At 41.1% G+C, this 142876-nt stretch overlaps 4 protein-coding genes across 4 annotated transcripts in view; all 4 read left to right on the top strand.

Moving 5' to 3' along the window:
• The window catches only part of LOC308079227 (anoctamin-6-like), a gene marked incomplete at its 5' end in the record, with an annotated part of 23896 nt that extends 14087 nt beyond the window's left edge, over positions 1 to 9809 (top strand). Inside the window, 9 exons of the mRNA XM_080420603.1 lie at positions 456 to 536; positions 675 to 921; positions 2679 to 2848; positions 4352 to 4449; positions 4684 to 4877; positions 5000 to 5205; positions 7807 to 8006; positions 8962 to 9064; positions 9353 to 9809. Coding sequence (XP_080276729.1) covers positions 456 to 536; positions 675 to 921; positions 2679 to 2848; positions 4352 to 4449; positions 4684 to 4877; positions 5000 to 5205; positions 7807 to 8006; positions 8962 to 9064; positions 9353 to 9526 — 1473 coding nt within the window. The 3' untranslated portion in view covers positions 9527 to 9809. The remainder of the gene's footprint in view (positions 1 to 455; positions 537 to 674; positions 922 to 2678; positions 2849 to 4351; positions 4450 to 4683; positions 4878 to 4999; positions 5206 to 7806; positions 8007 to 8961; positions 9065 to 9352) is intronic.
• An 11501-nt stretch (positions 9810 to 21310) lies between these two features.
• On the top strand, positions 21311 to 35063 carry pwp1 (PWP1 homolog, endonuclein). The gene is made up of 15 exons (XM_080420520.1): positions 21311 to 21507; positions 22881 to 22939; positions 23830 to 23993; positions 24484 to 24569; positions 25316 to 25412; positions 26494 to 26604; positions 27594 to 27724; positions 28727 to 28794; positions 28958 to 29054; positions 29760 to 29821; positions 30837 to 30945; positions 31282 to 31372; positions 32452 to 32573; positions 33054 to 33159; positions 34466 to 35063. The coding sequence occupies exons 1-15, from the start codon at positions 21442 to 21444 to the stop codon at positions 34558 to 34560; spliced, it is 1464 nt and encodes a 487-aa protein (XP_080276646.1). The 5' UTR covers positions 21311 to 21441; the 3' UTR covers positions 34561 to 35063.
• A 2326-nt stretch (positions 35064 to 37389) lies between these two features.
• On the top strand, positions 37390 to 49353 carry LOC308079836 (adipocyte plasma membrane-associated protein). The gene is made up of 9 exons (XM_080421446.1): positions 37390 to 37475; positions 41593 to 41685; positions 42812 to 42933; positions 43308 to 43409; positions 43822 to 43974; positions 45288 to 45403; positions 47373 to 47533; positions 48242 to 48437; positions 48971 to 49353. Coding segments are annotated over exons 1-9 (1155 nt in total). The 5' UTR covers positions 37390 to 37473; the 3' UTR covers positions 49181 to 49353.
• Positions 49354 to 63565: 14212 nt separating this feature from the next.
• On the top strand, positions 63566 to 136397 carry LOC308080095 (transient receptor potential cation channel subfamily M member 4-like). The gene is made up of 23 exons (XM_080421838.1): positions 63566 to 63812; positions 80739 to 80800; positions 81197 to 81356; positions 81796 to 81988; positions 83334 to 83476; positions 83805 to 84003; positions 84603 to 84667; positions 86098 to 86295; positions 89724 to 89826; positions 89974 to 90245; positions 101845 to 101901; positions 103267 to 103395; positions 105135 to 105264; positions 110024 to 110166; positions 113481 to 113813; positions 114228 to 114349; positions 114499 to 114631; positions 115172 to 115346; positions 119934 to 120099; positions 131688 to 131863; positions 132318 to 132459; positions 135950 to 136061; positions 136260 to 136397. Exons 1-23 carry the CDS (start codon positions 63609 to 63611, stop codon positions 136314 to 136316), a joined length of 3474 nt encoding a protein of 1157 aa, XP_080277964.1. The 5' UTR covers positions 63566 to 63608; the 3' UTR covers positions 136317 to 136397.
• The last annotated feature ends 6479 nt before the right edge of the window (positions 136398 to 142876 follow it).

Here is a 142876-nt window from a genome sequence, read left to right as displayed (position 1 = left end):
ATAAACAATGGCTAACATCGTTATTTCCACCAGGAGAGCACACACATCAACACATACTGTGGCATACCCATGTCATACCCATTTTATCCACACTACGTTTACTACAGTATATGCAAGTGCATGCATCCACCAACATACACGTTTTTTTAGGTTGTCACAATGCCTCACACCATCCCTGCAAAAGCAAAACACTTAAAATAAATTAAAATATTCAAAAGATGAGGTCACACTACGGTTACTATGCAACATTACACAGCCATGGGTAGGCCCCCTGGCAGAGATCTGTGCAACACGGAGCACCCCTTTCCAGTATTCCATGTCAAAGGTCTCTTGATCTTCATGTAGGCTCAAGTTAAGATACACTGCCAGTGTGTTAATATAAAAAAATATTAGGCTAATTTAAGGCAATATTATCAAAGCAGAGAACTGTAACGTAATTTTATTGTATGTTTCAGGAAAAAAAGGAAGAAATACATATTTCAGCCTGGCTTCGACGTGTTCGGGTTTCCTTAGGAACTGGGGCCATCCTGTTCATGGTGAGGTGTTATTTTATGCAAATCCTCTGTCAACTCATTAGGTTTCATCTTATTCACTGCCAGAGAATGTACCTGTACATATGTCCTCCTAGCACACAGCACCACATCACTTCCTCTTCTCTCTTGCTCCTCCTTCAGGTGCTGTTGATCCTGGCGTCTGTAATGGGCATCGTCGTGTACCGTCTGGTCGTGTTCTTTGTTTTCTCGACTGAAACAAAACTGAGCAACTTCTTCAAGGGCTCCACGGCAATTTCAACCCAAGGGAAGCAGATAGCCCTGACGCCACAGATGACCACCTCCATCACCGCCTCCATCATCAGCTTCATCGTCATCACATTCCTCAACAAGGTCTACCAGAAGGTGGCAAAAGTGATGACAGACTTTGGTGAGGCAGGGCTTTTGCCCGATCAAACGTGACCAGCTGCTTCTCTCTGTGAGCGTGTGTGTGTGTGTGTGTGTGTGTGTTAGCATTCATTTGTTGTTAGCACTTAGCACTCATTAGCATGCTCTGTAGCAAGCAAACATGGCTCAACTACTGCTGTCTTTGTCAACCAAAACGGTCGCGGAGGTTAGACTGTTGCCCAATGCCCAGTTTGCCCACTTAAATGAGCTTCTGAGGGGGAGAACATAGACTTCTTCTTCTTTTGTGTTTTCGGCAGGCTGTACACGGTGATGTGTAATGCTGCCCTCCACAGGCGATTAATATATCTCATTTGGTGAAAAAAAAAAAAATCCTTCCCTCAAGAGCTTATCAAGATCCTCTCCACTTATATCCTCCTCAGGTATCTCCTGGCTGCTTCCAATATCATCGCAATTCGTTCTGATTTCCCCCTCATTTGTCCATGCATATTGTTATTGTTATATTATTATTGCTATTGTGGCCCCTGGGGGCCCACGTGGCCCCTTGTGTGATTATTCTCATGGCAGTACCCTGAGCAGTGTTCGACTACAAACACAACCAGATGGCAATTAATTAATGATAGCACACACTTTGTCCATTGTGTTTGTCACCAGAAATGGCAAAATAAGATAATTATGTCAAAGCACATCAGAGATTGATGAAAAATAAACCAGGGAGAATGGTAAAATGCTCAAGTGCTGTATACAGTGCTTCAGGGGTTCTACCTGCCTTGTTGCTAGGCAGAGTGAGAGTACTGAGTGGGTGGTGTCTAGCGTTCAGAACTCAGAGGGAATTAATTGGTATTGCCGTTTTTAGCTTTAAACACCAGTCAGATAAAGCATTTACATTATTTTCTTTTATCTAGTCTGAGCACTTTCTGTAATACCAAGGAGTTTGCTTCTCAACTCCGCTTTGATTTCTACTTCTAACTTCTAAGCATTGACTGTGAACCAAAACGAGTGCTCCAAAGCTAAAGTTACACTGAGACAGGATTACATTGCAGTGCATTGTTTTAAGCGATCACAGTACCTCTATATTCCAAACAAACCGACTAATCCGGTGTAGAGTCCACCTACTATATCAGATAGTTTATTACATACATACATGCACACACTGTTTCCATATTTGCTTTGACCAAGAAAGCAAACCTGTAAAGAAAATGTATTACAGTCTAATCGCTTAACAGCTCACTTTGCCAATCAAAAAATAACAACACACAACTAATGGTTAAATAAACATGATATAAAACAAAAGGATTGGACTGAGGTGATCATCAAAACGTGTTTGTGTTTTGATTGATTGATTGAATACTTTATTAGAGGGAAATGCAGACAACACGAGTACAATCATACACTTGGTCTAAAAGGAAAACCCAAAAAGGTCCTGAGGACTTGTTTCCATTGAGATCCTGTGTTTCTAGCGCACACTTCAAATCAGGTACGGTTAAATTGTCTGTCTGTCTGTCGTCTGTTGTAGATATGGATGTGTCCAAAGGTGGAAGAACAGATTTCTCTCACATAAGCCCATTTCAGTAGCTAATGCTGTGTAGCCTATCAGGTTTGTGGTCAAGAAGACTTTGTGCCTAATTTTCTTATGGATGGTAGAAAAGGGGTCTATTGACCATAATAAAACGTGAACCCAAAGCCATACAGGTCTTGGGTTTGGTCATGGTTTTGTTTACAGAAAATAGCAAAAGAGGTCAATCTCACACCCTCTTTCACTGATCTAACCCCTGAAAACAGAGATCCCTCGGACCAAGACGGATTACGAGAACAGTCTGAGCATGAAGATGTTCCTGTTTCAGTTTGTTAACTACTACTCCTCCTGTTTCTACATTGCCTTCGTCAAGGGGAAGGTGGTTGGCTACCCAGGACGGCCTGTTTATATCCTGGGAAAGTTCCGGAATGAGGAGGTACAATTTGTCATTTGTTTTTAGTTGCTCCTATCAAACTCTGTAGCTGGAAGAAACACCTCCTGGTTGACAGAGATTGTGATTTCCTCATGGGGGCCTGCTTTTAAAAAAAAGAAAAGCTCCCCATATAGTCCATGCCCATTATGCCCAACTAGATTTTCTGCCATTTGGCAAGTCACTAGACATTTTCAGTGGAATCATGTGATAAAAAAAGCAGACTTTTCATACTCCATACAGATTGGCTACAATTGGCCCCCAAAGTTTGTGGGAGGGGCCTTTAAAAGAAAGACTTGTCTGATCAACCCGTTATTTGAATCACATATTAAGGAGCCTCCAAACAACAACTTGTTGAACCAACCTGATTTGTTTTGGACAAGAACACATGACCTGATCGACCCCAAATATGAATTACATATTGAGGAGGCACTATACAACACAAAGCCAAAAGCGATTTCACAAAAAACAAAAAAAGTAATTGAAGACAAAGACAGATGTTTGGGAAGGGTTAATGGGATCATGTGATATTATCCTCCAATTGTGTGTTGTAGATGCTATAACTGACAGCTAACTATTGTTAACGTTAGCACCATTAGTGGCCGGATAGTTTGATATCATTATCGGCCAATTAACAGGCCAATTCACGTTTTGCCCTATAAATCGTGAACCATAAGCTGTACAATAAATTAATTTTTCTGTGGACTCCTTGGTCATGACACAACTTCCCACATAGGCCACACCCCTTTCCTCCTGACAAGATTTTCTGCCATTCGTGTTGTTTTCAAAACACACTTTATGCTACTTGTCATACATATTTTGTCCAAAGCTCAGATCTCTGTGGTCACGTGATCGTGATGTATCTGTCAGCTTTTGTATCTGTATCTGTCACAACTCGCAGCGTCCGATTGCCATGAAACTTTGCACACAAACTGCCAGTAGGCCAAGGAAGAACCTCCACCCCTTTTTTAAATTGGCTAGATGGTGGCACTATAACAGCTGCTTCACATTTTGGCCTATAACTCTTGAATCGTATGTCGCACAATCAAAATCCCTTTTTCCTGGATTCCTTGGATCATGAACTCCACAAATAGGCCTCAGCCATTTGTGCCAGAGTAGATTTTCTGAAATTCCACGTTTCCTTCAAAACACATTTTGCAACTACTCCAACAAATATTGTCCAAACTCACACAAATCAGTACATTATCTTTGGAGTCACATTTTGCAGATTCCATTCCAATTTGGTATGACTGCCTTCCAAATTTGATGGGCCTGGGAAGGCAAAAATGTTGTACCCCCTGCAGCTTCCAGGTCATCACGGCTGCAACCCACGACTTACTACTGGGTAGGCCACCTGGCGGAGATACACACTCCAGAGTGTGCCAATTTCTTGTGTTTGTTTGTTTGTTTCTGTCTGTCTTTCTTTCTATCTTTCTTTCTTTCTAAGAAGGAAATAAGTATAGAAAGTTCTATTGGCTGTAACGGTTGCTGTGTATCTTGGTGTTGCAGTGTGACCCTGCGGGCTGTCTGATGGAGTTGACCATCCAGATGGGTGTCGTCATGGGTGGGCTTGTCGTCTTGAACAACATCCAGGAGATCCTGCTACCGTACGTATTGTAACTAAAAGCACAATGAAACTGCTTTTGGCCAAGTAATGAATTACTAATGTACATGAAGCATTATGCTTTGTGTGTCATTAGTCAACACTGCAGCCTATAGGGAGAAACTTTAATCAATATATCTCTGTGAATGAATATTCTGTTCATTTTCCTTGTTACCACTTCGTTACCTCTCATTCTACCCTTTCTGTCCATTTTCCTGGTACTATTATGTTCTGTCAGACTCCTCAGTAAGTGGAAGAAGAACTTCGGTAAGAAGAACTTCCGTAAGAAGAAGAAGAACGTCGGTACTACCGCTACCGACGAGGAGAATCCACCTGAGAAGATTCCCCCTGAGAAGATTCCCCGCTGGGAACAAGACTACGAGCTGCTGCCATTCCCAGAAGAGGGACTGTTGGAGGAATACCTTGAGATGGGTGTGTATGTGTGTGTGTGCGTGCGTGCATGCATGCATGCATGTGTGCGTGTGTGTATATCTTGGATACAGTTATCTAGAGCTGACTCTTCACTTCTCATCTCATGTCATGTCATCTCCTAGTGATCCAGTTTGGCTTTGTGACTCTGTTCGTGGCCTCCTTCCCCTTGGCTCCGGTCCTGGCTCTGGTCAACAACCTGTTAGAAATCCGGATCGATGCCTGGAAGATCACCACCCACTGGTACCGCATGGTACCAGAGAAGGCCCAGAACATTGGAACCTGGCTACCCATATTACAGACTATCGCCCTAATGGCTGTGGTAACAAATGTGAGTATTGACAAACTACTTAAACTCTCATACAAAACAATGTAACAACCCAGCTCAGATTTTTATTGTAATCCATCCATTTATAGCACACTGCCCTTCACTACTAAAGGTCCTTACACACCGGCGAATATGCAAATATACGCAAAATTCGGACTCGTTCCGAATAATAAAAAGACGCTTTTTCGCTTCGCGAAACTGATGTGGACGCTTGCATTGACTTTATCAGGTTTTAAAAAAAAACGTATTTATTCGCATGAAGAATTCGCCCCGGTGTGTAAGGACCTTAAGACTTACAAAAAAACTTGTGTGGGTGCAAAAAAGGGACAAATGTTGCACATGGGACATTGATGAATATGCTGTAAAGAGCAGCGATGTATACAATTCCAGAGCTATTGGGATAGAAGAGTTGCGTCAATGAGGGGTCTGAAAGGCCACGTTTGTGGCCCGATGGAGTGAAGGTAGATGGCTATTGTGGTGGATAAAATTCATATAACAGTCATTGTGGTATTGATTAATTGAATGTATTAGTAAGAGGCAACAATCATCACCTGTTCTTCCCTGTCAAACTCCTCTCCCTGACAAAGTCTTTTAGAAACATTCGACTCATGCAAACCTATTTCAAACATACCGACTCTGTGTGAGTCAGTTATAGAATAAAGCCTCTGTAAGGAGTGACCATCTGTTGTTACCTCATGTGTACTTCTCCTGACTGTATAGATGTCTGTAAGCAGGGGCGGACTTACCGTTGGGCTAGGGTGGGCTGCAGCCCACGGGCCTCCAACTGGGGGGGCCTCCGATTTTTGGGTAAAAAAAAATAATAATAATAATAATAATATATATATATATATATATATATATATATATATAATTATTTTTTATGATCAAATTGTTTTTTTCTAACCCTAAAACCGAAATAAAGAAACCAAAAACGGAAAAAAAACTAACCCAATCCGCCCAAAACCGCAAAAAAGAATCGCGCGCGCGGGGGGTCCCCATGCGGACCCCATGCGGACCCCCCGCATGGGGGCCTCGAAAATTACTCTAGCCCATGGGCCTCAACTCCTATAAATCCGGCACTGTCTGTAAGAGATTGGTGTTGGGGAGTGATGGGGGAAGCTCTGGAGGGAGACACTAGTCTCTCTCTGTTGTGATGAGATCTACAAATAAAACATGGAGTTTGGTTCCTGACAACTGGGTCCTGCATCTTCCTGATCTGTTTAACTTACATAAAGTAACATGTAAAAGCTGCCATTACTATACTATGCACAATGCTGCTGCGAGCCATGGAGTCGATAGGCAGGAGTGGGTTTGGTGTGGCGGCCGCCAGTGTTGCTATGCTCATTTGGGAAGTGCTTGCACTGTATTTTAATGGCGTGACGCGCACGTCGCTTAACACCTACACTATAGGTCACACAATGGACAATTGATATGCATATAGGCTAATTCCTATATTAATGTACCTGGCGTGAGTCGGGAGCCTTTGTAAACTTTGTTGAAGTGTGAATTGAAAGTAGTTTTAAATCTATGCGTGTGCCTGCGCGTGCTCCTGGTCAAATAGGTTCCGACACGCCGTGCAAGGCCGTCCAGTGAGCATTGCACCCCTGGCGGCTGCCGACCGGGCACCCTAGCTCAAGGGTTCTAAAACTTTCTTATACCACGACCCCATATTAGGGTTTTTTTTTGCCGATAAAAAAAGGCATATTTTTTGGTTGCCACTGCGCGACCCCAACGGCCCCTTCCCGCGACCCCACTTTGGGTCGCGACCCATAGTTTGAGAACCGCTGCCCTAGCTGGCCAAAATATGGGCCAAAAATGTAATATGAATGTAAACTGTACAATTTCTGAGAAAACAGGAAAAAAAGTAGTTCAAAGAGCAGAACAAATGACAAAAAATGTGCCAAGTTTGGAGCCAACTGGACATGGTGTGCTCCGCTGGTGTGCTGGTGTGCCGCTGCCACAGCCAGAACCAAACTACGCATACGCTGAATGTACATTTCACACAGCTGCCTGTCTATTCACATTTGGGAAACCAAACCCAAGTAATATTGTTAATTTAATTATAGGCCTATAATTAATGTTTATTTGGATAGCCATTGTGCAGGACTTGCAAAACACGAATAATTTTGAATGGGAATAGAAAATGTATTTATCAACTAGGTGTATCTTATTGTTTTATATTTATGTTACCTATATACAGTATTGCGTATTTTCAACTTTACCCACCTTTTAAAGTGGTAAAGAAAGATTTTATATTTCCATTAATGAGATTAGTATTTTAGGTTGTATATGTCCCGAGCAGGACAGCGAAATGACCGTTAATTTCTCAAATAAAACCGCCCTGTGACCCCTGTCATTCATATTATAAAAACAAATAATAATATGGCTATAGCCACCAAAGCCCCCGTGCAGCTCCGCCCCTGCACTAAACCCACACTCACTAACATAAAGGACCTTTTCACCTTGTACAGTGCAACGTGCACACAAGATCTGCATTTTAACACTTTAACCATCCACATGATATTGTGATTTTTTTTTCATACAAGCCTTTGTCATACAACATTTACAGTATAGACTCCTGTTTTCTGTCTCCCTCTCACTCAGGGAATGATCATTGCCTTCACATCAGACATGGTTCCTCGTCTTGTGTACTACTGGGCTTTTTCCGTCTCTCCGTACGGAAAACACAGTAACCACACCATGCAGGGATACGTCCAAAACTCCCTGTCTGTGTTTGACATAAGTGACTTCACTGTTCGGAGCAGACCCTCAAACACAACAGGCATACTTGACAACACTTGCAGGTACAGAGCAGAATTCTGTCTCATTTAGCTCTGTGGGTTGAGACACACGCTATGAAACAACTGGTGACTGTATTATAGAAATATTTAGTTCCATTCGGGTGAAGTTTTAGATCATTTATTAGGAAGATTTCAGCAGAGCAAACAGCATACAGATCAGACAGAGCTCTGGCCTCCTGGCCAGACCTTGGGCCCCGTAGGGCAGAAGCCTCTCAAACACCCATCTCACATAGTTCTTATAGTAGACCATTTACCAAAGATGCTATTCTAAATGGTCATACAAGGTACACAAATACAAATAGCAATGACCATGTATAGTATCACAGGACAAATGATATGCTGACACAGAGAATAGCATGGAGGATTCCGCTCCGCTGTTCGATTGACAGCTGTAGCTGAGTTAGATTTAGCACATTCATGTGAAGAGTGGTTGACTAAAGACCCCTGCTGTGAGTTTAAACCTCCTCGGTTCAAATAGAGTTAGATAGTACAGAAATGATAGAAGAACAGGTTGGCATTCTAAAATATCCATTACAACTGGTAGATTGACATTGTACATTTATCAGTCTCATATTCACTGTTCATAGTCTGTACAGCATATATCCCTTGGCAATAGATCTATATTCATCCATATATGCACTGGTGAAAGATTGTACATTTATACTTATATTTATTGATAGAATGTGTATACATTAAATCAGTAAGACCCAGTGCAAATGTCTTTTGTTTGACTCTAAGTCTATTTACTTCTATTGTATCTATCTTCCTCTCTCTTCTCTTACCTCTCTATCCTGTCTTTCACGCTTACTGCTGCTATGACACCTGAATTTCAATAATTATCTCATCTCATCTAATTTCATCTCATCTCATCACATGTACATACATGTGCTCTTGAAGCCACCAGTTTCTTCCTAGCTTCTTTGTTTTTTGTGTAACAAACAATGTTGTCCCTTGTCAGGTACAGAGATTTCCGCGCACCACCGGGAGTAGGGCAGTATGAGTACGATATCAAATACTGGCATGTAATTGCTGCCAGATTGGCTTTTATTGTTATTTTGGAGGTGAGTAACCAATGCCACCATTATTTTTCAGTCAAAATAATCAGTATTATAAACAGTTTGTTTATTTTATCATCATCTATAACTAATTTACATTATGAATACATAATTTAAATACTGCAATTAAACAATGTATTTTATTGCATGTTTAGCATATATATGTAGCCTATCTGTCTGCCCTCCTGCCTGCCTACTGTAGTGCTACCACCTTATTCATACCTTATACTATTATACTTATACCTTATTTATGTATTATTCTATGTCTGTCTGTTCCACAACATCCCTCTACAGCACATCGCCTTCCTAACAGAGTTTGTCCTGTCCTACGCGATCCCAGATGTGCCCAAGGCCGTCAAGAAGTTCATCAAATCAGAGCAGCAGATAACACAGAATGTCCTTCACAAGGCCGAACTCGACAAGAGCAAGAAGGAGAGGAAGGAAAAGAAGAAGCCGCAAGTTGCTTAGTGAAACATAAAGAACATGTAGCACTGCTACAGTAGCACAGTATTATATAGCTCTGGTTCATTAGCGTGAGGAGTTCTCCTAATTATGCAACTCTTTTTTTCTTCTTTTTTTATATAAATATTTTGATTAGGGAGACATTACAAGTGCAATAGATACAGAAGTACAGGAGTACATTTGTATCCCCTTTTTGTGCTTTTTTCCCTTACATGTGGAAAAAAAGAGATGTGATTAATAAAATAAAAATAAATAAAAGAAAGAAATAACAACACAATAAGCAAGCAACTATGCGACTCTTTGGGCATTTTTTCTATTCCGCCGGTAATTTTCCAGGCAAATTAATTCTAATATTTTGATTGTGTTGTCTTGAAAATTATTTTATATGCTTCTTTACAATCTTCTATCTCTCTTAAATATATTCATTCTTTGGCAAATTGATATTTTACAAAGAGTATTATGTATTTTCTACACATCTATTATTATTATTTTTTTCCTGTGGAATGCTTAATGTAATGTACCTTGATGATTCTGGCAGGGGCCCTCATACAAGGTCATTTCGATTATGCATGCTCCTCATGGTATCACAACACCACCAAGGCCTTAAAAACAAGGCTCCAGACATCCCAAAACAAACTAGTAAGGCTACTTCTTGGCCTCAATCACAAAACCCATCCAACCCCTGCTCATTTTGCTAGGATTGGATGGCTTAGGGTTGAGGACAGAGTACAGCAACTTACAATGGGCCTGGTCTACAAGATACGCCACAACATTGGGATCCCCCCGTATTTGTCAAAATTCTTCCAAAACGTAAATGAAGTCCACGATCATAACACCAGAGGCAGCTCTACTGATCATGTTCATTTGGCTCAAAAAAGGGAATGAACTCGTTCTCATGCTATTCAACAAAAATGTGGAATGCCCTACCAAAAGGAGTAAAGGAGTGTAAAACCCTACTCACTTTCAAAACTGCCCTAAGGAAACACCTTCAGGGGGCTGCAATTCGGAAAAGATGTTTTCATGCGAGTAATATACGTTTTTTTTCAAACCTTATAAAGTCAATGCAAGCTTCCACATCTGTTTCGCGGAGCGAAAAAGCGTCTTTTCTTTATTCGGACCGAGTCCGAATTTTGCGTATATTCGCATAATCGCCGGTGTGTAATGACCTTTAACGTAACCCCCCCCCCCACCAACACCCCCCCCCCCACCCTCCCCGAACTTGTCTTTCTTTTTCCTCTCATATTTTTTATTTTTCATACCAGTAACCTGTAAGCTGATTGTATGACGTTCTGTATAGTAGTGTGTATATCTGTCTGTCTCTTATATGTCATCATGATTTGTGTGCGTGAGGATCTCATTTTAAACAAGCTCAGTGCTTTATGAGCCTTCCAGTTTAGTAGACCTTGTATTGTGAATTTGTACTTCCATGTACTGTTGTTCTCATGTCTTACATCAATCAATCAATCAATCAATCAATCAATCAATCAATCAATCAATCAATCAATCAATCAATCAATCAATCAATCAATCAAAGCAGTGGTTCTCAAGCTGTGTAATTTCAAGAACCCCCATAACATTTGGAACCCCCTGAAGGAACCCTGAGGTTCCCTGGACCCCACTTTGAGAACCACTGTCTCATCTTAATTAATTTCCCAAAACCTGCTAGTTGTCTATAAGAGTTTTAATTTCTCCATGTAAGATATATTCCCAACTATAACATTTTCTTTCAATCATATTTTAGTGTATTTCTTTGAGTTCTGGTGAAATCTGTTTTCTAATTTGTCTTTCGCTAATAAAACAAAATTTCTAAAAAATAAAATAATTGCGTCATTATTCTGTACATAGGCCTACTGCATAATCTATTGAGTCCATCTACTAGATTTTTGAAAACAGGTTTGTAAAGTCAAGCTCTTAACCACTATCCTTCAAAGACTAAAATATTTTAATTTTGCACCATTATCATTTTTGAAATAATTTGTTATGTTAGGTGTATGTAACTAAACTCTTGTAAGTATGGATGCATGCCAGTTTGCAGTGCATATTTAGGGGACAATGGGCCCCTGGTCATCAACTATGCGTCCATGCCCAGGGGGGCATTGTCCCATGTCCATTGTATAACAAGACACATGTTTTCACGTCTGCAACCATACATTCATTAACCACTTTCAACCTGCGGTCCCCATTTTGGGCATGTCATTATATAGGCGAAGAAATAAATATATTTTTGGGCTTGCTGCCTAGATGTGTGCTATGTTGATTATTGGTTTACTTCCCTTTACTGGAAGCACATTTTGTATAAATGTGGTGTGCTTCCAGTAAACAGTATGGCACCTCACAGGGTGTGGTGGGTGTGATGTGATGGTGACTATGCCACTTTGTGGTGGTGCTCCATCTTGCATGTGCACAATTTCTATACTCATTATAATTTAATGACAATGTATATTTTGTAGTCTTTCCTGAAAAAGAATGATAAAGGCATAATGATATAATATCTGCAAAAAAAAGGACATCCCCTGAGTTTTACAAGAGGTAGGCCCCTATAAACTGCTCAAAATAGTTTATGTTCATGAAAGGAACTTGTCCCAGTCCCGGTTAAGGCCTAACATTAAAGGGGCATACACTCAAGTGGTATAGATTATGTTGTATGATTGAGGGGCCCCCTACACAAATATGTGTATAAGAACACATCAATGAGGTCTCCATGAAGACCCCCATTGATGGCATAAACGGCTTCTAATGTTGTTTTGAACTTTCTTTATTGTTATTTCCCCCCAAAGAGCTGAAGGGCCCATATTACAGGACTACAGGCCTGACATTAGTCATAGCACACGTTGATGTGCTTAAAAGTGCTGTGTGTATGGTTCCTATTTGTGTGATTGCATTATGTGTCTATACACATGTATTTACATGGACATACTGAATACTGTATGTAGGTAGATCTGTGTGCAGTCTTAACCCATTTAGACCTGAGGCCGGTTCTAAAAATACCTTCTAAATCCTGACCCAAGTTTTCTGAAACACTTCAAATATGCATTCAAAAATTACAACAAATGTATGTTGCTATATACTGTACATAGCAACAAGAACCCCAAAAGGGGTTTCCGTCCTGAAAGGTGTAGTTACAAATAGGGGTTCCTGCCCAACCTTAACCAGTGTGTAGGATACTGAGGTGTGTGTGAGGGGTGTGTAGTATGTGCATACTGTAGTGTTACTGTATGTTCTTTGTTGCAAGTGGTTTACTTCCCTTTACTGAAAGCACATTTCGCCTAAATGTGCTGCACTTGTCAACGTGTCAGCACAAGTGTGTGACACCCTGTGTGTGATGGGTGTGGTGTGATGGCAAAAATGCCACTTGGTGTGAAACAGTGCTCGATTTTGCATGTGTGTAGTTTCTATACTAATTATAATCCGATGACAATGTGTATTTTGTAGCCCACACAAGCTTCTCTTTCCTGAAAAATGACGATAATATGCTTACGGTTAACAAAACATCTATGCACGATCGATGCACAAACCTGGACACATCAGTGTTGTTTCCTGGAGTCACTGGGTGTTTTGAGTCTTGCAAAACACACCCTCCTCCAGGCAACCCGACCGAGGCTGATCAGACGCCGGCCTGTGTCCAAGTGGCAGCATGTTACTGCCCCCACTGTCTCTTGGGGGCTTAGGGTCGCTGGTGAGATGTTAGCAGCGGATGCCCCCTACACAAATCAGGGGTGTATAAGAACACATCAATGCGGTCTCCATGAAGACCCCCATTGATGGCATAAACGGCTTCTAATGTTGTTTTGAACTTTCTTTCTTTTTTATTTCCCCCCAAAGAGCTGAAGGGCCCATATTACAGGACTACAGGCCTGACATTAGTCATAGGCTCATAGCACACGTTGATGTGCTTAAAAGTGCTGTGTGTATGGTTCCTATTTGTGTGATTGCATTATGTGTGTATACACATGTCACAGCTGGCTCTGCATGGGCCATGACAAATATTGGGGAGGAGACCAGGGTGAAGGTAAAGCAAATATATATTTATTAAATAAGGCCTAAGGACAAACAACTAAAGAAAGGGGAACAAAACATCTTACGGATCCTATGAGGTGTGCAGTCAGTGAATCAGTAGTGTAGATGTAGATGTGTGGAGCATAGTGTGGTGCGAGGTGTGTGGACGGAATGTAACAACATAATAGTCATACGGGCATGGAGAATGAGGGGTTGAGCTGGTGGAGACAGGTCTGTTCTCCTCACGATCTCACAGAGCCGGGCAAGAGCAGGGTTTTATAGCCTCCTCGAGGCACCGGGCCCAGGTGCTCTCCAATGAGCCATCAGCCCAGGAGGCCACACCCTGCTCACCTATAGACGGATCCACAGACGCGCAGCCTGTAGCTGCCTGTAGGCGGCCATTGCTGCGGTGTCGCGGTGCGGAGCGTTGACACCGCAGCTATGGCTGCCTACAGGCACCGCGTCTGTGGATTCGTCTATAGGGTAGAGTTAAATGCAAGGCATGCACACCCACAACCACCCAGCCTATACACGAATCCATGGAGCGCTGCCCTGTAGGTGGCCATTGCTGCCATAGACATATAAAGGTAGACGCCTCCTTCGGCTCTGAGGCATTGGTATCTCGGGCGTCATTTTAGAGTAGGCAAGCTTCCGCGTGTGTCACAGAAGGGGGCGTTCGGTAGGCCAATCAGAGGCAGGTGGCGGCGGGTCTTTTCGTAAGAGGCAGCCGCGCAGCAAAAGTCAGTTAGCTGCGTTGTGATTGGCCAGTAGTCTACGCGCTGTGATTGGCCAGTAGTCAACGCGCTGTGATTGGCCAGTAGTCACTTTGAATGGTAGCTTGCCTACTCTAAAATGGCGACCGCGATACCAGTCGCTCCAATGAACTGCAGAGGCCAATGAGGTAGGTTTCTATATCTATGATTGCTGCGGTGTCAGTCAGCTGGAGTCACTTTTTACTAACTACACACACACACGCACGCACGCACGCACGTACGCACGCACACGCACACGCACACGCACACACACACACACACACACACACACACACACACACACACACTCACACTCACACACACACTAACTTTACAAAGATGTACAGTAAATCGGGACGAACCACCTACGTCAGGTGATGGCTGCTCTGCTAACGTCAACAGACGGACAGAACCGCAGCAGCAGCTGACTGACACCGCAGCAATGTCAGCGCCACCTACAGGGCAGCGCTCCGTGGATTCGTGTATAATCTGGGGCATCACAACATGTATTTACATGGACATACTGAATACGTAGGTAGATCTGTGTGCAGTCTTCACCCATTTAGACCTGAGGCAGATTCTAAAAATACCTTAAATCCTGACCCAAGTTTTCTGAAACACTTCAAATATGTATTCAAAAATTGCAACAAATGTATGTTGCTATATACTGTACCTAGCAACAAGAACCCCAAAAGGGGTTTCCGTCCTGAAAGGTGTAGTTACAAATAGGGGTTCCTGCCCAACCTTAACCAGTGTGTAGGATACTGAGGTGTGTGTGAGGGGTGTGTAGTACAGTATCTGCATACTGTAGTGTTACTGTATGTTCTTTGTTGCAAGTGGTTCACTTCCCTTTACTGAAAGCACATTTCGCCTAAATGTGCTGCACTTGTCAACGTGTCAGCACAAGTGTGTGACACCCTGTGTGTGATGGGTGTGGTGTGATGGCAAAAATGCCACTTGGTGTGAAACAGTGCTCGATTTTGTATGTGTGTAGTTTCTATACTAATTATAATCCGATGACAATGTGTATTTTGTAGCCCACACAAGCTTCTCTTTCCTGAAAAATGACGATAATATGCTTACGGTTAACAAAACATCTGCTGATGCACAAACCTGGACACATCAGTGTTGCTTCCTGGAGTCACTGGGTGTTCCGGGTCTTGCAACACACACCCTCCTCCAGGCGACCTGGCCGAGGCTGATCAGACCCTGGCCTGTGTCCAAGTGGCAGCATGCTACTGCCCCCACTCGGTTCCACAGATAGATATTGTGAAAATAGCCGATCTACAAGCTCAACTAATTCAAAATTATTTTTGAATGGTCAAAAGTAATCAATGTGCAGATACCCTGGCCTGTATACACTTATAGTATGTCGGTCTGTTTATTGTTGAGTGAGAAAACAATGTTGTACATTAAGCAAGTCATCTGGGGACCCCCCAAAAATCTTTTGGGGACCCACAGGTTGATAACCACTGACCTGTAGAACTTTAGAGTGGCAGAGTCCTGCAATATGGGCCTTTCAGCTTTGTGGGGAGAAGTCAAAAGGCAAGTTCAAACAACAGCATTAGAAGCTGTCTATCTATATGCAGTGTGCCAATCCATAGACACCCCTTCATGAAGACCCCATCAATCACATAGCATAACGTCGTTGTCGGGCAGAAACCTCCTATCTCCATATTCTAACTTTTTGTGTTTTTTCGTAAAACATAATGCTCAATGATGAAATATTAAATGTTTTATTGCAAAAGCACAATCTGATAACAAAGCTGACATGTACGGTATTCATAGGCAAAGTTAAATGTATGCTATATATGCATGAATTTCAAAATGGGATGAAAATGTATTACAATAATATGTTCATGCAAATATTCTCTCATCTTTCAGCCACACATTTTAAGCCACTGGGTAATTCTGCTCATCTAGTATTTTTAATCTCACGCATTATGTTAATTCAGCCGTTAAAAAAAACACAGCATGAAAATGCTAAATAAATGTCGTCTGAGACGTCAAACATAAACCACTTCATCTGATAGAAATAACTTCTGAGACGCGAACCATAAACCAACTTCTGCTTTCTCACAGTTCTCTGTCTTATCATGAGGATTATCAGTGGTGTAAAGTAACTATGTACATTTACTCAAGTACTGTACTTAAGTACAATTTTTAGGTACTTTTACTTTACTAAATTATTTCCAATTTTCAATACTTTTACTTCTACTCCACTACATCTCAGAGGTACATTTTGTACTTTTAATCCACTACAATTATTTGAAAAATTCAGTTACTAGTTACTTTGTAGATTTTGATTATTATTGCTCCAGCCCTATACATTTCGGCCATTTGAAAATAGCCGATCTACAAGCTCACAATGCGTCGCAAAGCGACACATTGTGAGCTTGTGGATCTGCTATTTTCAAAAGATTTTTAGACATTTTACACATCAGAAAACTTGTGAAAAGGGACATTCTGCATAATGAATACTTTCTACTTTTGGTACTTCAACTACATTTGATGCCAATACTTTTCTACTTTTACTATACATTTTGAATTCTGGACTTTTACTTGTAACAGAGTATTCTTTATATTGCAGTATTGATTCTTTTACTTAAGTAAAAATGTGAGTACTTTTTCCACCACTGATGATTGTTGATTTGACATCTACTGTGGAGAAATCATTGAGTTTAAAACATCATTGGCATTTTGTAAAAGTTTTTTTTAAAACTATTATCTCACAGTAAATGTTGCATTTATATCGTTCTTTTATACAAAGCTTTACCATGTACATCACATTCACCCATTCTCTCTCACACACACACACACACACACACACACACACACACACACACACACACACACACACACACACACACACACACACACACACAGTTAGGGGTTCAGTGTCTTGCTCAAGGACACTTCAACACTAACCCAGGGGGAGGCGGGGATCAAACCGGGAACCTTCCGTTTCCCAAGCAGCCGCTCTACTCCCGAGTAGGGTCTCTCCTGAGTCTATCCACAATAGATTCTATCACCAGTTATTGAGGATCAGAAATCAATAAGGTTTGGCTTATCAATTCTCTTATCAAATCACTATAGTCTGGAACAAACATAATGTCCGTCTAAGAAAGCTTTTGACTTCTGTTGAATTTCTACAAACAAACAAGGATGCATGATTATAACACGTCAATGTTGAGCATGCTCTACCTTTGATTGTCTGTGGAAATTAAATGAAAGTGACAGAGTGCTCCAGATGAACACTTACAGTAGATGTCCAGTGACTTTGACCAGTTTCACTTTCAAAACCTTTGCATCATGCATGTCACACAAACAGAACGCCACGCCTTTTGTTGATATAACAAGTTTGTTCATAGAGTCCTATCCACAAACCCGAAACTGGCCAAAGTCACTGGCCACCTACTGTATGTGCCAAAAACTAACCCTAACCCAATGATAGAAAAAGAGTGATGGTGGGATCAATAATTGGATTGAAATGGATAAAAAATGTGGATCCCCATCTCTACTCCTGAGCCACTGCATTGATTGATTGATTGATTGATTGATTGATTGATTGATTGATTGATTGATTGATTGATTGACTAATTTATTAGTCAGAAATGCAAACAGTACAGGTACAGACTAGTGAACACTTGTGATAACACAAAAAGCAGGAACCAGTGGTCCTATGTATTCAATTCATCAACATAGCATAAAGAATAACACCAAAATACAATATCATCAACAAATATAAAACACAGAGCAGAAATTATATTTTATATTATTATTATATTTATATTTTTATATTCAAGGCTTCATGGGGGGGAGTGATTGATATGTTTTTTGATTATTTACATTTCCTCCCATATGAGTCAATCAATCAAGTATAATAATGTGAAAACATAAGATAGATTAGTATCACTTTGTTCAGGTTGGATGTGTATTCTATCCTGTCCATTATACCTCATGTATTCAGGATAATGTTCGCATCATCTAGTTTGATTCATCTGTTTTATAACAGCATTTCCCTATTACATCATACAAAACATCATAACAATGTGTTGTATATTACTAGATAATCACAGCACAAACTTATGCAATGTTTCTGCATTGATTTAAACCAGTGAAGATGATGCATGTTATTGCATTGAACAAAGATATTAAATGTGATTTTGTAGAACTGGACAGACTTCATCTCTATAATCATGATAATTTTAGTATTCACACCAGATTACATATATATATATTAAAGTCTGTTGGAGCTAGTGATTGTGTTGAACATAAAGTCTCCATTATCTCAACACTTTAAATAAATCATTGAAATGCTATCATGTCTTTTATAACTTTATAACTCTGATGGAATACAATGAAGAAAGTACCTTTAACAGCCAGTAGGGAGAAACCTCACACCATCAAAGTGTACCCAAAATCTAAACCATGGGTATCTAACTCCCTTAGATCTCTTTTGCAGAAGAAGAATAAGGCCTTTAAGGAGGGAAACACAGTAGAACTGAGAAGTATACAAAAATAAATTAAAAGAGAGGTATGGGCTAGTAAAAAGATCTACAAGGAAAAAAATCGAGAGCCAACTTAGAGCAAATAACCTGGGCTCTGCCTGGGATGGTATGAAAACCATAACAGGGCTGAAAGAAAATGGCAGGATAAAGGTCATATTAGCCAATTACAACTGTGACCAGCAACTTGCTCAGAGCCTCAATGATTTCTATGTTAGATTCGACACCCATGATTTCAGCGGAAATCACTCTGAGATCAGGAATAGACTTCTGTCTAACCCCCCCTCCAGATCTTTCTTTGACGAGCAGGATGTGATCAACTACTTCAAAAAATGCAACCCTCGTAAAAGTTCAGGCCCGGACCACATCGGTGGCCGCTTACTAAATACCTGTGCTGAACAATTCGGTCCCATTTTTTATTATATTTTTAAACTATCTCTTAGCCAGCAGAGAGTACCCTCCCTTTGGAAACGGTCCACTGTTGTACCCGTAGCCAAGAACAGCAAACCTAAAACACTTAACGATTTCAGACCCGTGGCGCTTACTTCCCTGGTCATGAAACAGTTCGAGAGGCTCATCAAGTCAGAGCTTGTGGCTAAAACTGAGAGCCTTCTAGACCCTTTTCAGTTTGCTTATAGGGAAAGCAGAGGTGTCCAGGACGCAACTGCCACTCTTCTCAACCTAGTTCTTAAGCATCTCGAGGGCAGTAAAAAGCATGCCAGGTTGCTTTTTGTTGATTTCTCTTCAGCGTTCAATACGATCCAGCCCCATGTTCTGGCTGAGAAACTAATGAACACCTTCAGGGTAGACCCATGCCTGGTGGGCTGGATCCTTGACTTCCTAACTAACAGATCCCAATGTGTAAGGGTAACCTATGTGTAAGGGTAACCTACATGGAGTTTTTTTTATTGCAGAATATAGAAAAAATCTTCCTCCTAGTATAACCATAATACCTGATGATTATGTTTTAGGGGGGGGGGTCACTGAAAATCACAGCACCCCGTCTTTAAAGCAGCAATGACTATCGACTATCAAAATATTGAATCAAGCAAATTAAAAACGGTCTGGGGTAAACACAAAAGTAGAGTTAAAATGACCCAGGCATGTCTTAAAGTGATTGATCGATTGCCAGATGGACATTCATGTCATGTGACAATTTATGAAGAATGAAGGTTTTAACAGATGATCCGTCGTCACTAAGCAGAGATGAAATACCTATAATATCCACCAGGGAGAAACACCACACTTCTAAATGCTACTGATAAATGCAAGGAGGTTAATTCAGAACAAATGCTCAATGATGAAATATTAAATGTTTTATTGCAAAAGCACAATCTGATAACAAAGCTGACATGTAGCCTACAGTATTCATAGGCAAAGTTAAATGTATGATCATATGCATGAATTTCAAAATGGGATGAAAATGTATTACAATAATATGTTTATGCAAATATTCTCTCATCTTTCAGCCACACATTTTAAGCCACAGGATAATTCTGTCATCTAGTATTTTTAATCTCGCGCATTATGTTAATTCAGCCGTAAAAAAAACACAGCATGAAAATGCTAAATAAATGTCGTCTGAGACGTCAAACATAAACCACTTCATCTGATAGAAATAACTTCTGAGACGTGAACCATAAACCAACTTCTGCTTTCTCACAGTTCTCTGTCTTATCATGAGGATTATCAGTGGTGTAAAGTAACTATGTACATTTACTCAAGTACTGTACTTAAGTACAATTTTGAGGTAGGCCTACTCATTCCCCAATTCAGAGACACATTCTGTATACCCTAAAACTACTTTCAACCTGGCGTTCCTATATTTTGGGCATGACATGACGAAATTGTAATTATTAGTATTCATTGTTTTCCTTAGGGAATACAAGATGTGTTTCCTCATGCTTTCCATAATTTAGAAAATATATATCTGTACAATAGTTGTAAAACCACGATTAAAATCATGACAGGTTTAAAAATATGTTTTGTTTAGATTAAAGATGATATGATAGCAATAATACAATATAAAAATACTCTGGTACAAGTAAAAGGCCTGTGTTCAAAATGTTACTTGAGTAAAAGTACAAAGGTATTAGCATCAAAATATACTTAAAGTACCAAAAGTAAAAGTACAAAAATGTTTGAAAATAGCAGATCTACAAGCTCACAAGGCGTCGCAGTGAGCTTGTAGATCAGCTACTTTCAAATAGTTTATGTATAAAGTAGGGCTAAAGTGGTTGATGTATGTTTTATAATGTAATAATTTATATCTGCAAAGTAACTAGTAAAGTTTGAGAGTGGAGTAAAAGTACATTATTTGCCCCTGAGATGTAGTAAAAGTAGTAAAAGTATTGAAAATTGTAAATACTGAAGAAAGTAAAAAACACCTCAAAATTGTACATAAGTACAGTACTTGAGTACATGTACTCAGTTACTTTACACCACTGGAGAAAGAAGACATATTTTTTTTTATTGTGATCAGGCAAAGTCATGGGGCAAAGTGTGCTCTAACTGACGTCATCCGCATGCGACACAGCTCGCACGCAGGAGGACCCAATGCGACAACTCACATGTAAACGTGCATGATCTCCAGTGTCTGAAATTAACCCGATAGTTCACTTTGTTTCTCATTATTGTGTTTTATTGATTCAGTTCAGTGATAATAATGAGTTCCCAGATAACCTGCGTGGGCTGGGTGAGACGTGGAGCTTCTAAGGAAACACCAGACAAAGTAAGTAGAATGCTGAATGGCTAAACTCATCAAAACACATCTGCTTTCTGCTTTTGGTTTGCACTGGTGTAAAGTAACTAGGTACATTTACTTAAGTACTGTACTTACGTACAATTGTGAGGTATTTGCACTTTTCTTAACTATTTCCAATTTTCTATACTTTTACTTTTACTCCACTCCATCTCAGAGGCAAATATTGTACTTTTTACCCCACTACAATTATTTGAAAACTTTAGTTACTGGTTACTTTGTAGATTTTGATTATTATTACAAAACATACATTAGCCCTATATACATTTTGGCCATTTGAAAATAGCAGATCTACACGCTCACAATGCGTCTTGATGCGAGGCTTTGTGAGCTTGTAGATCTGCTATTTTCAAAAGATTGTTTCTACATTTTGAACTCGTTAAATGTGACATTTTCATACCAATACTTTTGTACTTTTACTCAAGGAAATTTTGAATTCCAGACTTTTACTTTTAATAGAGTATTTCTACACTGCAGTATTGATACTTTTACTTAAGTAAAAAAAAATTGAGTACTTTGACTGACAACCACTGGTTGTCAGTACGTTGTTTATACATAAAAGGGAGAGGATAGCTAAGCAGACAGTGTGAGCATGCTGGAGGTCATTTCTAATTTATTTATTTTAGGCTATTGTTACAATTGAGTGTGTATTCTTTTTTATGTATGATATAAAGTATGTTCGTTTTTTTTTCTTCTAATGTTGTATTCTGTGTTATTTACTTTTGTCAGTATCTGTGGTTTTGTGTAAGGGGACCTCAGTGGAAATAAGTCGATGACTTTACTGTGTTTCATTATCCCCTATTGTCTTTTTAACTCTTGTATGATGGCTGAAAGAAATTAAATAAATCAATTCAAAACCTCTTTAACTCATATTAACCCATTAAGACGGGAAGGCATCTGTGTGTCACTTTTTAGATTTCTTTGGCTATTCAAAAATAGCAGATCTACAAGCTTGCTATTTCTTTTTTAATCGTGAAAATCTTTGAATATAATATTTTTTAAAGCAAACATTTGTAAAATGTTTTGTTTCAGGGACCCCCCAGAAGCAAATATTTGAGTTACAAAATGTTGGCTTTAAAAAAATATATATATTCAAAGATTTGCACACATTTTCATGATAAAAAAATAATAGCAGATCGACAAGCTCACTCGGTGCCGCGCTATGAGCGCTATGAGCGCTATGAGCTTGTATATCTGCTATTTTTGAATAGCCTAAGAAATCTAAAATGACAGAGACGCGTTTCCGGATTGAATGGCTGAAGTGTAGTTGACTTGACGTTATTAAATGCATAAGTTAAGATGCAGAATGTCTGTCTGAGCAGCTCTTTTGACCCCTGACCCAGGTTGAGTTGAGTCAAGAGGAGCTGCAGCGTGTCATTGCTGAGACCAAAGAAGAGTTGGGGTAGGTTCAGGTTGACTCGACTATAAATGCTTACATTTACTGTAATGTATGCCTCCTTTTTTCTCTCTCTGCATTCTGTCTTCTTTGTAATGTTTCACTGTACGGTCACAACACAGAGAGATAGTGGTGGAGGCAACTATGCAAATTCTACTTTTTGTGTGTGTGTGTGTGTGTCATTGTGGCCAATTTATTTTCTTGCAATTAATGTTATCCCTTGATGGTATGCAGACCTTTTACAAAACCTTGCACATCCCAATACCAGATAAAATACCAGATCCTGGATAGAATGCATCACCTCACGTGAGCCCTGGATCTAGCCCAAACATAGACTGTTCCCATTTTCATATGTTCAGTCCAGCAGTCATTTCAGGTCCGGCCCACTTTGAAAAATTAGTTTTCATTGTGATACCGATAAATACGAGCGTGAAGGAGTTGTTCACCCAAAAAATTACTTATTTTCTATCAATTACACACCCCATGAAGCATTTATTTTTTAATATATATTTTTTCGCATTCCATAGCAGATCTGCTATGACACAAAGAAGACTCTTTGTGTCTCCTACCGGAGAGACCACCGGTTATCAAATTATTGTCTCAGGAATGCGACAAAAACAAAAAAATCTCCACAAATTCAATGCTTCATGGGGTGTGTAATTGATCAAAAATAAGTCATTTTTGGGTGAACTACTCCTTTTAATGGTAGTTCCATTGATCCAAGCCAGAACACAAATAAACATGCTCTGAAGATGCACGCAGCCCCACCCCCCCATCTGACCACTTATTTTTAAGTGGTCAGATGGGTGGGCCGCGAACACTTTTCGAGGTTTTCAAGTGGGCCCCTGATCCAGGAGAGGTTGAGAACCGCTGTGTTGTTTATCCTCTGACGTCAGGGAGATAGTAGCTGAGGAAGAGGATGAAGACGAAGGCATGGGAGCTGACCAGGAGCAGAGCGGTGACTCCCAGGCTGAGTCCCAGCAGGAGGAGGACCAAGGGCAGGGAGAGGAAGTTGACGAGCTGGCAGAGTACAACTTGGAAGACTATGATGAAGATGTAGGTAGGTGTGTCTGTTTATTTACATGTATCTTTTCCCTCGCCGGGGGCAACGCTCATATTTCTGTTCCTCGTTGTGCTACCCAGATTAGTCCTTTATTTCCTTGCTATTATTATTTGACTATAATTATCATTAATGCTGCTTCCGTGTATGAGAAGCCAAAACTCTTATGCACTGTACATGTACAAAAGATGTAACCATAAAGAATACTGTACCTTGAACTTTGAGGATGATCGTGTCAATTATTTAGCTAGATATTGTGATCACAATTATTAATCATGAGGACTCATTTAATTGATTTGGGGGCAAATACATGTAATTGCTAAACACATTGATCAATTTCAGGTATTCGTACTCACTAAACAATTGAATAGACCCCTATGCAAGTTTTATACATGAAAGGCTGACTTTATTCTTCTAACTGTTTAAACTTTACGGTGTAGCTATGCCTCGGTTCAGATTTAAAGTAGAGAATGTTGATGTTTGTGTACAGTGACGGCTAACCTTGGTGACAGTCTGGCTGGCCTCACGGTGTTCAGCTGCAATGACGAGGACCCGTACATCACCATCAAAGATACAGTGAGTGTTCTGCATGATGGTTATCACTGTGTCATTTTTGATTTTAACCACTTTAAACATTATTTTATACTTTGGCTATTCAAAAATAGCAGATCTAGTACGAGCTTGTAGATCTGCTATTTTTTTTTAAATCATGAAAATTTGCGCAAATCTTTGAATATATATTTTTTGTAACTCAAATATTTGCTTCTGGGCAAACCCTGGAACTAAATATTTTCAGATGGGGGTCCGCAGCCAAATATACATAATACATAATTTTGGGTGGTCCTTGATGTTAAAACGTTTGAGCACCACTGATATTTGTAGCAACATAAGTGTTTCAGAAAACTGTCCTGGCCTCAGGTCTTAATGGGTTAACCACTTAAAACTCTCTGTACTTTGTAAAACGGTCATGAGTTGTAAATGTACTCTGTAGACCCTTTTTTTTTCACTTTACACCAAATCTCTTCACCACAAATAGCCGATCTACAAGCTCATAGGGCTCAAGTGGTTAAGCCTTTTGGTCGTATTCAGACGTTATTGAAATGTTTTATGGTTTTCTGACAGTAAAGTGCTCATGGCAGTATTTTTGTTTTCCAACTGCAATTTTGACTTCATTTCCATCCTTATAACGGCACATTGTGACCTAAGTAAACCCAACAAATTTGAAGCAATATAGTGAGAAAATCCGTGCTATTAGTTTTATAATATAGATGTTATCTCACATTGAAGCTGACCAGTATTTGTGCTTTTATTTTGATCTTTAGGACCAGTATGAGAGAGAGGACTTCCAAATCAAACCAACAGATAACCTTATCCTGGCCGGCAAGGCCGAGAAAGACTGCTGCAATCTGGAGGTTTATGGTAATTAAACTGATCAATCATTAACATCGATAATAATGATGACGATAATAAACTTTATGTAGCACATTTCAAACACAAGTTTACAAAGTGCTTCACAGATATAATAGAAAATACACAGTGCAATTACACATTACAGTAAGTGAAAAGTAGTCAAGAAATAGAAACAAAAAACAATGGAAAAAAACGGTCTGATTCCCAATGGAACATTATTCCACAACGTGAAGCCTTTGAGCAAATGCTCTACTCCCCTCTGTCTGAAGCCTTGTCTTGGGGGCCGAGAGAGCAACAGCTGATCTGCAGATCTGAGAGTACAAGCATGGGTGTAAGTGGTGACGTCGAGATTTTTCACTTCCGATCCAATCAATCCAATCAGATATGGCACATATTAAAGTCTCTCTATGCTGTCTATCTCATGTTTAAATAAAGGTTAAACAAAACAAACAAAGAACCCTGCTACAGTGAGCTGGGAATAGGGAAAATGTGCTCATATTTTCAAGTTCTTGTAAGAATGCTAGGATTTTGTACAAGTTGGATGGCTTGTTGATTTCTGGGGCAGTCTGGCAAATTATGAGTTATAGTAATCTTGATGGTTTGGAGATGAAAACATGAAAATTAGTTTGTGCATGATCCCTGAATCTTGGCAGTACTACTATTTGACTGATGGCTGATTTGGTGATATTGCTAAAATGTTGAGAGAATGTCAGGTACAATTCAAAGGTTACTAGCAGATTTCTGGCCTCTTAGTATGCTGTGAGCAGTTGTATCCTGATATCGGAGCACTGTACGACATCAAAACCAGAGTGCTCTGAAAATCGGAGCACATTCTCAGAGCGTATTTTCAAATGCACCCAATGTCATGACATGGTTTCAGTCTCTTAATCTGACCAAGTTCCATGCATATCATCCACTTTTTCTTGAAGGGTTGAACAGTTGTGTGTGCCTGTGTCTTTACATTGGGTGTAAATATTGGGCAACACTTTCTTATCATTATTCACACTGTGATTACAAAACCTTACCAAACTTCTGAACACAAAATATCTGCTGCACCATTAATCAGTTATTGTGAATATCATCTCTACAGTTTTCAACTCTGAGGAGAGTTCCCAGTACGTTCACCATCACATCCTGCTGCCAGCGTATCCCCTGTGCGTAGAGTGGTTGAACTTTGACCCCAACCCAGGAGAAGGACTGGGTAAGATCCTTTTCACTTTTTTTATTATTAGTCTTTTTTATTACATTGTCATGTCCATCATCTTTAAAACATTTCATTACCCCATCCCTTCACCCCAAGCACAAATTCACTATTCATTCCAACATACCATCATCATACCCTCAGTTATCTCCGGAAGAAAATACTTAATTATATATATAAACTCATTCACATATTTTGCTTGTTCTTATTAGCATGTAACTTTCCATTTATTTTTTTATGATTATCCATCCAAACATGAATTATACTCAAGATGAGAGAAAGAAAGTAGGTCAGGTTGAGTCAAGTCTACAAGCCCATTGGTTCTCAAAGTGCGGTCTGGGGGCCCCCAGGGGTCCTTGAGGGGGTTCCAGGGGGTCCCCAGCAAAGTGAGGAACAGTTTAAACACTTTAGTTTTTCAGCGACTTGGAAATAGCAGATCTACATGCTCATAATGTGTTATTTTATGGGCTTGTAGATGGCTTCTTATTTTGGGGGTTGACATGAACATATTTGAGAACCACTGGTCCATTTGCCTGCACACTATTTTGGTCATTCACTGTATTAACCCATTAAGACCTGGAACTGTGTCATTTTTAGATTTGAGCAAAAAAAAGCATTATTTTACACTTTAGGCTATTCAAAAATAGCAGATATACAAGCTCATAGCGCGGCACCGAGTGCCGCGCTACGAGCTTGTAGATCTGCTATTTTTGAAAAATCGTGAAAATGTGTGCAAATCTTTGAATATATATTGTTTTACAGCTAACATTTTTAACTCAAATCTTTGCTTCTGGGGGTCCCTGGAACAAGATATTTTGAGATGGGGGTCCGCGGCCAAATACCTATCATTTTGGGGGTCCTTGACATGAAAAAGATTGAGCACCACTGACATAGAAACATAGGTTTTCCAGAATACTGTTGAGATTTAGGAGACATGTAGAATCGGCTTCAGGTCTCAATGGGTTAACTTGCTTTCTGTGTGTTTTCAGTGAACTATGCCGCTGTGGGGAACATGACCCCTAAGATAGACGTTTGGGACCTGGACATGGTGGACAGCTTAGAGCCCGTCTTCTCACTTGGCAACAAAAAAGCCAGCAAGAAGAAAAAGAAGAGTAAAAAGGTTTGAGTTTCAAAACAGAATGTTGTCAGACTCGCACATCGTGGTGTCTGTCCACTCATATCACAGTTTATGGCTGAAATCCAATTTTGTTGATCTGTTGCTACCTGATCAAACTCAATAGCAGCTGTTGTGCAGAAACCTTATCTCCATATTTTAGCATTTTATGTAAAAAGAAATCTCCGTAAATGAATGCACTACTTCGTCATACTACAGTGTTACGCAAAAGTAGCAAAAATTGAAGATCTACAAGCTCACAACGCGCGTTGAGCTTGTGGATCGGTCATTTTTTTATTTGAATCCTGAAAAGTAACAGTTTCGGACACCCGACAGCAACGATATTATGTGTAGAATGTCTCCAACCATGGTAAAGATGCCATACAGTAAGCTGACTCCATCGTCCAAATGGATAAAATAACTACCTGTATTTTATTTATTAACCACTTAAACCGTATATACTTCTACTTCATTGACCAGGTTCCCTCAGGGGTCTATCCTTGGCCCCCTCATTTTCTCCCTCCACACCAAATCTCTTTGCGGAACATTGCCGATCTACAGGCTCGCAATGCGACACGTTGTGAGCTTGTAGATGGGCTATTTCCGAAGAATGTCAGCCGATTATGACGTGCCCAGAATAGGGGCATGTCTGGGTTAATGAAGAAAACGTGCGGATTTGAGCTTTTAAAATTCAACATGAAACAATTCCTCTTCTTCGTGCTACGTGGTATTTGTTGGCGAGTGTTTCCGACGTCATCTGTATAAGGGCTGTCATTCAGAAAAGTGGGAGAAAGAAAACAAAACACGGCTCATCCGTTAACAAATCTTAGGTGAGGTGCTGGGGCTGAAGACAGTTTTTATGAATGACAAAAGCAGCTTCCTTCTTCAGGCATGTAAAGTAACACGTGAATGCAGCAATATGTAAGGTTTCAAACCGTTAATAAGGACTGTCATGAAATCATTATTTTCTGACCTTCTGATGGCATGCTTGTCTGTGTCCTCTCCCAGGCCGCGGCAGAGGCTGTAGTGGGACACACGGATGCAGTGCTGGACCTGTCATGGAACAAACTCGTCAAGTCAGTGAGAGACACACACACACACACACACACGCACACACTGTTTGCGCACAGACACTACATGACTGAATTCCGTTGAGGTGTTTGTGTTCTCTGGTGCCTCAACAAGAGCTTACACCATATTTTAACCTTTTTCTTTTAAAACAACTTGTGTCTCCCTCAGGAATGTGTTGGCCAGTGGATCAGCAGATGAAAGCATCATACTGTGGGATCTGTCTCAAGGCCAGCCAGCCACAACACTACGTAGACACACCGATAAGGTATCCATTTAGAATAGGGATTCATTACCTACTGTACAATTCATACATTCTCACTCATAGACTTCCTTCAATCAATCACCCCCCCCCCCTCTCTCACTCTCTCTTTCTTTCTCTCTATACTGCATGTTATCTGGTACTGTATGCATGCGTTATGTTATTCTTGTAGTTTTAACTACAGATATTGTACTATTCTGTTGGTGTCCACTATCCATACACATGTCCTATAAAGTCTGTCCTGTCCTATCCTATGCTTGCTTTCTTTCTTTCTCACACACACACTTAACTCATTCAGTGCCATTCTTATTTATGGCAGGTTGGTTCTGAGTGCCACAGCCACAATTCATTGTAAAAAAAAGTGCTTAGGAGCCGAGATACAGCCTTTTTCAGTAAGAAGTTAAACAAGAAGTGAATGGAGCAGCAAATCTTCAAATCATCATATCTTGGGTTCTGAAAAAAAAAAAAAAAAAAAAAAGTTTTTTTTTTTTTTTTTTCATGACGTCTTAGACGTCACGTGGCGCTCAGGGCGCTCAGAGGCCATGACGTCTTAGACGTCATGTGGCACTGAATGAGTTAAATGTATCTATTGCTATCCATTCTTGTAGCTTTACAAACATGTCCAGTACTACAACACCCTGACGCTTTAGGAACAGCCTGCTGTGGGTCTGTTGGGTCCTAACTCATTTTAACACTCTTTTTTCTTTTCAGGTTCAAACGTTAGCATTCCACCCCTTCGAGGCTCAGACGCTCATCTCAGGGTCTTATGATAAGTAAGTGTCCTCATTTAACCCATTAAGATTAAAACATTGGAGCGGACGGAAGTGACGGTTTTTGGGCTGTCGTCACATCCGTCCATTCCATTTTAAAGGGTCCTAGGATCATTCCTAAGTTGCGTTAGAGCGCCCCCTTGTGGGAAAAAAAAAGATTCTCGTGTTTGGCACTCAGTGTTCATAGCCAAGCAAAAATCTAAAATGACACAGATTTGAATGGGTTAAGGCCACTAGATTTTAACGCTTCTTCTATTTCTATTTTCTAGTTATCTCTCTAGCTTGTGTATATGTTTATTTTATTTATTTATTTGTTTGTATACCACATAAATTGTAACCAGACCAGGGAATAATTTTCCATACCCACTTGAGATTGTTTTTTATCTGATATCAGATTTTTGGGTCCGATCCCGATTTTGGAGACCCGTAGCCCAAACCTATGTTTTGACACAAAAAGTGCTGAATCAGTTATAATCCATGTGAAAAACGTACATTTGATTTGTTTTTTAAAAACGGAAAATTTAAATAACTAAAATAAAACAATCTACAAGTTGACAAAGTCTTCCAATGTGCCGCTTTGTGAGTCATTTTTGAAATTTTCTGAAACGTGAGTTATTTTTTTTTTACTTTCTGGAAACTTTTCAAACATTTTCGCCTGTAATGACATGCCCAAAATAGGGACGCCAGGTTGAAAGTGGTTACAAATTGGGACACTTAAGCCCCTTACACAACGGGGGCGAATTTTTCATGCGAATAATACGTTTTTTAAAAAAAACCTTATAAAGTCAATGCAAGCTTACATAAAGCGTCTTTTAATTATTCGGAACGAGTCCGAATTTTGCGTATGTTCGCATATTCGCCGGTGTGTAATGACCTCTAGGCTGCATAATTGCCGGTACCAACCCCAAAAAGTCAAATAATGGCTGATGTATGATCATTCTGGCTCTAATTGTTTTGGCAGATGAGGAAACGTATCACTTTCAGGGTTGAGTAACCAGCAGTCTTATCTCGTCCTCAGGTCAGCGATGCTGCATGACTGTCGCAGTCCTGACAGCAACCGTACCTGGCGTTTCAGCGGTCAGGTGGAGAGGGTGATATGGAACCACTTCGCACCCAACAACTTCCTGGTAGGTCCACAGTACGCCCCCTCCCCAGTGAAGCAGGTTCTGCTTCCAGTCAACCTTGTGGTTGTTTTAAGGTTCTATGACAGGGGGGGAGCAGAGGCGATGATTGACAGGCAAAATCCCTCACCAGCGACACCCGCAGGCAAAGATTTCTTTTTTCATTGCAGTTGAAAAGGCTTTAGAAATGTGAGAGAAAAACACCTGCCATGGATCAATGGAGTGGAATTTTTTGTTAAAACTTTCTATACACGTTTGAAGGACCATGACAAAGACTTTTAATGTGTGTTAAAACTGAACGTCATGAAACCTTTAACTCATGTTTGTGTTTTTGTGTTGCAGGCCAGCACAGAGGATGGTTTTATCTACTGTCTGGATGCTCGCTCAGACAAACCTGTCTTCACACTAAGGGCACACGATGGAGAGGTGACAGGTAGGGCAACTTGTAGTTATTATGGCGAGTCCGAAATGTAATTGTCAGTGCTTTATTTCCCCAAAAAATATTTTGTAAACAAATCAGAATATATGTAAATGCACACACCGCACAGATGTTTTAATTAGCTTTGAGGTGACATTGCAGGTGGAGAGTAGCCTGACACTCAGCCTGAATTTTCATTTAGTTTCACTCCATTATTCAGTCTGAAAGCCCTCTCAATGCAGCCGATTTCTGAGATGGGGGAGGGTCCGGACTCTCTCTTTCCCAGGTGCTTCGCCCAGGTGGGCGTGGTTTTGAGGTTAGGTTTAGGCTTAATTTCTGTGAGGTTATGGTTAAGGTTAGATTTTTAGACATATTTTTTGGTGAGATTACGGTTAGAGTTTAGGCATATAACCACGCCCACCCGGGGTGAAACACCAAAGAAAGGGAGTCCCGTAGAGGGGCACTCATAGATGTGTCAGTATGACTACAAGCCTTCAGTTTAACTTTAACCCTGGTGTCACCATTTTGGACATGTCATTTATAGGCGGAAATTAAAAAAGATTTTGAAGATGTTTTGAAAATAACTACAAGATCTACAAGCTCACAAGTTGTTGCACTACGACACATTGTGTCATAATGTTTATGTGGTTAATATGTTGGTCATTGTTCGCCAGTTAGTCTGTGATTTTAACGGGGAATCACCAGTTCTTCAATGAAACGTTTTACTATTTTAAGAACCATTTCAGTAGCTTACATTTAACACATTCCCTGCCATTGGTGGAGATCTCCGTCATTTAAAAAACACCTGTTCACCGCCATTGACGGAGATCTCCGTCATTTCCCCCCCCCCCCAAAAAGTACTATGTATTTTTGGCGAGACATGCTAGTTTCAACGGCGTATGGCAAGTGAACAGGAGGTTGCGATGAATTTTTCTGTGGTGAACATTTGGCAAAGATTTTGGTGTAAAGGGAAATACTAACATACCTAGTATAGAGCCCTGGGGGACCCCTGTCAACTATGTACTGTATACAGGATGTAAGTGGTTAAACACCCACTGTGACTAATAGATTTTTAACATTTTGTATTTCTGCAGGGTTGGAGCTTAGCAGCCAGATTAAAGGATGTTTGGTCACCTCATCCGAGGACAAAAGCGTTAAGATCTGGGACATCCTGAGCAACAAACCCAACCTCATACATACACGAGACATGAAGATGGTAAGTGGCTAAGTGCTGATGGGGGGTCCTTCACATTACCAAGATTTTATTTTTACATTTTCTCACCAAACTTTGGTTAGATTGGGGTAAAGGTCCATTGGGGTAAAGGTCTTCAAACATTGTGGTGAGATGCACTTGACCTAACCTTGATGACCATGCAGTCTTATGCAAAGGTTAAAATGTCATTTAGATAGCATTTTATTTAGACAGATGCCAGGTTCATTTGTTGACCTGGCATCATATAGGTTACAATGTACAGATTTTTTTAATATGATACTGTTTAGACTGATGCTAGATTCTTGGTTGACCTATTATCCTAGATTACTGAGGCACTACAGTGACTACACTGTCTCTATGCATTTGATATACAGTATGTGTTTACCTTGCTTACCATGAGTCGCTCTGGATGAAGAACGTCTGCTAAATGCCTAAATTGTTGATGAAATTCTAACGTGTTGTTGTACCTCTCTCTCTCTACAGGGGGTGCTGTTCTGTACTGCATGCTGCCCTGACATGCCCTTTGTCTATGCCTTTGGCGGACAGAAGGACGGCCTAAGGGTCTGGGACATAAGTGATGTCGCTGCAGGTACAGTTTTAGTTTCACTATTGCTGCAAATAAATATTAGTGATCAGATTATGTTAACCCATTAAGACCTGGAACTGTCATTTTTAGATTTGAGCTAAAAAGCATTATTTTACACTTTGAGCTATTCGAAAATAGCAGATATACAAGCTCATAGCGCGGCACCGAGTGCCGCGCTACGAGCTTGTAGATCTGCTATTTTTGAAAAATCGTGAATTTGTGCAAATCTTTGAATATATATATTTTTAAAGCGAACCGTTCTCAAATCGTTGCTTCTGGGGGGTCCCTGGAACAAAATATTTTGATGAGGGTCCGCGGCTAAATACATATAATTTTGGGGGTCCTTGACATTAAAAAGATTGAGCACCACTGATATAGAAACATACGTTTTTCAGAATACTGTTGAGATTTAGGAGACATGTAGAATCGGCTTCAGGTCTCAATGGGTTAAAATTCTTTGGGTCAGATTTGTGAAGTGGAGACTTCTTTCCAATTCATGACAGATGTGAAGGAAAAAAAAGATTGTTCCAAATGGATGAAAAGGTTTTTCCTTTACTGATCATGGATTATGAACCCTGCATTATTCCTGTGTGATAGTATTTATATTGATAAGAATAATTGTTCTCATCACACTATTGGATCACATGATATCAAAAACTGTCACTTGTCCGGAATAGTGAAGCAGTGGCTGGATAATCATTTGTTTATTGTGTTCAAAGACTCAATGGATTAAAGTTCTCAGTCGCCATGACTGTCATTTGCATTCCATAGAAGCCAGCAAGTCGGAAATAGCTGATGTTACGTCGCATTGAGAGCTTGTACATAGGCTATTTTTGGTTAATATTTCAAGATTAGAGCATTTGAAGTTGTCAAACTAGCAATATGTTCAGAAGAATCTTCCATAAAACCCTAATGGTCTGGGATATTTCATAAAAGCAAAGGTTAAAGCCTCAATCAGTGATTTCTTCAACTGGTTTGCAGTATGTAGAACAGCAAGAACAAATATTACTAAAACATCATAATTTTTTACATATTGTGGTAATTGTTTAAGAAACATGTGCTATTGTGCTCTATATTGCTCTTCAAACATTGCTCTGTTCATGCTGTTTCATAAATCGCACATTAGGACTTGGCCATACAAAAGTTTTCTGTCGTTTTCTTTAGTCCATGATGCTTAATAATTGTTGTATACTTATTAAGTTGTGAGCACATTCATTTTGTGTGTAGTGGCCGAGGTGTTTGGCGGCAGAGAGTGTTGTATACTTATTAAGTTGTGACCACATTCATTTTGTGTGTGTTTTGTGTGTAGTGGCCGAGGTGTTTGGCGGCAGAGAGCGCCTGGTGGTCAACACAGCATCACAGGGGGCCAGCAGCTCCCTAACATCTCGTATGGAGGTTTCATAACCAAGGACAGCCAATCAACATACAGAAACTATGTTCCCATGGAAATGTATCGACGCATGCTGTATGGTGTCATATCTCTCATACAGAACTATTTGAGTTCAGGCTAAAAGTTGTGGGCTATTATGTTGATGTAGTCCTGTAAAGATTTTGAATGAAAAGCTCCAAGCCTTTAGAAAGGGGATTGAGAGGACCCAAAGAGATGAAAGACCAGTGAAAGATGACATTTGTCCATATTTCTCTCAAAACTCAAAATGTGTTATTTCTCTCTGAGACATTTGTACGTCAACTCAACAGGTTTGTAATTACTTACAATTAACATTGAGTGACTATGAATGAAATTATCTTTCTCATGTCAGATAAAAGATATTCTAAGATGGATATACATTTTGGATACCAAGATCCTATAGTCGTAGCAGACATCGTTCTTTTCATTTTCCTTTTTCCTTTGATCCATCTGTGTAATGCTATTGTCACACACAATAATATAAAATGCCTTAAACGTCTTAATCTCTGTGTGATATTTGATATTAGTAATATTGTATTTTACAGTAGTTGAGATACAACATTACTGTTTTTGAGACCCTTTAAACTTTAAAGGAATGATACGGTTCATGTGGTTAAAAATTCTTCTCGACTCGGTCTTGACCCAGTCTGGCTTTAAAGTTTAAAGCCAGACTGGGTCAAGACCGAGTCTTAACATGAAAGTTAACCTAGCATTCCTATTCTGGGGTAAACATTCAGCAAAAAGCATTATTCAAATAGAATAATGTTGTTTTTCCATTGTACAGTAGGCCTTATAGTTATACTGATGTTTTAATCACTCTTTGATGTAAGCTGAAGTCTGTTTCCGCTCTGCTGAAGTCTGGTTAACAGGGAAATTAACATATCAATGGGATATTTACATTCCATGGTGCATTGCGGTATTTTACAAATAGAAAACAATCAAAAACGTGTCGAATAAAAGACATTGTGGACTGCAATAAATTACACTGATGTCTAAGGACACAGTGAACAACAGATTGCATCATAATAATACAATCATATAGGCTACAGTATGTGTTTGATATAAAACCGGCAGTGAGATAACGTCTTCCAGTAGAATTTCCCTCCTGTAGCTTTAAAGTAAATGATCCAAAGGGTGTAGTCTCACCATATTGGAATTTAACCTATGCAGGTGGAGTCTGTCAATTCATATCAATGGCATGAATTCACAAAGCCATTTGTATTTCTGCAAGAAAACACTCTGTTCTCATTGAAAAATATGGGCAGAATCCACCCTCATAGGCAGAATTAAAGTTTGGTGTGACTGCACCTTTAGAAGTCTGTCTGAGGCGTGACAATAGTTCAACATTCGGTCTTAACGATATGCAGGTCAACTTTGGTAACTTATCACGGTCCCGAAGTAGAACCTAATTGATGTTAAATATAACTACATCTAGGGGAAGACATCTAAGGATTTATGATGGTGAGTTATTTGGCACAGCAAAGCACTGCCATAAAACTTTTGCAGAAATAATTGCAGGGTATCGAATGTTGTATCACTTATAGAATTATAAGATATATAAGGTTTTTAACAGGCCATGTTACAAGGTTTACTATATGATGATTTTCTTGTCAAGTTGAGTGACAACGTCTATACTTTATTGCTAGATTATTTCCACCTCTTACCTGCTGGGTATGAGTAGGGGCCATAAGTAGGGACTAGTTAGAAACAAAGACAATACCACCATCTAGTGTCGTCTTTATTTACTACACCATTTCGTAATACACAGTCTGTAAAGTTTAAAATCTGATGTTTAACACTTTACAAACTGTTTTTTTTATGTTGATAAGCTTAGTGATACAGCATTTCTAACTAATTGCTTTGGGCTCATAATCAATTTAGATGTGACGCCTGCCCTAATGAAGCCATACTATTGATTGATTGATTGACTGACTGATTGAATACTTTATTAACCGTTTTCAAAGACAAGCACAGGGAAGTACAGTTCAATACAAGATCTGTTAAGAGGATTTTAAACCCAAGAAAGCACTATGTCTTGTTTCTATTGGGGTCTTTTGTTGAGTTGTTAGGCCTGTCGTAAATAGTAAATGGTAAATGGTCGTGGTTTGTGTTAATTTGTGTTCTTGTTTTGAATGTCTTATGTACCAGTTGTTTTGTTAGTGTTGTGAGCTTGTAGATTTGCCATTTTCGAAAGGTTTTTTTACACATTTTGAACAATTTTGAAAAGACTAATGAAATGAAACCTTGTGAAATAAATGGGACATTCTATTTTTTAGTTTCGGAAGGCTACTTTTGATGTTACCACCATTTTGATGGCAATACTGCTATTTACTTTTAAAACAAACTTTGATTATGTATTCTGTACTTGTAACAGAGTACGCTATAATTATCTACAGTGTGGTGTTGCTACTTCGATTTGAAGTACATCTTACACCACTGGTTATGTAAGCACATAAGAGTGTTTCTGTGTCCCTCCCATAGAATTATAAGGCCCCTCCCCCTCCCATACATTATGATCTGACCTCTGTATGACCTCAATCCTCACACACATACACACGCACACACACACAAACGCACACACGCACACGCACACGCACACACACACACACACACACACACACACACACACACACACAGAGTTATATCTATGCACAGCACTCTCTCTCTCTTTTCTTCTTGCTGTCTGTCTGTGGTCACGTTGAACTTTAACGCACAGTCGCACGCACACACACACACACACACACACACACACACACACACACACACGCTCCTCATTCAGCACTCCCACGAGGTTATATGAGCTGCTGCGACAGAAAGTTGGGAGTGTAAAAACTGTAGGATACAAGTAGCTCATCATCATCACACCAACGTAACGTAGACAGTTACAGCTACACTGCACTGCTTCAACAATGTAAGTTATGACACGCACACACACACGCACGCACGCAGGGAGCTTCAATGTTGTTATGATGAGTTGTTTTCAACACGTGAAAACGTACGGTACAGATGTACTACAGATCACATACGGGGGGGAAAAAGCAATCAATGTATCATGATTTTGACATTTGCATATCTATGATAGTCTTGGGCTTTACCCCACAATTATCACTGGACATCCGCCCGTAAAGTCCGTATTTCTGTACTTGCAAAATATAAGGTGCTTTAATTACCTTTTACCTGGTAGCCCCAACTGTTAACTCGGCATTCGGAATCTTTGTGCAATGCATTAGACTAATCAATGCATTGATTACACAAAGATTCCGAACGCCCCCCGTTAACGTTGTTTACATTGAGTGTAATACCGGCTTTCACCTGATGCGCTCCGTCACTACCGCTCATTGAGGAATACAGGGAACTTCCGACAGAATCCGACATAGACAGGATTAAATGCACATATATTTAAAAATACGGACTAATACAGTGCACAAAGACTCCGAATGCCGAGTTAACATCCGGGGATACAAGGTAAAGCACCTTATATTTTGCATGTGTACATGTTCGGAGAAATACGGACTTTACGGGCGGATATCCAGTGACAATTGCGTGGGAAAAGCCCAATACCATCATTATGCAAATGTCAAAATCGATCAAATACATCTATGATAGTCTTGATCCAAGGCTAAATGATTAGCCTCAGTGCAGTGACGGCATGTGTGCAGCTTGCTTCGAATGCAGTTGTTCGTTGTATTGTTGTAACCTGTTCATTGTTGCCAGATGTTGTGAGAGAAATAAGCAACCAGGTCTAGGAAAACAAGCCCAAAAGAAGCGACTATGGGCCACATGAGCACTTTAACCTATGCATCGCAGCGGCATCGGCTATTTGAAAATAGCATACCTACAAGCGCCACGTTGTGAGCTTGTAGATCTGCTATTTTATTTTAAATCTTGAAATGAAATGTGAAATATTTGGAATATTTTTTGAAACGTTCTAACAACGCAAATACTCATTTTTCATGAAAATATTTGAGAACCACTGGTTTAAATAATAATAAAAAATGTTGGAACTTTAGAAACAAGCTCAAAGAAATGCAACCCGCAACTAACTTTTCTAACAAGCAACTTTACAGAACAATAAGCCCAAAGTCGCTTATAATGAGCGGACATGGCAACCCTTAACGTATCAGCAGGACAATTTGCATACCATGATGCACCGCGGCATATTACATAGAAAATCTCAGAAGCTTGTTGAATAAAAGACGCTGTGGACTATTAAATTATACTCTTGGCTATAAGTAAGGACAGAGTGAACAAATATATAACAATAAAGTAATCATACAGTAGTCCCTAAAAATATACAGTGTTTTTTTTTAAACCATCAGTGAGGTGACAACCTCTTCCAATGGAGTACCTCGGCTAAGCGCTGAAGAGGCATTCTTGCGCAGCGGCAGTATCTTAGCCTATGAGGTTTATCCGAGGCGAGATTATTGCTAGTTGAAAACTTTACCCAATACCCCGCCGATGACGACTTGAAATATAGTCGGCAAAGGCAATTTTTGACGGTCTCTACGGAGACTCTTAAAATGTTGAATAAAAAATAATTTAGGAAATATGGATACAAAACACTCTCACCGCCCTCTCTCGCGAGGGCTGAGCACATCATAGCTTCGATGGAACCTCTCCCTCCGCTGTATAGCTCCGAGATGAGGTTCCTCGTTTCCCTCTGCCGTTTGAGCAGGACATTGTCGCACATTATCCACTTTACATGTTTCTTACCCCTTTCTGCACATCGTATCCAAAAAGTAAAGGTTTTCTGCAACGCTCACAGATGTTTTGAGTTTTAGCTGGCAATAAAATCTATCCAACGAGTTGAAGAAAGTATTTAACTCGCTCCTGTCCTCCAGCCGGTTACATGTTTTTAAGACATTGCAAAAGAGTTGCGCCCGTAGAGATAACATTACTGATTCCCCTACTGGTCAAATGTTGAATTGCATATTCTAATGCAAAATATTATGGAACCGGCTCAACTCGTTGGATAGATTTTATTGCCAGCTAAAACTTAAAACATCTGTGAGCGTTGCAGAACACCTTTACTTTTTGGATACGATGTGCAGAAGGGGGTAAGAAACATGTAAAGTGGAACATTTGCGACAATGTCCTGCTCAAACGGCACCGGGAAATGTAGGACCTCATCTCGGAGCTACATAGCGGAGGGAGAGGTTCTAAATGGGGCTCATTTGCATTCCATGATGCACCGCGGCATGTTACATAGAAAACGGCAGCAACTTGTTGAATAAGAGACGTCGTGGACTAATAAATTACACCGATGTCTATAACCAAGGACAGAGTGAACACATTTATAACAATACAGTAGTCATACAGTAGTGTAAGCCTAGACCTAATAGTGTGTTTGATATTAAACCGTCAGTGAGGTGACAACGTCCTCCACTAGAATACCTCGTCTAAACGCACATTTAAGTATTCCTGCGCAGCGGCAGTATCTTAGCCAATGAGGTCTAACCGAGGCGAGATTATTGCTAGTTGAAAACTTTACCCAATACCCCGCCGATGACGACTTGCAATATAGTCGGCAAAGGCAATTTTTGACGGTCTCTACGGAGACTCTTAAAATGTTAAATATAAATGTTTGGATAAATAGCTTAAAAACTGTTTTACCGCCCTCACACTGGGCTGAGCATAGTAGGCTGACAAATTGCAGTTATATTTTAAAGTGAACAAATACATTAATATTGTGATGATAATGTCAAGTAAATGAAAAATTAAATAGCAAAAATTGAAAATCCACAAGCTCACAACCTGATACATATTATTATTTTGCTATTCATGACAATGTGTGCCAATTTTTGAAAGTATAAAATATGAACAGGAAAAGACATCTGTTTACAGATAAGACATCTGTATGCTTGTGTCTCTTGTGTCCCCCCCACAATTATATGGATGCCAAAGTTCACAGGTGGACTCCTAATTGTGTGACAAATGGATGACTTATTACTGTGAGACAGTGGGCTTTAGTAGAAGCAGTGCTATTTACCTATGTACTGTTTTATCCTTTCAGTGAGTGCATATCTATGGGTTTAATAAGATATGTGTGTGTGTGTGTGTGTGTGTGTGTGTTAGTTAGTTTATTTATTTCGGTCATGATTTACAAAAACAAAACAGTTGAGCATACAAAATATTTTCAGCATAATCATTTGACCGAAAAGGTTTGGGCTGAAGCCGAAGCTTATTATGCCCACCTTATTAATAATCAAAATAAATTAAGTGTCACAAAAGAAAAAGAAACAAAAGAGTAAGAAAACAAAAGAAAACAAAACAGAAGAAAACCAAATGTCAACAATGCTAAGTCTTACATATGAAAACGAAAAGAAACAAAACGAAACAAAATGAAGAGAAACATTTCCAGCTTTGTGTCAGTTACATAGAAAAACAAATAGCAAGATGCAAAACAATTCAAAATTATTTCTATTTATATATTGAAGTGGTAGCTTCATATATATAAATGTTCATATATTAGATTTAAGACAATTAGATTTGCATAAATATTAGTTACATACATACATACATATATACATATATATATATATATATATTCATATAGATACGTACGTGTGTTCGTAAGCACACGTACATGTGGGAAGATGTAATCAACTATATCACTAGTGATTCCCTATATCTATCTATTACCTTTGCTTTATATGTTAATTTGAATTTTCTTATTGAATTGCTCAGTTTAAGTTCTTTATCTAATTTATTCCACGTGATTACCCCGATGGTAGATAGGCATCTTTCTCTGGTGTTTGTCCTTGCAAATTTATTTTTAAATATAGCCGTTCCCCTCAGTTTGTACCTGCTTTCTCTGGGCTCGAACAGCTCCTGCAAGCAGATTGGGAGGGTCCTATTGTGTACCTTGTACATTATTACTAAAATATTAAGGGTAACTAAATCTTCAAATTTCAATGTGCGGTTATTTATAAATAATGGGTTTGTTGGTGCATAATAATCAGTGTGTGTGTGTGTGTGTGTGTGTGTGTGTGTGTGTGTGTGTGTGTGTTGTTCCCCTCCTCTTTCAGGTTAGCGATGAGAAGAACAGTGTTGGTGGCTGTATTAGCACTCTCTGTGGGAGTCTATCTGCTGCCTTCTCCTATAGATCCTAAGCCTCACGTGTATGTAACTCCCCACGTGCGCGCCCACGTGCATGCCCACGCCCACACACACACACACACACACACACACACACACACACACACACACACACACACACACACACACACACACACACACACACACACACACACAGCCGTAGCTTCATTAGTGGGTAAGAGGTGCCATCTGGTAATCAGAGGGTCACTTCCGACACACAGCCTGTGTGTCGGAAGTGATCTCTGAGCAAGACACTTTGGGCCCGTTTACACTGGCAGCCAAATCCAGTCTGAATCTAGCCTGAATCAGATCTGTGCATATCCAGATTGGATTCCGATTTGTTTTATGGAGTCTGAACATTGACAGGTCACATGGAATCCGATTTGTACAAATCTGACTTGAGCCACATTCAGAGGTGGTTTCAAATCTGATTTCTAAATATGCGTCTCAGTCTGAACGCAGTAACCTGATCTAACCACCCAAGTCGCATATCAAACTGTCCAAAACGTCACTTGCAGTGCGACCCGGGCACCACTGACATCATTACAGAGTGCTAGGGGTCTAATGAAAACAAAACAATAGTGCAGAATACGTATTACAGAAGAAATGGCGAGCAGCATTCAGTGGACAGATGGAGAAATTCAATGTCTCCTAGCACTTTGGCCCAAAGTTGAATTTCTCTCTCGCACGCACACACACACACACACACACACACACACACACACACACACACACACACACACACACACACACACACACACACACACACACACACACACACACACACACACACACACACACACACACACACACACACAGACTTGACTTGTTGCTACAATATCAAGGTAACAAAAACTATGAATTTCACTGTATTTGGGATATATGTAACAAATCAAATCTGCAGTTAACAGTTGCAGTTTAAGGGTATCTGCTGTACACCAAGCCTTTTATCCTATAATTCAGTGGTTCCCAAACGTTTTAGCTCGAGACCCAAAAGACAAATTTAATGTATCGCCGGAACCTAAATATAGTGGGGAAAAAAATATGTTTACCCACGAACCATAAAGATGTGTCTGTGACCCACAAATGGGTCCCAACCCAGTGTTTGGGAAACACTGCTCTAACTACTTATTATCCATTCATCTCCAGTCTGCCCGGGCCCCCTCCGCCTCTTGAGGGCCTGCTGGCAGCCAACACCAGACTGCAGGGGGGCCACAGGCTGTTCACTGGGAAACTACACGGCCCAGAATCCTTCACTGCTGACCAGGAGGGTAAGTCTGCAGCGCGCAGGGCGATAGTGCTGTTGGCTGACATTGCACTTTGTAAGTTCCGCCTGGATACTAGCTGAATGGCTGATATTCCATACATTTTCTGAACATAATGTTCCTTCAATGAACACATTGAGTACAGAGGTGTGGTCCGTGTGAATCTCGCGGTGGACGGGTCCATTTGGTTACATTTGTACAATCTCAGAGAAAAAATGAACACCAAGTATTTTGCAGTGTATCTCTATCTGATGCTTTTGTGTGTGTGTGTGTGTCTGTCTGTCTGTCTCTGTGTGTGTGTGTGTGTGTGTGCGTGTGCGTGTGCGTGTGCGTGTGCGTGTGCGTGTGCGTGTGCGTGTGCGTGTGCGTGTGCGTGTCAGGTAACGTGTACACAGGGACAGTAGATGGTAAACTGTGGAGGATCGGTGGAGATGACAGCCTGACTCTTATCACCCAGATGGGCCAGGATCTAGCAGAGTGTGGTATGTGCTGGGTTCAGTGGTGTAAAGTAACTAAGTACATTTACTCAAGTATTTCTAATTGTCTGGATAAGGATAATTCCTTTTAACAGGTTGTTCATGAAAGTCCTTGCGGTCTTGTTTACTTCTACTCCACTACATCTCAGAGACAAATATTATACTTTTACTTCACTACAATTATTTAAAAACTTGAGTTACTAGTTACTTTGTAGATTTTGATTATTATTACAAAACATACATTAACCACATCAGCCCTATATACATTTTGGCCATTTGAAGATTAGTTAGTGCATTCCATTAACTGTAATTGTGATGTGCCATTTGTCTCTGTCTGTCTGTCTGTCTGTCTGTCTGTCTGTCTGTCTGTCTGTCTGTCTGTCTGTCTGTCTGTCTGTCTGTCTGTCTGTCTCTCTAGGTAGCAGTACAGACTATGAGCCTCTGTGTGGTCGTCCTCATGGAGTGAGGATGGACAGACATGGTCAGCTGATAGTAGCAGACGCCTACTTTGGACTACACAGTGTTGACCCCAAAACCGGACAAAAGACACTTCTGCTGGCTAATTCAGAAGGTGTGTGTGTGTGTGTGTGTGTGTGTGTGTGTTTTTCCCCCCGTTGGTGAGATATTTACAATATTTGTTGTAAGACTTAAGTTCCATTAACAAAGTCTTCTGCGTGTCTCTGAAATACAGCTTGAGCACCATTTCTTCTAATCATCTCTTGCTTAGTAGCTGTGAGACGAATTGCTTGGAAACAAGCAGTTCAGTATGCTATGGACGGATTGGACGCTGTCGTATATTTTGAGGCAATACAGCTATAAAAGTGTCGATGCACATGTCTCCTTGGGGTTGAGAAATAAAGCAGAACACTTCACCGTGTTTAGGTGTGAACCAACAACAGTCTCATATGGTGCTCTGAGCCGAACCTTTTGTTTACAAGAGGGCCGACTACAGTGATCTTTATGCAGGGGGTTGGCTGAAGTTTATGCAGCTGCTAATTCTCTCTCTCTCTCTCTCTCTCTTCCCAAGACATCTAGTAAAGTAAGGTAGACTCAGATGGAATTTATACCGTTATTATTATAACTTATTTTATAGGTAAATATGGATGAGTATCAGTCAAATATAGCTGAGGGAGAAACCTGTTAGTTGTATAAGACCTAATCATATTCTTCTTAGATCTGTGAGTGATTATGGTGTCCCCTCTCAGTGGGAGACACAGCCTTCCTTGTCATGTTTCTTTTAAATAATCTTTATCGTCTAAATCATTCTTACAACATCGGATATGTAAAATGTTTGGGTTTATTCTGAAGCTAATAATATGTTATATGATAATGTCATAACACGAGTTTATGCAAAAGCATAGTTTAATTAATAGGGTTTAAGGGAATAATGTCATGTGTTAAGATCTTCTGTGGAAAAGGCAGATGGGCGTTTTCATTGTGTGCGTGACAAAGGGCTGGCCTTTGTTCTAAAAAAGCTTGCTTGTGATTGACCGACAGGAAAAGAAGGAGGTTCTGTTTGTACCTAATGTTCTTGTATATAACATGATGTATTGGTAAGAAACAGGGCGCATCTGAAAATATTTTGTGCCAGGGACCCCCATACAAGATTTGTGTAGTTAAAATGTTTCCAAAATATTACAAGTATTAAACTTTTTATTTTCAAGATTCTTTTAGAAAATAACAGATCTACAAGCTCACAACGCGTCGCATCGCGACGCGTTGTGAGCTTGTAGATCAGCTATTTTCAAATAGCCGATGCATAGGTTTAAAGTGCTCATGTGGCCTAGTCACTTCTTTTGGGCTTGTTTTCACAGACCTGGTTGCTTATTTCTCTTGCAAAATCCAGCAACACTGACCCCCTCCTTGCACCTTTTGTTCTTGCAGGTGCTGAGGGCATATCATTCGCCTTCCTGAACGGCCTGGAGATCTCTGCTCAGACGGGGATCATCTATTTCACGGACTCCTCTAGTCGCTGGGGACGCAGGCACGTCAAACTGGAGGTGAGGCCAAAGGCACAGCAGTGGTGTTACTCGTGAGTACTGTACAGTATGTCATCTCTTCACGCCTCGTTTCGTTCTGTGCGATGTCTGTTAATTCTGCAATATTTGCAAATAAATGTATTGCAAAGTAATACATTTATTCTTTGAAGGTAAAGTGCCTTCGAGTACCTTGAAACGTACCTCATAAACAAGGTCAAGCAACTGAATTAACCACTTGAAACCTATATACTTAGTTGACAGGGGTCCCCCATATGGCTCTAGGGGTTCTCAAACCTTTTTTATAACACAACCCCATTTTATGAGGGATTTCTTTTTTTGCACTGGCAGATTTGTCTGGTTTCCAGGCTAGGTCAGCGGCAGTGCAGATGGAAGGCTCTTATTTTGCCATGTTCAATTTGAGACTTCAGGACAGAAAGGAGGAGGAGACAGATGCACACAGGATCTATTCATGAGGCTTGTCTGGAGCTGCTTGGCAACCGCATGTTTCCCAAGCTTTCTCCAGCTCTCCTCGGCTGCTGCGCCTCTGTTTGACGAGCTCATCAGACCTCCTCTCGCTCCTGTAAATCCATTGGCTGGCACTTCGCTGCTGACAAGCTGTAGTAATGGAAGGAAAGAACAAAAAGCTAATAGTTGAACCGTCGCTCAAAGCCAAGTCCTCTGTCAGGCTGTGTGTGTCAGGCTTCGATCTTACATTGTTGATTTGTTTTAATGGATGGATGTGCACAGGAGTACTTCTTGTACAAATTATGCACCCAATGATTACTGCCTCACACAGAACCAGCATGACTTTAAACAGTCTCACTGACGCCTAATCAATGGTTGGTCTGCTCAGAACACAGGTTCTCAAACATCTTTATGTCAGCGGCCCAGACGTTTGACTTTGTACGACTTTTTGTGTGTTTGTTGTTGTTTGTTATGAATCCTTTATTTAACCAGGGTAAAACCACTTAGAGATTTCAATCTCTTTTTCAAGTGTGCCCTGGTCAAGATGGCAGCATACAAATTCACATAATTTTTTTTAAACAATCAAATAAAAAAGAATACACATATAAGATCTTTCCAAGATTTTTTGAAAATAGAAGATCTACAAGCTCACGATGGGACACGTGAACAAGTGACCTTGTAGATTGGCTATTTTCAAATAGCCAATGTATAGGGTTCAAGTGGTAAAACTACATTTTGATGCTATTATTTGTGTGTGTGTGTGGGTGTGGGTGTGGGTGTGGGTGTGGGTGTGGGTGTGGGTGTGTGTGCGCGTGCGATCGTGCAACCTAGTCGCTTCTTTTGGGCTTGTTTTTGTAAACCTGTCCGCTCGTTTCTCTCGCTAAATCTGGCAACACTGGTGGGGACATGATATGAGATATAGTTCTGTGATCTAAGATTGTAATGTCCACGTTGTTGAAAGAGTAATGTGCTTATTATGTAAGTGGTAGCTGCCCTAGGATAGCTCTGTATACAAAGCTATATTTGGCTGCGGACCCCCAGTTGAAAAGTTGTTGTGGCAGGGGACCCCCTGGAACACCCTCAAGAACCCCTGTGGGTCCCCAGACCCCACTTTGAGAGCCACTGACTTAGAAAAACAAGCATGCCTGATTTATACTCAGCCGTACGACGGTGTCGCGCACCAAAAATCAGATCAGAATGTGCTATTTTCGCTGCGGGACACCATCGTACGACGAATTATAAATGAGACTGAATGTATTTGTATTGCATTGTGAGACATATTTAGTATTGTATATAGTTATTGCATTTGTATTGTGTTGTTGCACAATGTTTATGGACAGAGAGGCATGCCTCGTAAGGCAATAAGAATAGATGACTGTGATGAATGCATGTCTGTGACTACCATTTTGAGGGTTTTTATCTGTGTTTTTGTACTGCAGCTTTTAAACTCTTGACTCCAAGACAAATTTCTCCCACCGGAGACAAATAAAGTGAACCTTGACCTTGAACCGTCTGACCCGTATAGGTGATAGAGCTGAACAGCCTGGGCCGTCTGCTGACCTTTGACCCGGAAACAGGAAGTGTCGGAGTGCTGCTGGATTCTCTCTACATGCCCAACGGCATTGCACTGTCGCCTGAGGAAGACTTCATCCTATTGGCTGAGACCAGCATCGGACGCATCCTCAGGTACATGCCTAGCCTCGCGTGGCCAGACAATATCACACGACACACTGCGTGGATATTAGTCTGGTCCCTATCAACGATAGATTTTTTTCCAAGGGGCGGTTACAAAAAGATCCAAACGGACTCTATTGGTTAGACCTAAACCAATCAGAGCAGTGCTTCCTTGTACGAACCAATCAGAGCAGTGCTTCCTTGTACGTCATTGCTCCAAATAAGGTGATAAGCCCGCCCACATTTAGATACTGGGCCCTGATTGGTCCCTCACGACTTCGGAGGGAGAGAAATGAAATCTCTATTGAGGGGGGGCCAGACCTAATCTGCCGAGGGCTAAAGTGCGATGCAATTTTGCAAAGGCAGATTCGTCTGGAACCAGGCTAGTACATGCCCACTAACGCAGTGATTCTCAACCTGTGGGCCGGGGACCACTGGTGAGCCGCCAGGGTATTGCAAGTGGGCCCCCACTTACAGTAATTTGCAGAACACTATGATTTATTGATAATATTGCATTAATATAAAAATAAAATATTTAAAAAAAAAATGTTTTAATCGTCTCCATGTTGAAACATTTTCATACATTTTCAAATATGAAAAAATGCGGAAATAACAGATCTACAAGCTTACAACTGTGTCTGTGGCCTAAGTAAACTGGGGGTCCTTGAAATGAAAACGGTCGAGAATCACTGACCTATCCATTGTGTTTTGTACCATCAGGTACTGGCTGAAGGGACCCAGCGCTGGCACCAAGGAGATCATCATGGACAACATGATCGGTTACCCCGACAACATCCGCCTTAGCAACCGCGGGACCTTCCTGGTTGGCATAACAACCACCCGCTTCCGCAAGTTGATGCCTCCCTTCCTGGATTTGATCGCCCCCTACCCAGCTGTTAAACGCTTCTTGGCTAAGGTCAGTGTCTTCAACATCATCATCATCATCATCATCATCATCATCATCATCATCATTGTTATTGCAGAGATATACAGAACCACTTAATTGAATAATTCAGTGTTTTTTTTGTGTTAATCTACTTTAATCTCCAAAGGACATCATCTGTGTGTAAATTATTCAATGGGATCCTCTGTTATCTAGATAGAGTCTAGCTTCTGCCTGGTCAATACTGCCATTAATTCTTACATAAAAGGGGAGGAGAACTCATACAGGATACAGGACAAACAAGTGAAATTGGAGGTGATGACACAAAGAAAAGAGCTGACAAATGTCAGCTCTTGAAAGCTTGAAGCTGATAAATAGGTATACTCGAAGCTGATAAATAGGTATACTCTCTCCTGATTGGATGAAATTGGCGACCCACCTGTATTTTCACCAAAGAGCTGGAGCGACAGGGAGACCCCCTGTTACTGAACAAACACTCAATGATTACTATCAGAATATAGAGCTATTTATTTATTTTTTTAACAATCTCTATTATTGTCTCCCAGGTGATTCCTTTGGGCTGGTACAATGCGCTGCTGCCGCGCTACGCTCTGGTTCTGGAGCTGGGGCTGGACTGTCAGCTGGTGGGGACACACCATGATCCCAGTGGAAGTCTGACCTGGGCCATCAGCGACGTGTTCCAGCACCGAGACAGGACCTATTTCGGTAGCACCGACCTACCGTTCCTGCCCGTTCTGGAGAGGTGGGACAGCTGATGATTGGAAATCAAAAAGGGATTCCCAGAAACTCTCACTGTAGCCCAGTGGTCCTCAAACCTTTTTTAATTTCAAGGACCCCCCCAGTTTGGTATGCCTTTTTTTAGACCATGGACCCCTTAACTCAGAGTGTACAAAATAAATGGAACCAAAATGGAACCGTAAGGGGTCCATTTTGGTTCTATTTTGTACATATTAGTTAGATTACATAACTGATTGACACTGTGTGTCCTCAACAGAACCTGTGGAATACATGTGGTGTATGGATCTCGGGATAGTTGCTTTGTAGTTTCTTGTGTTGTGACACAAAAACCTGACTGATAGATTTCCTGAATAAATATTTTACTATTGAATTCATGTTTGATGTTTATTTAGCTTTCGGCATCATCACAGGTTTAAAAAGACAGGTGCCATTAAAAACACTGAATTATTTTACTAACAACTTCAATCTCAGTAATTCAAAGATCAGAATCTAAAATTTGCATTTGTCTAAGCTAAAAATCTAATAACCTAAAACACACATCTAAAATCTAAAATCCACTATCATTTAAAAGTCTGCACACATGGTATTATGAGATTGGTGATTTCTTGTATCTCTCAGTTCTGCATCTTGGGATGTCCAGTGTGTTTGAGATCCTTGTTTGGCGACCAGAGATCTCTTTCCTGAGGGGGAGGTACTGTAGCCAATTTCTGAACTTAGAGTTAAACAGCTTCCTGGCAACGTCGAGACACAGTTGAGTGTGCCTCTTTGCTAGGGTGCACAATGTGAGGGTGCGGAGAGCCTCTGTATACCCCGAGAACCTCCGGCCGTGTCTGATTTTGCAAGCCTGTTTCTGAACTTTCTCCAGTCTTTTAGTCTGGCCGTCAGTAAAAGGAACTGTGCCAAACTGGGACTGCATACTCCACCACTGGACGCACGTAGCCTGTGTAGATCCAAACCGCTTCAAGATCTCAGACCCCCACATTTCTTCAGGCGACATGGGACAATAAGCTTTCTATTGGCTGTTAAAGAAGTTGTCAAAAAGGGAGCAGACTGCATTATAATATCTAATATATATCTTAAGACCTGTATGCTTTACAACGGGGCGGGCAACCACCTCTTTTTGATCTACCAGGTCATCAGATTTAGCCAGAAATAGGGTTGGATGTCCGTGATCATACTTTACATTTTCACATAATCTTATCTATAAATTCAAAAAACCTGTGTCTGTGTGTATGTCTGTCCCAGTTTACTTCAAACTTTGCATGTGTGTCGCAGATGACCCAGGGGTGTGCAGTCAATGCCGAGTTAATCTCTCAAGAACAGATTCTGCTCTAAGTGAAAGAGTAAAAAACAGCAGAGGGTGCTGTTTTTCCTTTTTTATTTGGCGATGGGTTCCCAGATTGATGCCGAGTGAATTAAGGTTAGTGTTACGATTAGAGCCCTGCCTTGCATATCGCAGAAACCATGTATCTCCATAATTCAACTTTTTATGTTTTTTTTTTTTTGTAAATTAATGCCTTACTTCATCATACAGGAGCTCACAAAAGTAGTGAAAATAGCCAATCTACAAGCTCACAAAGCGGCACATCATGGTGCGTCGTTAGCTCTGATCTGGAGCACCTGCCCGGTGGTCTCAAGGCCCTGAAAGCAGTTCTCATGATGTTCTGTCTCCCTGTGTTTTCTTGTTGTGTTCCTTGTTTCGTAGTTATACTTAGTGTTTTACAATACATTTGTATTCCTTTTAATTTTGAAGTAATGTCTTCCTCGTTTCTTAGTTATAGTTAGGTTTTAATTTACACTTGTGTACCTTTTATTTTGTGTTTCCTGTTTGCCTTAGTTGCTGTCCCTTTTATGCCCATATATGGAGATATCTGTATCTGTCAGTCCTTGTCCCTTTTATGCCCATATATGGAGATCTCTGTATCTGACAGTCCTTGTCCCTTTTATGCCATGTCATCAGTATATGCCCATACATGGGCATGCCTGAGCGTGACGCCAGAGGTCGTCCGGCTTGCCGTCCGGTCCTCCCTTAAGCCAATTTTAACATAGGATGTAGTTTCCTCTGAGTATTTCTTAGTGTTTATTCTAGACTTCTTGATTCCGTGTATATATCTTCTTGTGCTTTTACCAGTGAAACTTCTTAGTGCCTTCCTCGTTTATCTTGTGCTCCTCATGTTCCCTGTTTTTTGTCATAATAATGACCTGCATCTGAACTGCTCTGTCTGTCCTGCATCCTATGACTCCTATACTCTCTCCTGACTCACATAGTGACAGCAGTCTTCATTACTTTCGGAGTCTCTCATTGTCCTCCTCTCTCATATTTAGGCTAGTTAGTGTGGGCAACCAGACTATTGTTATAGAGAAACTGAAAAACTTTGAACCGCATCTCCTCCCACAGTTCTTGACCGGGAATCGTGTGCTTGTATTTTGCTAAGAGATTGGTTGCATAGTTTAATTGATATTAATTTATTAGTTAATTACATTTCCCCATCCACTTTAATGGAAAATGGGAAAATTAAAAAACTGGATTTCAAGTATTTTTTTCTCAGAAACGGTAAGGGCTAGAGTTACACGACTTGGAGGGGAGGTTTATAATTTAGTCCGAAATTATCAGAAAAATAATTACACATATTTACACATATAGGCCACGCCCATTTGCGTCAGGATAGATTTTCTGCCATTTTGAATTTTCTTCAAAACACACTTTTAGCTCCTCCTCCCACATATTTTGGTCAAATTTCACAAAAATCGGTACACATGATCTCTGGACCCATGCGATAATCTGGACCGAAACAGAATTTTGATAGTCCATACCGTTCGTCCGTAAATGGCTTCCAAAGTTAGCGGAAGGGGCCCGTTTTACAAAAAAGCCCACAAATCACGAACAAAACGTCCAGCCAATGCCAAATTTAAATCACATGTCAAGTGTGGTTTACTCAACAAATCCCCAAAAGAATTTCCACTTTGATCCATAGGGGGCGCCACAAATGCTCAAAATGTAACCTTTTAATGCAAAAACCATATGTTGGGGGGACCAATCCTCTCAAAATGAAACGCAAGTGATCTCAGGAGTTGCGTGACAATGTAATTGGCACAGCCACCGACGGTATTCCTCCCAGCGTATTCCTCGAGTCCCGGCGGCAGCGACCCGCGACTCGCGTCGGCGCAACCACACTCTGCAATTGCCCTGAATTGCGACGCGTCTAGTTTGTCTCTTGGTTTGCATCTATCATCCGACACCTTTACACCAGAGGTTCTAACACTTATTTAACTTCATTGACTCCCGTAACTCTGAGAGTGGACCCATTTCATTTTGTACACTCGGAGTTACAGACCTGTAAGGGTCCATTTCCCTAAAGGTACCATGAGGGTCTCTGGGCCCTACTTTGAGAACCACTGCTTCACACACATCCACTACTGATTCTACAGACAAACTCACTCATAAATATGTTGTCTTTATATTTACAATGAATCATGTTTTAAGTTATTTGTATTCCCCTGATTTTGTCTGAACTCTGAGCCTGGTTGATTAAAATGTATTTAATGTTTACAAATCACACATAATTCTTGCGCTTCAGAGACTTGGAAGAGTCTGCATGCAGGATAAAAATGTAATATTTTCGTACAAGAAAATGAAGTTAATGGCCACAAGAGAAGCCAGCCATAGTGTCTAGTGGTTCATAGATAACTATATAGCATAACATCATTTAGACAGAAAGAAAGAAGGAAAGAAAGAAAGAACTAATAGCTCAAGTTTAAATGTATCTAAGACGACACTAGATGGCGGTATTGTCTTTGTTTCTAACCAGTCCCTATTTGGTTGTTCAAGTAAGAAGTGGACATATTGTGTGATCTTCATTAGGAAAGTATTTAATATGTTGTTTTAATATGGAGCCATACTTGATATCTTCCTGTAGTAATAGTAGTAGTAGTAGTAGTAATAATAATAATATTAATAATGTGCATCAAATGAGTAAGCGTTTCCTCAGACAAGCAGAAATAATAGTATAATAAACATACAACAATAGGGAAATAATGAGAAAAAATAATAATCAGAGAAACAAAGAACGGCAGCAGCATCCAGACAGTTTGTCCATTGGTGCTTAAGGTGGTTCTCAAAGTGGGGTCCGGTGACCCCCAAGGGTCTTTGAGGTGTTTGAGGTCGATCTACAAGCTCACAACGCGTTGCGATGCAAAGCGGTGTGATTACCTATTTGTACCTATTAAAAAAATCAATAATAATTTTGGATTGAAAAGGTTTAACATAAATCTTCTGGTGATCCATCAACAAAATAATTTCAGATGGGTGTGTGTGTGTGTGTGTGTGTGTGTGTGTGTGTGTGTGTGTGTGTGTGTGTGTGTGTGTGTGTGTGTGTGTGTGTGTGTGTGTGTGTGTGTGTGTGTGTGTGTGTGTGTGTGTGTGTGTGTGTGTGTGTGTAAATGGTAAATGGAAAGCATTTACAGTATATAGAGCGCCCTTTTCCGTTATCTTATTGACATCGTATTTTACATTCACACATTCACACACACATTCACACACAGATGGCAGAGGAAACCATGCAAGGCACCAAACCGCTCATCAGGAGCAGTTAAGTGTTCAGCGTCTTGCTCAAGGAGACAAGGACACTTCGGTATGCTCTATGTATGAACATTTTTATGTATGGAAACGATGGAAAAAATTGTGATTAGGCGATTACGTAATAATTGTAACAGGCTTATTGGTGTGTAGTCCAGGAAGACATAAGGCATGTGGAGGAACACACCGTCCTTCCCAGTTCCGCTCTCTGCTGAACAGGCACCCCAACCAACCTGTAGCAGTCGCTATAGTGCAGCGACAGAGGAAGCCCCTCACTGCCGCCGGCGCCTTCCCATCCTCGCACACGGGCAATTGCGTTCATCGGAACTCCGGGGTGAACACGATCCATTAGAGCCTTTTCTCGGCTGAATTCCATTGTAAGGGATTTTTCAAACCTTAAAGGGGTAGTTCACACCCAAAATAACTTTTTTTCTATTGATTACTGACCATCTGGAGCCTTGAATTCATAGATATTTTTTTGTTTTTGTCACATTCCTAAGCCAATAATTTGATTATAATAAATGTGTCCCCATTGATTCCGGTAGGAGACACAAATGCATTTGTGTCTCCTACCGGAATCAATGGGGCTAAATTTATTATAATCAAATAATAAAGGAAGGAATGCGATAAAAACAAATAAATATCCATGAATTCAAGGCTCCATGGGGTGAGTAATCAATAGAAAAAAAGTTATTTGGGGGGTGAACTACCCCTTTAATATCTCCTTTTTTCATGGGTCAATAGGAAAGCAGTGAATGTCACAGCAGCACTCAGAGTCTTGGAAAGTGTAAAGTGCTGCCTTGGCGAGATAAAAAAAAAACAAGAAAAAGCACATCGTCTCTGTCGGGTGGAAACCTCATATGTAGTATTACTTTACAGAGTTCGAATTCAAAAACGGCAAAAGTAGCAGATGGAGAAGCTCCAACGAGCCGCGTTCCGAGCTTGCAGATCTGCCACTTTTGATGCTTTTGTGTGACGTTGTAGTATGATCAAGTAGGCCGCTCATTTACGTGAAAACACAAAAAAATGGATATAGGAGGTTTCTGCCCGACAGCAACAACATAAAGTTAAGTGAATGGACCTGGGAGCACTCAGTAACGTCTGCTGGGGTTTGGGCCCTTTTGTCTCCTCTGTTTCTCTAATAGGTCAAAATGGATGTGAAAATACTGCGAGTGTGAAAACAGCTCTCGCGGCTCCAAGGGAAGCTTTGCTGGGATCTTGGCAGGAAGGAACTCAGTGAGGTAGCAGGAAAGGTGAACGCTCCCTCATGCCACTTCTGTCCCCTATGACATTAAGAGGTAGCCTGGTAAACCCTCCCTCCGGAAATCTCAATTCCATTTCATTTCAGGAGTGAAATGAAATGGAATTGAGATTTCCGGAGGGAGGGTTTACCAGGCTAATTAAGAGGAGTGCTTTGGGTTATTTTGTATGATCTGTAAAATTGATGTTTAAAGGAGCACTTAACCTTTAACCTTATCTTCATGTAATTGGTCCTTAATGCTCATTACAAGATGGCACCATTCTACTCACTCTGTCTCACTCAGAGGTGGGCTGTGGACAGTTCAGAAACCTGCCTACCAATGACATCATCGATGGGGATTCCAAGCTAATAAACTACAACCTTTCTCCTCCTGGAAAGTTAGCTCTCTGAAATAGAATCCATTGCTCTTGCTTTTTAAAAAAAAGTAAGAAATCTTGTTTGAAATGTTCAAACCTGCCTACTGATGATGTCACTGGTAGGTCAACCATCCACAGCCCTCCTCTGAGACACAGAGGGAGTAGACAGAAATGGTGCCATCTTAGAATGGGTCAGAATGAAGAGCAGTTTCAAGAAATATTGTTGCTTCTGGTTGCCAGGTAAGAAAATAAATTATTGCTATTTCTATTTACCACATGAGCCCTATAGCATCCACATTCTGGAGCTAACATTCGATGAAAATAGACAATCTACAAGCTCACAAAGCTCAGCAAAACAATGTGTTGTGAGTTTGCACATTTTCAGAGAAGATATTTGTTGTAGAGTGAAAACAGGTGTGGGCCCAGTATGGTACTATATATGAGAGGCCTTGGGAATCCGGTCATCTAAGTATAGGGTTTACGCGTGGTTAAATAATTAGCAACAAAGAAACAAAGGACTTTTGCATAGCGTCTTATTCACTTGTAATTAAAACATTTTAAATTAGTAATTCGATGGAAGATGCCTTAATGAAGCACCAAAACGTAAATGTTAAAAAAGCATTTTAATTTTAAGTGAATAAGACAGTATGCAAATGTCCTTTGTTGCTAATTATTTAACCACTTATATACTTAGATATCAATTTGTGACATGATACTACTGACCATGATACTGACCATGATACTAACTGACATGATAGCCTACTTACTGACCATGATACGAACATGATACTGACATGATACTTACTGACCATGACAGCCCTGCAGACAGTCCAGTTTAATGTAAATCGATGAGATGTTTTCTAAATGATATAAGCAACATAATACACAATACAAGTAAAGCTTACATTTTAACTGTGCGTGTGTGTGTGCGTGCGTGCGTGCGTGCGTGCGTGCGTGCGTGCGTGTGTGTGTCTGGGGGTGGCGGTAAAGGACCTGGTGTGTGTGTGTGTGTGTGTGTGTGTGTGTGTGCGTGTGTGTGCGTGTGTGTGTGTGCGGGGGGGGGGGGGGGGGTGGTGGTGGTGCTAAGGGACCTGATATTATATAGGGGCACTGGCCCAGAAAAGGTTTAGAAACACTGATAGACGTTTGACAAAGCCGTATGCACCGCAGTGGATTTGAACCCCTATATACTCCACCGTGGGCATGTACTATACCACTGTGCCACCCAAACGTCTGGTTGTCACTTTTAGAACAAATCTGAATGTGGGGAGCGACGGGTGGGAGTCAGCATGCATAGAGAGACTTTGTTGTCCAAAGCCTTCCCTGAAAAGGTTATTTCTTTCATCTTTCACATCAAAGCTCAGTGATTTGCAGGCTATCTGAAGGCAGCATTCATCTCATTTCATTTCATTTCATTTGAGCATTATCACACAAATCTAATAGCGCAGCTGAATCATGAGTCTCATCTCATCTCACAGCCATTCAGTTAATTCCTTGCAGAATGCCACACTTGCTCTCTGAGAGAATGACATAAACAGATGTAGAGAATAAAGCCGGATTTCCTCATACGATGGCGCTGCGTGTCAAGAATAGCAGATATTCAAGCTCACGACGCGGTGTGATGCAACATGTTGTGAGCTTGTAGATCTGATATTTTTGACACACAACACCGTCCATCGTATAGCCTACGCCGTTAAGCATAAGACGCCCAGGCGATGATGGTTGAATGATTCGGAGTCACGAGCTGACAGGAAGCGACTGCAAGCTTCCCTGACAGGTTCCGTCTTACAGTACACCATTCGTCTTTCTGAAAACAGGTTTGATGAATTTAAGAAACAATGCCTGTTGGGAACGCATGTGTCCCCAGTTATGCAGTACCCGTTGTCACAATACTATGACATCATATTAATAACATCAGTGATCTCCATATCTGGGCATAACAGGGACACAGACAGACAGAGAAAATACGTGGATTTTTGGTTCTGACCAACCACTGATTCGACCGACTTTCTACTCCGCACATCAATCCCTCGGATCGTTGGCGATACACATGCCAAGTTCAAAGTCAATCGGTCAGACAGTTCTCAAGATACACACACACACACACACACACACACGCACGCGCGCATGTACAGATGCCTTGTCTTAGTGTCTGCTCATTGTAAAGCTTTTCAAGTGGATGTGCATTTGAAATGGCCTTCTCTGTCCTCTTGTTCTGATCAATACCCTCGAATGGAGAACACCATGCAAATGTAATGATTCCTCTAACCCGGCAAGATCAATGCCAAGTTGCATCCGCATTGATATATGACTCTGTTTCAGAGTACCGAGTGGCTGGCTGAAATGGAGTTGGCTTTATGTTCCATCAGCCCAACAGTATGTTCCAGAGACAGTGCTTCTCAAACGTTTTTCATTTCAGAGACCTGCCTAACTCTGAGAGTTACAAACATGTAAGGGTGTTAAGTTTAGGGTTGGAGTTTCGTGCTGAACCTGATTTATATTTAGATGTCATGCACCAAAAATAGTAGATCTATGGTGTCATGCACCAAAAATAGCAGATCTACAAGCTATCTGATGTGTTTGGTGCATGACTGTTATGTCCCTAATAATAGGTGGTCAAGGGGATAAGGGACAATAACCAATACCCCATGACAGATTTTAACACAAACAGATGGATGCGTAAATTTGTGCTTCATTTTGAAGCTACTTAATGTTATATTTTCGGGCCCACCTGCGATGCCCTTGCGGCCCACAGGTTGAGAACCACTGCATAAAAGGGACACAGAGAGACAGATATCTCCTACAGAGTAGATCTCTGAATCTGTTTTTGTATCAATCACCACGCTCCCTCGGATCCTCTGCAATACGCATGCAGAGTTTGATGTGTATCAGCGCTGTGTACTTTATAGAGAGATGTATAGATTTCCTAAAAAGGCATCTCGCCGCATACATGTGCATCAGGTTGCCATGGTTACTCGATATTTACATAGAGATCAGACTAGTCCAGAGTGGAACTCCATATTTGGGCAAGAGGGACATCATATTTGATGATGTCATATTGAATGCGAGATTTCAGTCAGCTCTATTTAAAAGATGATTACACAGAGTGTGAAGGGCATTCATTGAAGAGAAGAGAGAACCCTTCAGTTTTAATTGGATTCTATGACAAACCGGATAGAAAGATAAACCTAATATTCTGTAGTCACATCATAAACATTCCTCGTAAAGTCAGACATCACTGGTTGAAGACACCCAGCACCACTGCTGATACAGCAAAAGTTTCAAGAAAGTGTTCCACACTTTAACTTTTCTCAGTGTGAAGAAATGACGTCTGCCAGCAGTCTCCACTCTGAAGAGCACTTCCTGTGTTCTATCTGTATTGATGTGTTCACGGATCCTGTTGCCAGGATCCGTGACACATCAATACAGATAGAACACAGGAAGTGTTGCCATTCCATGTGGACACAACTACTGCAAAACCTGTATCACAGATTACTGGGACACTAATCATGTGTGTATGTGTCCACTATGTAGAAAGATCTTCTCTAACAGACCAGAAGAAGTCTTTCTGAGATGGTTCAGCAGTTCAGGAGTCACAAGTGGAAAGAAGAATATGAAGCAAAGATAGTGGCTGAAGTTCAGCAGATACAACTGAAGATTCAGGAGGTCAAACAATCAGTGGAGCTCAGTAAGAAAGATGCAGACAGAGAGATAGCAGACAGTGTGCAGATCTTCACTGCTCTGACCATCGATATTGAGAGAAGCCGGGCTGAGCTCATTGATGTGATTGAGGAGAAGCAGAAAGAAACAGAGAAACAAGCTGAAGGCTTCATCAAAGAGATGCAAAAGAAAATCACTCATTTAGAGAAGAGAATCTCTGAGCTGAAGCAGCTCTCACACGCTGAAGCACCTCCACCAGCTCCTCCAGAACTTCACATCCATCAACACTCCTCGCAATAGTGTTGAGAAATAGAAATGAGTACAAGGCTGCTGCTGGCCTTTCGGTCCTCCTCCCTGTAAGAGAGAAGGTCCAGAAAGTGGGAGTGTTTGTGGATTATGAGGAGGGTCTGGTCTCCTTTTATGATGTTGAGGCCAGAGTTCATCTCTACTCTTTCCCTGGCTGCACCTTCACTGAGAAACTCTACCCATACTTCAGTCCAGGTAACAACGAAAACTCTGCTCCTCTGATCATCTCTCCTGTCCACATGGGCCGCTGATCTTCATGTCATGCCCTGTACATTATCTAGAAATATATTATGCCTATCCTATGTCCTGGGAATCTGTCGGCATAACCTCAGAAACAAAGACTCCGAAACAAGGACACACAAAACCATATCTTAAAACATGAATGACTATTATATTGTTGCAACAAGAGGCAGACTTACATGTGCAATACAATGTAATGTAATCAGTGGTGTGTTCTACCGTGGTACGCTGTATACGCCGTATGGCCTGCAGATTTTTTTCGTCACCACCGTATACATTCTAAAACAGTTCGAAACGGCGTATCTGATACGTTGATACGCATCTGATACGATGCACCCAGGTGGCTGGGCTGGGGGGACAGCAATACAAACAGCAAGAATGTGGTCTGACTATAGTCTAACTCTGAGTTGATGGTTTATCATGTGTGTGGCTATTAGTGATGTGCGGGTCGGGTTTTTTCATGACCCGCCCCGCCCCGCCCCGCCCCGCCACGGAACCCAACCCGCTTCAACCCGCCCCGCGAACCCATATATAAATCTATGGTTCAACCCGCCCGCGACCCGCGGTGGGAAAAAAAAGTAATAATAGCTCAGATTTATATAGCACTCTTTTAAGTACCCAAAGTCGCTTTAAATGTTTACAGTAGCACAACATTGTCATGGGCTAAATAAACAAGCATGTTGTTCAAAAGGAATTCACACATTTCAACGACCTGCCATTCTCTTTATTGAACGTATAGATAGATAGATAGATAGATAGATAGATAGATAGATAGATAGATAGAGTTAGATAGATCTATCTCAGAAGGAGGTGTAGGACAGAATGAAGGGAGCAGACAGTGAAACAGGAGAAAAGGGGAGGAGGAGACAAAATGAGGACAATACAATGATGGTTGGATGGATAAAGGGATGGATGAATGGATGGATGGATGTATGTGTAGGCTAATAGCCTGGAGCGCTAATAGCCTGGAGCGCACACACACACACGCACGCGCGCGCAGCCGCGCACACGTACTCAATTTTTTTTCCCCGCTTCACTAATAGTATCGATTCCACAGTAGAAATATGTAAAAGTACTTTTTTGTACTTAAAAGTACAAAAACTGTTGGCATGAAAAAATACACAGCTTGTAGATCGTCTATATTTTCATATATATATATTTTTTTATTATATAAAATAGGGCTTTTTTTCGAGTGCTTCATAGACTGTCATCAGTGTGTTTGTTTGTTTGTTTGTTTGTTTGTTTGTTTGTTTACACATAATCTTAAATGTTGGCTTCATGTTCATGTGTATTATACACACATACATTCATTCATTCAGACATGTAACCACTTAAACAGTCAATACTGTATAAATTTGACCATGGCTCTTGGTTCTTGGTCTGCTCTTTTTTCCCTCTTATCTAATCTACAAGCTCACAACGTATAGCATTGTGAGATTATAGATCGGCTATTTTCGGTGAACGTTCCGATTTGGCGGCCCCCCCAGAGCCGTCCCTCCCATTAGGCAGAGTGGGCACCATAAGGCTGGGTGGGGGGGCACCCACCAAGCCTAGATTTGTTTTAATTTTATAATAATTGTTATAAAAATATACAAAAAATATATAATAGGGCAATTGCAGTGGTGGCCATTTTCTGGTTCCACTTCAAAATAGTCAATGCATTTTTCCTATTGACAATTCCCAAAATATTTATATTAATTATTTTAAGCCTAGAATCAAGCCATCCAGGGTCCTGGTGAATCATGACCATAAAACATTTTTTTCTGTGATTTAAAAAATATAATATATTTAATTATATGATATACTATATTTAATAAATACCCTTTGTTTTTCCGTTTTAAATTTTTTTCTCTCCACAGAATCAAACGTGTTATGGTCATGATTAACCAGGATAGGGTATATATATATATATATATATATATATATATACAGAAGAACTGATGTCACTTGTCACTCGCTTCACACAAACTAAGTCAGATGTTTTCTCACTGGTTTATTAAGCTTAAACGTACGGCTCACAGACCAACGTCAATGTTTTGCAAAAATCGGCCTCCTGGTGGTGCTATAATAGGGCAATGTTAAAAGGGTGGCATTTGTTCTTCAACGTAGTGCGAATGTACAAAGTGTCACCGCAATCAGACGCTGCGTTCATGATTTGCGGCATTTTGTTCAAAACGGGGCCACTCCTACAAACTTTAGATTTCAATCTTAGCCAATCAGGATGGAATATGAAAAATCAGATCCGTCTTGATCACATGACTATAGAGATCATGTGTACCGATTTGCCTGAAATTTGGATAAAATGGGAAGGAGTAATATAAAAAAAAATGTTTTATATAAGTCGGCCTCCTGGTGGCGCTATAAAAGAAAGATGTGAAAAATGCAGGGCAAAGGTTGTTCCTTGACCTCTAGAGAGTGTTCATACAACGTTTTACACAGATCGGTGCAGTTATAGGTAAAAACACAAATGGGCCTGTTATAGCGCCACCACGAGGCTGACATGAAAATGGCATTTACATTTTTAAAAACATTTAAAAACAAATCAAATATAGCAGATCTACAAGCTCACAACGCCTCACGTTGCGAGGCGTTGTGAGCTTGTAGATCGGCTATTTTCACAAATTATTATTTGATTTAAATTAATTTAAAATTATAAAATTATATTATTTGACAATTTGGTCAATGTTTGTTGATTACTTTTGATGCAGTATTGGTCTATTTTGTAGGTATTAAAAATGTCTTAAAACTCTTTAAATTGTCACTTCACTGTCATCCGGGAAATAACCCCCCGAAATAATGTGGTGATCCTCTTGGGGGTGCCGCCCCACAGGTTGAGAACCACTGTGCTAAATAAATCAAACAGATCTATGAACATAGTTGTGATTCATGCTGAAGACGTGACAATGTGCTTAATAGATCTATATATATATATATATATATATATATATACATATATATATATATATGTATATATATATATATCTGTTTGTTTAGAACATAGTTGTGATTCATGTTGAAGACGTGACAGTGAAACATGAGACATGAAGACAGATTAACATCATGAATAAACATGAGACATGAAGACAGATTAACATCATGAATAAACATGAGACATGAAGACATGTCAAATGACCAGAGGTCACCTCAGGTGACACCAGTGTGTTTGTGACGTTTACTTTTAAAGGGTCCGGGTACCTACCATTTACCTTTGATTGTCGGTTGAACCGGTTCAACAGAGAATACATGTCTTCACGCCCACACAGAGCTACTGTAGCTCACATAGTGTCACGGTCCGCTCCTCGGGCCATGGACTTTGACTTTATTATTTAGACCTTGAATGCCCTTATATGGTCATGGACACTTTAGGCCGGTTAGGCCGACGTTTATTATTTAGACCTTGAATGCCTTATATGGTCGTGGACACTTTAGGCCGGTTAGGCCTAAAGTGCATACTGCATGTTCTGTATTCTGCTTACTGTATGTTTCTGAATACTTCACGTTTTGATTGTATATTTGTATAGGTGGTTACTGTTGCCTTCTGCCCTGATGTTGTGTACCTTATTTTGTAGTCTTGTTTCCTGTCTGCCTTTTTATCGCTTCCTGTCTTGTCTCACCAGTCTGTATTAGTTATGTTCTCCACCTGTGTCCTGTTGTGCCCCAGCCAATCCCTGTGCTGATTTGTCTTGTGTTCACCTGTGTCCAGTTAACCCTGTGTCTATATATATTCCCCTGTTTGTTCAGTTCCCTGTCAGGTCGTCGTTTATTGTCATGTGAGTTAGGTTGTGTGTTGGCTGAAAGCCATCCGTATATTCTGTTCCTGTTTTGCCTTCCCCATTCTATGGGTTGCTTAAGTTTGGTTAATAAACCTCCTCAACTTTGATTCCTGCCTCGTGTCGTACTGCATTTGGGTCCTCTGAACTCGCACCCTGACACATAGTTTCTGACAGGAAACAACATGTAGTCAGACGGCTTAACTGACAGTCATCATTAAGGAGACATTTATCGGAGAGAATACAGTGTGTTGGATCCACTGAGACACAAACAACATGAGTGGTGTGGAAGAGGAGAGTGTTGAGTTAAACAACATGAGTGCAATAGAAGAGGAGAGGGTTGCGTTAATGCAGAGACCAACACTGGGACAAACAAAGGACGTAAAGATTGAACTTGAAGAGGAACCGAGCACCGCTGGAAAAATACCTGAATCTGAACATATTGTCAGTGACACCGAGGATGACAATGAAAAGAAGAAGGTGAGCATATAAATATAAAGCTTATTATGGGGAGAGATTTGTCTCAAAAGTATTTGTGAATCCAATACCAAGATGCACAAATATTCCATGATTCACAAATGTGTTTTGCAATCTGCAAACACAAATTATTTTTGACTTTTGTAAATATGAATTTGTAATTTTTACAAAAATGGATTATACTTGTGTGTGCATTTATCATAAAATATCATTTACAAATCATCAATTCTGCGTGTCAATTGTTGAGTCTGCATTTGTGAGTAGACCAACACACGCATGCATTCCTTTTCCCTATTACATCATTTTGAGACAAACGTCACGCTTTTTAAGAACATTTTTACAAATGTATTTTCCTATCTGCAAACTTACTTGTAACTTGTAACTTGGCATTTAAATACATGTGATTTGTACAAATATATGACTATTTGTAAATATATCATTTGCAATTTGTAAAAATAATTTATACTTGCAGGCGCATCATAAAATATCATCTGTAAATCATCAATTATGCGTGTGAATTGTTGAATATGCATTTGTGAGTACACCATCACGCATATTCAGTTTTGAGACAAGCTTCACACTCTTTTGATGAGATTCACTCACACATACCTGCAGATCCACACGTGTGCTTGTACTGCCCCACCCCCACCCCATGGCAATTACAGCCAGGTGGGCACTGCCACTGATCAGTTAGACAGGAGGGATTTCAGATTTTCTTTTGGGGGGGGGTAAAAGTTGGGAAGCTGACTATTTTACATAATTCAAGGCTGCTGAATCTGAATAATATGGTTCCCATACAAATTTGATTGTTTTTAACCTTCTAATTTGCATAAAAAATGGCTGCCAATGTTGAACAATTTCAACAAGGCAAGCTAAACTGAAAAATAAAGAGTCTATATCTATGTTCTGAGGGTCAGACAATGTGTGTACGGTATTTGTAATGTAATTAGTGGTAAGCCTACTCCTAAATATGCAAATAGAGGCCACCATTACAGAAAACTGTTTAGTACTCAAAGAAGTGATCCATATGCACCCCCCATATTTTCTTCTGTATTTCTGTATCTTCTGTATCTGTATTTTTGTGTGCACTTCAGACAGTTGCTCGATTCAATATTTAGACATTTAATGTTAATTTAATCAGTTGCAGGTGTTCATGCTACATACATACATACATACATACATACATACATACATACATACATACATACATACATACATGCGTACTGTACAATACATACAGTACATGCATATATATATACATACGATCAGCACCAAACTTGGCACAGACACTATTCAGGGGTCTGCCATCAGAATAGCCACACCAGGGGCCACGTGTGGCCCTCAGGGGCCACATCAGGGGCCCCCGGGTTCCACAGGTGCACCGTTGACACCAATCTGCACCAAACTTGGCACAAACACTGTTCAGGGGTCTGCCATGACAATAGTCACACCAGGGGCCCCAATGTATTTTACCTTTTGTAACTACGTGTCTTTGTGACAGTAGTATTTTCATGCTGGCATACCTGAAGAATATGTACAGGGCAAGGTTCGAGACAGAAAATGACATGAGACATGAAACTCCACATTAGCCAAGAAGAGACATACATGGACCACCCGTGATCATGCCATGAAAAACAGTTCACTCAATGACTTGGTGACCTAAGATGACACGTCGATGTAGTTGACAGCAGTTACTGGGAAGTAGGAGGTCGGGAACTTCCACAGAAAAGGGAATAGAATCGCAAGAAGGGGAAGTGTAGCAGATTGCCTTAGTTATCATTATTAGGAAATGTGCCCATGTAATAGGGTGTCTGCTCACTAATACATAAGTTACAAATCAGTATGAGTTTGGTTCCACAATTGTTGTTTGTCAAATGTTTGAGCTGACCCCATGTCCAGGTGACCTTTAGTCTAGTTATCTCCCATCATCACTCTAAAGCAGTGGTAACCAACCTTTTCAAGCCCAAGAGCACATTTTATTTCCAATTGTAAGGCATGATCTACCACTAAAATATGTTCCAAAAAAACCCCACTTGTCACGATTTACATTTCGGACAGGCTCAATGCATGTGCATAGTGCATACATCCACACAGAGACTAGTAGTTTAAATAAGAATACACACCGATAGTTATATAGTCAATGCCTAAATATTAAGATTAGAAAAATGAATATTGGACAAAAATACAAATAAACTTCTGTGTTGATTTAGTTTTTTTTATGAAACGAAACACAAAGATTTCTTCTTCTCTTCAATGCACAATATTGAATCCTGATCGAACGCCAAGCATCGCTGGGGCCCCGTCTGTTGTCATCGATACGATTTTATGAATGGGAATCTTGTACTCACGCACGTAATCCTTGAATGCATTGTACACATCCTCACCCCGGGTCCTTTGCTTCAACGGAATAAGGGCGAGAAATTCCTCTTTGGTGGTCAAATCGGCGAAAACCATTCGGACAAACACAATTAGCTGGGCTGTGTCAGTGGCATCAGTGAACTCGTCAAATTGAAGTGAAAAGTATTCACAGTTTGACAAGTCTTTGAAAAATTGCTGGGATACATCTTCAGACAGCGATTCCACTCTTCTGGCTATCGTAGGTGCACCAAGCGACAACGTTTGTATCAATGCTTTAATTTCATCCTTGTTTTTTAGGTTAGAAAACAAGCTGTCAGCCGCGACATTCTTTAACCATCTCCCCGTCCTTAAATGGTTTCTTGCACTGAGCCAAAATATGGCTAAATCGGAACGATGCCTCTGTCACCAGCTTGTTTTTTGTTGTTGTTGGCGGCGCAGTAAACTGCCGATGCTGTGTTTGGAGTCCACTTTTCAGTTCATCAATTCTTTTCGATCTTTTTGCACTGTTCAGTGGATAAAGGTCTTTGTATTTAGCATGCGCAGTAGAATGATGGCGTTCCAGGTTGCCACGTTTTGGCAAAGATAACGTCTTTTGGCATACGAGGCATATAGTATTCCCATGCACTGACGTGAAAAAAAAATCATGCTCCCATTCCAGGTGGTAATGGTATGTTTTCGGTTTCTTTTTCGCCGGACCTTCCATAGCTAGTCACTGCTTGCCTGTGTAGGTATAGTAGGCTAGTGTGTGGTTCTTTTGCTCTCTGTGTTTTTATACTGATCAGTTCTGTTCTGATATGCATATGCAAAACACGGGGGATATCGGAGATAGCGGCCAAACAATAGAACAGAAGCATTCCGTAGTGGATGGCCCCAGACATCCGTTTGGTAAACAGCTAGATGAGCTACTCTAAATACACAAATTCTGTGTATTGTCGATGGCTGCCCGTCTGCACCGGGCCCGCCCCGCAATCAAGTTAGAAGGCTTTGATGATCTACCGGTAGATCGTAATCGACTGGTTGGTTACCCCTGCTCTAAAGGGTAATGTTTCAACCAAACTGAAATGCAGATGTCTTTTGTTAACATAAAACAATCAGTCATGATTAATTCCACATTTCTATAAAGAAAACATCAAATGGATGCAACTGCTAAAATAACCTGACTCCGCCAGATGGGGAAAGTATGTGACGCAGGCTTCTTCTTTCTGGCGGAGTCAGGTTACTCCTAAAAGGCCTCACAGTGTATTTGTTTCTATTATAATAAACAATTAATTCCATCTTTTTCAAGCATCAGATCACTTTTCCTCCATTTCATTATCAGATGTTGTACACATACATATCTTTTAGTTAGTTTCATACTTCAGCATGATCGATACTGTTGATTAAATTACATTATTCAAATAATCATAATTGTCATCATGTCCAGCATTAGATCTGCCACTCTGCTTCATTTCAGTCAAGATCCTCTTTCTTGACCCCCCTGTGGTTTTGTAATGGCCCAGTACTTTTCCCATATGCGTGTGTGTCTGTATCACAGCATTCATGCCTCACACCCAATCTATGTGTGTGCGTGTGCCTGTGTGTATTGCAGCAGCGTCGTGCCCCCACACCCAAAGCAATCTATGTGTGCGCGTATGCCTGTGTGTGTGTTGTAATCTGCTTTCTCCAGCCCAAAGTACAGGATACACCTGCTATGTACTTTCGTGTACTAAGCATTTTCAGTTCCTCAGATTATATTCTCATCTATTTCTTCATTTCTTCATCCTGTTTGCCACTGAGTGACCAGTACTGTAGACATCTCCTGTGTCATACGAGGTAACTTTCGCTTCCAGTAACCAGTAACTTTTTGTGTGTTGTATTGCAGTAACATCCTGTCCCCAAGATGTTTGGGGAACTTTACTCACACAGCATTATTCAGTAAAGTGATTTGATTCATTCTTCATTATTGTAAGCTTATAAGCAAGGTTTATGATCCCCGCTGTGCTTTACACTTTCCTATTAATTCTTCTCTTCTTTGACCATCGTATAGTAGGCCTAATAGGCAGACATGGAGACCATTATCACCTGCCCTGGCCTGGGATTTGGGGCTTTATAATAGTGTCTTTTCCCTGGTGTTAGGTAGGACAACTAACAGGTTGACAAGTAGCCTTTCCTGAAGCTCCTACGCCCAATATCACCCCTGCCAAGTGGGGATTCCCTCTTGGCTCCCATGCGGAACACCCAGGTTCAAATCCTGGGTCTTACAGTTGTAATAACCACTTGAATCTTAGCATTCCTATTCAGGGGCAAATAGTGAACATCTGATCTACAAGTTCACAACGTGTCTCAACGTGTCAAAAGTAACGTTATCATGCATGTTGTGAGCTTGTAGATCGGCCATTTTCGGTTATTTGGTGTTCAGAGAAAACAGGAGGGCCAATTATAGAGCCCTGGGGAATTGGTCAAATAAGGATATGGTTTAACCCTCGTAGGGTCTTCGTGTTTTAGTCACACCCAGGGCCTTCGGGTCACTTTGACCCGAAGGCCCTGTGTGAAAATTTTAATTTTCATGAAAATTTTCATTTTCATATCACATGTTTAGTACAATAAATAAGGCAAATAGAAGAAGTTTCATAGAGAACAAAAAATGTTTACATACTTTTAATTCATGTTGAAAATGTTAAACCGGGTCAAAAGGACCCGAGGACCCTACGAGGGTTAAGTTGTTTCCACATCAGGAGAGGACATAAAACGTGGGATTACAGGTTTATTTTGGGGGGTTGGAGGGGGTGATATTATTCAAGTCTCTTGCATGAACAAAAATGATGTTGCACGTTTTCTAACGTAACACTGTAAAATTGTGGATTTCATAGATGTTAGTAAGGTTGTGATGTCTATTTGCACAGCTCTCCTGTGGCCAGGTTTTTTTTTTTTTTACAATTTCTATTACAATCTAGGTAGCTGGCTAGCAGTTTGTATGTTAAAGCGGTACTATGTAACTTTTTTAATGAATAGAATGCAATTCTGTCCAATCTGTATGGTAGAGTATGTTAATACAATATAACTTATACAATTGGGGTGGTTGTCTCCCTGCTCTTCTATTGAGACAAAAGGTCATGGCTCACCTAGACACGAATTTTGACCTGCTAGTCAAGATTAAATGTATCCCCTGAGCAAGCAGGCAGGCTCTATTAGCTCAATGGTAAAACATTTCAGCGCTTGACCAAACCATTCAGGATTGGAAAATATAGATGACTTGATTTTCAGCCTGCTATGTGGCGCTCAAATCGAGTCCTATCGCGCTGATCAGAGCAATGGTCACCGAGTTATGGCCATTTGAAATGTTTGACACTGCTATAACACTGCTGCAGTGTAGTGCCACATATGTGTGCAAATTATTTACATTTTTGGAGAGACAGCGGGATCCCAAAACGGCGTTGGCGGCCGCCGCGCCTCTGGCTGCTCCCTCACTGCTGCTGACGAAGGCGGTCGCATCCTCTCCTCTCTCCACCCACCCTATCCCCATAACTATACCCATACCAACAACCCCCCCCCCCCACCAGCCCTCATGGACACCTGGTGTTATGACTTTGGTTCGGAAGCCATTCAAGGACGTCTCGCACAGCCTCACAACTCGCTGCTATCGCTCTACACCAAGCGATAAGCTCTGACATCAGCCAAGAAGACTGCTCTGAACTGGGTGAAGCCCAAGGACATGTCCCAGGCTTCCACATACACACACACACACACACACACACACACACACACACACATGTGACATATCCTGCACTACACGCCTTCGCCCCCCCCTGCTCCTATCCCCCATCCCACTCCCCTCCCCACTCCCCCCCTGGGCTCTCTTTTTTTTGCTCCTTCCACGCTCTGCCCCCTTCTGGGAGCAGAGCGTGAGAGCAGTGCTTTTTTTGCCCGTCTACTCCATTCCATCCCACCCCGCTCCCCCGCCCCCACCCAACTCTTCTTATGAGGGATCGTTTAGCGCCATGGTGTTATGGTTATGTTTGTTGTTCATGTTTCATTGAGCGGCAACGCAGTTGCCGCCCTGTATCATGTCATCGTTCTTGCCAGTCCACTGTTTACGGCTGCTGTGGTGGTGTTTTTTATTAAGCTGCACTAAAATGAATTTCACCCACTTTTTACCTTGTAAACCTGTGATGTGACAATAAAAAACTGATTCTGGCACGAGCCTCCGCCTCTCCGCCACAGACCGTCAGGCGTCCGCCCACCCGCCGCGGCGGAGACGCGACCGCCACGGCGGAACGACTGCCACTGACAGCCACTGACCGCCACTGACCCGCTACTGACCGCCGCGGTCCGCCACTGTCAGTGGCGGTCCGCCACTGACAGCCACTGACCCGCCACTGACCGCCCCGACCCGCCACGCCCCGCCACGGACCCGCCACACCTGGCACGATCGCCAAGCCTCCGCCGCGCCTCTGGCACGAGCGCCAAGCCTCCGCCATGACCGTGCCATATTTTGCGCATTGAGACAGAGGAGCAGTTGAGATTTCATTCGGCCAGATATTTCTCAATTTTACTTGAATTCTTATAATTTTAATGTTTATATGATCCGTAAAGTCTATATTTTCATTTGGTATCAGTCATGAATTTATTATATATTATTTTCTTATTTTCTGTAATTTATTTCCACGCACGTAACATTATCTATCTATCTATCTATCTATCTATCTATCTATCTATCTATCTATCTATCTATCTATCTATCTATCTATCTATCTATCTATCTATCTATCTATCTATCTATCTATCTATCTATCTATCTATCTATCTATCTATCTATCTATCTATCTATCTATCTATCTCAAGGGTTTTCAGCCCAAGGACCCCCTAGCTGAGAGAGAGAGATGAAGCAGGGACCCCCTCTATATGTTTTTTTCCATCCACCGATAGCTCTTTGCCAAAAATAGCCGATCTATGCTCACAAAGCTTCGCGCTGCAAGGCGATGGAGCTTGTAGATTGGCTTGTAGATCGATCTGTCTGTCTGTCTGTCTGTCTGCCTGCCTGCCTGCCTGCCTGCCTGCCTGCCTATCAAAAGTCCACGGCCGTAACACACACGCACGCACGCAAATGCACGCAGTTAACCCAGGCATTATTGCCACACGTCCCCCCCCAGGGGAATAAATAATAATTTAAGAAATAATAAATTTGATTAAAACACCTATATCTATATGGTATAATGAACGTCAATTAATGTATCCCTATCCTAGCTGCCAGATTCATATTTCCGCACACGCCAAACGCACTGCCTAATAATCAGATACTATATACTATATTATATATAGGCTACTGTCAGCTTCATCATAGCTACAAAGCATCATGACTACAGACAGAGCAGTCAGCGGTCTTTAGATGATAGATGCCAGATTAATAGAAAGATATTTAATAGATAGATGTTTAGATAGATAGATTGATTGATATATATTTTCTATTGGATGATATATTCATACATTAAATTACAGCGGTAAGGTGACGTCTGCAAGGTAAATGTATATGAAAACACTTAAGTGTCCCCCTTACGCAAGTAAATTAAATATACTTAAACTACCAAAAGTTAAAGTAGCCTATACTCATATATACTCATCTACAAGCTCACAATGTGTCACAAGCTTGTAGATCTGCTATTTTCAATATATTTCTATACATATTATCTATCTATCTAAAGTGTGTGTGTGTGTGTGTGTGTGTGTGTGTGTGTGTGTGTGTGTGTGTGTGTGTGTGTGTGTGTGTGTGTGTGTGTGTGTGTGTGTGTGTGTGTGTGTGTGTGTGTGTGTGTGTGTGTGTGTGTGTGTGTGTGTGTGTGTGTGTGTGTGTGTGTGTGTGTGTGCTATTTTTATAGATCTATTTCACTATATTCGCTACAAACTGCTGCCTAGGACAGCAGGCTGCGAAGGGGTCAGGTTTGCTTCGAAATTACTCCGTTCAGGAGGTCTTACGTGCGTGCTGTTTCCAGCCTGTTAGGCACTTGAGAACCCAGCCTTTAAGTTGTATATTAATTCAACCCATTATAGAGCAGTGCGCAGTGCGTGCTCTGGAGACCTGACACCAGTCCATGCACATTTGAGATAGCCCAATCTGGGAACCCATCGCCAACTGAAAATGAAAAACAGCGCCCTCTGCTGTTTGTTCTATGTCTGTTGGCTCTGGGCGGACGATAACGTAACACCAGAGCACAAGGAAACCGGTGTTTGTGATGTGCCTTCAGCGCATCACTTCCGGTTGGTGCGACTATGTTTTCATTCCCACTAACAATATTTCTACACGGAACACTAACACCACTTCTCCCAGAGAACATGGATCGTTTTGGTTATAAGCCCACTTGTTTCTATGATGACAGAGTAAGTTAAAATGTGAATATATTTCCGTGGTTTTGTCTGCTCCGCGGACGCTATTGTTAAATTAGTTTTGGTTTGTTTCGAGGGGGAAAGATCGACGGACATGTGAATCCCGCCCACTACATGTGATTGGGTAAAGCGCGGCCTACTTCCTGATCTGAATGCGCACTCGTTATGACGAACCTCCCCGACAGATTCCAACGCAGTGCAGAAGCTGTTCTTGAGAGATTAGAGATAGCCTGGCAAGATCTGCAAATGTATAGATCTGCATTACTGTTATACGACTTGTTTGGGTGAATGATTAAGCATCTTAACATTGATTTTTTTTAAATAAATATTATTTTCAAATCGCTTGATTTTAATTGCTTTATATCACTTGGAATTATTTGATAAATGAGGGCGCAGGAGTGCACATGTCCTTCCACAACCCAGTAGCCTAATGGCAATTTTCTAATTAGAAAATGCAGATTGTAATGCTTATCACCTGTTGGGGTGCTGGGTAAAGAGGATCATGAGAAGGTCCTTATATGAAATGTACTCGAGCAAAGAGTCATAATAATAATAATAGCGGAATAATAACTTTACTTTATTATTTTGTTGTTTACTTCATTAAGATAACTAATGGCTTATACTCTCTCTTTGCCCACCTTGGCCTTATAGACTTGTTTCTTTTATTAAATGGCTATAGAAACACAGAAAGAGTCCGAATTTGATTTATAATACCAAACCTTGCTAAATATAATACTCAAATAACGAAATCTTATTTGCGACCATGCATTGATTAGGCTATGCAAGCATAATGAAGTTGACTTCTTTTTTGGACCGCATTTAAAATAAGATGTAGTTATTTAAATATTATATTAAAGCATTTACTTTGCGACCATGCATTAGGCTATGCAAGCATTAATGAAGTTGACTTACTTTTTTGTACCCATTTAAAATACGATTTCGTTATTTTAATATTATGTAGACCCCTTAACAGACGACGTCACACTGATAAGAACCTTTATTATGGTGGAGAAATTGTTGCTATTCAACTATTATTATTATAATAATATTATAATTATTCGTTGCGCACTGGTCCAATACAATACAAACCAATGCGCTCTTGCCCATATCTAAACACACCCACAGCCTGGCAAACAACATTCTATCTTCTAATTCTCCAGGAATGTCTGTGATTATAATTTTCATATTATCAGCAGATGTGAGAGTCAGAGTGTCAATTCCTTGTGTCATTTGTGTTTATATAAGATGATAGTCTATTCAAAGAGACAATTTGTGCCGCGCAATGCCATTCGCTCCAAATGACACACTTCAGTTTTATTCATGGATTACACAGGAAATAATGAACTGATTACAATAATATAAAATGATCTCAAATAAGTAACAGGTAGGTGATACATACGTCCATCAAATTTGTTATTGAAAGGCAATCCAAGGTTAGAGCTTGGAAACCAACCTTTGGGGAATGTCCACAGCTTGGAGCGCCTCAGTGCGGCTGCAGAGTTCATTTGCCATTACAATTTTACTGTAATCCACAAAGGTGTGACTGTTAATTCCTTGTGTCAATACATTGTTTTTATCACCGGTGTCAGTATTATTATTATTATTATTATTATTGTTATAGACAGGCTACTTTACAACTTATATGTTAGAGCAACTTAAGTGATTGCAGAACATAATACTAAGCACACTTATTATTATTATTATTATTATTATTATTATATATTATTATTTATTATTATTTGGTCCCTGAGTCGAGGAGACTATAGACAAATCCACAGCGCCTATATTTATTTTATTATAATGTCAATAAAAAGACGTATTCTCTAAATATTAATATACTAATATTTCCTGAATAAATTAACTTGGGGAAGTGCCTGTAGGGTCGGGGTGACGTGTTGCTATAGTTGCTATTAATTACCCCAACCAACATCGAAGCACCTGCATGCATTAATCCTTCATTAATGTCTGTCTGTCTGTCTATCTAAAATAGCCGATCTACGTTGCTGGGTTCGAGTGGCATATCACACAAACATTTGGCAGACCCCTGTAGTAACTCTGAGGACCCCCCTGTGTGTGTGTGTGTGTGTGTGTGTGTTTCAGAGATGCGCCCACCTTCCAATCCTTCAAAACCGCCATCAAAACCCACCTCTTCAATATCACTAAGCTAAAAGGTGTAAAAACATAAATAAGTAGACTGCCTATTATTATTTTTTTATATTTCAAGAGGTTATTCAACTCTCTCCAACTGTCTTTCAACCGCACCTCATTATTATTATATACAAACTCGTGCGTAGGACAGCACTAGTATACGAAGCCTCTCCCAGGCCAGGAGTACGTGCGCCTGTTTCCCGAAGCTATCTGCGCAGCCTGTGTGGACCTGGGTTATATTAGACCTCTATGGTGTGGACACACATGTAAGACCCTTCGTAAGGACCGCACGCAGTCCCTACCAGCATGTCTTTGGGAAACCCGCCAGGTTACCCAGCAAGTGTGGGGACATGATGTCTATTCCATAATCACTAAGTATTTCAACAGCATTGAGAGGGTCATGTTGAGCCAAATATTACAATATGTGCTCTCACAGCTCACTGACAAATGAGGTGGAAGACATTTCAAATAAAATAAAGGTAAAAAAAATATAACAGAAATGACATTTTAAAAATATAGCTTTTGGCATTGAAAAGAACAGAGCATTTAAAATATTATAATATATAACACACCAAATATTGCATGGTCAAATGTCCATTCCCATTAGTCACGCATGACGCAAATGTGGTGCGGTTAAAAGATAGTTGGAGAGAGTTGAATAACCTCTTGAAATATTAAGAAATAATAATAGGCAGTCTATTTATTCATGTTTTTACACCCTTTAGCTTAGTGATATTGAAGAGGTGGGTTTTGATGGCGGTTTTGAAGGATTGGAAGGTGGCGCATCTCTGAAAGTTTTGGGGAGTGCATTCCAAAGGAAAAGGAGGGACCACTGTTGCGTGCGTGTTGAATGACAGACTCATCACAGACGAGACGCTCGTCTGCTCCTTTCCACTCCAGAGAAACATCAGTCCAGTTAGGACTGCATGGGCCAGTGAGAGTTTATGCAAAAACCGGTTGCGTTAGTGTCCAATTTACCACTTCCACCGCGCGCGCACACACACACACACACACACACACACACACACACACACACACACACACACACACACACACACACACACACACACACACACACACACACACACACACACACACACACACACACACACACACACACACACACACACAAGGGGGTCCTCAGAGTTACTACAGGGGTCTGCCAAATCTTTGTGTGATATGCCACTTGAACCCTAGCATCCCTTTTCTGAGGAGAAGTTTAGCCAAAAATAGCCGATCTACAAGCTCACAACATAGATCGGCTAGACAGACAGACAGACAGACACGCCTTTTTTGGGGGGTTTACTTTTTCTTATTTTTATTTTCTGAAACCGCTTCATTGGCGGCGCTAAGGTGGAGCTTAACAAGACCCCCCAAGAATGTTAGCCTACAGTGGGCTACATATGTACAGTAGACGTTGTGTATTGTTATGTTACGTGCGTAATAAATACATAAGCAGAGATGAGAATTACGTATCTTCCCGTCCGACAGACTGACAGGCAGAGTTTGTAGATCGGCTATTTTTGGCAAAGAGCTATTGATGGAGGGAAAAAAATATACAATATAGAGGGGGTCCCTGCTTCATCTCTCTCTCAGCTAGGGGGTCCTTGGGCTGAAAACCCTTGTGACAGATGATAGATTAATTGACAGATAGATAGATAGATAGACAGATAGATTATGTTACGTGCGTGGAAATAAATTACAGAAAATAAGAAAATAATATATAATAAATTCATGACTGATACCAAATGAAAATATAAACTTTACAGATCATATAAACATTAAAATTATAAGAATTCAAGTAAAATTGAGAAAGATCTGGCCGAATGAAATCTCAACTGCTCCTCTGTCTCAATGCAAAATATGCCACGGTCATGGCGGAGGCTTGGCGCTCGTGCCAGAGGCGCGGCGGAGGCTTGGCGATCGTGCCAGGTGTGGCGGGTCCGCGGCGGGGCGTGGCGGGTCCATGGCAGTCAGTGGCTGTCAGTGGCGGACCGCCACTGACAGTGGTGGGTCGGGGCGGTCAGTGACGGTCAGTGGCGGTCAGTGGCAGTCGTTCCGCCGTGGCGGTCGCGTCTCCGCCGCGGCGGGTGGGCGGACGCCTGACGGTCTGTGGCGGAGAGGCGGAGGCTCGGCGCTCGTGCCAGAGGCGCGGCGGTCGTGCCAGATGCGCCGCCAACGCCGTTTTGGGATTTCGCCCCTCCTGCATTTTTGTGTGACTATCGTCATGGCAGATCCCTGACCAGTATTTGTGCCATGTTTTTTTGTTCAACTTCCCAACGTTTACCCCCAAATACCTATTTTTTTCTGAAATCCCTCCTGTCTAACTGATCCCTCCTGATTAGTGGCAGTGCCCACCTGGCTGTAATTGCCATGGGGTGGGGGTGGGGCAGTCCAAACACACGTTTGGATCTGCAGGTAATTGTGAGTGAATCTCACCAAAAGTAGTCCATGAGCCAGACAAGATTTCATTATCGAAAGAGTGGGCAAAACCATACCTATATTAAATTGTTCATAGGGTCAATATAAGTAAATAAATATATGATAACCTTTCCACAGGAGCAGCTTTTTCATATTTATCACAAATTGTTATTTTCCCCATACGTACACGACAGGTGAAAAAATGACATTTAAAAAATAGTTATCATAATGAAACTTCCCCAGTTGATTACTTACATGAAGACAATGATTTATCGTATTACAAGTTTTCTGAAATTGTATATTTAAATATGCAAATTAGGCATTAGGAAAATATGCCCGAATTTGCATAACTTTCCAGAATCAACATTGGAACATTGGACAAAGCCAGAGTCAACATTCTTATTTCATTTTGTTAAGATGTTGGAGTCAAAGGTTTTTAACGAGGTAATATTCAATATCTGGCTCAATTTTGGGGCTCTGGCTTATGGACTAAATGCCTAATTTGCATATTTAAATATACAATTTCAGAAAACTTGTAGTACGATAAATCATTGTCTTCATGTAAGTAATCAACTGGGGAAGTTTCATTATGATAACTATTTTTTAAATTTTGTAATATTTTCACCTGTCATGTACGTATGGGGAAAATAACAAAATGTGTGATAAATATGAAAAAGCTGCTCCTGTGGAAAGGTTATCATATATTTATTTACTTATATTGACCCTATAAACAATTTAATATAGGTATGGTTTTGCCCACTCTTTCGATAATCATTGCTCAATTTTGGGGCTCTGGCTCATGAACTAAAGAGTGTGAAGCCTGTCTCGTATGAATCTCACCAACACACGGATCTGCAGAAAGTGAGAGTGAATCTCACCAACACACGGCTCTGCAGAAAGTATGAATCTCACCAACACACGGATCTGCACAAAGTATGAATCTCACCAACACACGGATCTGCAGAAAGTATGAATCTCACCAACACACGGATCTGCAGAAAGTATAAATCTCACCAACACACGGCTCTGCAGAAAGTATGAATCTCACCAACACACGGATCTGCAGAAAGTATAAATCTCACCAACACACGGATCTGCACAAAGTATGAATCTCACCAACACACGGATCTGCAGAAAGTATAAATCTCACCAACACACGGATCTGCAGAAAGTGAGAGTGAATCTCTCCAACACTGTGTGAAACTTACCACATGTATTTAAATGCAAACTTACAAGTTACAAGTAAGTTTGTGGATAGGAAAATACATTTGTAAAAATTCTCTTAAAAAAGCGTGATGTTTGTCTCAAAATGATGTAACAGGAAAAAGAAATGTATGCGTTTGTTGGTCTACTCACAAATAAGATCCAACAATTCACACACAGAATATAGGATTTACAAATGATATGTTATGATAAATGCACACACAAGTATAATATTTTTTTGTAAAAATGACAAATTCAAATTTACAAAAGTCACAAATAAATAATTTGTGTTTGTAGATTGCAAAATACATTTGTAAATCATGGAAACACATTTGTAAATCATGGAAACACATTTGTAAATCATGGAAACACATTTGTAAATCAAAGAATATTTGTGTATCTTGGTATTGCATTCACAAATACTTTTGAGACAAATCTCTCCCCATAGTATGTGTTTATGTATGTTTATGAAGACCTTAAACGTCTATTTTCAAAAGAATGAATGCTGTGGGTGAAAAGTAGTAAATGTATGTAGCAGGAAGGAATGTGAGGATTAGAGGATTACAGTTCTCAACAGGCCTGAAAATGAAAGCCCGGCCCGAACAATTACCCTCATTTTAGGCCTGAGACGATCCGAAAGGCAGATCTACAAACCCACAACGCATGGCAGCCGGGTTGCATTCTGGGCTTGCATATCTGCTATGTTCAGTTTGGAACACCGCTCTGTGACAAAATACACATCAGGCTTTTGTCTGCCTCTGTGTCTGCCGTCTGTTTGATTTATGACTCTAATAAGTAACCGATCTTCAAATCACAACGTGTTAGATCACAATGCATTATGAGCTTCAGTGAGCTTGTAGATCAAATGGCTATTCAGTGTGCAACACCAGCGTACCATGAAGTATAAATCAGGCAGCAAAGAAGCAACTTTTCTCTGCTGTCTGCAGGTATAGCCTCTCCATTAAAAACCCACTCATCAGCATTCACTGTCAGAGCAGATCCTCATGGACAATAATAATATATTAATATAATAATAATATATTATTATACAACCACATGGACAATAATAATATAATAATAATGATATAATAATAATAATAATAATAATAATAATATATTAATAATAATATATTATTATACAACCACATGGACAATAATAATGATATAATAATAATAATAATAACAATAATAATAATATAATAATAATATATTATTATACAACCACATGGACAATAATAATATATTAATAATGATATAATAATAATAATAATAATAATAATAATAATACTATATTAATATAATATAATAATAATACATTATTATACAACCACATGGACTATAATAATATATTAGATATAATAATAATAATAATAATAATAATAATAATACTATATTAATAATAATATAATAATAATACATTATTATACAAACACATGGACAATAATAATGTATTAAACATAACATGAGGACCTACGATGTGCAACGTTGCTCCGATTCGCACCAAACGTGGCACCTGGTGCTGGTCAGGGGTCTGCCATCACAATGGCCAGACCAGGGACCCCTAATGGGCCCCTGGGGCGGGGGGGGGGGCCTAATTTTTGCAACATTGGTTTGAAGGCTGCATGGGGACCTGAAAATATATTAATGAATAATTACACATAAAGACACACTATTATTGTTATTGTTATTGTTATTATTAGATTGAACAAGGTTCAATGTCTTTATTGTGACAATCCATGTTCTGTGTCCCTGCTGTGTTTTCTTATGTTCCTTGCTTGTTAGTATGGTTTTTACTTTACCCTTGTGTACTTTTATTATGAAGTGATGTCCTAGTGTTTCCTGTTTTGTTTAGTTACTGTTTCCTGTCTTGTCTCACCTCCCTGTTGACTACTAGATTTCTCCACCTGTGTCCTGTTAGTCCCCCAACCAATCACCTGTGTCCTGTTAGTCCCCCAGCCTATCCCAGTGTGTCTGTTGAGTTCACCTGTGTCTAGTTAGTCCTTGTCTATTTATGTGCCCTTGTGTCTACAGGTCACTGTTGGTTCCTTGAATTGTAGTCATAGGGTTTTGTTGTGTTTCCTAGTTATAGTTATTCCCAGTGTTGGTTTCCTTCATTGTTAATAAAACCCCTTGCTTCTGTTTTTACTTTTCCTCTCTGCCTCGCACTATGACACTTTATTATGTCTTCAGGTACATGCTCAGATATTACAGCAGCATTATTTATATAATTTGTAAAATAATAAATAAAAAAAAGACAGAATGATCACATAACATCATCTCTTTGTGTTTATGCTTAGCCTAAATATAAAGTGAACATTTTTGGGCAAACAAACATTGTAAAACCTGCAGATATATTAATTTAGAATTTCCAAAATATAAATATCCATGTTTTACATTTATCCCATGTCATAACATCCCATCATTTGTATAATATGTTTTCAGATATGGAAACCAGAAGACTTCAAGAAAAGAGAATGCAACACCTTCATAGAAGATTCTACCAGGTAAACAAACCTCCATTATTGATAAACATGTTATGATTGTACAGACACATCATTAATGAATTAAATTACTTATTTTACTTATACATATTGATATGTATGTGACTGAGGACCTCCATATTTATATGTAGAACCATAGACCCTCGTCAGAGAAGACTGGCAACATTTCTCATGTCGTATTATTCAAAAATAACTGATCTACAGACATCACAATAGGTCATATGAGCTTGTAGATCGGCTGTTTTTGAATATAGCTGAAAGTTAAAATAGGTTTAATTGTTTAAACTGTTCCTCATTTTGCCGGGACCCCCTGAAACCCCCTCAAGGACCCCTGGGGGTCCCCAGAGCCCACTTTGAGAAGCAGTGGTGTATTGATGTGTTGTCCTGTTGTGTCATCAGTGATGGACGGTGTCAGTGTGGACGTCCCAGAGATCATCCAACACACATCAACACAGCTGTGGACACTGAGTGGACCAGTGAGCTGCACTCCTCTGAACGGCCCACTGATGCTTTTGGAGAGTTGAAGTTTGAGGGAGACTGGAGGCCCAAACCTGTAAGTGTCTGACTGACAATGTGATCAATGTTCTCTGTGGTTCATGATACTCTGTCTTACATCATCTATTTAACATTATTCACTCAAGAGATTCAACATTAAAGTTTGTATTATTTATTACATCCTACATGAAAGTACATCAGAGTTAAATGATTAAATGATATCCTAAAGTTGCTTTAAGGTCCCTGAGGATGATGTCATTGACTTTAGAATAGACATTAAGGGTAGAAATCAGTGTGTAAACCCAGACCCTCTTGATATGAAAGTTCAGTGTGTATTTATTAGTTTAGGGGACACCTGGAAATATAAGTCCAGTGAATACTCTATACAAATGTGAAAATAATAATTAATAATATAATATATATAATAAACATAATAATTATGTTTTACATTTAGATTGATCATGTTCATCACTGTCTTCTGATTTGTCTCTTTGATCACCTAGTTCCTGCGTCTGTCATCAGACACTGAACCCTCCCTTATCTACGACCTGATGAAAAGGCACAACCATGGGTGGGGTTTGTGGAAACCCTACATGGTGGTGTCTGTGGTGGGAGGACAAGGCAGTGTAGAGGTCAACCCCTGGGTTCAGAAGGTCATCAGACAAGGACTGGTCAAAGCCTTGGATAAAGGTGTGCGTGTGCGTGCGTGCGTGTGACAAACTCATACAGGATAAACAAGTGAAATAGGAAGTGATGACACAGAGAAGTGAGCAGACAACATTGGATCTTGAACACTATAAAATTGAAGCTCATAAATTGATTTTCTATCCTGAACTTCTTTGTGTCATCACTTCCAATTTCATTTGTTTATCCTGTATAAGTTCTCTCTCCTGATTGGATGAAATTAGTATCCCAAGCTGAAAATGCATTTTCTGTTTATTAAAGAGCTGGAGAGACATGGATACCCTGTTACTGAACAAACACTCTATAGCAATGATTATAATATAGAGCTATATAACTCTTAGTCTAACAAACAATATTGCACCTTTAAATATGTGTATGTCAGGATCCATATAGAATCTTATATTTATGACATATTATGATAAATGTGGACAAAGGTTCAGCCTGATCAAAGCTCCATTGACTTCTATCATACAATTGATGTTCAATATTCTCCTATAATTCCACAAACCTCTGAGCCCAAAAAAAAATCTGCCCGGTTCTCCTCAGTGCCTGGAGCACACAGCCATTGACCATTACCATGTGCATGGGACTGCGAAGCCCGTTTTTCAATATCACTCAATCTCAGCTGTTTATTCGCATTTTTATGTCAAAGAATGTCGCCATGCTTACGGTGGCTGCTCAAACTGCGCATGCGTCGCATCTACACCCCCACTGCGTTACTCTGTTGCACACACAGAACGTGCTTCGACCAACGTGTGCGTGTGCGTGCGTGCGTGCGTGTGTGTGTGTGTGTGTGTGTGAGTGTGTGTGAGTGTGTGTGTGTGTGTGTGCGTGTGTGTGCACTCGCGACGGGTCGCGTGTGTGTGTGTTGGCGAAGGGGGGCGGCTCCGGCTGTTAGATCTGTATAGCCTTTGCGCGGGTGATTGTGTGTGTTCTGTGGCTCCACGACACGGCGACGGGATGTGCGTGTGGTGTGTGTTGTACACACTACAGAGTCCAAAGTCACTTTCCAACCCTGATAAACTGTCTGTTCACAGCGCCTAAGCCAAACTGCACACTTTGGGTGTCTCATATCTCATATCCCACAACGGGTATGGTCTAGTTTAAGTTTAACACAAGTGGAGAAAACAACTAGTGAAGCTACTTTATGGTCTGATGGCATCATGCATGATGCTGACCAGACAGACAGACAGACAGACAGACAGACAGACAGATAACACACTAACACTCTCCCTCTTTATCGCACTGACTAACACACACACACACACACACACACACACACACACACACACACACACACACACACACACACACACACACACACACACACACACACACACACACACACATCCAGGAGACTACAGCTGGATACTGACAGAAGGCTTTGATGAAGGCGTAGGGAGATGTGTAGGAGAGGCGGTGAGGGACAGTGACGGGGTCCATGCGGTGGGCATCACTCCTTGGGGCATCGTGCACAACAGACATGAGTTGGTCTCTCAGGTATTGACACACAAACACTGTTTACAAGTTGTGATTTCCTCCACCTAATTAATAATCTTTATTAAATTATCATTCTCGCTAACTCCACTATATTTACATTGTAAAATACTGTACTGTGTGTACTGATATTTAGTCATTAATGTTCATTAATATGTTACTGCCACTCTTTAATAATAATACATACTGAGATCACACATACAGAAAGATGAAGATGTGTTATCATTGTTTTTGATTCCATGAATTAGGATGTCCCCCCCCCATCTTAGACTCACCAGAAGCCCCCAGATAACACACTGTAAGATGTAATTCCTGTTTTCTTCCATCTCAGGGCAGAAAGGTTAAGTACTCTGTTGAGAACAGAACCAGTGATTCCTGTTCTCTGGAGAAGAACCATGATGGCTTCCTGCTGGTGGATGATGGGAGTGAAGGTCGTAGAGGAGGAGAGAAGAACTTCAGCGTCAAGTTAGAGAAACACATCTCTACACAACACATCTCTACACAACACATCTCTACACAACACATCAGAGGTAAGAGATGATGGACGTTATGTCACTGGAATAATAATCAATAATCAATAAAATAATCATGGTATTATTTACCATAACCAGGTCAAAAGGTGACTTAAGTTAAAAGTAGTGAAACACCCAGCATTTTAATCATTTAACTGTAGTTGATTTGATGTTGAACTGCTACAAGATGTGAAATATTATTTATATTTTCAGATTGTTTGTTGGACATACTCCTGGCTGTGTAAATGTATGTTTGCAACAAACAATTCATCTGTCCATTATTGTCTCTATTATTCATTAAATTGGTCTATAAAATAACATAAATGCTGGTTAAATATGTGTTTCCCAAAGTCCAAATGTGAGCACATGTCTTTGTCCACAACAGAAAGACATTAATTTGACTGTCATAGCAAACCGTGACATTTAAGAAGCTATAATCAGAGAACTTTAAGGGTGTTTTATTATTATTATTATTTTATTTGTTTTTGATTGTGAAAAGAATGTGCTGCGTTCACACTGGCAGAAACATTGTGGTCCTATGTATTCAATTCATCATTAAGACATACAGCGGGGAGGGGGGTGAGTTGTGATTTAATAATATTCATATTTCCTTACAGACAGCAGCAGCATTAACCTTCCTCTCCTCAACATGCTCATATCAGGAAAGCCATCCATGCTGGAGGTACAATCCATAATTTATACAAAATTCATTCATTCAATATCATTTACATTACAATGATTGTATACAATATAACTTGACTTTTATGAGCCAGGAGCATTATAGGAGTCTTACTGTCATTATACCTGATTATGTATTATTATCATAATGTAGCTAACAGCTCCAGATGTTAGGTCTGTGCTATTCTACATATTGTTGCTGTCGGCCAGAAACAATCAGTGCTATTGAACACCCTTTATGTCTTTGTGTGGGTTTATAAATCAGTGTTATTGAACACCCTTTATGTGTGTGTGTGTGTGTGTGTGTGTGTGTGTGTGTGTGTGTGTGTGTGTGTGTGTGTGTGTGTGTGTGTGTGTGTGTGTGTGTGTGTGTGTGGGTTTATAAATCAGTGTTATTGAACAGCCTTTATGCCTGTGTGTGGGTTTATAAATCAGTGTTATTGAACAGCCTTTATGTCTGTGTGTGGGTTTATAAATCAGTGTTATTGAACACCCTTTAGGTCTGTGTGTGTGTGTTTATAAATCAGTGTTATTGAACACCCTTTAGGTCTGTGTGTGTGGGTTTATAAATCAGTGTTATTGAACAGCCTTTATGTCTATGTGTGGGTTTATAAATCAGTGTTATTGAACACCCTTTATGTCTGTGTGTGGGTTTATAAATCAGTGTTATTGAACACCCTTTATGTCTGTGTGTGGGTTTATAAATCAGTGTTATTGAACACCCTTTATGTCTGTGTGAGGGTTTATAAATCAGTGTTATTGAACACCCTTTATGTCTGTGTGAGGGTTTATAAATCAGTGTTATTGAACACCCTTTATGTCTGTGTGTGGGTTTATAAATCAGTGTTATTGAACAGCCTTTATGTCTGTGTGAGGGTTTATAAATCAGTGTTATTGAACACCCTTTATGTGTGTGTGTGTGTGTGTGTGTGTGTGGGTTTATAAATCAGTGTTATTGAACAGCCTTTATGTCTGTGTGTGGGTTTATAAATCAGTGTTATTGAACACCCTTTCGGTCTGTGTGTGTGGGTTTATAAATCAGTGTTATTGAACACCCTTTATGTCTGTGTGTGGGTTTATAAATCACTGTTATTGAACAGCCTTTATGTCTGTGTGTGGGTTTATAAATCAGTGTTATTGAACACCCTTTAGGTCTGTGTGTGGATTTTACAAATAATTAACCAATACAAGTATTTAAAAGCTCTTCTGACTAAACCTCTTAACTCCACCTTCTCATTCTGATCAAAGATGAACAAAACAACTATCTCCACATTAATGGTGGAAAACCTCCTAACTCCATTTGAGCTGTATTTGGGTAAAGTGACGATAATATAATGTGTCTCTCTCTCTCCCCGTGTCTCTCTCTCTCTCTCACGCTTTCTCTCTCTCTCTCGCTCTCTCGCTCTCTCTCTCTCTCTCTCATATCTTCATCAGAGGGTGGGCGTGTCTTTGAAGAACTCCACACCCTGGCTGGTGCTGGCAGGTTCAGGAGGTGTGGCTGACCTCTTGAGTGACATCTTGGAGAACCAATCACCTGCCTCTGCTGGTGATGATGCTGCTAGAGTGACAGAATTGATCAGGAAACACTTCCCTTCTGAAGAAGCCCAAAAAACCAATAAACTTGTTGAACAGGTAAGAGCAGTGATTGGTTCACATAGTACAGTGGGAAGAAGGGGTTTTCATGCACCGCGGAAATATACTTCTAATCAGTGTTTTCTGATTGGAAAAATGTTCTGAAACTGATGAGCTATGTTAAAAAGTCTTCAACATGTCCCATCTACCATGTTTATGCAAATTAGTGCCGCCATAATCAAAAATCTATTTTCACTATCTCAGCCAATATTGCACTTAACTGACAAATAAGATATCCAGACCAGGGTTTCCGCGAGGCATTTTTTGGGCCGGCCACCATGGCCGGCAGGATTATATTTTACCGGCCAAAGAATAAATTTACCGGCCATATATTATAATTAACGTCACATGCGCGTTTGCACTGCACACATGCACCCAACTGATCATTACACCTTGTTACTTTAGAGCTGCGCTTCTTTCCACTTTTATCTCAGATGCAATCTGTTCCTGTTTTTATAGATAACTAAATTATATGATCTACTATATCATGCAGAGATGTCACTTGCCAAAAATGAAATGAATAAAGTGGGCATGAGTGAACTGCTGCGCAACGAATACCGCCCGCTCGCCCCAAAACACAGTCGCCCCGGGGAAAATCCGGCTGTATTCGCCTGGTATTCCTAAACATATCAGTAAACTATGCCTAAACCTAACCTTATTCCTAATCTTAACCTCAGTAAAACTATACCTAATCCTAAACCTATTTCTACCCTTATCCTCAGTAAAACAAATACAAGAATACAAGAACCGCTGGTCCGCCTGAAAAATGGGGGCGAGGGTGTTTTGGGGCGAGCTGCGGCAGAGCCTTTCCATGCGTGACACCGTCGCCCAACTTTCACCACTTTATCCATTGCAGACAGACAGTCACTGTGCTTGCATAATATCCACGACCCACACGTGTTCGGGTCCCTTTATCGACAATTGGGTCCGGTTTGGTTCAGATTCTATGACCTCAGAAAATCCCGGTTCTGTTTATCAACACACGCGTGCGAACCACGCTGGCTGATTAGGAGGAGACACAGCAGGTCTATCAGTTGTGTTGTGGCGTATCAAAAATAGCAGACATACAAGCTCACAACGTGGCGCGTTGCAACGTGCTGTAAGCTTGTAGCTCTGATATTTTCAATGCGCGACACCATCGTACAACGAATAGGCGAATCTACAACTGCAGCGCGCAGCAGCAGCAGAGCAGGCTGTCGGGAATTAAACCACACAGTGATTTTAATGGTTGTTTGTAGCCAACTACTTTATCCAAATAATAATATTAATAATACGGGGACGCTGTGGGCGCTGGGGGCGTGTCTTCTCCTCCGCGTCATCAGCGCCCATACCCTAGGTGGGGTTGGCGAAAGGGCCTCTCTGTGCGGAGTTTGCATGTTCTCCCCGTGTCTCCTAGGGTAGTTAATACCCTCACAAAAACATGTAGTAATCCTGGTCACTATACCGCCTCCCCCATGACAGCCGGGGCGCCTGATGGAGGGGAAGGGAACTGGTTGGAATAACGTGTTCCTTCCACGCGCTACGTCCAACCAGGGAAACTCCCCCCTGTCAGGTGACAAGAAGGTCAGTTGGCTCTCATGCATTGAGGGAAGCATGAGCTCGGCCCTGGCCTCCCTACTGTGGGGGACTGGTGTAGTGCTGGTGTAGGGCTGGTATAGCGCCCAGGATCACTTAGGAAATTGGCACCGGGTGAAAAAAATGGGTTACAAAAATCGCGGGATGAAAAATTTAGTAAAAAAAAATACATATATTAATAATAGGCTTAAATGATAAAATAGCCTAATAACACCATTTTCCCAACCGGCCACGGTGGCCGGTGGTGTTTATAATTACCGGCCAATTAAAACTTTTACCGGTCAATGGCCGGTAAATACCGGCTAACGGAATCCCTGATCCAGACCTATATGTTTTGAGGGTCAAGGATCACAATGAAACTATTCTTAAAGTGATCACATGTACCTGTGATGCTGGTATGAAAATCAGTGCTGCTATTACAATATAATCACATGTGTACCGACTATTATTATGCCAACGTTTTTATCATTTATTACCAATAACTTTCTTCACCAATTAAAGGTCTACTAACACCTGTCAATTAGTCCCAATCCAACTCCTCTGAGAAACTTTGTGGGAGCCAATCAAAGTTGGGCGATATATTTTCATTATTGGGGTTCCTAGAAAGTCAAATGGAAATGGCTATAATGTAACATTACATAACAACTTCTTAAAAGTTTGTGATGTCCAGAAATTATTATTTTACCATGGTGCAGCCATGCAACCTTTCCTCATTAGCATAATTTGCATACATTATGTAGCGGTGATGCGTCACATATTTAACCTATGGTTTAGGAACCTATGTATTCTAGTTCCACCTCTACAGCTACAGTGATGACGCTGTTTCATAAGTTTTTATCATATTATTTACACATTGCATCTCTTAGTTACCATTCCCAATGGAGAGCACTTCCCCTCGTCATATCTATGCTATAGAGTTATAATATATGGGATCTATGCTCTTCAATGAGATATGTGTCTGGGTACATGGAGACAGACACTGGCTGCAGACAGCAGTGTGACTTTGAAAAGTTAATGTAAGGAAACATTGTTTACTAACTAATTAGTGAATTAAGTAAAAGCGACTGAACTGCAGGTATTTAACGACATGGATATCCACTGGCCAGGTTTCTGGTAATATGTTCCTCCCGGACACACATTCCGAGTTATATATTAGATTAATTTTTCTGCCTCTAAGCCAAATGAGGTACCTGTGAGGTGTAGACAATGGTATCTCGCTGTCTGGGGGAGAAGGTGTTTATCCCGCTGCCTGGGGGAGAAGGTGTTTATCCCGCTGCCTGGGGGAGAAGGTGTTTATCCCGCTTGTGTGATAGGTGGACTGTTACGCGAGTGTTAAAGGGATAGTTTATTTGGGGAGAAATGTATTATTTGAACTACTTATCCAGAGTCATACAAGGTCATGGATGTATTTTGTATGTCTGCGTTTTCTGTTTGAATGTATGTTGAATGGTTAACTAGGTTAGCTTAATTCTGGACTGGTCTGTGAGATCAAGTAGCAGCTCCTCTAAAACATATGTAAATACTGTCAGCATACCAGGACATCATGAGTTTATCTGACTCTGTTTAATTACAGTGAAAACATATACGTATATAATTCCTCTCTAAACCCTTACATAGTTTCTCTGCCTGTGGCTGTTGGCTCAGTGAGTGGAGATGTACAGTACATCATGTGTCACAGGTTTGAATCTGGCTAATGACATGTGTTGTGTAGTGCCAAACAGAGCAGAAAATACATTACACTTCATATGTATTATTAAACTAAATGCCATCAGAATATCACAAAGTTTTACAAGTTCCTGTTTTGCACAAATGTCTAATTTGCCCATCCTGTGACCTTTGACCTTGACCCTCAGGTTCAGAGCATCTACCAGAACAGGAAGCTGATAACATTCTACCATGAAGAGCAGGAGAAACCAGAAGACTTTGATACAGTCATGATCAAAGCCCTGATGCCAGGTACAATATAGAGCAATAATTTATATATTTAATATGAAAAACACTGTGGGCTACAGCACATTATGATGTTCATTTAACATGCTGTGTGTGTGTGTGTGTGTGTGTGTGTGTGCGTGTGCGTGTGTGTGCGTGCGTGCGTGTGTTCAGCCAGTAAGCACCGTGCATCAGGTAATACCTTCCCTTACAGTAAGGAGCTGAGTCTAGCAATGAGTTGGAACAGAGGGGACTTTGCCATCAGAGAGCTCTTCAATGATGACATCAGTGATGATGACTTCCTGACTTATGGCGTCCTGGAGGATCTCTACAGCAGAGTGGATAAATACACACTGATCTACAAGCTGTTACTGGAATGCCTGAGGGAGCGACTGGCAACCTCATGGAAACCTGCTGAGCGTCTGAAAGAGATCAGCCTGTTTGAGGTGGGTTTAGGTTTAGTGAAATCTATATTATGACCCTTGATTGATCAGTGGTTCTGAAGAGATGACCTTCACTCACTACTTAATGCTGTAATGTGGGGGGGGGGGGCAGTTAAACTCACAGCACAATCTACTTGGAATGTAAATCAAACATGTAATTATTTGTTCAATAATATGATCTTGAAATCATAAATAATTATCTGTTGAAAATAATTATGGGCAGAAACTTTGTATGGCCAACACTGTTACTTTTCAGGAAATTGATAAAGAATAACCTGTGTTCCTATTGGCTACAATGTAGTTATTATTTAGTCACAAGCTCTTTTAATCTTTTCATTGGTTCAATATTTATGAAACCCACAGACACAGATTTTACCTTTTTCACTTTCATAACATTAAAAAAAATCGCGAAGATAGCAGATCTGCAATCTCACTTGTAGATCTGGTAGAGCTTGTAGATCGGCAAAGCCGCTTGATTTTGAGAGGATATTTGGGCTTGATGATGATGACGATGATGATGAAGATGATGATGATGAAGAAGATGAAGATGATGATGATTTCAATTCAATTCAATTCAATTTTATTAAAGTGTCAAATCACAACAAGTTGTCTCAAGACACTTTACATGTAGAGAAGAGACCCGACAGTCCCACCCTGAGCAAGCAATTTTGCGACAGTGGCAACGAAAAACTCCCTCTTAACTGGAAGAAACGTCAGACCCTAGGCTCTAGGGTGGCGGCCTTCTGCCTCGACCGTGTCGGGGGAAAGAAGAGAGAGAGAGGGACAGACAGAGGAGAGACAGAAAGAGATACAGTACAAGTAGTAACAATAACAATAGTAGCAAATATAATAGTGTAAGATAGTATATGATAATATAATATAGTAAGTACAGCAATAATGTGTATGCAGTATATAATAGTATAATATAAGAATGTTAAGATAGTATACAGTATAGTGTAGTGTAGTGGTATAGTGTAGTGTAGTAGAAATCCACGGTCGTGCTCCATGGAGAGGCCCGGTCCGCAGTCACAGTCTTGAGCCGCAGCTTGGGGTCCGTAGTGACAGTCCATGGAACTGAGACGTGGGAGATAAAAGAAACTCCGGGGAGCGGGTCCCCGGGTGTAGAATTAGTGGCAGGCCTTACTAGAGCGTGAATTCTTACAGGGTTAATTACGATTGCACTAATGGGACACAAACCCACACAACCAAAAGGGAGGACGAGAAGAGAGAGGACGAGAGGAGAGGGAGGGAGAGGGGAGAGAGGATGACTATAGGGTGACTGAGTCTATACACTTCGGCTATAGGCTTTATCATAGAGAAAGGTTTTTAATCTAGTCTTAAATATACAGAGTGTGTCTGCTTCACGGACTGAGACTGGGAGAAGGTTCCACAGCTGAGGTGCCTGAAACTTAAATGCTCTGCCTCCTGTTCTAGCTTTTTTTGGGGTTTCCTGGAGCTGTAAGCATTTTTTCATACTGTGGACGCAATAGTGTTCTGGCTGGTTTATAGGGCTCGATGAGTTCTTTGAGATATACTGGTGCCTGTCCATTGAGAGCCTTGTATGTGAGGAGGAGAACTTTAAACTCTATTCTGTATTTAACCGGGAGCCAGTGCAAAGAGGCCAATGAAGGAGTGATATGATCTCTTCTTCTGGTTCCTGTCAGTATGCGCGCAGCTGCATACTGGACTAGCTGCAGGCTATTTAGGGACTTACTTGGGCAGCCTGATAATAAAGCGTTGCAATAGTCCAGCCTAGAAGTAACAAATGCGTGAACAAGTTTTTCTGCATCATTTTGGGACAGAATGTGCCTAACTTTTGCAATATTACGCAGGTGAAAAAAGGCATTTCTTGAAATTTGTTTTATGTGGGACTGAAAGGACATATCTTGGTCAAACGTGACTCCCAGATTCTTTACAGTGGCCCTGGAGGTCAACGTAATACCATCTAGTGTAAAATTCTCATCGGCTAATTTATCTCTGAGGTGCTTAGGGCCAAGTACAATAACTTCAGTTTTGTCCGAGTTGAGGAGTAGGTAATTACGGGTCATCCAACTCTTGATGTCTATAAGACATGCTTGAAGTTTAGCCAGTTGATCTGTTTCATCTGGCTTCATCGATAGATATAATCAGTGGTGTAAATGGCGTTGCACGCTTGGGAACGGCGTTCCCATAGCAACCGTTGCGGGGGAACGGTGTGAACACCTGTGGGAACGCTCTTCAGAGTGTTCAACTTTTTTTCTTTTTTTTCTTTTTATAAATCTTTTTTTTAACATAACATTTTTAATTTATGGTTGCTGTATGAGGCCAAACGTGACACAAACATTCTTACGTTTTCCAATGTTGTAAAAATGTGTAGAATAAATATTAAGTTTCAACAATTCTGTCAACTAAGAATTACATCATAGCCTGCGACACACGTTTCGGCACGGCGCCAGCCAGCCATGTAAACAAACCGGTGGGTGTGTGGTTCACTGCTACGCTATGGATTCTAAAGGCAAAAAAAGAAATATAGCTGAGGAAAACAGAGGATTTAACAGTTCGTGGACAGAGGCATTTGCTTTCATTGCCACTTCAGATGGATTTCCTGAATGTTTGCTCTGCAATGAAAAGTTATCAAGTAAGTCCTGTGGTGCGCGCTGATCCTGCTCAGTGTTGCCATGTCTGATTACTATAAGCGACTTTGGGCTTGTTTTCCTGTAAAGTCGCTTGTAAATATTCAGTTGCTGGTTGCTTTTCTTTTGTCTTGTTTCTGAAGTGTAGTTGCTTATTTGGGCTTGCTTTCAAGATTATTTTTGAAAATAGCTGATTTAATAGGGCTCAAGTGGTGAAACAGGTCGCTTCTTTTGGGCTTGTTTTTTTTTCATAGACCTCGTCGCTTGTGTCTCTCACAGAATCTGGCAACACTGATCCTGCTGCGTGGAATATTTTGACAACATTAAAATGAATGCTCATTTACTATTTGCAAGTAACTAGTAATTTTTATAGGCTAATATACACTTTATATGGCTAATATGCTGCCTTCATTATAAGGCTTAAATATTGTTTGCGGCTCCAGACATATTTTGTATGATTTGTTTTGGTCCAAAATGGCTCTTTAAACATCTAGGGTTGCCGACCCCTGCCCTAACCTAACCCTAAAACTGAAATAAAGTAAAAGAAGAAGCACTTTGAAACTGAAGATGATGGCCAATGTTGATGATAATTGATAACAATATATATATATATATATATATATATATATATATATATATATATATAGGGGAGAACGGGGTAAAACCTCTGGGTAAGTTGAACCAGTACCATCTATTAGAGAGTTACGCCAACTCCGTTCACTTCTTCGGGCCAGGTCTTCTACATACACATACATTGGCGAATAGTGACAAATCCCTAAACCGGAAGTTCATGGAATGCATTGAAGTCGACGGCTCCTTGTCACTATTTCCAGCTACATGAACCACGTGACCGACGCTGTTTCTGACCCCTCATTGGCGCAACTCTCTAATAGAAGGCTCTGAGTTGAACCACCCCCTGTATCTTTAAAACTATAGCCTACACATGAGTTCTCATGTGACCTTAAAATCAGGACACACCCATCATTTCCACCTGGCTGTGAAGTTGAGAGACACATGGGCAAAGTGATAAGCATATTTCTACACAAAAAAGTGTTTTTTGCTGGTCAAAGTAAATTTTTTACTTTTCTCATATAATGATTTTTATTTTAAAGCAAATGTACCCAGTTCTAAACTTAAATATCATGCATGTTGGTGATATTCCAATGTATAAAACCATGTGAATCATTTAGCTAAAGATTAGCCTGAAGCATTAAGCTAGCCAGGTTAGGTCAAAATGGTGGCCATGGGGCAAGATGAACCAAATGCCTTGGGGTAAATTGAGCCAATTATCCTAATATTAATCACTATTCATATTTATATATGTCTTTGCTTCTCAAATTATGCTGTATGACCTTTCATTTGGATGAATACACTCATTTAAGAGAAGTTTTCAATATTGTATTAACAATTGCAAATATTAAAAGGTTCTGAATAACAAACTTTATTTAATCGGTTTTATATTGTTTAAATACCATTAAGAAAATAAATAAGACTATTTGCAAAAGGGAAATGTGTTATTAAATTATTGTTGATACGTGAATACATTATTTGTTCAAGTTTAAACTTGAAAATGCAAAATATCATATGGGTAAATTTACCCCTTGACTTGGATCAACTTACCCCTTACCTGGGGAAAGTTGCACCACATGACCACTTTTTTTTGAGAACCCATATTTTTACAACCATTTGTCATAGATGCACACTCATTATTACAATTGATAGAAGACATCTTCAAGTTTTAGTAGATGTTTAGATTTTACTTCCATCTCATTTTTCCTTCCCTAGAGGTCAACATAAGTAAAAAGTGGTTCATCTTACCCCGTTCTCCCCTATATTAAAACAATTAAATAAGCCCCCCCTGCAACGTTTCCTTTTTGCCACACATATACACTTCATGGAGTACATTTTTTTGTACCGAATTAACCGAATTAAAGTAATAAAAAACGGAAATAAAAGGGGAATAACCGCGAAAAACCGCGAAATAAAAGGGGAAAAACCGCGGGCGCGAACTGGTCACTGGTCACAAATGCGCGTGCATGTGTGACCAGTAGGGTTCCCAAAGCGAATCCAGGCCATTTACACCACTGGATATAATTGTGTATCGTCTGCATAACAGTGGAAATGTATAGAGTGTTTCCTAATTATCTCACCTAAAGGAAGCATATATAGAGTAAATAGTATTGGTCCAAGTACAGAGCCTTGTGGGACTCCGTATTTAACCTTTTCACGTAATGAAGGTGTATCGTTAACGCTTACAAACTGAAATCTGTCAGACAGATAAGACTCAAACCAGTTCAATGCAGCACCCTTAAAGGGACTACACCATGAATTAATAATAATAATAATAATAATAATATAAAAAATTATAATAATATTTAATATCATATTGTTTATGTCCCTCAAACGTTTTTCAAAAGGTTTGAGCCTAAATCAAGCCTCAGATACTCATTCCAACTAACTTCTCTCTGGCTTATAAAGCACTTTCACCTGCAATACCACATTGTCCTGTTTGGCACGGGGCGCTATTGAGCCAGTTTGTATGCATGTTATCTCCTGGTTCTGTGTGGAAAAATAAAAAAAATAATAATAAGAAAAAAATATATATATATATTTTTTTTTTTTTTTTTTTGGAACTGAAAATCGGGAGGAATTGTTCCCTGACGTGACGTAGGCACAGGGACCAAATCAGTTTGGCCTGTTTTTAGACCAATTTACAGAAAACCCCATATTTGCTGTGAAAGCCTGAGTGTTCAAACTGGGGTATTTTTGAGGATAGAAGAGAGGTAGGGGAGACCAAAAACACACAAAAAAGAAGAAAAGGTTAAAATTCATGGTGTAGTCCCTTTAATGCCAACCAAATGCTCTAGTCTCTGCAACAAAATATGGTGATCAATAGTATCAAATGCAGCACTGAGGTCCAACAAAACCAGTACAGAGAGAAGGTTGTTATCTGATGCAATCAGGAGGTCATTTGCGACCTTCACCAATGCCGTCTCAGTGCTATGGTTTGCTCTGAATCCTGACTGAAAAGCTTCAAATAGCTTGTTGTTGTAAAAAGTCACATAACTGCTTGGCGACTGCTTTCTCAAGGATTTTAGAGAGAAATGGAAGGTTCGATATAGGTCTATAGCTAGCCAAAATGCCTGAGTCGAGAGTAGGCTTCTTGAGGAGAGGTTTGATGACAGCTACCTTAAAGGACTGTGGTACGTAGCCCGTCACCAGAGACATATTGATCATATCGAGTAGGGATGCACCAACCGGGGTCAGGACCTCTTTAAGTAATATAGTTGGGACTGGATCCAAGAGACAGGTCGTTGGTTTGGAAGATGTGATCATTAAAGTAAATTCGGAGAGCTCGACCGGAGAGAAACTGTCCAAATATACACTATGTCGTACAGCCACTTCTGAGGATAGTACATCGGAGGGTGGTCCAGTAGGGGCTGAGAGTAGTAGGTTATCAATACTATCTCCGATAGTATTTATCTTACCATTGAAAAAATCCATGAAATCATTGCTGCTAAGGGATATAGGAATACGTGGATCAGTAGAGTCATGACTTTTTGTCAATTTGGCTAGAGTGTCAAAAAGGAACCTATGGTTGTTTTTGTTTTCCTCTATTAAGGATGAATAGTAGGTGGCTCTGGCATTGCGCCATATCCTTTCAAGCTTACGTGACGTTCGCTTGAGATTTTTTGTTCCAGAGTTATACCATGGGGCTAGCCTCGGTTGCTTTATTACCCTCTTTCTTAAATAGTCCGGAGGATAGAGACGAAAATCGTTCACTTTTTCATAAAAGCATGAAACTTGGTACACTTGTACAGTTTGGGCCCCTGAACATTTTCAGATATGGAGCCATCGCAAAAACGCTCCCTGGTGGCCACGGTGGCCATTTTACTTTACACCATAACCAAATAATGTATTTTGCATCATATCTCCTGAACCATACATGATAAGACAGTATATATGATGTCTACTATGTTTTGATGGTCAAGGATTACAATGATATCATGTACAATATCACAAACTGTTCAGGTGAATAGTTAATGGTCAATTCAGTGATGTTGTGAGAAGGAAATCACAGTATTTTATGTCTGTTGCATTATGTTGTGTAGAGTTTTAGAAACATAAGCCTTTGGTTCATTGCCCCTGCTAAAACAGTGACTAAAAGAACGGAACAATATTAAATATGACAATAACAAATTAGCATAAACATAATGTGTCACAGACAAAGATTTTATTTCAGAAAAAAAATGTTTTACTGTTGTGTGTCCTCCTTGGTACACTGCTCTTTTGAGGTGCTGCACCAGTGCATCCCTAGTTGGGGGTATTTGCTCCATCCCTTTTCCTTTTTTTGTGAATAACTCCAGACGATTTATGTTTAGTTGGCTGCTGGTGCGATCATAGAGGAGAATTGTGAAGCGTTCCACAATGGAAATGACTTCCTCTGGAATTTGTTTTGGAGCCTTTGACAAAGCCACGAAGGCCTCTGTTGCCATGTCATAGGCATTCCAGGTTTCCCAGGCTTTCTTCTTGCCCCTGGTTGCAAATGCAGATACTGTGTCACAGCCAGTGAAGGCATGGAACACAGGAAGGGCCTTGGATTTGTCAGGACCCAGAGTCTTGGCAATCTCATGGGCAGGAATATGTCTGAAGTTCTTGCCAGTCCCAAATGCCAACCATAGCTCCTCAATAGTGATGAGCGGGTCGACCCGTAACCCGCGGGACCCGCGGGTCAACCCGCGGCGCGGGTGGGTCGAGTCAGGATTTCAGAGGAAATTATGCGGGCTACGGGTGAGCGGGTCAGCCGCTCTCACACGCAAAAAAAAAAAAAAAAACCTATTTTGAACAACATGCTTGTTTATTCAGCCCATGACAATGTTGTGCTACTGTAGACATTTAAAGGGACTTTGGGTACTTAAAAGAGCGCTATATAATATATATTTATATTCCCACCGCGGGTCGCGGGGCGGGTTGAGCCATAGATTTATATGGGGTCGCGGGTCGCGGGTTGAGGCGGGTTGGGTTCCGTGGCGGGTTGGGGCGGGGCGGGTCATGAAAAAACCTGACCCGCACATCACTACTCCTCAATGTTCAGCTCTGACAGATGTGCAATGGCTAGGACCACAACATCTGTGCGCGGAGGGATCTTCTTGAACCCCTTTCTTGCAGCATCTGCGGCATGGAGTAGCATCCTTGTATCTGCCTCTTCATGTGTGCAATGAGCAATCAGATCTGTTTCTTGAGGGTGAGATGATAGAACATTGGGTCCGCAAGTGGAAACAACTTGTTTGGTAGTTGACATTTCCATAAGGTTCTTGGCCAGAAAGTGAAAGAGCTCTGTTTTATTTTCGTCCACTCTTAGGAAGCTTTTCCAGTTGGTTGGTATCTTGATTTTTCCATCCACTCTTGTTCGTGTCCCCTTTCCCCTCTTCTGTCTTGTCTGGGACTTTAAGCTGTTAACTTCATAGCAGTCCCATACAACATCCACTCTGTTGGCACTTTAAAGTTTCGCATTGATATAAGGTATGAAGATCTTGCTGGAAAACTCATCAAAGGTCTTAACTTTGTCTGGTTTCAGCATGTTGATGACTGCTGACCCGTCTAGTATTTGGACCTCGCTGTCTGGGGCATTGTTTCGTGAGGCACTATCAGGCACACTGCGTATACTGTTTTCTAGGCAACTTAACAGATCAGCCTTGTTTCCAAAGCGTAGTCCACCATGAAGGGAGAGTGCTGGAGGGTAGGCCTGATTTTCGTATTTGAAGAAGTTTTCTACGTTCCCATCACGGGTCTGACAGGCGATGTAGAGTTTGGAAAACAGTGCACAGTCATTTTTCAGTGATTTTTCAGTGAGTTTTGACTTGGACTGTCTTCTTATTGGAGCGGTTTTAAAAAGAGGGAGCTTGTTTGTCTTTAAAGGGGCAGTGATGGGTTTCGTGCCCTGTATCCTTTCTGCAACAAAGAGTTGGTACTGCTCTTGGCCCATCTTCTCTGCAACCCGAACAGCATCCACCACAGTTTGGTCTGCTAATTCTCTAGAGTCCAGCTTCAGAAGGTCGCTGCTGTCCTCTGTGAAAAGCTTTCCCATTTCCTCAATCACATCAACTAATGCATTCACATGGCTTTTGAATTTCATCTGGACACTTTTGTTCTGTTCATGATGTCTGTTGTCAGAGACACCCACACTGCTGAACTCCATGGCATGGCCACTAGGGGACGTTTTTGCGATGGCTCCATATCTGAAAATGTTCGGGGTCCCAAACTGTACAAGAGTACCAAGTTTCATACTTTCATGGAAAAGTGAAAGACTTTTGGACAAAAGCACCGGACTACCTCACACAATCCCTGAATTGACCATTAACTATTCACCTGAACAGTTTATGATGTTGTACATGATATTATTGTTATCAATTACCATCAAAACATAGGTGTAGACATCACCTATTCTGTATTATCATCTTTGGTTCAGGAGTTATGATGCAAAATACATTATTTGGAGATGGCGGAGAGTAAAATGGCCACCAGGGGGCGTATTTGCGATGGCTCCATATCTGAAAATGTTCAGGGCCCCAAACTGTACAAGTGTACCAAGTTTCATGCTTTTATGAAAAAGTGAACGATTCACCTAAAATCTCGTCTCTATCCTCCGGACTAAAAGGAGCAACATAGTCAAGCGTTGTCTGAAGGGAGCCTGTGACACTATCAACAAGGTGATCGACCTGAGAGGGGCTATAAGTATAGAGATCTTCAATTGTGTTGGAATATACTGAGTTGATGGCTGATGGTATTGCCTCCTTAAATTTGCCCACAGCACTATCGGATAGATTTCTACCAAAGACATTTTTGTCCAATGGTGAGTAATCAATTAATGTAAAATCAAAAGTTATTAAATAGTGGTCGGAAAGGTTCTCATTATATGGGAAGACTATGAGATGTTCAATTTCAAGACCAAAACAAGGTCGAGGGTATGGTTGAACTTGTGAGTAGGTGTATCTACACACTGAGAGAAACCGATTGACTCAATTAATGTAATGAACGCTTTACTGAGGCTATCGGTTACTACATCCACATGGATATTCATGTCGGCAGCCAAAATGATTCTATCAGAGTCTAGGACTAGGCGTGATAGAAACTCTGAGAATTCAGATAGAAATTCAGTGTAGGCCCCAGGAGGGTGGTACACTGTAACAAATAATAAAGGCTGTAATGATTTCCAGCTTGGGTGTGAAAGAGTGAGAACCAGACTTTCAAACGTTTTGTAAGTCAGCCTGGGTCTGGGGCTGACTATTAAGCTTGAGTTGAATATGGCTGCAACTCCACCTCCTATCTGGCTGGTCTCTCGAGGAATATGAGCATTTGTGTGACTTGGTGGGGTGGCTGTATTTAGACAGACGTATTCTTGCTCACCCAGCCATGTTTCGGTAAGACAATGTAGATCAAGATGGTTGTCTGATATGAGTTCATTTACCAATACACCTTTATAGCGTAGAGATCTAATGTTCAGGAGTCCACATTTAATCATTTTGTTTTGTGGCACTACTGCATACATTTTGATCTGTGCCAAGTTTTTATGCATAGCTCCTCGAACCCTTGGTTTCATATGCCTAGGGGGTCGAGTAGTTTCAATTGTTCTGATTTGTAGGGTAGGTGGCTGCTCTGGTGGAAGCACAGAGAAGCGTGTAGGACTGCAACTCTGCTTCCTGGTCCCAACTCTGGGTGGTCATAATTTATTGATGAACTCGTCTATATTTCTAGAGATGAGAGCCGCACCATCCCAGGTTGGATGTATGCAGTCTCTCCCCATCAGACCAGTTTTCCCCTTGAAAGTTTGCCAATGATTTATAAAGCCCACGTTATTATCTGGACACCACCTTGATAACCAGCGGTTGAATGAAGACATACGGCTGTACATCTCATCACCAATCATATTTGGCAGGCCAGGGGACCAGAGAAAACTACGGAGTCCGACATTGTCTTTGCGTATGTGCACACTGACTCAACATTTATCTTTGTGATCTCTGATCTCTTAAGTCGTGTGTCATTGCCACCGCAGTGAATTACAATTGTATCATAACGTTTATGTTTACTTTTAGCCAGCATTTTTAAATCTGATTTGATGTCGCCCGCTCTGGCCCCGCATTTACATTTGACTATGGTCCCTGGTGTCACTAACTTCACGTTTCTCATTATAGAACTACCAATAACCAGAGTTGTATTCTCAGTGACACGCGGAGGGGGCGTGTCACAGAGTGGGGCTGACGTCTCACTGCTAAACTCAACGGGTGTAGCAGCGAGTGGGGAAAATCTGTTTGAAACATGAAGTGGTTGGTGTCCCGTGTGCTTTTGTTTATTACTACGCTTACGACCAGGAGCAGTCGCCCAGCCGTCTTAGGTCGTAGGGTGAGTGTGGGGACTATGATCAGTCTGGTAATGTCCCCCTGTTCCCTGTTGCACAGGAGCAGAGGCTAGGCTAAAGTGAGCACCGCTAGCTATGGTCCAGCAGACAGAGCCTCTCCTGCTGCGCTGCAAACACACTGCACTTGTTACATACATCCGTACATCCAATAAAGTCGTCGGAGTTGTAACTATACATGTGGCATACAGCACAGGAGAGAGGATGAGAACGAGACGGGAACCCGGGGGGGAAGGAGTGAGAAGCCATAGCCCAGCAGCCCAAGGTAGCCGCTAAGCTAAAGCTAGGCTAATTGTAAAGCCAACAACCAACGGCAAAGTTAGTCCCTTAGCTAGACAATCAGCCCAAGCAGCGATAAAGTCGCCACACAGTAGAGAGATAGGGTAGTAGTTAGCAGTGATAGTGTGTGTTCAAATCACAATACAATAATATCAACGTTAGCGTCTTGCGCAGCTCAACGATATACATCTCGCTAGCTCAGACAGTACAGGAAGTGGCGTAACACGCTTACCGTCGGGGCTATGTCAGGGTTGCTTCTGATGATGATGGAGGTTTGTCTTATGCTCTGTCTCTCCAGGTGTCAGGTGTCTTGAAGAAGTTAATGGGTGATGTGAAGCCGTTCTACTTAACTGCTGTGGGTATAGGATACTTCAACTCTGACAAAGAGGCTCTGAATGTATTCTTCTGAATATATAATACTGTTATGTTCTTTTATCTAATCTTTAAATATTCAGCCTCTACTGTGCTGCAATATTTCAAGGATCTGTGAAACTTTCTTTTCTTTTTTTTTTATCAAATCAAATAACTGGTTTCTTCAGTTAAATCAGTAATATACATCAAACAAATAATAACCCTGGAGCCTATATCACAAAAGAAGAATGAAGACATCCAGGATTTAACCCTAGAACACTAACGTTGGGTGATTTTTATGTGACAATCATGACAAACATGGGAGACGACACACAGGATTAAATGAAAACTTATTTTATTTGTAACTACATAAAATACATAGATGATACTTAATAATTATAATGTGGTGTGAATAGTCAGTTGGATCAGTAGCGTAGTGTGTGTGTGTGTATGTATGGATGTGTGAAAATGTAGTGTATGTGCAGAAACAAAGTAGTTAGAAACCAACTCAAAGGAACCAAAAGCTAACAGTGTTTCCTGTGAGGAGAGAGAGACAGAATGACCTTGACCAGCCTGTTTAAATACTTCAGAGGACGATTGGAGTCAGGTGTGCCTCGTCCTCTATAGGCCACACCCCTGCAGGCTGGTCCCCTCCTCCTACACATGAACAGTCCTCTATAGGCCACACCCCTGCAGGCTGGTCCCCTCCTCCTACACATGAGAGACCAATAGAATCATACCAAAACAACACCACACATAATCAGTGGGATGGGTCATCACATGTCTGAGGTGGGTGGGTCCTTGGGTTCCTTCAAGCTGCTCAGTGACATCATAGAAAGCAGGCTTGTTTCCCTGCCCCCGTCCCTGGTTTTTGGGTGATTGGGTGATTTGAAGGAAGTTATGCAAATGATCTGTACTACGGAGAGACACGCTGTATTGTTGACTGCCTATATTATTGTTCATAGAAGTGCAAGCTCATAGTAGTTTCCATTGTCTAAATAGAGCCTACTATCTATGCTATTCAAGTACATTTGCGTCTCTCAAATCTTAAATGAAAAATTACATTCACAATTTTCAGTTTTCTCAGATAATTCAGTAGAAGCACAATTAACATTAACATGAATGTTTTTATTCTCTAGGTCTTGATTTAAGGACTAACACTATATCAAACTCTGTAAGAATGTATTTGAATACAACCATAATATAAACCTAATTTGAAACAATCCCAGCTTGGGCCTGGCATCTGGCATTTTGTTTTAAATTACAAAAGGACTATCCTTTTTTTGTCAGAGTTGGTATGGTTGACTTTAATGGTTTAAAGCATATCTCTCATTTCCTCTTCATAGTTCTGTTCTTCTCTCCATCTCAGAGTGCCAAAGAGCTGCTGAAAGGAGAACGTTCATACAGGAACGACCTCTGTGAACCCCCCTGGTTTCATCTCTTCATCTGGGCTGTCCTACAGAACAACAGTGACATGGCTGTCTTCTTCTGGGAGAAGGAGGTAAAACACCTGATGCTCATAGAAGGCTGGAGTATTTTTTGGGCGGTGAAACCGCCCCTATAAGTGAGGTTTGGAAATTTGTACAATTATCCTGCGCTGTGATTGGCCAAAAATTTACCCCGCCTAACCCTGCACCGTGATTGGCCAATCACAATCTATTCAGGACTGTGATTGGCCAGTGTCACATGACACATGTGCATAGCCCTATATAAGAAACCATAACTTATTTATCTTTTGTACATGATTGGTTGACTCCATTCAGTATTGTGATTAGCTAGCAAGACACATGCTGTGATTGGCTAGTGATACATATGACGAAACTAATCTAAAACCACTGTGATGTGACACTAGTATATTACTTAGATACTGTCCATTTCGTGAGAACAGTAAAGAAGAACTCAAAGATCACTATGGCTGAAATGAGAAAAGGGAAAACCGATATTGAGAAGAAAATAGAAAGTCTTCCTAGAAGTGGCCCTTTCAGATCAAAGCATATATCAGAAAAGGTTAAAGATGGAATTGTGACAAAGCACAGATCTGGCCAAGGTTACAGAAGAATTTCAGGTAAACTTAAGATTTCTAAGAACACAGTTACCAACATAATCCATAAATGTAAGAGACGAGCCTTGGTGGGAAACGTAAAGAAGAACCCAAAAATCACTATGTTTGAAATGGGAAAAGAGGAAAAGGATAAAATGAAAATGGTAAGATCAAAGGGTATTCCAGAAGAGCTCAAAGACAGAATTGTGGCAAAGCACAGATCTGGCCAAACTTACAAAAGAATTGCCGCTGCAGTTTAGATTTCTGAGAACACAGTATCCAAGATAATCGGTAAATGGAATATGTTTGAGAAAAGCAAGAGTCTTCCTAGAAGTGGTGATTTGGCCAAAGGACTTACACAACAACAGAGGCTAAAAAACTTCAAAACCACTGTCAAATATGGCCCAATATTTCCATGTTGCTCTTGTGAACAAATGATGTTTGACAAAGGAGTTTCCATCATTGATGGTTTTTTAACCATTGTACATCGGAATATGACTTTCATAAAGAGTGTTTCAATAAATGTATTTATTTTTTGTACATGATTGGTTGACTCCATTCAGTATTGTGATTAGCTAGCAAGACACCGCCCACTTCACACAGGGTGTGATTTTTGATTTACATGTACATTTATAAGTTTGTAGCGTGTCTGTAACCAGCCCTCTGTCACTGTGTATCTCTGTCCCTTTGTCCCTCTGTCCATCTGTCTCTCTGTCCGTCTGTCTGTATCTGTCCCTCTGTCTCTCTGTCCATCTGTCTCTCTGTCCATCTGTCTCTCTGTCCATCTGTCTGTATCTGTCCCTCTATCTCTCTGTCCATCTGTCTCTCTGTCCATCTGTCTCTCTGTCCATCTGTCTGTATCTGTCCCTCTGTCTCTTTGTCCATCTGTCTGTATCTGTCCATCTGTCTCTCTGTCCATCTGTCCATCTGTCTCTCTGTCCATCTGTCTGTATCTGTCCCTCTGTCTCTTTGTCCATCTGTCTGTATCTGTCCATCTGTCTGTATCTGTCCCTCTGTCTCTCTGTCCATCTGTCTGTATCTGTCCCTCTGTCTTTCTGTCCATCTGTCTGTATCTGTCCCTCTGTCTCTCTGTCCATCTGTCTGTATCTGTCCCTCTGTCTCTCTGTCCATCTGTCCCTCTGTCTCTCTGTCCATCTGTCTGTATCTGTCCATCTGTCTCTCTGTCCATCTCCCAGGCAGAGGAGTCAGTGCTGAATGCTCTGAGTGCTTGTAAGATGCTTAGAGAGATGTCAAAGACGGTATATGGGACAAAGACCAAACTTTCCATGAAAGAGACGGCACAGAAGTTTGAGAATCTGGCACATGGTGAGACCTTGAATAAATCATCAAACTGAAGTTTTTAAGTTGCCCCCCCCCCCCCCCCGATCGGGTAGGCTTTGACTTTTTACAGGGTCCAGTTCTGAATTGCAGCCACCTGTAAGTGCTCTTTTAGAGCAGTTTTGAAGGAGAGTAAGGATTCACACTGTTGGTAGGGTGTTCCACATTTTGGTGGCATAGCAGTAGATCAAATTTAACCCCTTGTTTGAGCCAAATCTGGATTGAACGTGATTTGTGGAGCTCCCTCTGGTGTTGTTTGAGCCAAATCTGGATTGAACGTGATTTGTGGAGCTCCCTCTGGTGTTGTGATTGTGGACGTCTTTGACGTTTGTGAAGACAGGTACATGGGTGTCTTTGTGGTTGTTACGCCCGGCGCAACAAAAAAGTGGACTCCCTCCTTCCAAGTCAAACAGCCAGACCACACAGGTTTAGAATCCCTAGAATTAAGGATTTATTTCATAATTTAAGATAAAAGTCATTTACACATTACGTCAGGGTGGGATCATAAAAGCATCACTACAAAACAGAGGACAAACTAGTAACACAAAAGCCCTCACCCACCCCTACACACACAGATCTGTAACCAATAAACATTATAACAACAATACAGAACGCTGGTGTTTGGAGGCTGGCTAGAAAGAAGACGTCTGAATGCTGGTGCCAGCCATGCTTTATAGATGAGCCCATCGTCATCGTCACCAATCACCAGCCTGGCTCCACCTATTAGTTACTCAGTCACCTGAGTCACCATGTGACACACACACACACACACACACACACACACACACACACACACACACACACACACACACACACACACACACACACACACACACACACACACACACACACACACACACACACACACACACACACGATTCAATTTCAATTCAATTTTCAATTCAATTTTATTAAAGTCACAACAAGTTGTCTCAAGACACTTTACATGTAGAGAAGAGACCCGACAGTCCCATCCTGAGCAAGCAATTTTTCGACAGTGGCAATGAAAAACTCCCTCTTAACTGGAAGAAACGTCAGGCAGACCCTAGGCTCTAGGGTGGCGGCCTTCTGCCTCGACCGTGTCGGGGGGAAAAAAGAGGGAGAGACAGAGGAGAGACATAAAGAGATACAAGTAGTAACAATAACAATAGTAGCAAATATAATAGTGTAAGATAGTATATGGTAATATAATATAGTACAGCAATAATGTGTATGCAGTATATAATGGTATAATATAAGAATGTTAAGATAGTATACAGTATAGTGTAGTGTAGTGGTATAGTGTAGTGTAGTAGAAATCCACGGTCGTGCTCCATGGAGAGGCCCGGTCCGCAGTCACAGTCTTGAGCCGCAGCTTGGGGTCCGTAGTGACAGTCCATGGAACTGCGACGTGGGAGATAAAAGAAACTCCGGGGAGCGGGTCCCCGGGTGTAGAATTAGTGGCAGGCCTTACTAGAGCGTGAATCCGTACAGGGTTAATTACGATTGCACCAATGGGACACAAACCCACACAACCAAAAGGGAGGACGAGAAGAGAGAGGACGAGAGGAGAGGGAGGGAGAGGGGAGAGAGGATGACTATAGGGTGACTGAGTCTATACACTTTGGCTATAGGCTTTATCATAGAGAAAGGTTTTTAATCTAGTCTTAAATATACAGAGTGTGTCTGCTTCACGGACTGAGACTGGGAGAAGGTTCCACAGCTGAGGTGCCTGAAACTTAAATACTCTTCCTCCTGTTCTAGCTTTTTGGGGGTTTCCTGGAGCCGTAAGCATTTTTTCATACTGTGGACGCAATAGTGTTCTGGCTGGTTTATAGGGCTCGATGAGTTCTTTGAGATATACTGGTGCCTGTCCATTGAGAGCCTTGTATGTGAGGAGGAGAACTTTAAACTCTATTCTGTATTTAACCGGGAGCCAGTGCAAAGAGGCCAATGAAGGAGTGATATGATCTCTTCTTCTGGTTCCTGTCAGTATGCGCGCAGCGGCATTCTGGACTAGCTGTAGGCTATTTAGGGACTTACTTGGGCAGCCTGATAATAAAGCGTTGCAATAGTCCAGCCTAGAAGTAACAAATGCGTGAACAAGTTTTTCTGCATCATTTTGGGACAGAATGTGCCTAACTTTTGCAATATTACGCAGGTGAAAAAAGGCATTTCTTGAAATTTGTTTTATGTGGGACTGAAGGGACATATCTTGGTCAGATGTGACTCCCAGATTCTTTACAGTGGCCCTGGAGGTCAAGGTAATACCATCTAGTGTAAAATTCTCATCGGCTAATTTATCTCTGAGGTGCTTAGGGCCAAGTACAATAACTTCAGTTTTGTCCGAGTTGAGGAGTAGGTAATTACGGGTCATCCAACTCTTGATGTCTATAGGACATGCTTGAAGTTTAGCCAGTTGATCTGTTTCATCTGGCTTCATCGATAGATATAATTGTGTATCGTCTGCATAACAGTGGAAATGTATAGAGTGTTTCCTAATTATCTCACCTAAAGGAAGCATATATAGAGTAAATAGTATTGGTCCAAGTACAGAGCCTTGTGGGACTCCGTATTTAACCTTTTCACGTAATGAAGGTGTATCGTTAACGCTTACAAACTGAAATCTGTCGGACAGATAAGACTCAAACCAGTTCAATGCAGCACCCTTAATGCCAACCAAATGCTCTAGTCTCTGCAACAAAATATGGTGATCAATAGTATCAAATGCAGCACTGAGGTCCAACAAAACCAGTACAGAGAGAAGGTTGTTATCTGATGCAATCAGGAGGTCATTTGTGACCTTCACCAATGCCGTCTCAGTGCTATGGTGTGCTCTGAATCCTGACTGAAAAGCTTCAAATAGCTTGTTACAGAAGGAGCGAGTGCATTCTCCGGCAGCGGCAACAGCCGCGGAACGTCCGCGGAACTTCCGGTGGAGGAGCGGCAGCTCCCGGCAGTGACTGCCGGCGGTGGAGCGTCAGCTGCCGGCGGAGCAGCGGAACTGCCGCGGAAACTGCCGGTGGAGGAGCGGCAGTCGCGGAACTGCCGGTGGAGGAGCGGCAGTCAACTTATTTTTCCGCCGATAAAGTATAGTTTTGGACCATGACGGAGCCGCGCCGAATCAGCAGACCTTGAGGCCAAGGAGTCGCGCCCGAGCGCCTCCAGGCGCGAGTGCCCGCGACGACCGGCCGATGGTCTGCTATTCGACTAAGCGGCGTCCGAGTTATGTACCGATAGGCACAGAATCGTAAATAATATTAGTGGGGACTGCGTTACACAAACGCAGCACACTCCCAAAGCTGACGCCACCGGCAGCTCCAGCCGCCGCCGCCGCCGCCACCGGCAGCAGCCGCTGCCGGAAAATGCACTCGCTGTCCCTCGCTTGTTATGTAAAAAGTCACATAACTGCTTGGCGACTGCTCTCTCAAGGATTTTAGAGAGAAATGGAAGGTTCGATATAGGTCTATAGTTAGCCAAAATGCCTGAGTCGAGAGTAGGCTTCTTGAGGAGAGGTTTGATGACAGCTACCTTAAAGGACTGTGGTACGTAGCCCGTCACCAGAGACATATTAATCATATCGAGTAGGGATGCACCAACCGGGGTCAGGACCTCTTTAAAGGGATTTTCACTTTCAAAAAAACTTTTGGTGATTTTATCGTCTACTCAGGCTTTTGTGAGCCCCCAGATAGTTTTTAAGTTGCTTGATTCAGTATTTAGTTATTAGATATTAATTGTATCAGACACGCCCCCTTCCTATACAAACCCATTGTAACTTCAAACTCTTTTTAACATGTTAGATTAATCAAAAACACTCGTCCTTGGTTCTGGTGACTCATACCGCCCCCCGTGTTTTTTCAATTCCTTTTTTCATTTATTTTTAATATTTCTTTTGGAAAATGAAAAAAATATATACAATACAAAAATAAAATAAAATAAATGAAAAAAATCTCGGAAAAACACGGCCCCCTAACGCATTAGAAGAGCAGGGTGAGTCACCAGAACCAAGGACGGGTGTTTTTGATGAATCTAACATGGTTAAAATGGAGTTTGAAGTTACAATGGGTTTGTATAGGAAGGGGGCGTGTCTGATCAAATTAATATCAAATATCTAAATACTGAATCGAGCAACTTAAAAACTATCTGGGGGGCTCACAAAGGCTTGAGTAGATGATAAAATCACCAAAAAAAAATTTGAAAGTGAAATATCCCTTTAAGTAATCTAGTTGGGATTGTATCCAAGAGACAGGTCGTTGGTTTGGAAGATGTGATCATTATAGTAAATTCGGAGAGCTCGACCGGAGAGAAACTGTCCGAATATACACTATATCTCTGATAGTATTGATACCATTGAAAAAAATCATGAAATCATTGCTGCTAAGGGATATAGGAATACGTGGGTCAGTAGAGTCATGACCTTTTGTCAGCTTGGCTAGAATGTCAAAAAGGAACCTATGGTTGTTTTTGTTTTCCTCTATTAGGGATGAATAGTAGGTGGCTCTGGCACTTCCTATATATTTTAAGGCTGTTTTGCCAGGCTATACAGGATTCTTTCTGTTTGGTTGAACGCCATATCCTTTCAAGCTTACGTGACGTTCGCTTGAGATTTTTTTCAAGCGAACGTCACACACACACACACACACACACACACACACACACACACACACACACACACACACACACACACACACACACACACACACACACACACACACACACACCTACATACATAATGCTTTAATTGTGTGTCTTGTATTTTTCACCTCAGGTGTGTTGGGTTCATGTTGCCAGAGCGATGAGATGAAGTCCTTCAATTTGCTCAACACAGAGTCTCCAGTCTGGGGAACAAACTGCTTCCAGATGGCCATATCTGCTGAATCACTCCTCTTCTTCAACCATGATGGATTAGAGGTTGGTCCTTCTCTGACTGGCTGGTGGCCCACAAAAAAGGTTCTATGTTCCCCAATTACCCTCTCAAAAAATGTTCCCCGGATTCAGTTTCCCCACTCAATTAAAAAAAGGTTCTATGTTCCCTGTTTACCTAAGAAAGGGTTCTGTGCTCCTCGTTAACAAAAAAGGTTCTATGTTCCCTGCTCAACAAACAAAAGGTTCTATGTTCCCTGTTTACCTAAAAAAGGTTCTATGCTCCCCGTTGACAAAAAAAGGTTCTATGTTCAAGATCAAGAACTACAGACCGGTTTCCCTTCTACCCTTCCTATCTAAAACTCTTGAACGTGCTGTCTTCAAACAACTGTCCTCGTACCTCCACCAGAACAACCTCCTGGACTCCCACCAGTCTGGGTTCAAAGTAGGTCACTCGACCGAGACTGCCCTCCTGGCAGTGACGGAGTCGCTCCATGCCGCTAGAGCGAACTCTCTCTCCTCCGTCCTGATACTCCTGGACCTGTCCGCAGTGTTCGACACAGTGAACCATCAGATCTTCCTCTCCACCCTTGAGGGGATGGTGTCTCAGGCTCTGCACTCTCCCTGTTTGCATCCTACCTGACGGGTCGCTCCTACCAGGTGATGCTGAGAGGATCTGTGTCAGAACCACACAGGCTCACTACTGGGGTTCCCCAAGGCTCGGTTCTGGGTCCTCTTCTTTTCTCTCTCTACACTACATCTCTTGGTGCTGTCATCCACTCCCATGACTTTTCCTACCACTGCTATGCCGATTACACCCAGCTGATCCTCTCATTCCCCCCCTCTGACACACAAGTGGAGGTACGTATTGCTGCTTGTCTGGCTGACATCTCGGAGTGGATGTCGACACACCACTTGAAGCTCAACCTGGACAAGACCGAGCTGATGTTCCTCCCGGGGAAGGGCTGTCCACACCGAGACATGGCCATCACCATTGATAATGCTGTGGTGACGTCAACTCGGACTGCGAAGAATCTGGGTGTGACCCTGGACGATCAACTGTCGTTCTCGGCAAACATTGCATCAGTGACACGGTCCTGCAGACTCCTCCTCTACAACATCAGGAGGATTCGCCCCTTCCTCACGGAGAAGGCAGCCCAGGTGCTCATCCAGGCTCTTGTCATCTCCCGCCTGGACTACTGCAACTGCCTCCTTGCTGGTGCTCCGGCATCTGCCATCAGACCTCTGGAGCTTGTTCAGAAAGCTGCGGCTCGTCTGGTGTTCAACCGCCCCAAGTTCTCCCACACAACTATCCTTCTCCGTTCTCTACACTGGCTCCCCGTAGCGGCTCGCATCCAGTTTAAAACCCTAGTGCTAGCCTATAGGGCAGTGAAAGGAACAGCTTCTTCTTACCTCCGGGCTATGGTCGATGCTTACACCCCTGCCCGACCACTTCGGTCGGCCACCTCGGGGCGACTGATTGCCTCGTCGCTCAGGGTCCTTCTGGCCGATTTACACGGTCACGACTTTTTTCTGTTCTGGCCCCACAGTGGTGGAATGAACTCCCCACTGATGTCAGGACAGCAGAGTCACTGCCCATTTTTCACCGCAGGCTGAAAACCCACCTCTTCAGGAAACACTACCCTTCCTCTTCGCCTTGCCTACTTGTTGTTAACTAGTTGTACGAACTCTTGTTTTATTGTTTTATTGGATCTTGTTTATTTGATACACTTATTTGTTTTAGCTCTTGCTCATTTAGATTTTCTTATTTTGTCTCATCTGTTTAAGACAGTAGGTAGCTGATATATTGCACTTTTACTTTAGCGCCAGGTATATTCTTGGTTTCTTGTTTTAAAAGAGAAATGCACTTAATGCTTCTGGTGATTAGTAGTTTTGTTCCCTACCTATGTTGAATGCACTTATTGTAAGTCGCTTTGGGTAAAAGCGTCTGCTAAATGACTGTAATGTAATGTATGTTCACTGCTCAACAATGAAAAGGCTGTATGTTCCCCGTTTATCCTAAAAAAAAGGTTAAGTTCCCCGTTTACATCTCTTAACCCACACAACAGAATATAATAATGGGGATAAATTACTATCAGAAACTTACCCTAAGGGGCCCCGCCACCCTTGGTTCCCCGGCAGCCATCTTAGTGGTATAGATCACCTCTAGGCAGACAGACTCCCCTTTTCTATTGACTGACTACCAGCCGCTCCCTCCCTGGTATAAGTGTGTGTGTAAATGTGTGTGTGCTTAATTGGTGTGTGTGTGTGTGTGTGTGTGTGTGTGTGTGTGTGTGTGTGTGTGTGTGTGTGTGTGTGTGTGTGTGTGTGTGTGTGTGTGTGTGTGTGTGTGTGTGTGTGTGTGTGTGTGTGTGTGTGTGTGTGTGTGTGTGTGTGTGTGTGTGTGTGTGTGTGTGTGTGTGTGTCCAGTCATTTTGGGGCATTAACTAGAAGTTGAAGGATAAATCAAGTCTGATAATGATGTGCCGTGCATGTTCACATCATGTATACTTTACTTTACTTAACATTTTGGACAAAATAGCCAATTTTACTTGGAGGTGCCCAGATGTCCCTAGAGCCCACCTATCTGTATCCTGTAGTATAGCTGAATAGGATGGGGTAGGACTACGCTTCTGTATTTTAACATAAGTCATAAGGGTGGTAGCCTACATGGAGAAGCAAATATTTTCTGTGTTACTCAGTGTAAAAAGGTTGAGAACCATTTATTAATTTCAAGATTTGGGTCGACTACTTGCATGATTCGTCACATCATAGTTTGGAAACCAATCCTGGGCCAGTTTTAAGACGTGTGTTTGGTGGGGATCTTTTAAGTTTAATAGCCTTGGGGTACAATTGGCTTTGCATAGAAACATACGGTAAAAATACTTTTTACTTTTACTCATAAAAGTACATTTCAGAGCCTGTACTTTTTTACTTTTACTCAAGTAATTATTTGAATGAGCACTTCTATTTTTACCAAAGTAGTTTTTTACACAAGTAATTGTACTTCTACTCGAGTACAGAATGTCAGCACTTTTCCCATCTCTGCTTGTATTTACATTTTATGAATACAATGTTTTCAAGCTATTAATGGTTTCAATCTATTTGTGGGTTATCTGACTGATAACGAAAGAGTTCCAAAGTCTTTCCCACTTTACTGAGAAGACAGACTGTCCGAATAAGTTCTTGTGCATGGGACTGTTTTCACCTGCAAAACTAATTATCCCCTTTAGCTCTGAGAAATGGTTTTGGAATAAACTGTAGCTTATGTAAATCAAATGAGATACAGTCGTTAAATTACAGTAATCTGTGTGTTACATTAACACAGACATGACTAAAAAACTGACCGTTGTGCTTCACAGTTCATTCTGTCTAGGGTTTGGTGGGGTTGTGCCTACACATGGTGGAGATTCCTTCTCGGCCTTCTCTTCGCCTGTGCGGCTCCATTATCTGCCGTTGTGATGAACAAAATCATCTACACCCCAATGATGAATTTCCTTTTCAGCCTTCTCCTCCCCTGCTTGGCTCCAGCCTGTGTCTTTGTGTGGAATGCAGTGATGTACATCCTCTTCCTCTTCCTGTTTGCCTACATGCTGCTGGTGGACTTTAAGCCACCGCCCCCTAGTGGGCCGTCCATCAGTGAATACGTGCTGTACTTCTGGGTGTTCACCTTCTTCTGTGAGGAGATCCGACAGGTGAGTGGAAGGAGATGCTCTCTCTCTTATTGCATTTCCTGTGTATAATAAATAAACAAAAAATTATAAAATAACAAAACCTGCCTTTATTTGTCAAATATTCACCATTATAATCAGAATATAAGTATGTTTGCATATAATGGCTACAGAAAATGCAGTATAAAGACCATCTAAAACTGCTGTTTAGGTATTTAATTTAGCTTATGACTATTTTTGAATCTTCATATTATATATTTTTGTCCACATTGTTGCGGAGGCTCCATGTAAAATAATTTCACTACCTGAAATGTTGCCACAGCTGTAATGTAAGTACATGTGGCAAATATTGTCCTCTTACAGCTGATTGTCTATCAACTGTAATCTATCAACATCAAATTCATGCAGTTTGAATTTGATGTGTTTAATTATTTCCAGGCATTCTCTGTGGGCTACCAGTACATGACTTTCTGCCAGAAGATGAGGCTTTACTGGCAGGATTTCTGGAACAGGTGTGACCTCATTGCCATCATTCTGTTCATTATTGGTCTCATCTGCAGGTTGGTACAGACATTTTTCCATTATTAGTTACTATAGTACTTGAAGTAAATAGAGAGTTATTAGAAATACAGAAACCGTGATAATAATCATCAAATCATAAACATAGGAGTTTGATTAAAATGTGTTTTCTTCTGCTCGCGTGCTTCAGGATGTTCGAGCGGTCCTATGAGTTTGGACGATGTGTCCTGAGTATCGACTACATGGTCTTCACACTCCGTCTCATTCACATCTCTGCTGTTCACAAACAGATGGGACCAAAAATCATCATTGTTGGCAAGATGGTAAGATATAAGACATGATATTAATGCTGTTTTATTACACGGTTTGTTTGAATGTTTGATTGTGATTGGTCAATCACTGAATCCAGTGGTTATTTTTTAATAATGAATGACCTCTGAACTCAATAACAGACCGCTGTCTAATCAAAGACTCAGAACACCTGCGGCACTGCATGATTTTGTGCCGTATCCAACATGGCAGCCATGTAAACAAACACACCATGTCATTTACATCTAAACATTACTCTCAAGAATGTATTTGAAAACATTTGAAGCGAGAAATAGACAAAGCAGCAACCGAAAATGTATTCTGTTTTATCAAAACTACCCGTTGCACTGGACACACCTGGCATAATTTAATGTAATACTCTCATTACCATAAACAATGAAATACTTAGTTTTGTTGTTACTTGTGGGTAAATGTATTCATTTCTTTATTAAGTAGCCGTGTAATAAGTGGGATAATCAATGGGGAGAAGGTCATTATTGAGAAATAAATACATATTATAATGAACACAACATGTCTTGTTTCTCACTGTTCAGATGAAAGATGTCGCCTTCTTCCTCTTCTTCCTGGGGGTATGGCTTATGGCATATGGAGTAGCCAATCAGGCGCTGCTCTATTCCTACGATCCCAACCCAGAACGTATCTTCCGTCGAGTGTTCTACAGACCTTACCTCTACATCTTTGGAGATATGAATCTTCAAGAAATAGATGGTGTGTGTGTGTGTGTGTGTGTGTGTGTGTGTGTGTGTGTGTGTGTGTGTGTGTGTGTGTGTGTGTGTGTGTGTGTGTGTGTGTGTGTGTGTGTGTGTGTGTGTGTGTGTGTGTGTGTGTGTGTGTGTGTGTGTGCGTGTGCAATGCAATGAAAAAAGCATTACATTTCAGTTCAAAGTTGAACTGGTTAGTAGGCTCCACAGCTCTGTTTAAAGGAGAATTTTGGACTAAGGTTTTCTTACCTTTTCTATGAAGTTATGATATCTTAGGATGAATGGTACAGTAGAAAAATGTCATAACTCCATCTCGGGTCCGGGTCCCGGCAGTAGAGAGAGAGCAAGCTGCATCAACAGTGAAACGTTATAAAATATTTTGATCTAAACGCACAGCAAGCAGCACACCCAGCAACACTGTTGTTGTTCATATGTGTGTGTAGTTAATAAAGCGCAGAAGCTTTTTTTTATTGTCTCCGCCAGGCCGAAAGGTATGGCGAGAGAGTATATTTTTCCCCCTGTCTGTCCGTCCGTGTGTCCGTGTGTCCGTGTGTCCGTGTGTCCGTCCGTCCATCTGTGACCAGCTAATCTCCGGCACCGTTGTCTTGATCGCAGCGAAACTGTGCACACACACTCCCTGGATGCCAATTCAGAACCTCTGCCCCAAATTTTTCTCATGGGCCTTTTATAGCGCCACCAGGAGGCCGATTTGTGCAACAAACAATCCTACAGATTTTGTCCAAAAATCACGCAAATCGGTACACAGTATCTCTATAGTCATTAAACGAAATGGGTCATTCAGATTTCTCATATTCCATCTTGATTGGCTAAAAATGTCATCCAAAGTTTGCAGGAGTGCTCCGTTTTGAACAAAATGCCTCAAATCATGAACACAGCGTGCAATTTCCGTGAAATTTTGCACGCCATTTGAACATTTTCAAATCAGCCTCATGGTGTCGCTATAACAGGCCAATTCGTGTTTTTACCTATAACTGCACCGATTTGTGTAAAACTTTGTATGCACACTCCCTAGAGGTCAAGGAAAAACCTTTGCACTGCATTTTTCACATCTGCCTTTTATAGTGCCACCAGGAGGCCGACTTATGTAAAACACATTATTTTATACTACTCCTTCCAATTTTATCCAAATGTCACGCAAATTGGTACACATGATCTCTATAGTCATGTGATCACGACGGATATGTTTGATTTTTCATATTCCATACTGATTGGCTAAGATTGACATCTAAAGTTTGCATTATTGGCTTGTTTTGAACAAAATTCCGCAAATCATGAACGCACCGTCCGATTGCGGTCAAACTTTGCACGCACATTCACACTATGTTGAGGAACAAATGCCACCCTTTTAACATTGGCCTGTTATAGCACCACCAGCAGGTCTAATTTAGCGAAACAAATGCTTTTAACAAAATGCCTCAAATCATGAATGCAGTCAGTGTCCGATTGTCGTGCAAGGCCTAAGAAGAAATGGCACCCTTTTCACGTTGGCCTATTATAGCGCCACCAGGAGGCCACAATAGCCTACCTGACCTGGCGGAGACCTGTGCTCTGAGGAGCACTTTTTCTAGTTACAAATGATTTCAATCAATTGCATCGGCAAGAACCCACAGCTGTGGATCGTTAGCACTGTGTGCTTCAGTGACACAACTGATCAGTGGAAAGGGATTTTATACAGTGAAGTTGTCCCTTCTCTTGCACGTACAGTATAGGTTGGAATAAAACATGAAGAAAATTGATTTAACCATTTCACTGATGCAAACATGGGATGACCTACAGTCATGAAATATTTGTCTCAAGGACCCATTTTGAAAAACACTTAAATTCATATTCCTTCTAAGATATCTGAGCAATGCACAAAACTTCCTACACATGATCCATGTGTAACATGGTTAATAATGACCAGCAGATGCAGATGCTCTGGCGGCTTTGGGTGGGAATGCCTATTTCTCGACGATGGACTTGACATCTGGCTATTACAATGTGGAGGTACATGAAGAGGATCGGAAGTTCACGGCGTTCACCTCGCCGTTTGGGCTATACGAGTACAATAGACTTCCTCAGGGCTTATGCAATAGCCCAGCCACATTTATGAGAATGATGCTGAGCATATTCGGCGACCAGAATTTCCTAAGCCTTCTCTGTTACCTCGACGATGTGCTGGTCTTTGCTCCCAGTGAGGAGGTGGGGCTGCAACGGCTGGAGATGGTTTTCAGTCGCTTGAAGCAGCACAATTTTAAACTGGCACAGAAGAAATGCCACTTCCTGGAGAAGTCTGTGAGGTTCTTGGGCCATATAGTCAGTGAAGCTGGTATTGCCACAGATCCTGAAAAGGTCCGGGCCATTACCGAGATGACGGAAGAGGATCTCATGTAGGACAATTCAGATGTGCCCTCTCAGTCCAAAATCAGGTCTTTTCTGGGAATGGTGGTCTACTATCAAGGATATATAGAAGGCTGTTCAGCCATTGCCAAGCCTTTGTTTATGTTGACCACTGGACCCAAGGCTCCACGCCATGGAAAAGGGAGAGCGAAACGGAAAGTAATGAGAAAGCTATCTGCATCGGATATTGACCAATCTGTAAAATCCCAGTGATAGAAATGTTTGTACGTCAGAAAATGAAGCCTCCATGAGCCAATGAATATTGTAGAGAGCGTTGGTTTCCACAAAAACTAAAATAGCACAAATGCTTTCCTGTAATAATACCACATAACTTTGTTTGTTTATCAGCAGACACAAGCAAAGGTTGAAACTCAATTACTGGCCCATGACAACCCGATGGGGGCGTTAGAGAGCTCATGCTAAACCCTTAAATTCCTACTCTTCATAGGATATTTGAATAAACTGCATGAAAATTAGGGCTGTACATTTCTTGCTTTTTTCCCTCTAAAAATGTTGATCAAATAGCCATTTCCTGCAAGTCTGATTAAACTTATGGCAGGACTTACTCCTTTTTTTACTCGTTTTTTTCCTCTGCTTTAAGTCGGTTCCATACTACACTACCGTGTACAGAAATATGTTTTGCCCTTAAATCTACAAAGCAAAATCTAATTTTACTAGAGAGACTAGACAGTAAAACAATCAGGGGAAAGCCAACATATAAAGGTTCAATGCCATTCTGACTAGATTATTTTCAGCTGTTTGATGTTCAGTTTGAATCTGTTTCAGGGTGCTACTGTACCATGTAATAGAGGCATATCAAACTAAAGCTGTATTAAAACTGACACTAACAATTGCAGGATTTCTTTATTCAAAGATTTGGTGGACCACCTTGTTTATAACTCTGTCAATCACAACCAAAGTATTTAACCTGTTTTTCAATCAAAGTGTCTTGTACTATAATACTGACCTCTAAGGTGGTATTAATTAGAGCACCTCTGATGACAATATTAGAATATGAAGTTGATTGTCCACATGCTGTCGTGTTGTGCTGCTTCGTCCCCTTATTATTACGGGGCCAGGCTGTGCAGAGCAAGGCTCCGTTTTGTTATTACGGGGCCAGAGCTCAGGCACTGAGCTGGGCCCTGTTTTAAGATTGGCATTATTACGCTTCTTCTGCCACTTTTCGCAGTTCTGGCTGAACCGTGCGGTCGCTTTTTACTAAACTCGGCCATATGGTAGATGGTCATGAAAAACTATCAAGAAATAATTCTCACAATCTTTCGTCAAAAGGTGGCGCTATAGCACTCAATTGAAAATGCCAAATTTGAACACCCTTACCCTCTGACTTTTGACCTCTGACCTTTAGATCTCCAACCATTTTGAATTATATGAAAAACAGTCATTGGCTCATAACTTCTGCATTTTTTCACTTATGGAAAATCCGCTACTAACGTTTTGTCGGCAGAGGTCCAAAGTTCATGTGTAAAGAATTTTGTGCAACTTACTGGAGGAGATAGGTTTTAACTATTGCAGTTTTATGACAATTATTAATCTGCCCCTAACACATACATGCAGACTCACACTTCTTTGAAACTTTGCAGAAATGTAGAGGGTCATTCCAAATATCACTGAAACCAATCTTACTCCAATTGGCCAAAGGGGGGCGCTATAGCAATCTTTTGAACATGCAAACTTTAAACAGGCATGAGTCATGCCTCGTTTGGCCGAAAGTCGTGACACTTGCTTACACTTGTGCCTTGACTCATGAGGAACACATCTATCACTTTGACCAGTAAGCTCCGCCCTTAGATTGTCCGCAATTTTGAGCAGTTTGAAAAACACTTAAACCCAGGATCTTTTAGCTATTTGCTTGAAACGATATCACCTGTCTGACCTCCTTTTTCACTCGATGAGGTCTGTTGGTCCAATGGATTCTCGCTTAAGCGTGTGCCTTACAACCTGAAGATCGCCAGTTCAAGCCTCACTTGATGCAGATTCATTTAAGTTGCATTGCAAACAACATGACTGTATCAATGAATACATGTGCAAATGTTAAAGATAACCTGAAATGCTTATTTGAGAGTATGTTTTTTCAATGTATGACATACTTCATTCTGAAAATAGCCGATCTACAATCTCACAACTTTATATTATATATATTAAATATTAATGTATTTGTTTATTTGTATCAAAGTGGGACAAGAGTGGAACATTACCTGCACTAACAACGTGACACAGATAGATGGCGATACTGAACCATGCAGGAGCGAGTACAACAACTGGCTGGTGATCATTCTGCTGGTGGTTTTCCTGCTGGTCACCAACATACTGCTCATCAACCTGCTCATCTCCATCTTCAGGTAGAGAACCAACCTTCCGTCTGTGACTCTGTTAATGTTACTCTGCCTTTCTTCTTGGTTTCCTGAACTCAGCTAGCCCCCCCCCCCCCCCCCCACACACACAACATTTTCTACCCATTTAATGTATCTAATTTCCAGCCAATACGAATGCAACATTAGGGAACAGCGAATTAACCTCTGATTGGGACATTGCAATGAATTTAAAAAGGTTAGTGGATTATGGTCAGTGTAGACCACCACAGGCTACATAGACATCAAAATGTTTCAATGCCCATCTTAAAGCTAACGCCTCCTTTTTTATGGTGGAATAATTCAACTGGTAGGAGTTCAACTTTCTTGAACTGGTTTGTATCAAACCAGTTCAAGAAAGCATTGGCCCAAGTGTCTGTCTGTAATAAAACCCCACCAGCACCCACATGACTAGCATCCACCTGCAGAGTGAATGTACGGTCAAAACGTGGCGCAGCAAGGACAGAAGCAGAGATTTGATAGATTCAAATGCCTTTTGACATTCGTCAGACCAATTGAACACATAATTACAGTGAGAAGATATACGGCACCGGATTTCGAGCGAGGGAGTGGGCCCACACAGTTCAAATGTTCAAAAGGTTGACTAATTGCTGGAATAGGCGACAGAGGAGCAAGTTTGAGGATCTGATTTGATTTACTTGTTAACTGGCATGTGTGACAAGTTTTAACATGCGCAGCTACGGGAACAGGGATCCGTCTGAGGTCCTTCGACAGCTTTTTCAAGCCAAGTATTTGTGTCTGGGTAGCTCAGTCGGTAGAGCTTTAACATTCGGATCACATGGTCATGGGTTCGATCCTGGGCACCGCCAACTCAGTGTATGAGTAGAAAGTATGGTGAGTGTGGCGCTCCACCTCAGCAATACCAGGGGTCTGTAAGACTCCTGCGTTCTCAGCTGATACTGACAATAAGTCTCTCAGACTTACTTACTATGAACAAGTGAAACTGCTATGCCAACAACGTCAGTATCTGAGCTGCCAATCATGGTGTGTCAGATGCTATCCTCTGCAGCTCTGCCTCAGATACTGACATTGTTGACATAACAGTTTCACTTGTTCAAAGACTTTGCTTGAACTACTGTAGCTGTGGATTGCCTTAGGAAAGAGTGAAGGACTTCAGATGGATCCCTGTTCATGAAATTGCATCAGCTATTGAATTAAAGTCATCAGGTCTTTGCTTCTTTCATGCATTCAGCGGATGACATACAGTTTCCTCCTGCCATGGAAAGGAAAAAAGGTCAGCATGGCAGATATATTAGGTTCAACACCCGTTGCAGTAAATGCTAAACATATGCAAGTCATTGAGGAGTTCGTAGTACTCATGTACGATAGAAGTAGTTCCTACAACGAAGTGAATGAGGCACGACTGGACTTGTTTGCAAGAAAGATGTGATCATATGACTGCATTCCACCAACAAGTGCTGCTCTGAAGGAACACTGCAAGAGAGCTGCATTCCAAGCAGGACATATATGGGGCCAGTCACTCTTGTGCAGTCCTGTTTTGCCAAGTCTAATCCCCTGGGGATGGCACCAGAAGGGCAGAACCTGGCTTCCACACTGGACGGATCTTCCAGCAGTGGCCAAATCATTCCAGGAGCTGACACGATGTGGATGTAGAAAGGCATGTTCTGGCTGCAAATGCTTTAAGTTTGGACTTATCTGCACACTCCTCTGTGGTTGCAGTTGCTAGTACACTGGCCTGTCACTTGCCCAGTCACCATTGTAAATGAGAATGTGTTTATAATTACTTAATAACAAAACAAAAAGTAAGCACTAAGCTTTACCAAGCTAATAAATCACTTTAAAAGGTGCTATGAATGGATTCTGTGTATGGTAATTATACAAATACATGTACTACAAGCTCATGTGGATAAACCATAAGCAGATGCACATTTCTGCAATTTATCGGCAGCCATATTGGAAAACATGCCGCCATATTGGAACCTAATGTTATTTTTTACTTACTTACTTGATAGAAATACCTCCAGAACATATTATCTTATATCAAAATTCGGGGGAAATCAAAGATTTACAGCCCCAGCAGTGATATAGTCCAAAACGCTGGTCCAGTGAAAGCCATTTTGAAAACTGGTGGTGGCCATCTTGAAATCTTATGAATTCTGTGTGGTTAAAGGTTGATTATCAATTGGGGTCATATGAAGGTCATCTGTGCCAAATTTCTCGCTTGTATCACCAACTGCACTATCGTGTCAATTTCCCGCCTATAGCTACAGCCTGGAGGTAAGAAGGAGCTGTATAGGCTAGCACCAGAGTCTTAAACTGGATGCGAGCCGCTACGGGGAGCCAGTGTAGAGAACGGAGAAGGGTAGTTGTGTGGGAGAACTTGGGGCGGTTGAATACCAGAGCCGCAGCTTTCTGAACAAGCTCCAGAGGTCTGATGGCAGACGGGGCACCAGCAAGGAGGGAGTTGCAGTAGTCCAGGCGGGAGATGACAACAGCCTGGATGAGCACCTGGGCTGCCTTCTCCGTGAGGAAGGGGCGAATCCTCCTGATGTTGTAGAGGAGGAATCTGCAGGAGCGTGTCACTGATGCGATGTTTGCCGAGAACGTCAGTTGTCCAGGGTCGTCCAGTACCTCAAAATTGTGCTTAAAGGTATCATGACATTCACTTTTACACCACATTCAAAGTCTTTGTCCTGGTCCTTCAAAAGTGTACAAAAAGTGAAAATTCCATTCCAGTGATCCATGGCAGGTGTTTTTCTCTCACATTTCTAAAGCCTTTTCAACTGCAATGAAAAAAGAAATCTTTGCCTGCGGGTGTCGCTGGTGAGGGATTTTGCCTGTCAATCATCGCCTCTGCTCCGCCCCCCCCAAAGGAAAGGATAGGGGAGGGGAGGGGCGAGGAGGAGAGTGGGCGGGATTAATCGACTGTGACCTCACTGTCGAAGGGCCAAGCTCAGATTACTTTTCAGCCTAATTATTCAGAAAACCCCAGACCACAGAAAATCCACTGAATGTTCTAAATTCAGGTTTTTTGGGTGTAATTGAGGTCATAAAACCCCAAATAAAACATTGAAAATAAAAAAAAGTGAAAATGAATGTCATGATACCTTTAAGTACAGTACTTGAGTAAATGTACTTTGTTACTTTACACCACTGCATTCAGCCATATAGAATAGCCTACCAATTGTGTCATGTTATGAGCTAAATCTTTACAGCTTGTTATAGGCTGATGAGAACACAATTGTTTGTAACATCATTTCTAGGAACATACAAAATAACTGAATATTATATCAGTTATGTCTCACTGTGGACTGTTTGTTGTGGCATCTAGGTCAGTGAATGTTACAGACCCACAGCTGCAGTGCATAATGTATTGATTAGACCACAGACCTGAGAGCTGCTACATGATTCAATGTTAATCATAGCTGATCTAAAGCATTCCTGAGAACCCCATGTTGAGAAGAATCAGTGTTGTGTAACTACTTTGACTATCTGTGGGCTTTGAATATATCAGTCATTTTGAAACAGTCTCCTCCACAGTCAGGACAGACACGCTATTTTTCTTACAGGGAATGGGCTTGGGCTCCATATTTGATCAAGATAACATGGAGCAAACGTCATTGTCTCCACCAGGCCGAAAGGCATGGCGAGAGAGTATGTTTTGCCCCCTGTCCGTCCGTCCGTCCGTGTGTGTGTGTGTCCGGCCGTCCGTCCGTGTGTCCGTCATTCTGTCATTTTGTGTACAGCTAATCTCCGGCACCGTTGGCTTGATCGCAACGAAACTGTGCACACAATTCAATTCAATTCAAAGGGCTTTATTGGCATGAGAAAACATACGTTTACATTGCCAAAGCAGAAAGCACAATACAACAATACAGCAATACAATCAAAACAAAAAATATGTACATTTGAAAGTCAGAATCTTCAATAGATCAATTTCTATGTACCAAGATCACTGGGTGCAGGTATAGTGCCGGAATATACACAATGATTAGTCTTTAGGGTGGTTGTGTTCCGTTTGATATCCTTTTCCTATCACAGCAACTCACAAATCTTGCTGCTGTGTTTGCACATTGTTGTACTTCGCCCAGCAGATATGGGAGTTTTTTGTCATTGGTCATGTTTTCAAAATCTCCGTGTGTGGTTGTAATCTGTGGGAAGTATGTGTCTCTGATGTCTTGGTACAATGGACAGACGGTTAGGAAGTGTAGCTCGGTTTCCACTTCATTTTGTGTGCAGTGGGTGCATAGTCTGTCTTCTCTCGGGATACAGGTCTGCCTGTGACGACCTTTCTCGATCGCAAGACTGTGCTCACTGAGTCTGTACCTAGTTAAGATTTTTCTTTGTTTTGGGTCAGTCACGGTGCTCAGGTATTCTGCCACTGCGTATTCTCTGTTTAGGGCCAGATAGCATTCTAGTTTACTCTGCTTTTGTGTTGCTTCTTTCCAGTGTGTCAGGTAGTTTTCCTTTTGCTGTTTTATAATTTGGTTTAGTCCAATGGGTTTTCTATCTCGTGGCTCTGTTTGTGTTTGTGCCCGGCGTTCCAGGGCCAGCTGGCTGAGGGGGCATCTCTCTAGGGTTTCGCTGTGTGTGAGTGCCTTGTTATGGAGTGCATCTAGGTCGCTTTCTTTTAGGTGGTTGTAGAACTTAAGTGCTCTCTTTTTTATTTTGATAATTAGTGGGTATCGTCCTAATTCTGCCCTGCATGCATTATTTGGTGTATTTCGCTGGGTACGGAGAATGGATTTGCAGAATTCTGTGTGTAGGGTCTCGGTTTGGTGTTTATCCCATTTTTCAAGGTCATGGTTTGCTAATGGTCCCCAGATCTCACAACCATAGAGGGAAATTGGTTCTATCACAGAGTCCAGTATTTTAAGCCAGGTTTTAATTGGGATGTCTATTTTGATGTTTCTTTTGATAGCATAGAATGCCCTTCTTGCCTTGTCTCTCAGGTCCTTTACAGCTTGGTTGTAGTTCCCTGTGCTGCTGATGTTTAGGCCAAGGTAGGTATAGTTTTTTGTTTGTTCTAGTGGGATTGTATTTAGGAAAAATTGATGGTTTTGGCGCTGGATCTTTTTTGAAATATCATGATTTTAGTCTTAGTTAGGTTCACTGTCAGGGCCCATGTCTGGGAGAATTTGTGTAGGAGATCAAGTTGCTGCTGTAGTCCTTCCTTGGTTGGAGACAGCAGCAGCAGGTCATCTGCAAAAAGCAAGCATTTGATTTCTGTGTTTGCCAAGGGGATGCCTGGAGCTGTGGACTGTTCTAACGTTTTTGCTAATTCGTTGATATATATGTTGAAGAGTGTTGGACTCAGGCTGCATCCCTGTCTAACTCCTCGGCTTTGGGGGAAAAAGTCTGTGTGCTTTTCGCCTATTTTAACTGCACATTTGTTGTTAGTGTACATTGATTTTATGATGTCATGCACACACACTCCCTGGATGCCAGAGCAGAACCTCTGCCCCAAATTTTTCAAATTAGCCTTTTATAGCGCCACCAGGAGGCCGCTTTTTGCAAAACACACTTCTTGACAGTACTCCTACAGATTTTATCCAAACATCACGCAAATCAGTACACAGTATCTCTATAGTCATGTGATAAACACGGATCTGTCCAATTTTCCATATTTCATCCTGATTGGCTAAGGTTGGCTTCCAAAGTTTGCCGGATTGCTCCGTTTTCAACAAAATGCCTCAAATCATGAACGCAGCTTGCGATTTCCGTGAGATTTCACACGCACATTCCCACTAGGCCGAGGAAGAAATGCCACTTGAAAATGTTCAAATCAGCCTCATGGTGGCGCTATAAATGGACGATTTATGTTTTTAACTATAACTGCACCGATCTGCATGAAACTTTGCACGCACACTCCCTAGAGGCCAAGGAAAAACAACTGACCTGCATTTTTCACATTTGCCTTTCATAGCGCCACCAGGAGGCCGACTTATGTAAAACACATTATTTGATATTAAGCCTTCAGAATTTATCCAAATTTCACGCACATCGGTACACTTGATCTCTATAGTCATGTGATCACGAGGATGTGATCACGATGGATCTTTTAAAATTTTCATATTCCATCCTGATTGGCTAACATTGACATCTAAAGTTTGCAGGAGTGGCCCGTTTTGAACAAAATGCCACAAATCATGAATTTGTCCGATTGCGACACTTTGCACGCACATTCGCACTACATTGAAGAACAAATGCCACCCTTTTAACATTGCCCTATTATAGCGCCACCATGAGGCCAATTTTGCAACACTTTTCTTTTTTATATTACTCCTACAAATTCAAACATCATGCAAATCGGTACACATATAGTCAAGTGATCAAGTTGGTTCCATCCAATTTTTCATATTCCATCCTGATTGGCTAATTCCGAACATTGCTGCCCCACAATAACCTACCTGACCTGGCGGAGACCTGCACTTTTTCTAGTTTAATCTCCTTCTCAGAGATCTCACAACTACTCCTCTCACGTTGCTACTCTGTTCATAACTGCACTCAGTGGTGATGGGGGCGGGGCGGAAAGCCAAACAAGCCATTCAGGTCTTGATCCGTCCAAAAAAATCTTTGATTACTGACATTTGGACCAATCCAACTAACAGGCGCCTATCCTATGTGTGACAGCACTGTGCTGCCGTTTTATGCCACAGGGCCGCCTGGAGGCTGTCAGGACAGGCAGGCCAATCAGACGGCAGGCCACCGGGAATTGTCCCTCTCCTCCCAACGGACAAACCGGGCCTGCTGTATAGCCTATTTTTTCTGATGGGTCTCTTTGCTATAAAGCCTGGTGGCCACTCTGTGTGAGCCAATCCTACTAAGTTTAGGCTATTTGATATTTTCATTGCAACCTGAGCGCACAACAATTCTAAAAAGATTTCTGTTGTTAGAATTGCTGTATCAGCAAAGCCTGGTTAATTGCCTCTGACACAATGTTTATTAGTCAGGAAAGTGTCGTTCTTGATTGTTATTAAAAAGCCAAATCAGCCTGTTGTCAGTAAAACAATGCCGTAGTAGTGTGTTTTATGTGACGGTATTGCCAGAGTCGCTGTCTGCGGTGCTGTAGGAACCCCCCCCCCCCCCCCCCCCCCTGGTCAGAAGTTGTTCCCGTGGCTATATCCGTGGCTGCGTACGTAATGATCAAGCCCCCAGAACCCAGAGGTTGCATTGAAGCGCATTGGACATGCTGACCATTCATAGGTACTGCAGCGTAAAACGGCCTGGGGCCACTGTCATGAATGAGTGAAAACGGTTTCGACCAATAGGCTCGACTCACAAGCTTGCGCACGGGGTTGCGCATGGAGGTGTCACCTCGTGATGCAGAAGCCCCAAATAGGCCCCGCCCATCACATTTCACAACCCGGAATTAGGGGTGATTTAGGACCATGCGCTGGGTGAGCAACTCAATGCAAATGGATGAGAGGGGATTTCCGGTGCCCTCTCTAGTTTAAATCTATGGTAACGATTTCTCAGCATGTTGCATCATTAGTTTCATGCCAACACATGTTCTATAGTCGAAAAGTCGGGCTGTCTGCGCAAATCTTTCATAAGGTTGATTGAATCATCTGGCCAGCAATGAATCAAAATAGGGGTGTGCCGATATATCGTCCCGCGATATATCGCGATACGTTTTCGTGACGATGTTTTTTTTGCAATAATAATAATCAGGCATGCAAACAGCCCCGAGGTGAAAAAGGTGACAACATGTTGTTGTTTTTCGGGTCAGGTGTCACACAATTGCCCTATTTTAGACAGTGTGAATAATGCAAAAACAAAAGTATTTGTTTGCATTTGCTTTTTTTTCCCCATAATAAAAAAGTGTCATATATCGTATCGATGTCATGAGCCCAATATCGTATCGTAACGTTTCATAAAAATTAGTGTATCGGCACCCCTGAATCAAAATATAAGCTACTCACCAAATATGGGCGTATGGTGACATAATTATATGTAGGGAGTCCGTCCATGCGTCTGTCTGTTAGATGTTACTTTGGGAAAGTTAAATAAGCTTTAGTGGTGATCTTCTACCACAGTCTCCTGACTCTCCTCATAAAGAATTTAAATTCAAGTGTATAATGTTTGTTTACGGACTGGTTGGGGCCGGGCGTGCATTCCATCTTCCTGGTTTAACCCAAGGTATATAAAAAGAAGGTACGGTCATCTACGTCATTTTCACTCTCATGCAATTCCAGCCGGCAGATTCGTGGCACCATGGGAGCCAGACTAAAGCCTTAAGTTTGGTGGAGTTGCTTTTCCATGTGTACACTGTATAAGTTTATTGAGCTATCTATGAGCTATGAGCTAAGAGCACAAAGTATGCGATACTGCAGAGCCAGAAACCAGTGTTGCCATGTCCGCTTATTATATTATTGCGCGTTGTGTTTTTTGGGGATTTTTTTCTAAAGTGTAGTTGATTATTTGAGCTTGCTTCACAATTTAAAAAATAATTTCACCGGTGGTTCTCAATAGTTTTTATGTCATGGACCCCCAAATGTATACGTATTTTTCCCTTCTGAAAATGTTTTGACAGGGAGCCCCGTACCAAATTTGTGTTGTTAAAGGACAACTTTAGTTTTTTATAACCAAGGTCATGTTTTAGCTTGTAATTAAAGTAAATAAAAGATGAGTGTTACTTTTTTTTCATTTACTGCTTTCTATAGTTTTAGCAATTTTCGCGATCATTTTTACAGTGGGCGGGGGCATTCTGTCCGGTGGCTCTTTTTTTACACAATAAAAAAGGTCCTGTGGTCTTTGATGGCCAGATGTGAGTTATTGGGGGCTAGAAGAGCTACTGTAAATAATAATAAAGAAATCGCCGGGTTAAGGTCCTTACACACCGGGGCGATTTCTTCGTGCGAATAATACGCTTTTTTTTAAAACCTTATAAAATCAATGCAAGCGTACATGGCGCGAAAAAGCGGAAAAGCGAAGCGAAAAAGCGTCTTTTAATTATTCGGAACGAGTCCGAATTTTGCGTATATTCGCCACATTCGCCGGTGTGTAAGGACCTTTATTGTGTAAAAAAATACATATATTTAGCCACCGGACAGAATGCCCCCGCCCACTGTAAAAAATATCGAAAATTGCTAAAACTATAGAAAGCAGTAAATGAAAAATATTCAACACTCATCTTTTATTTACTTTAATTACAAGCTAAAAAATAAACCTTGGTTGTAAAAAAAACGAAGTTATCCTTTAAAGTATAAAATATATAAATATTTCACATTTTATTTCAAGATATCTTTGAAAATAGCAGATTTACGATGCGACGCGTTGTGAGCTATGGGACGAATGATAAAACTGCGCATGCGTCGAATCCACACACCCACTCTGTTACAGTGTTGCCGTCCGGCACCAGCACACACACAGACACTGTGCTTCAACTTAAAGGACTTTCATTTACGTGCTGTGTACACTAAGAAAACATTATTACGGTTGTGTGTGTGTGTGTGTGTGTGTGAGTGTGGGGGGGGGGGGAGTTTGGCCCTATGGTTTGGCGTAATAATAATAACAACTTGAGGTTTGGCCCTCACATCTAGGCCTGATCAGCTACATCACAGCTACGTTGCACCGGTGATCCAACTGATATGGCCATATATGGAGATGCGCAGTAGGGTGGGGTCCTAGCGACCAAGAACAAAGGTGCTGCGGCCAAAGATAAAGTTGCTGCGGCCAAAAAGAAGGAAAGCTGCTGTGGCTAAAATGTTAAAATGTAGTTTTATATTAACTGTACAATATGTAAGTAGCCTAAGTATTAGCCAGAGCACTGATCAATAGTCTGTGGCATGTTTTGGGGCAAGTGGAGTGATCGTGTGCTGAGCAACCCCGGTCGTACTTTTGGAGGTCATTTCAATTATAGTAGTAGGATAGGATAGTAGTAGGATAACGCTAATCTATTGGCTCGCCACCATGTCACAGAGTAAACAAGTTACTGAAATCAGCCAACCTGGCCTTAAGGTGGACTGACTTAAGGTAGACCAGTAATTATTTTGCCTGCGCACTTCACCGGATATGGACTAGTATTTTAAATTCCACATTTATTTTTAAAATAGATCATGATGTCCATTTTGAATAGCTTGTATACATGATTATTTTGCAATTGACAGATTGTTGATAGTATTGACATTGGTTCTCAGTTAATACGGTATGTTTATAACTGGCAGTACGGCCACCTTACTCACTGTACCTTGTACAGTACATGTGTTTAACATAAAAGCAGGAATATATTAATCTGTCTATTATTTTTAATAGCTTAGTATTGAATGCACAATAACATGGTATATTTATATTATGAAACACCATTTTATACATAATTATACAATATATGTTGTAGCCCCCCACCCTACGAGGTAGGGGGTCCCTGCTCCATCTACCCTCAGTTTGGGGGTCCCTGGCCTGAATACGTTGAAGACCCCTGGCCTAGTGCTTTATAGTTGTTTCTTGGGCTTGTTTTCCTAGACCTGGTTGCTTATCTCTCTCACACAATCTGGCAACACTGCCAGAAACGATACATGCCACTGTTTAGATGCCTCAATAACATTAAACAGTGTGCTAAAAAAAATCCAATCTAAAAAAAAAATATTGGAAAAAACCTGTGATATGTCTTCTTTTATATTCCTGAACCGATTATCTGACAAAGGACACAATGGTTCAGAAATAGTGTTTGTTCATAAGCTGGCCCAGCTGGCTGCCATAGACTTCAATGTATTTCACCAAACTTCCGGTTCCAGTTTTGGCTCCCTTGTGCCTCAATGGCCAAACCTTAATAAACATTGTCATAAATATTATATGCTTCCAGTCGCTAGTTTAAAGTCTTCTTTCAATCATCATGGTATGTGTTTTGGTAAATGATGGTCCCATGCATTTAAAAATTGACATTAAAGTAGTGTATGCTCTAGGAGGGGTGGGAGTATTTCATTGACAAGATACACAACCAATAGCATTCATTTAGCGGTTGATTTCCGGTTACTTTTTGGTATATATTAAAGATGGCGGATTTGAAATAGTTGAAAAATAGGAGAGAGAGAGAGAGAGAGAGAGGTCAGACGCAGAGGATTTGAAATGTGTCTGATTTGAAGACTGTGATAATAATCAGTCAGGATGTCCGGAGAGAATGTAATTTTTCAGTGTTTCATGGTTTTATATATTTTGGAAAGATTTCTGCAAAATGAGTACTTTAACTTTTGGTACTTTCTGTACGTTCTGATGCCAATACTTTTGTACTTTTACTCAAGTACATTTTTAATTCCAGACTTTTACTTGTAACAGACTATTTCTACATTGCAGTATTGATAAAGGATAAGGATAATTCCTTTAACAGGTCGGTTCATGAAAGTCCTTGCGGTCTTGTTTCCAATGAGGGCCTGTGAGCAATTAGGGGTTAAGAGTCTTGGTCAGGGACATATTTAATTTCATCGACACATTTGCTGGCCTGGCCTGGAATCGTACCTGGGGCAACTAGGCGGGCTCACTAACCACTCAGCTATGGCCGCCCCTGATACCTCCCCTGATACTTTTACTTAAGTAAGAAACGTGAGTACTTTTTCCACCACTGATAGTTTGTTGTTTTGTGCCTTAAACCCTCCATGCAGCAACACCGTCAACAAGGTGGAGGAGAAGAGCGTCCTCTACTGGAGGTTCCAGTACTACAACCTTGTGATGGAGTACCAGTCCCGCCCTGTTTGGGCTCCTCCGTTCATCATCCTCTTACACCTTCGTTCCCTCTTCTGCTTTTTCGACAAGGACGACGACGACGACTATGAATGGGGTCAGTATTTGATTTGTATTTAATCTAATGAACATAACAAATACTTATTTCATCTTGTATCTTTTGGTAAAGGTTATAGTGTGATTTGACCACTGGCTGAAGTCTTGAACAACATGAGGATCATTGATAACTGTCCATTTTACCGTCTGTGCATGAATTCATCTACTAATGAATGAATACATGAATATATGAATGCACGAATGAGCAGGTTACAATGATGGGAGTCGTTCCTGAGGCATTCATCTTAACAAACTGATCTCATCTGTACAGAATAGTGTGTAACTGTGTTTTTAGTATCTATCAATCATTACATTGATTATGATGGTAATCGATGTAATGATTTGATTTGTTGACATCGTGTAGGCCAAGCTTTTCAGCTCACAGCTGCTGAGATACTGTATACATTATGTTCATGGTGCATTATAATCATTTAACCATTTCCCCCAATGGTTAGGAATGATGGGGTACATTAATGACTGTTGCACGGTGAAAGAAGTTAAGAAATGGGAGACGGATCAGAAGAAGAAGTTCCTGACCGCCCAGAGGGAGACAGAGAGAAGCAGTGACTCTGAGAGGATTAAACAGATTTCTGACAAGTAAGATGATGATGATGTGTGTGTGTGTGTGTGTGTGTGTGTGTGTGTGTGTGTGTGTGTGTGTGTGTGTGTGTGTGTGTGTGTGTGTGTGTGTGTGTGTGTGTGTGTGTGTGTGTGTGTGTGTGTGTGTGTGTGTGTGTTTTGGACAGTGTGCAGGAACAGCTGACTGAAAGCAGAAACTTTGTGTGTGTGTTGGTGGTCAGTGAGATGGTTCTACAGTGGTCACTGTGTGTGTGTGTGTGTGTGTGTGTGTGTGTGTGTGTGTGTGTGTGTGTGTGTGTGTGTGTGTGTGTGTGTGTGTGTGTGTGTGTGTGTGTTGGTCAGTGAGATGGTTCTACAGTTGTCACTGTGTGTGTGTGTGTGTGTGTGTGTGTGGTCAGTGAGATGGTTCTACAGTGGTCACTGTGTGTGTGTGTGTGTGTGTGTGTGTGTGTGTGTGTGTGTGTGTGTGTGTGTGTGTGTTGAGTGAGATGGTTCTACAGTGGTCACAGACTGACTGTTTCATCTAAAAAGCTGCTGTTCAGTCTTAACGGTGTTGTTCTCAGCCCCGCCCCCCAGAAAGATATGTATTTCCTTTGGATGTGTAGTGTGGCCAGTCCGCCACAGGGTGGCGCTTTCATAATGTGAGCAGTGGAGGTTCTCTCTCTGTGTGTGAGAGGAGAGACATGTAGTAATGTCTGTGTCTTTGTGCATGTTACAGTATGACAGTCATGTTACAGTATGACAGTCAGGTTACAGACAGTCATGTTACAGTATGACAGTCAGGGTCCTATTTTGCGTTTCTTAAAGGTAGTGTAAGTGATTTGCAAAGTTTCAAATAATTGCAAAATGGGTCTATGTTCTGATAGTGCTCGTTACTATAGAGTGTCCTGTCCATATAAAGAGTCTCCATGTCTCTCCAGCTCTTTATAAAACAGAAAATGTATTTTGTAGTTTTTTTTTTTTTTTTTGTAGTTTCATTTCCAATTTTATCCAACCAGGACAGAGAACTCAATCAGGATACAGATTAAACAAGTGAAATTGGAAGTGATGACACTAAGAAATGAGCATGCAAAATTGGAACTGAAAACTATACAAATTAAGCTTAAAAATGGGTACTTTCTCCTGATTGGCTGAGACTCCTGTTACTGAACAAACACTCTATAGCAATGATTACGATCAGAATATAGTATTTTAACCTTTAGAAAAAATACTTTTTGTTTTAACCAAAAAATATCACTTACCCTACCTTTAACACAACACAACACATAAATGCTTTTTTTCAAATCCATCACTTGCGTTTTTGCCAGACCCAGGGGGTCAGGCCTACATGAGGCTTTGTCTGTCCCTCTTTTCCTCCCGGTCAACGTTTTTTTCCCGGTTCAACGTTTTTCCTCCCGGCCCCTCTTTTCGATTGGCCAAGCTTAGCGTGACGTAGTGCTCTGATCTTCAGATTTCAACTTATAAAGTGGTTTGTAGGTGTGTTACGTACTAGGAATTTATTCTGGGTCTGGCAGAACCAGGTCTCCTGGTCTTGTTTTTGAAAGTTCCACCAGAGGGCGCTCTAACACAATTTAGGAATGATCCCTCGTCGCTGTTAGAAGGAATGGATGGATGTGTCATCCCAAAAAAGCTCCCTTCCGTCCACTCCCGTATTAGGATTTGTAAAAACACACTTCTAGCTCGGATTGTTTTTTTCTGGTGTAAACCAGCCATTTTCAACGGGCGATCGCTCCAAAATGGCCAATCGCGGTAAAAATAATGTTGTTTCAGTGGATAGACCAGACCCTCCCCCAACCCCCAGACACTTTTTGTTACATCTGCGTTTCTGCGCTTCTGCGTCTCTTCAAAGATCGTCAATTTAGGGTAAGAAACAATGGCATGGGGATAAAAAACAATGTTTTAATCTCAGGCAGTCAATGTGTTAAGTACCAGGTCTTATGACTTAACTTAAGACCTGGAGGCGTGGCCAATGCTGTTTCTCTATTTTGAGTGGCTAAACAGCATTGGCCACGCCTCCAGGTCTGAAGTTAAGTCATAAGACCTGGTACTTATGATGAGTAGAATAGAGCCCTCTGTCTTTCCTCATTGACTTGATACACAATTCCCAACGCTTTATGGAATATGAATGAATGGAAGGAAAGAAAGTTATGGAACTGAGTGTTGTCTTTTACCAAATGTAACAAACAGCTCAGCTGTGCTGTGTGCTCCTGAATGATGGAATATAGGTTAAGCTCAGTGATGACATCATCATCCACCATAGGTTAAGCTCAGTGATGACATCATCATCCACCATAGGTTAAGCTCAGTGACATCATCATCATCCACCATAGGTTAAGCTCAGTGACATCATCATCAGCTGAGTTAATAATATAACACTGAGGGTTTTACTTAGCAGTCAGTGCAGCTCTGAGGCTGAGAGACAGACATAGACGCTTTGAGTTGAATTAATTCGTCCGTGATTCGCAAGCACAGGATCACTCCACATGCCTCCAAGACCCGCCACAGACTGTTGATCAGAGCTATGGCTATGATTTAGGCATCTTACCCCACCTCGATCAGTGATCAGACTCTCGGCTTGATTGATTCTCTGAGTTGCCTATCAGACCCTCAGCCTGATCTGGCAGGTTGCCATAGCAACCAGATACAGGAAGTCTGACCTCTTTATCACATGACCGAGGTTGGGAGGTTGGGACTAGAGGTTAGGGCCGCAAAGCAAAGCGGAGAGGAGAGGAGAGGAGAGGAGAGGAGAGGAGAGGAGAGGCCAGAGGGGCCGGACTTCGCATGACGTGTGTGCAGAGTGACTAGGCCAGTGCTGTCTGGACCAACCTCGGATCGGGCCTAGATGTGAGGGCCGCGAAGCTAATCTAAGTTTAATTGAATTGAGAGACGAGGGGAGAGGAGGGTTGTTATTCTGATCTGTGTCTGTGTGTGTGTGTGTGTGTGTGTGTGTGTGTGTGTGTGTGTGTGTGTGTGTGTGTGTGTGTGTGTGTGTGTGTGTGTGTGTGTGTGTGTGTGTGTGTGTGTGTGTGTGTGGTGACGCGTTGTGAACTACTTGTAGATCTGCTATTTTCAAATAGCCTATTTATAAAATAGAGCTAAAGTGGTTAATGTATGTTTTATATGTAGTAATTTATATCTGCAAAGTAACTAGTAAATAAAGTTTTCAAATAATTGTTAGTGGAGTAAAAGTACAATATTTGCCTCTGAGATGTAGTGGAGTAGAAGTAAAAGTACTGAAAACTGGAAATGCTCCAGTAAAGTAAAAGTACCTCAAAATTACAGTACTTGAGTAAATGTAGTTAGTTACTTTACACCCCAGAGCCCACATACATGACATGCTAAACCTGCTCAGCAGACATGTTCCATTCAATAACTCAAGTGATGATACAGTTGTAAGCCTCTATCCTAAAGTCAGCTGTTCAACATACATTACATTAAAACAAATCCCATATCTATCAATCAATCAATCAATCAATCAATCAATCAATCTGTGTGTGTGTTTTGGCAGAGTGGACAGAATGGAAAAAGAACAACAGAAACAGCTGAAACAACTGTCAGAACAACTGACTGAACAACTGCGGAGAGACTTTGACCAGAGACAGAGAGCTTTGGAGACCAAGGTAACGTCCAGATGTTTATTCAAACCTCTTCTCTCCTCAGTGTCTGTTCCTAAGGATAAGCATTGTTCTGTGTGATCTGTAATGAATCCTCATAGAACAGTTTACTACACATGTTGTCCACCGTTCTGTCACAGAGTTTTATCATTTAAACGTTGACATTCATGCCTTTATGCTGTTCTTACTGTTTGTGTCCACTAGGTGGAGAATGCTCTCAGTCAGATCTTGGAGGCTTTGGCCAAACCCCGGTCAACCTAAACATCCTGGAGGTTGTGGGTTTGAATCCAGCGTGGTGCGTCTGGCTTTGTGGAGCGTCTACGCCAACACCACTGACCCGTGTTCTGGAGAGGGAAGGAGGAGGAGGAGGAGGAGGAGGAGGAGGAGGAGGAGGAGGGTATTTGTCACTGTACGTACTCCTACGAGCTAGGGGGGGGGGGGGGCGGAGCCTGTCAGCAGGGAGTGTTGGGTGGGAGGAGTAGGATGAAGGCTCTAGGTCCTCTCGGTAGGGGCTCCTCACTGGTAGGTGAGTCAGTAGGAAACAACACAGTGACAACACACAGTAAATTGGGGAGAAAAGGGTTAAAAAGAAAAAAGGAGAAAAAAAAGCCCCCTGGTGGGCCGTGGGGATATTGCAGGTGAGCCCAAATATGTGTCAAGACTTTAATGAGAATATAAGGTTAATATGTCAAACTAAATGTCATGGTATCTTTTTCCTTTAAAACTAAACCAAAAAAACCTGTGTGGAGCTTATATTTAGAAAAACTGGATTTGTATTATATTAAAAAAAAACTATATCTATGGCTTTTATTTTGAAAACAAAAATACTACATCTGGGGGCAACCATGTAGATGCTTTTATTTTGATTGATTTTTTTGGTGGATTGTTGTTATTGATGTATGGGACTTTTATTGTCTCCGCCAGGCCGAAAGGCATGGCGAGAGTATGTTTTACCCCCTGTCCGTTATTCTGTCATTCTGTGTACAGCTAATCTCCGCCACCGTTGGCTTGATCGCAACAAAACTGTGCACACACACTCCCTGGATGCCAGAGCAGAACCTCTGCCCCAAATCTTTCACATGGGCTTGTTATAGCGCCACCAGGAGGCCGCTTTTTGCAAAAAAAAAAAAATTATGTTACTCCTACAGATTTTATCCAAACACGCAAATCAGTACACAGTATCTCTATAGTCATGTGATCAACACAGATCGGTCCGTTTTTCCATATTCCATCCTGATTGGCTAAGGTTGGCTTCCAAAGTTTGCAGGATTGGTCCTTTTTGAACAAAATGCCTCAAATCATGAACGCAGCTTGCGATTTCCGTGACATTTCACACGCACATTCCCACTAGGCCGAGGAAGAAATGCCACTTGATATTTTTCTAATCAGTCTCATGGTGGCGCTATAAAAGGCAGATTTGCGTTTTTAACTATAACTGCACTGATCTGTCTAGAGGCCAAGGAAAAACATCTGCCCTGCATTTTTCACATTTGCCTTTCATAGCGCCACCTGGAGGCCGACTTATGTAAAACTTATTTTTTTATATTAAGCCTTCAGATTTTTTTCCAAATTTCACGCAAATCGGTACCCATTATCTCTATAGTTAAGTGATCAAGATGGTTCTGTCCTATTTTTCATATTCCATCCTGATTGGCGAATTCCGAACATTGCTGATCCACAATAACCTACCTGGCGGAGACCTGTGCTCCTCGGAGCACCTTTTTTATCTGGTTTTGGGGATTTAATTTAGAAAAGAAAACAATGTCAGGGGTTTTATTTAAATATATATATATATATATATATATTTGAGATTGTTAGAAATGTATGGAACTTTAATTTTTCTTGTTTTAACTGGGTTTGTGAATTCTATTTTGGAATATCTATCGCTTTTATTGTGAAACATGATGTCTGGAGCTTTCATTTAGAAAAACAATATCTGGAGCTTTTACTTGAAAAACTATGTGTAGGGCATTTATTAAAACTGTCTGGGGCTTTTGATATAGACTTCTACCTCTGTGTGGGTAGTTAATACCCTCACAAAAACATGTAGTAATCCTGGTCGCTATACCACTTCCCCCATGACAGCCGGGGCGCCTGATGGAGGGGAAAGGAACTGGTTGGAATAACGTGTTCCTTCCACGTGCTACGTCCTACCAGGGAAACTCCCCCCTGTCAGGTGATAAGAAGGTCAGTTGGCTCTCATGCACTTAAGGAGGCATGAGCTCTGCCCTGGGCTCCCTAGGCTGTGGGGGGAGTGTAGCGCCCAGGATCACTTAGAAAATTGGCACCGGGTGAAAAAAGGGTTACAAAATCGTGGGATAAAAAAAAAAAACATCGACCGACCAGGAAAGGGGGCGGAGCTAACTAATACCAATGAGGAACAAGGAGAGGCGACTCCAATGTTACATTACTAATTATCATGTGTGCATTATGCAAATGACCGTTTATGTAAAGCAGGCTGTAGACTGGATCACACCGGATCACACCGGTCTGATAACTTATACCAACACTCAAAACGTAAAGGTGTAAATTAATCCAGGAAAAAGTTTTTCCTTATGGTTGCAGTCGGGCAGAAACGTCTTATCTCCATGTTTTAACTTTGTGTTGGTAAATGAACTTGATCATACTGCAGCGTAACACAAAAGTATAAAAATATCAGATCTACAAGCTTATGGTGCGTCGAGTTGAGAGACGCTTTGAGCTTGATGTGAAACAGTTTGAGAGCCTTGCCTTATATAAACCATTATATAATATACATTATATAATATACAGTATATAATATATAGTATATACCTATCCTCACAATCATGTTTGTTTATCAATATTGTATTCAAATAACTACTTTAATAAAATCATAATCATGAGTGTGTTTATAATCATTGTTTTGTCATGAAGAGAATGTTGTTCTTTAGAAAAAAATTACATGTAAAAAACATTCTGAAAATCACATTCATTTTCAAATATGATGAAAATAGCAGATCTACAAGCTCACACCGTGTTGGGGTGCGACGTGTTGTGAGCTTTTACATCTGCTATTTTCACCATATTTGAAATATGACTGAAGCGGATAATTCATAATTATGTTTATCTAAGTGTGAGTTCCAAGAGTCTCTTCTCAGAAATGTAGTGGAGTTAAAATAATATTTGAAATGTAGCGGAAAGAAAGAAAGAAAGAAAGAAAGAAAGAAAGAAAGAAATACTCAAATGTACTTAGTTACTGTCCAACATTTGTCACCAGAAGCAGAGACGTGTGTTTTAATGAGTCTAACATTCATTAGAAGGACAATATCAGTCAGTAGAAGCAGAGACGTGTGTTTTTATGAGTCTAACATTCATTAGAAGGACAATATCAGTCACCAGAAGCAGAGACGTGTGTTTTAATGAGTCTAACATTCATTAGAAGGATCAGTCACCAGAAGCAGAGACGTGTGTTTTAATGAGTCTAACGTTCATTAGAAGGACAATATCAGTCACTAGAAGCAGAGACGTGTGTTTTAATGAGTCTAACATTCATTAGAAGGACAATATCAGTCACTAGAAGCAGAGACGTGTGTTTTAATGAGTCTAACATTCATTAGAAAGACAATATCAGTCACCAGAAGCAGAGACGTGTGTTTTAATGAGTCTAACGTTCATTAGAAGGACAATATCAGTCACTAGAAGCAGAGACGTTTGTTTTAATGAGTCTAACATTCATTAGAAGGACAATATCAGTCAGTAGAAGCAGAGACGTGTGTTTTTATGAGTCTAACATTCATTAGAAGGACAATATCAGTCACCAGAAGCAGAGACGTGTGATTTAATGAGTCTAACGTTCATTAGAAGGACAATATGAGTCACTAGAAGCAGAGACGTGTGTTTTAATGAGTCTAACATTCATTAGAAAGACAATATCAGTCACCAGAAGCAGAGACGTGTGTTTTAATGAGTCTAACATTCATTAGAAGGACAATATCAGTCAGTAGAAGCAGAGACGTGTGTTTTTATGAGTCTAACATTCATTAGAAGGACAATATCAGTCACCAGAAGCAGAGACGTGTGTTTTAATGAGTCTAACGTTCATTAGAAGGACAATATCAGTCACTAGAAGCAGATACCGTGTGTTTTAATGAGTCTAACATTCATTAGAAGGACAATATCAGTCACTACAAGCAGAGACGTGTGTTTTAATGAGCCTAACATTCATTAGAAAGACAATATCAGTCACCAGAAGCAGAGACGTGTGTTTTTATGAGTCTAACATTCATTAGAAGGACAATATCAGTCACCAGAAGCAGAGACGTGTTTTAATGAGTCTAACGTTCATTAGAAGGACAATATCAGTCACCAGAAGCAGAGACGTGTGTTTTAATGAGTCTAACATTCATTAGAAGGACAATATCAGTCACTAGAAGCAGAGACGTGTGTTTTAACACATTGGGTGCCAGAGGTTTATTAAAATATTATACGTTGAGTGCCTGCATTTCTTCCATCCACTTGCGTTATACGTTTCGTGCTGTAGAAGCCCCGACGCGGAAGTGCATGTAAACAAAGCGTGCGTGCGAGACGGCGGAGGGTCCCGACTAACGCCTGGAACAATAATATTTCTAACGCGATCCTCCATTGCAGCGTGATCGCCGATCGAAAACGGCTCGTTTTCACCACGTTAAAAAGAAATGGAGATATTAAGCTTTTAGTCAAGGAGGTAACATTGAAAACGCCGACCGGAAGGATTTTTGACATGGAGCCAGATCCAGCCTCTTCTTCTCAGAAACTCCTTGGGTGATGTCAAAGTTTCGTTTTAGCGCCCCACGTGGCCCACATGTATAAAAATAGAATTGGGTCAAAAACGGTCCGGACCATTTTCGGCACTTCTCGTTTGGATCCTCAAAAACGGTCCGGACCGTTTTTGGCATTCAATGTGTTAATGAGTCTAACATTCATTAGAAGGACAATATCAGTCACCAGAAGCAGAGACGTGTTTTAATGAGTCTAACATTCATTAGAAGGACAATATCAGTCACCAGAAGCAGACTAGACGTGTGTTTTAATGAGTCTAACATTCATTAGAAGGACAATATCAGTCACCAGAAGCAGAGACGTATGTGTTTTAATGAGTCTAACATTCATTACCCACCATAAAACCCCTAATTTGACGCAAGATGGGGCTTTTGTCACAGCTGGCTCTGGGCCATGATAACATTTGGGAGGAGGCCTGCAGGGTCAAAGGTAAAACAAGGTATATTTATTAACCCTTCCATTTTGTTAGGGTCTTTTTTGACCCGTTTTCAAGTTTAAATAGGTAAAAAGTACCCTTTACATTTCTTTATTGGAACGAGGTTTCATGATATCCTCAGAAATAGCCATTTTAACGCAACAAAATTATTTATCATAATTTTAATTAATTCTGATGGTCTAAAAAAAAAAGTGACACTTGTGGTGTTAGGGTCTGAAATGACCCGGCAGAGAAGTGTGGCTCAATTCCCCCCAAATTGTCAATATTCAATGTTTACATGTTTGAGTGTGAGAGAGACTTTGTCATGTCTTTGTCATGTCTTTGACTTTGACTTTGACTTTGTCATGACTTTGTCATGTCTGTTTGGATGTATGATACATCCAAACATGTCTGTTTGGATGTATGATACATCCAAACATGTCTGTTTGGATGTATGATACATCCAAACAGACAGTCTGTTTGGATGTATCATACATCTAAACAGACAGTTTGATGTATCATACATCCAAACAGAAAAGTCCTATCGGTATTAAACAACGTTAAACTCAACAACATGGCAGCTGTACGGAAAGCTTGAATTATCCTCTTTTTATCTGACAAGTTTGTTTTATAAAAAGCCACCATAGAGACATGTTATGATCTATTTTCTGTCAATACATTCCGTGCAGGATTATTTTTCAATAGATCACACCTGGAAGTAGCCTGGTAAACCCTCCCTCCGGAAATCTCAATTCTATTTGATTCCTGGAGTGAGTCTGGCCTGATCCGCCTGTCTGCAATATTGGCTGTGCTGGAGTTGGGCGGGAGTAATACCGTTGACTGACAACCCCTTCAGCCAATGATAATTTTTCCCCTTCAGCCAATCAGCAGTTCACCAGTCTTAATGTGACGCGACGGGACTTTTGAGACAGCCATACCCAAAATGGGTTGCCTTTTTCGGGTACAATGGTGTCACTGCCCGCCCCTACCGGTTCTCTAATATTTTTTAAAAAAATAGGCTTTGTCATGATTAATTGACCACATATATGAAGTTAAACAACTAAATTCTATCCAAACGATATCTTATAAGTAAATTCCGTGCCTCAAAATAGAAGTTAGAGAGCTTTTTGAAGTAAAAAAATAGCGGAGAATTGGCCGCACAAGAAAAAGATGGCTGCCGTTCGTGTTTTGGGCTCACTCGAACTCGCCACCTGATTGGCCAACGTAAGCTGTCAATCACAGAACAATGAGCGACGACGCTGATAGGCGCGGCCGTTTGGCATACACAGCCAATATTGCAGAGAGGCGGTTCATGCCAGACTCACTCCAGGAATCAAATAGAATTGAGATTTCCGGAGGGAGGGTTTACCAGGCTAACCTGGAAGTGATTCCATCCACAAACAGGACGGCTGTTCAAAGAGGTTGTTTGTAACTCTGTGTCTCTGTGTTCAGCTGACATGATGTCATTCTCTACTTTAACACACATGTAGCTGTAATGATGAGCATGGAACCAAATGGACCCTTATGTCTGTAACTCTGAGAGTGTACACATGGAACCAAATGAACCCTTATGTCTGTAACTCTGAGAGTGTACACATGGAACCAAATGAACCCTTATGTCTGTAAC

This window comes from Gymnoscopelus braueri, assembly GCF_963280865.1.
Source record: "Gymnoscopelus braueri genome assembly, chromosome: 23".
Classification (NCBI taxonomy): domain Eukaryota; kingdom Metazoa; phylum Chordata; class Actinopteri; order Myctophiformes; family Myctophidae; genus Gymnoscopelus; species Gymnoscopelus braueri.
The sequence above is the reverse complement of the archived record's forward strand: the minus strand, read 5'-3'. Positions and strand labels throughout refer to the sequence as shown.

Excerpts from the sequence above, each read along its gene's own strand:
- LOC308080095 (XM_080421838.1), top strand. The coding sequence starts at position 63,609 with ATGAGTGGTGTGGAAGAGGAGAGTGTTGAGTTAAACAACATGAGTGCA. Across the intron at positions 83,477-83,804 it reads GACATGAGTTGGTCTCTCAG|GGCAGAAAGGTTAAGTACTC; the intron begins GTATTGACACAC and ends CTTCCATCTCAG. Across the intron at positions 131,864-132,317 it reads CGACGACGACTATGAATGGG|GAATGATGGGGTACATTAAT; the intron begins GTCAGTATTTGA and ends CCCAATGGTTAG.
- LOC308079836 (XM_080421446.1), top strand. Across the intron at positions 45,404-47,372 it reads GCAGGCACGTCAAACTGGAG|GTGATAGAGCTGAACAGCCT; the intron begins GTGAGGCCAAAG and ends TGACCCGTATAG. Across the intron at positions 47,534-48,241 it reads AGCATCGGACGCATCCTCAG|GTACTGGCTGAAGGGACCCA; the intron begins GTACATGCCTAG and ends TTGTACCATCAG.
- pwp1 (XM_080420520.1), top strand. The coding sequence starts at position 21,442 with ATGAGTTCCCAGATAACCTGCGTGGGCTGGGTGAGACGTGGAGCTTCT. Across the intron at positions 30,946-31,281 it reads TCGCACCCAACAACTTCCTG|GCCAGCACAGAGGATGGTTT; the intron begins GTAGGTCCACAG and ends TTTGTGTTGCAG. Across the intron at positions 32,574-33,053 it reads ATACACGAGACATGAAGATG|GGGGTGCTGTTCTGTACTGC; the intron begins GTAAGTGGCTAA and ends CTCTCTCTACAG.